The sequence below is a fragment of the Sphaeramia orbicularis genome, chromosome 5, assembly GCF_902148855.1.
Source record: "Sphaeramia orbicularis chromosome 5, fSphaOr1.1, whole genome shotgun sequence".
In the NCBI taxonomy this organism is placed as follows: Eukaryota; Metazoa; Chordata; class Actinopteri; order Kurtiformes; family Apogonidae; genus Sphaeramia; species Sphaeramia orbicularis.
This window is the reverse complement of record NC_043961.1, coordinates 16,995,460-17,108,348: the sequence shown is the minus strand read 5'-3', so window position 1 is coordinate 17,108,348 and position 112,889 is coordinate 16,995,460. Positions and strand designations below refer to the sequence as shown.

General features: G+C 36.8%; 2 protein-coding genes across 3 annotated transcripts; one reads left to right on the top strand and one right to left on the bottom strand.

Annotated features, from left to right (window-relative positions):
• The first annotated feature begins 7,134 nt into the window (after positions 1-7,134).
• ppp1r3db (protein phosphatase 1, regulatory subunit 3Db) lies at positions 7,135-9,011 on the top strand. The gene is made up of 2 exons (XM_030134190.1): positions 7,135-7,411; positions 7,533-9,011. The coding sequence occupies exon 2, from the start codon at positions 7,552-7,554 to the stop codon at positions 8,452-8,454; it is 903 nt and encodes a 300-aa protein (XP_029990050.1). The 5' UTR covers positions 7,135-7,411; positions 7,533-7,551; the 3' UTR covers positions 8,455-9,011.
• Positions 9,012-21,745: 12,734 nt separating this feature from the next.
• Positions 21,746-111,875, bottom strand: phactr3b (phosphatase and actin regulator 3b). Of its 2 annotated transcripts, none has more exons than XM_030134181.1 (13): positions 111,640-111,875; positions 77,869-78,027; positions 77,039-77,113; positions 76,797-76,937; positions 75,066-75,299; positions 74,774-74,981; positions 71,006-71,205; positions 67,083-67,236; positions 29,165-29,220; positions 24,519-24,580; positions 24,187-24,327; positions 23,461-23,537; positions 21,746-22,289 (listed from the first exon to the last, which is right to left on the bottom strand). In XM_030134181.1, the coding sequence occupies exons 1-13, from the start codon at positions 111,749-111,751 to the stop codon at positions 22,274-22,276; spliced, it is 1,635 nt and encodes a 544-aa protein (XP_029990041.1). In that variant the 5' UTR covers positions 111,752-111,875; the 3' UTR covers positions 21,746-22,273. The 2 variants fall into 2 exon arrangements, with proteins under 2 accessions (XP_029990041.1, XP_029990042.1); XM_030134182.1 differs by lacking the exon at positions 111,640-111,875 and adding an exon at positions 88,865-89,028.
• Positions 111,876-112,889: the final 1,014 nt, after the last annotated feature.

The window sequence follows — 112,889 nt, the reverse complement described above, 5'->3', positions numbered from 1 at the left end:
AGAGGACTCAGAACGCTTATTTTGCTTTTCACCTGTCACTCAGGACGGCAACACAAAGTACTTTGGCAAATGGTGAACTAGTAGACGGAGGAATGGAACCAGCTGCTCTATCCACTTGAATGGAGAACACACACATTAGACACATAGGTCCACTTGACAGCAGGTCTGCCAGGCCTCTGCTGACACTCTGCTGCTGACAGACCACCAAACACACTCACACACACTCATTTCAGACACACACACACACACACACACACACACACACACACTCATCATGCTTCACTCTTGAGGAGCCGGATGGCTGAGGTGGAACGCTGGAAGCCTGGGCGCTCGCGGGGCCTGAAGAAGGTCCAGGTCCTGTGGGACAAGGACATCCAGAAGGCCAGCAGCTTCTTCTCAGCCCTCCTGTGCTGCCGCTCTTTCTCCTCCTTCTCCTCCTTCTCCTTCTCCCTCCACACCTCCTCGTCTTTGTCTTCACTGCTGCTGCCCGGACCACTCTGGATCCTCTTCTTCATTTTGGTAAAGGGGGGGATGTCCCTAGAGGAGGATGGAGGAAGGCTGATCAACAGTTTACCATCGAAGGCTGGTCCGTCTGTCGCTGTCGGGGCTTCCCTCCGGCTCCAGACGGATAAGACGAGTAGTGACAGTGCTCTATGGCGGAGGGAGGGACTACCAGAGGGACACGGAGTCTGAGTGTGTGTGTGTGTGAGAGACGACTGATGATGCTGCAGACAAGGTGACTAAACTGCATCAGGAATCTTCTGTCTTCTCCAGCATTAGAGGGTACTGCAGTCACATCAGTGCTCCCCCTCTTCAGTAGCTCCTCCTTCCTCTGCTTTCCAGTGTCCTCACTATAAGTGGGTGACGCACACCGAGCAGCAGCAGGTGATGTACCTGTCACAGCCTGATGCTGATGGAAACAACATGTTTATCCTCCTTAATCACGGGGAACACACACACCAGACCACACATACACCCAAGCTGTCAGTCCATAGGTCCTGTCAATCCCTTACTTTTGGTTTTTTTTTCCACTTAAAGATATATATATATATATATATATATATATATATATATATATATACATATATATATATATATATATATATATATATATATATATACATATATATATATATATATATATATATATGTATATATGTGTGTGTGTGTGTGTGTGTGTGTGTGTGTGTGTGTGTGTGTGTGTATATATATATATATATACTTTCTCACTTTCTCTTTTCTGTTATATTGATAATTTCTTTCCTGCTACTTTTTATTCTACTTGAATGGAGTGACTAACACCCAATAATTTCCCCCTGGGTTTAATAAAGTATTCTAATTCTAATTAATCAGAAGACAAGTTTTGACACCTCAAAGGTTTTGTTTCCTTTTTCCTCCACTTGTACAGCTACAGCCATGTCCTCACACACAAGTCCTGACCATACAAACACCCACACACAGTGACTGTGACTCAGCTGAAAAGTGTCCTTGAGACATGGCTTTGAGTGGGTGCTTTTCTTTCTGCAGCTCCCCCTTCTGACTCAGGATGTAACTCACACCTGCAGGTACCAGTCTTCAGGTCCGCTCAGCTAAGTTCTACCTTTAGTGTGTTTATAATATGGCACAAATATGTGACTTAAACTTTTTGACCTGGGTTTGACTGTCCTAGACCATCTATCTCTTTTTCCATTATGTCTCTCTTAATAAAGCAGAAAACCAAAAAATTCTTAATGTTCTTATGGGTATTGCTTTAAGGTCATGGGTCATCAACTTGCTCTGTAATTTTTCCTTAGCAAGTGCTATGGGGCTCACATTAAAGACATCATGTTTTAGGGCCATTTACTCTATTATTAACATCTCATCTCTTTTATTAGCCTATATTACTATGAACAGAGTAATAAAACATGGGAAATCCATAAAGATGGCTCTAAGACCTCCACACAGACAGCAGTTCACTGAGGAGCAATGGTTGAAATAACATTCTTGGAATGTAATAGATGGATGAGGTCCAGATCAGCAGGAAATATTAACTACATTCAATAGGTTCCAGCAATATTTTAAAGCCTGATAGAAAGATAAATGGATTTATTACATCTTCAGAACCTGCAGGGCCAGGCATAGTAGGATGGGTAAATTGTCCCAAATACATTTTTTTGTACAGCTGAAATGGTGGGGTTTTTTTTGTTTTGTTTTTAATATATAGAAATAAGTATCATGTAACCTATATATCCTGACCATAAAGCTTTTTAAATAGATTTATCAATATTCTGTGGGCCAGATAAGAAAACCACAGTCTTCTGTCCTATTGTGTGCCTCATGTTTGTTCTCATTTTGCAAGCTTCATTTATCAGACCAACTAGGTCACTATGACACTGAAACCCAAACCACATCTCAAACACCACTTTTAACTCGTACAGACATGAGCATCAATATACATCATTTATTATGGACCATCCTGTTAAAACATGCTGTTTCTCACTCAAGCCTTTAGAGACTGAAATAAAATATACATCAGATACCAGATTCATCCATGTCACCTTCGCCCGGTGTGGACTGTATTTATCTGAAAGGTCACTGACCTGAGCCTGGTCCAGCATCATGCCGGCCGTCACCATCCCCAAACCGGCCAACAGGTACGACGGCAGCACCTGCAGGGAGATCACCATGGATGATTCTCTGGTGGAGATGTGGAGCTTCTCCTCTTCTTCCATCTTGTTAGAACTACTAGTACTGCTGCTCATGTCTGTTGTGAAAAGCTGCCAACTCTTTACAAACAACTGCTAACAGCACTTTGACTTCCAATCTGTCAGCCTGACCTGCTGTCAAACCTCCTCGGTCACTAGTGTTTGACATGTCAAAAACAAATTTTATCTGTTGTATAGTTTATGACTGATCTTAGCTCAGGGTTGATGAATATTAAAATTTTTATTACATGTGACAACATGAAGTCATCTGTCACTATTCAGACCACATCACTTCAGCCACTTTAGTTTCTGTAAAATAGATTTTTGTAGATTGTAATACAGTATGTGTTCACTGCCTTTGTGAAACCATATATAATTGTATAATTTCTGTGAATACTCTGAATGCTTTTGCTTTCAATGTGGTATCCAAGAACAGCAATAAATGTTAACATAAAAAAAAAAAAAAAAAAAAAAAAAAAACTTTAGCCACTGTAGCTAATGCTAGCATGATATTTACGCTTACTTGATTAAAATACTTGGCGTGTTAACCTAGCTTTGTTAGCTAATGCTAACAGGAAGTTTACAGTTAATAAATGTACCTCAGCTGTTGGACATTTTTAACGATAGCTAATGTTAATACGTTTACAGTTAGTCACATAGTTATGTTACTCTACACTTGCATCAGCTAATGATATCAGGAGGTTCTCGTTTAATAAAAGTACCTCACCTGTTTGTATGGTGCTGGCTAATGCACTTAATTATGTAAGCTAATGAGGTTAATGGCGTAAGCTAATGAAGCTAACACCATAAAATGTTAGTATTAGCTCTACTGTTTTTTAGTTATAATACCAGGCCTGTTAGCACAACTTCACTGCATCAGTTAATGTTAGCAGCAGGTTTACGTTTATGTAATAAAGTGCCTCACCTGTCTGTATAGCTTAGCTACGTTAGCTAACATCAGTATTTAGTTTGTTAGTTATAATATCCAGCCTGGTTAACACTAGCTAAAACTATATAAAGAGGTCATTGTGTACACATAAATCTCCCGCTAGTTTCATTGATGAAGAATGTGCAAAAACACAGAGACTTATCAGGACTCATCTGTCAAAGTTTCAAAATGGCAGTGACTTTGTTGTTTGTCATTAAACAGCTTTTTACTTAAAGGTCCCATATTATGCAAATCTCACTTTGTGAAAGTTTTCTTATAGTAGTGTGTGTTGCAGTAGCCTCATTATGAGGTTCGAATTTGAAAACTGTCTGTTTCCTCCCTGCCTTGCTACACCACATTTTGTGAAAATGCCTGCTCAAACGGCCGAGTTTGAGTTGTGTCCGCTTATGACGACATAAACGGATTTAACTCCTCCCCCTGACTGTGCCCCCACCCTGCATGAAAAGGTGTGCCCCAAAGTACCTCTTGGACAACAAACATGGCGAAGGCGGGACACGCAAGTTGTGGTGTTGTTGGCTGCACACACCAACACGATAGTTTATTTTTGCTCCCCACTTCCGAGCCTCTCCGTAAAAAGTGGCTGGATTCTATCCTTGATGGTCATGTACCAAACAACATTCCCAAACGCTTGTATGTGTGTGCCCGGCATTTCACGGACGAGTGTTTTTTTAACATGGGCCCATACAGCTCCGGCTTAGCACAAAGACTCCGAATCAAGAAGGACGCAGTACCAACGCTTCGTGACCCAAGTACAAGTGTGGGAGATGTAAGTTCTTATCATTTTTTTGTATCTTTACTGCATAACCCTACATTACGGATAAGCTGGTGGTTGTTGATGTGTACGTCTAATGTTAGCATGGCAGCTAACATAGCTCGGTTACTGCTGCTAACGTTTGCGTCCCCGTTAACATGCAAGAGCTGATAATATCAAGAGACATTCAACAGAACTACTTTGAACACGGGCCTTTTGTGTTTGGCATCAGGATAGTTAGCATCAAGCTTGTTAGTAGCTGCCTGCATTAGTGGCGGCAGGCGTCTTTCTGTGTCAGGTCCACGAACCCGACACAACACCGCCGTTTTCCGTCGGGGCTCAATCACGCCTCAAGACAAAGAAAGCCAGTGTTTGGAAAGACGTTCTGTCTGAGACATGTGTATTGTAGACGAGAGAGGGGCATTTCAGACAGCGCGTAGTACCGCTAGAGTAAGCCGCGTCCTCTCCCAGAGAGGGGAGGGGGAGTGGGCGTGGACAGATGCGTTCATTTGCATACCCGGAAGCAGGCCCAGAAACAACCTGTTCTGAGGAGGGCTGGTGAGAGTGACTTTTTCGACCGCTGAAACTCCGAACAAAGGATGATTTTGGGGCGAACAAACTTAAATACTATGTTTTTGGGCTTCTGAGACCTATATGACGTGACTGAAAAATAGCATAATATGGGACCTTTAAGTCCTCCAACCTGCTAATTCATAACTGATTCTACACTTCACCATCTCAAAGTCACTGCATCAGCATTGAGCTGAAAGTTTGACAAAGCTCTGGCCTTTACTCACCTGAGGTGTTCCTGTGCTTTAACCTGCTGACTCTCCACATGGTGAATATGCTGAGTTTACAACAGGAGCCAGAGTGAAATGAAATGAAAGTCAAAGAAGTCAGTGAAATAAACCAACTTAATATGAATTTTGTTGCACTCGTTCTTTGACTTTTTCATGCTGTCGTATGTGAACACTTAGTGTGTATTAAATTTCTCATAGAAGAACAATAGAAATACAGATGACCTTTGAACCTGGAGTAGGGTGGGACCCTGACTGGCTGGACCTGGAGGGTCTGTTTTAATGCTGCATTCCAAAGTGCTTGGAGGTAGAATATATCTCACTACATCCCACCTCAAAGCATTCCAGACAATCCATGTTGAACATAAACAATAAATATGGAGGACCACAGTTCTAAACTCCTATTTGCTTTGTTACTGAAGAGGCATTTTGACTGTCAACAGTACAGTGTTCTCATATACACAAAGATGGATGAGGTGAAATGACGGATGAGCTAATTATACACTGTGAAGTTGTTTTCATTGCAAAATTCCACACTGTGTGCCGCCATTGTTGTGTTGAAGTCACATTGTAGTTCGCAGTGAGGTCAGGATACTTCGATCTGGCCCCACTTTGCATCTAGGACATTTGGGTTTGACAGGTGTTCCAATGCATTTTACCTAGTTGGATGGGGAAAAAATTCCCACCTCGAAGCACCATTTGGAACGTACCATAAGTCTGTCAAAAGGTCTGTGGGATCATGTTCTGTCCTTTAGTGTCAACATCCATAAAATCAGTGAAGAGGCAAGTGTCCAGTTTCTAAGAAATGACGATACACCTTTTAACATGGCCTTAAAGAACATGTTTGGGTTCTTACAGAAGAATGAGTTTCCCTCATCAGAGTGTCTGAGTTTGTAGTTGACTCTCCTATCTAAACCATCTGCAGCCAGTTTATGTCAACTGTCACACCTCAGAAAAACACAATATTCACAGATTCAAATGGACTGATTAAGCTCCATGTCAATAGAAGAAAGAACTTATTCTAAACTTTGCAGCCATTAAAGCTGGAGTTACTGTTTCTTTAGTAACACAAGACAATTTTGATCAAACATGAGACCACATTGAGGTCTGAAGCCTGAAATGCACAGATTCAGATTAAGGAACAGTTCAGGAAGCTTCATCAGTTTCTCCAAGAGGAAGAGGAGGCCAGGATTAGAACTCTGAGGGAGGAAGATGAAGACTGAGAGATGAGATAGAAGATGTGACCAAAATCAGACCAACAGAGAAACTGAAGATGTTTCATTCTTGCAGAAATACAACCAAACAGTTTTGTTGTCTTAACTTCACCAAGTGATTGAAGATTAGTGCGACAGTTTCTACAATTTTCTTCTTTGAGTAAAAAATATACTGTATAAATTTAGTTTGTAAAGAAGAATACTTTATACTTGGGTCTTAGCATGTCCTGCTTGGTACTGACTGTATGTGGTTAGTTTGAGGCTGTTTTTGTAAAAGACTTTACCAACAAATGGATGATGGACACATATCTACTGCATGTTTCAAATCATTATTCCATAAATCTTGACTCCCTCAAGTCAACCAGGGAATTAAAAACTTAAAGAGAAAAAAAAGACTAAGAAATACAGGTCAAGATCATGCGATTCCACTGTAATCATCCTGTTAATAATACAAATGTCAGTGCAGAGATGTGTCGAACATTCAGTCTATAATGAGACTAAAGGGTGCATAATGTAACGAGTGCATTTTGCAAATGAAAACAATGTGACCGAGTTGGCCCAAGTTAACCTTGTACACAGCTGGCTTTTCATGTCAGTGACGATAAACAAGCAGGAACAGCAGGCATCCTTCAGAACAGAGGGGCGCAGCGTCCACTACCTACTATAAATATTCACTCTACACCACCCATCCCCAGTTAAGGTCTCATGTTATATGTCAAGGGCTGAGTGCTAACCCTAATCAGTTGCGAGACGTAGATTACAGTTTTTTTTCCACTTCTAGTTGTCATTAGACTTCTGTCAGACCACACTATCTCCTGTTTGTGGTTTGCAGATGCTTATTTCACTCTTTTTGCTCATGATGTTGAGTTTGTTTGCTGTTTTGCTGAGTGTTGCTGGTATTTCCTGGCATAGAGAGGCTTCTGTCATCTTGTTGCAGTTAGGTTGAACTTTGCTGCTAGTAACGTCAATGCAAGAGGACAGCTGAAGAACAGAAGACAAGAAATCCTGCTGTAAAGGTTTGGATCTCTTTAAACATGCAACTAAAATCATAAAAAACTTGGTGCTTTGAATTGACCTTTGAGCCTATACAGGTCTAAGGTATGTTTGGGTCATGTATTGGTTTGTTTGTCTCTGAAGGTGTGTTACTGCAGCAAACATGGCTGAAGCTTGTCAGAAATGGCAGCATAGAGGTTCAAGTGAGAAAAGAACCGGATCCAATAGTGTGCACATGCCTCGAAACACCACCATCCGTCTTCGGGACATTTATGACCCCAAGCCTCAACCGCCCAAAGCCCCGGTCCGGATCCGTCCTCCAGCTCCAAGACCCTCCTCAGTCAACCAGCCCGAGTCAAAGCCCAGCCAGTCAGTCAGTCCCCCGACCAAGACCATCATGAGGAGACGGGCTCAGTCGCTTCCTTTGTCTGCAGAAAAGAAGAGGGAGTGCAGGAGTGTGCAGGTACGCTTTGTGGATGCATTGGGTCTTGAACTAGAGGAGGTGAAGCTCTTCCAAGTCCAAGAACACCCTCTAATACCCCAACATGTCATGTTCAGACTACTGATGAGCTCTGAAATGGCCTTTAGGAAATCACTGGAGCTGTCCCTTCCTTATTTCAAACCCTGCTTCCCTGAGAACATGAGAGCTCATCCAGACTTCCTGGGTCGTCTCTGCACTCAGAGTGTCAGTCTGGAGCAGGTTGTGTGTTCAGATCAGGGCATAACAGGCACCATACAAGTACTTAATTTGGCTTACGAGAAGGAGGTCACAGTGCACTACTCCTTCACCAACTGGAGGACGCACACGGATACAACAGCATCCTGGGTATCAAGTGGGGCCCGCTGGGACTGTGATGGTCCAGAAACAGATATGTTCCGATTCCGTCTCCCAGTCCCACCTTTCATTCTGCAGCCAGGAGCCATGCTGGAATTCGCCATCTGCTACCGTGTAAAAGGATCTGATTATTGGGACAACAACAATGGGCAAAATTACAAACTGTCATGCCACAGTTACAAAGTGACTGTCCCGAGGGAGTGTGAGGATAGCATGCTGCATTTTACCTGAGTGGCCACATGGGGGAGCTGTAACACAGATATTAATAACAAGCCAAAGGGCATTCAACTAAGTTTTCTGTACTTTATTAAAGCAGTAATAGAATGTACCTGATTATTGTTACTGCTAAATGTCTGACATATGAACAGTTTAATGTATGTGCATTAAGGCTTTACATTATATATAATGTATGAAGCAATATTCTGGTGATCATATTGCACTCTTACTTTATTAACTCTTACACAAAATTTCCACTAAGGGCAGTTTTTGATGATTGAGAAAAAGTTTAAAGGTGCAGTATGAAGATATTTAAACAATATCTTTATTTCCAATATCTCACCAGATCATAATAGACCTTAACAGATGAGCAACTTCCCTGATTGTCTCAATTGCAGTCTTCCACGGAACATCCTTATGCTCAGTTCTGACTTCTTCAGTTCCTATTTTCTGCTCTTCTACCATGAACAGTGTACAGTGCTAACTACCATTAGCACAAATTTGTGTTAATGTTCAACAAAAGGTTAACAGCAAAATATTATATCAAGTGACTGAATGAATAATGGATCCGATGTAAGCACTTAGTATTAAGAATAGAAAAGCACTACATAATAATAATAATAATAATAATAATAATAATAATAATAATAATAATAATAATAATAATAAATGTTTTGTTGTCTGTTGAATGCAAACAAACTGGAAAAAAGGAATTTCAGGGAAGTAAAAAGGCCTTATATAAACTACATGAATCTTTTTTATATACATAAAAAAGATAAGATAAGATAAAATTAGATAAAAAATAAAGTGCAGGAAAGACAGAAAACAGAAAATATACAGTTGTGGAACAAAATATAAAGACAAAAAAAAAACAAGTATTTATATAAATTTAAATTTAAATGTATAGATTTTCTACATATTTAAAATATATTTGCACATGCACGTGATAATACTTACTTAATGCTTAAAACAGGAGGGGATTTTTGGGTTAAATTCCGATTGGTTTTATACAGAGCTGCAAAATACTTTTACATTTGACCATGTCTGCAGAATTAAACACCTACTGCTGTACCTTAACACGGCATTAGCTACATAAACCCACAAATATTTGCTGATGTCAACCAAAGAGAGGGCTTAGCAATGGCAAACCCAGCGGCTTCTTTGTGCTTGTGGTTGACTTTTCACTCTGACCGACGGGGCTTGACCCCATTCTCCAGGAGCTTGTTTTGTCTCTGGGGGCAGATCGCTGGGAGCAGTGTTGGCTCTGCTGTTGCACTGGGATCCCGACAGGATTGACCTTTCACCACACTTTCCACTGATATGAGAGCCCAGATTCCAGTCAGGGTCCTGGAAGGCTGAGGAGTTTGGCTCAGGAGGAGGGCATATTTCCATCTGTGTTAGGCCTCTAAACACCCCCAAAATACAGAGTGTGTACAGAGTTTTTACTGACACCATGAATGAAAGAAAACTAAAGTGTCTGTTTGTCACAATCCCTCAATAAAATACAAAGAAAGTACCTTCACGTCCCTGTAAGTTTAGTACTTAGTATGTATTAACCCATAAAGACCCAGTGCTACTTTTGTGGTAGTTCTCAAATGATTTTTTTCTCTGTGTTTAGCATTTCTTAAATAATTTTTCACCATTTATTATAAAATAATCACACATATTTTGCATTTTTCCTGTGGAAATTGGGTATTTTCCCATATTTAATACACTGATCATGTAAATGCACATAAAAGCTCAGAGTAAAGTTGAGGGTTATTATTTTTTAAAAAATGAGAAAACTGAAGAAAAAGTGACTTTTTCAGTAAAATCTAACTCCATGGGGTTTACTGGTGAATCAATGTTGTAGAAGATAACAGTGTTTCCACGTTCACTATGGAACCTCTGAACGTCCGAATGGGTCATATCTGATGACCATGAAAAGATGACAAACTGTATTTTACACCAATTATTTATATGTATTGATTAGATTAGTGGATCAACAGTATTAAATAGTTACATCAGTAGATCGTTTTGATCACTGGATGATGTTTGGGTCTTTATGGGTAAATATCTGCTGCTACAGGACTCTCAGTCAAATCAATAACAGAAAACTTGTGGAGTACAGCTGCATCATGGGAGTTGTTGTTTTTAATCACTCGCCACTCAGGAAGAATCCATGTTTACAGTTAATGTAGTAATAACGGAATATGTAGTATATATAACGTATTGTTAGCCTCATAGCATAAACCACTATATGGACAAAGTATTAGGACGCGTTGAATTCAGGTGTTTCTTTTCTAACAAAATAATTATGACAGATGTCATAAAACAAATGTCAAATGTTAGTTTACAAATTGAGGCAGCTCAGATCAATAAATGGTTGATTCCACCACAAAACATACCCCAACACAAACGTCTCATCAACCCATGACCATAAGCAAATGTTGTGATGTTTTCATGTTGTAGCAGATGCATTAGCCTATTTAATGTTAAAGGCAAACTTACTGCTGACTTAATTTGGCATTTTATATAACATTACCATTAGCATCATATCTGTGTTTACCATGATTCAGTAATGAAATGATATTTTGACAAAATGAAAGGAGCTTTTTCAGTTGGAAACATTTGATATAATGATACAAAAAGTGCAGAAGTGAACAAAAAATAACCTTGTCATGTGAGAAATTTTAATGGAGAATTATTACATATTTTAGCTTTAAAATGAATAAATATGGGTGTGCTAGACTGGCCGATGTGTCTTGTAACTAGATCGAGTGGCTAACACTAGAGAGAAGAGATATATTTATTGGTCAGACTCTGCAGAATTTTATTGAAATCTTTTAATTTGTTAAAAAAAAAAAAAAAAAGACAGCAATGGAAAAAGTTTTGAACGCCCATGCATTTGTGATATATTGCATGAAGAATCACTGTTGAGTCATTAAACTTAAGTGAACCAAGTATTGTTCCATTCTGCATGTGCACTGTGCCACAAAGGTCAAAACTGAATGTTTGTTTCAGCAAAATAATGAAACACATCCAGGGCATGACATGCTGAAACTAGCAAGAAATTGTCATTTTTTCTTGTTAACAATAAAAAAAAAAAGAAAAAAATCATTGGCATTTGTTTGTATCTGTCTGATGCAACCAAGCTTTTTGAAACACAAAAGATTTTTCCTTAAATATTTAATAATATTTGTGATGTATGAAAACTTTTTTTCCCCGACTACTGTATTACAGCTTTGAAAACAAAACATATGGAAAATGGCTGTCTGTGACAAAGTTCTTACCACTAGAAAACATTTTTATAGGCCTGTGTTCAGAATTATGATCACTAGAGAGAAAGAACAAACCTATTTTAAGTCAGACTGTGCAGAATTTTACTGAAATCCTTTAATTTATTAAAAATGGACAAATGGCAGCAGTTACAATGGGTGCTGTCCCCGAAAGGCCACTAGATGGCGCCATTACTCAACTCTCTAAAGTCACGTCAGTGGACCTTTTGTGATCCTCAACATCCCACTGTTTTAGAGCAGTGCTAATTTAATGTCCTTTATTTTAATATTTTAAAGGTATTTTATATATTAGCAGCATCTGTTAGAAATCATGGACAGGTGATGAACTTAAGGAGCTGGTGTTAGAAAAATAAAGCTCTGATCATGGACCAGGAGTCCCAGCAGAAACATGCAGCGTCTCTCTTAGGGCGCCCACAGCCTGGCAACACTCTGCTGTTGTTTTATTTGCTGGGTCTCTGTAGGTTGGTGGTAATTACTGGATTCACAGACGATGACACAGTGGGCATTTACACAACTGCATCTACAACTACAACACTGCCAGGCCCCTGCATCTCTTCTGCACTGAGAAGGAGTCAGTGTTTCTTCTAAACCTTTAACCCTTTAACCCCTGAGCCATGATTCCAGGTAAAGGTGCTGCTGTGAATTGTCGTCTGTTTCAGTGTCATAAAAGCTGCTGTGAGTATGTGCTTGTGTTCCTTTTCTTCAGTGGTTTTGCTTTACTGTGTGTTTTAGGGTCAAAACAGGGTGGACTAACAGAAAAAGACAAAGAGAGTAACTGAAGTTTGACAGGTTTGGACTAAATAAGGCACTCAGAATGTACATCAATAAGAGATTTAGGATGTTGAACATGAACTGTGAACTGGAACACAATGAACAAGGATTTGAATTTGGGCCCACCAGTTTTTGTTTAGGGCTTTTTTTTTTTTTTTTTTTTTTTTTTTTTTAATAAATGAGTCCAGTTGCTTTTTGATACCAGGTTGAACTCTAAAAAGCAGCTACATGGTCAAAATTCCATAAAAACACAATAAAAAAATAAATAAATGAAAATCACCACAGCACTGGAAACAACAGTAAAAACAAAAAACACAAGGAAAACAGTGTAAACAAAAAAAAAAAAAACGCTTAAACTATCTACTTTTATAGTATAACACAGGTGTCAAACTCCGGTCCTCGAGGGCTGGTATCCTGCATGTTTTAGATGTTTCCCTCTTCCAGCACACCTGGTTCAATTAATGATCAGCTCATCATCATGCTCTGCAGAAGCCTGATAATGATGTAATGGCTTCCAGGTGTGATGGAAGAGGGAAACATCTAAAACATGCAGGATACCGGCCCTCGAGGATCTGAGTTTGACACCCCTGTAGTATAATCTCACTCACTACTCTGTGTTTTACCCCCCATTTCACAGGTGACAGGGGCTGCACTGAGCATGCTCAGACGTCTATGGAAAGAACAAGATCTATTCTTTCAGCACGTTTTGAAGTTTTTCCTATTGAGCAAACAGTTGCATTTTTATGAACATTTCAAATAAATCATACATTCAGAACGCTCACCACAGACACGTCAGGGGTTAAAGGGTTAAAAGTTGAACCAGAAACAACCCCCTCTACCCCTCTCTGGGTGCCCTGGGGACACCTGGCTTCCCTTTTTACTCTTATTTAATGCTCTTTTGTGTAGCTTTAGCCACTTACGCCAGTGTGGTGTTGTTGTTGTTGTTGTTGTACATGTCCGTGCAGTGCTGTGCCTTTATTTGGGGCTGTCATTTTGCTGCCGGTTGTTATATAAGAAAGCACCATATTAGGAGCCGACATGATATTCAATAATGACGTTCGCTCTGGGGAACGGCTGGGATTAAATTGGGAAAATGAATGCATCTTTATGAGCTTCCACAGCCATTTTGTATTACATCATTAAAATACTATTATAAGTCTGTGTGAATAAAGAACTAAGTCACTGTGATACATGGATATGGTTTGTTTACAGCTTATGTCTTGAAAAGAGTATTTGTTTACTGCCACATTAATATTAATATATTATTTTAGAAAAAAACTTATGCAGACAGATGTTAAGTAACTGACGTTGCGCTTATGCAACACAGGTAAATTAAAGACAAGAAATTTTTTTTCTCTTTTTTAGGAATATACAATCCAGAATGGAGTTATCTGGACAAACTTTTTTTTTTCATCTAATTTAATAATAATGATGAAAAAAAACATCCTACATCACAGTGGCAAGTCATATTATATCAGACACAGCTACTATGGCTTTTGTTTGATTTTTCAATGTTTTAGACTAAGGTATAATGTTGTCAGAAGAACTTAAAACTGCACAAATTCTCAGAGGTGGAAGAAATAGTTAAATCTTTTACTTTCTGTAGTAATGATCTATTCTGTGTTCAAACTTAAAGAATTAAAAGTATGTAAAATCATTTAGTTTTGTTCTTGTCAGTGTTTTACTGTGCAAAAGTCTTAGTCCAACCTTAGCTGTGTTGTTTTTCAGGGTTGAGATGATCGTACATATTTATGTCTGATTCTCTTTTCTTTAGATACAGCAAGAAAATACAGGGAATATGTGCACAGCCTTAAAATACACACACAAAAAAAACTGAATTAAATGGGTTAAAAAGTGACTATTTATTGTGACTTCTGACCCCATGACAAGAAGCAGTGCAAACTAAAGCTATTAGAAACATCTGACGTGTTGAATTAAACCTGGTATAAAACATCAGTAAATTGTCCATAAATCTAATATTGTCTGAACTAAAGGGTTAAAGACATGATAAATACAAAGGGAGGTCACATTAAATACGACCACTTTGGTTTATAGAAGCTGTTTTTACCCTGAAACTGTGGTTTTTCCTGTTGTTTATACTTCACATATATCAGATTGGATCTAAACACAGAGACAAATGCGTATGTGTGGACATTAGAACTATAATAAACCAAAGAACAGAATGATGGACCAGAACTTTTGCACGGGACTGTATGTGCAAATATAAATTAATGCTGAATACTACACTGTAAAAAATGACTGTAGAATTAACACCAAAAAGTTGTAAAATTGCAACATGAAAAAAATGTATGTGACAATACAATGCAAAATTGTTTATTTGAAAAGATTTTTGTGTTAATGATTAAATCAAATATAGATGTAGTTCTTACAGGAAGAGTATTTGAACAAAACCAGATTTGGATGTAGAAATGATGTATTTCTATTGTTTTTAGAAAATAAAACTGTAAATTGAAAAATAATGTGGTACAGTTTAAATTGCAAGACAATGTTGAAATAACAGCATATTTGCTGTTTTCTAATACATATATAAAAAAGTTATAAAAAAAAAAGTAAACATTTAACAATGTAACATTTTATATTTGTAAATTAATGGGTTGGTAGAGTTGGTAGAGCGGCTGGTCCAATAACCAAAGGGTTGGTGGTTCGAATCCTGGCTCTGACTGTCCGTATGTCAAAGTGTTCGTGGAAGACACTGAACCCTGAATTGTTCCCTGGTGGACCTGGTGGATTTGGAAAGTGTTTTGGACACCATGAAGGTGTAGAAAATGTGCTAAATAAGTGCAGTCCATTTACCAGTTAAATCTACATGTTTAAAATGTTAAATCTACATGTTACTCTGTAAATATGTTTACAGTTGGATGTGTTTTTTACAGTATTGTTCTGGAAACCACAGCTGCCAGTTTTTTTCCGTAAAAACAACAGGATTTTTTTTTTTTTTTTTACAGTGTAGCTAAGCAGCTAATGGCTAGCCAATCTATGTAACTCACAAACATAAATTGCAGAAATATGCATGGACATTAGAACTTCACTAAACCAACAAATATGATGCTGGACGAGGAATTTTTGTTGATTATTTTGGTAATTTTCAATTTGTTGATTTTGTTTGTTCTTTTAGGTGCTTTTTAAAAGTCATTTTTACTCATGTTGCTTGTTATTTTTTAAATTTTTGTTGAATTTCCTGATTTTTTGGCTCATTTTGTTCATTTGTTGATTAGTTTTGTCCATTTTTTGCTTCATTTTGATTGATGATTTAGTAAATTAATGCCATAAATGTCATATTATCTGGGTTAAAGACATGACAAATACAAAGGGAGGCCAACTAAATATGACCACTGTGGTTTATAGAAGCTGTTTTTACCTTAAAACTGTAGTTTTTCCTGCAGTTCATACTTCACATATCAGATTGGCTCTAAATACAGAGACAAATGCATAATGTGGACATTAGAACTAGGCTATAATAAACCAACAAACAGAATGATGGACAAGGAATTTGGTTGATCATTTTGGTTATTTTTGTTCAATTTGTTGATTATTTTGTTGATTATTTTTGTTTATTTTCATTCATTTTGTTGATTATTTTATTCACTTTTGTTCATTTTCTTGATTAGTTTTGTTCATTTTTGCTCCATTTTGATGGATGACTCGGGAAGTTAATGAGGTGGAAGAGGGTCTGTATATGTGATTTAATATCACTGCCACATATATAAATGCTTTATCATTCAACAAAGTAGTCTATGAATATATACATTAAACATGTGACTAAAAAATGTAGTCAATAAAGAAAAAGAAAATTGTAGTATCTACCTATGAAATATATTGGTGTTAAAGTAAAGTTGCATAAGATAGAAGTATGAGTACAAGTACGTCACCTTCCATGGGGTGGACTGTATAGAAAAAAAGATGTTATAAAATATGACAGGACTTATGCCCAGAAACCTATTCTGAACCACAAACTCGTCACGACAACGGGCCGTAAACTGAACATATGGTCGGTGAGTGTGTCCACCTTTGGCCCAAACCCAGAATATCCCACTCATGTATGTATTATCAGCATAATGTACAGTAAAAGTCAGTCCTGTGATGTTTTGGATTAATATTTCCGCAGTGTTCATGAATTCCTGGAGCTATTATCAACTTTTCCGTTTAATTACTGATTATTGCTGGAAAGTAAGGAATGCTAATTAGGCCAACTTAACTAATAAATATGGGTCAAGCTGCAACACAAATACTGAACCTAGTTACTGTACTTAAAGTAAATTTTTAGGTGTCTGTTACTTCATTTTTATTTATTATTTTATTTTTTTTTTTTTTTTATCAGTCTTTCATTTTAACCTCCTGAGACCCTGCAATGCATTTTTGTCCTCTGTAGGGGACAAGAATTTCACAGCTTTACTAAAAAAAAAAAAAAAGCCCACTGCAAAGGATATAAAATAATAATAATAATTTTAACATATCTGTGGCATCATGTTGTTTCCAAACAAGGCAATTGATTGGAGAAAAAAAATGAAATGAAAAAACCCCCAAAACTTTTACTTCTCTGGGTCTCAGGAGGTTAATCCCTACATTTCCACACAAATGTCTATGTTTTCTACTCAATATAATTAATTCGACTTTATTCTCATAATGTTATGGCTTTATTCTCGAAATATTACATCTTTATTCTTGTAGTGACAGGTGTTTTTATTTTTCCTATTTTCAAATATTACGACTATAAGTATATTTTCGTAAATTTCTTTTTTAAACCACAATTTTATTCGCATAATATAATGGCATTATTCTTGCAGTGATATTATTTTTCCTACGTGGCCCTAATATACCATCGTATCAATTGATTTTGTCATAAACGTTATAAATTGTAAAAACACTTAGCTAGTGGACACACTTTACTTTACCTGAGTGTTTGTATTCAAGTACAGTATTTAGTATTATTTACTTACTTTCTGTCACTGTGACTGTTGGACTGCATGGAAAAGGGGATGCAGTCCAACAAAATGACGCTACTTACGATCTGAACCCTGTTTAGACACAGATAGTCATCACGCTTACAGTTGGTTACAAAAGACTGAACATATGGTCATGGAGTGTGTCCACTTTTGGACATTGCCCATATGAGAAACACCCGGAAGTCAGGATATCCCATTCACACCAATGGGAGCATCCCGTCCTCCCACGCCCCCCCTGCAGGTCACGGCCAGGCAGTGCTGGTGTCATTACTCCAGACAGTGAGCGGTCCTGTCGTACAGTGGGATGGAAACTGGACTGGCCATCTGTCTGCCATGTGACTCACCTCACATGCATGAAGCTCAAACCTGCCAACCTTCACCTGCCTGACACAGATGTGTTTCCTCAATACTTTAAATTTAATACCACCTAAGAGGATTTCCAATGACCTCACGTGTAACTATGGTAACTAATTTTCTAATGTTCGTCTGGGGAATGAGTACATTTTTAAGCTCAGGGAGAAGTGTGAGGCCAAATCTCAGTAAACCAAACACAACGGCTTATTTATTAATCTGCCTGTGTTACATAGCAGCGCAAATCTTATTTATTCGACCAAATATTTGCCCTTAATCAGGGGTTTCAAACATGAGGCCCGTGGGACAAAACCAGCCCACCAAAGGGTCCAATCCGACCCATCAGTGCAAAAATTACACTGAGATATTAACAGACAAGGATGTAGAACTGGTTTTAATTCAGGTTCCACGAACAAACCAATATGATCTAAAGTAAAATAACATCATAACATAAATAATGACTCCAAATCTTCATGTTGGTTTAATAATAAATAAAATAATAATAAAAAATAATAATATTACATTATGCCTATAAATAATGACAACTCCATATTTTTTTGTTTTAGTGCAAAAAAAATGACATTAAATTGTGAAAATATTTACATTTACAAACGATCCTTTAACCCCAAAAAATGAATAAACTGAAGAAATATAAACAACCTGTCTGAAATGTCTAAAGAAAATTAAATGTAATTTTACCAATATTCTGCCTGTTATTAAATGATTTGTGCCTTGTACAAATATAAACGATAGGGATGTAGCGATACACTCAACTCATGATTTGATATGATTTTCGATACTGGGTTAACGATACGATCTTCTCATGATTTTTTTACAGAATGAGCTTGCAGACAAATTATGACTGAAAAAGATTCCTTTAATTATTTCTCAGATAAAAAGCACATTTCTGAGGTAGGGTGTAATTGCAAAACACAAACTATGCAATGAATGCATATAAAAAAAAACATATATAAAAACTACAAAATAGATTTGTCTTGTCTTTAACAAATTAAAGAGACCCTTTTTAATCCCTTTTTATTTCTCTAAGGTAGGGTAAACTGTGCAAAGACCGATTCAGTTTGTGACACCTGAAGTCACACTCGCAAAAAACTACTGCATTCTGGGTAGCTGTTGCCATTTTGAAGGGTAAAGTGATAAACAAAGCTGCAGGTCAGAGGCTGGATGAGAGAGTTAAGGATTGTTTTTTTGTGTGATATAAAATAACATTGACTTGTTATTTATGCATCATATCTTTCCATGTGAACATATACTTTAAGATGATTTAGTGTGAATGTAGGAAAAGAAACAAAACATCATCACAGTTTGCAGGGTGGTACACTGACTAGGTTTTCTTACCTTTGCAGTGATGACTGTGTTTGCACAATTCTCCGATTGAAATGAGTAAAGATCCTGCACCCAGCCACTGGAGAAGTGTCCATGAGCCTCAAGAGATCTGTAATTTTAAACTCTTGAAAAATGTAAGCCCTTATGCTGTAAATCAGATAGTAAAGTCCATGGAAGATGTTGGAGGCAGCAGTGCTGTGTAGGCTTTCCAGCTGTTTTTTTTTTTTTTTTTTTTTACAGGTTATATAGATTGTTGATAGAGGCCAACTTAGCAAAGTGCCTATCCCTGGCATCTTTGCTGAGTTTCTCTTGGTATCCATTTGTTCTTCTTTCTCCTCTCCATTATTACATTTCCTTACCTCCTCTCCATTGATAAATAGTGTTTGTTGTTCGCTTCCTCACTAAAATGGCGCTGGGGGTGTGTCTGTGACGTCAGTGTCAAAGAACTGACAGAGACGTCAGATGTCGAACACGTAGTGACGTCCGACGTCGAACAAGTGAAATAAAAATTACAGTACGCTCTCCGCTGTTTAAAAAAGGCATCGCGATTCATTTTTCATCTCAGCCAATTTGCATTGTGACACATTTGTAGCAATTTTTAACTGTGATGCATGTTACATCTCAAATAAATGATAAATTGAGGAATAATATTGTTAAAACTTTGCACTTAAAAATTGTTAAAAATTGCACTTAATTTCAAAAGGAATGTTTTTCAGGTTATTCACATTTTTTGTTTGGATAGTTGGTAAATGTTAATATTTTCATGCTTTAATGTTGTTTTTTTCAATAAATCAGAGAAAAAATTTTGGAGTTGTCATTTATAGATTACTATGCTATCATTTTTACTGGTCTGACCCATTTGAGCTCAAACTGGCCTGAATGTGGAACCTGAACTAAAATGAGTTTGACGTCCATGGTCCAAAGGGATGATGTGAGGGCTTTAGTTACATCACCTGTAGTATCTGGAACGACTGTGACAAAAAAGTAATTTGGGTATTTTAATGGTTGGAGTTAGTCATTTCCTGGGAAACTAAATAAAACTGGATGACTCATCCTGTAGTTGGGCTTGGACTAAATTTGTATCTTGAAGTTTTCTGGCCCTGTGAGTGGGCTTAGTATCCAGTGTGTGTTATGGGTTTGGGTTCCACATGTGGGTTCACTGACCACACTAAACTTTCTACGGCAGGACAGCCTCTGTAGAGCCCAGATTATACTGAAAACATGTAAATACGTAGAAGCAGAGATCATTCTAGTAGCTGTCTGATGGGTCCTCAAAGGAGAACCTACATGCATTTGATAATATTCAAAGGAGCAATTTGTAAACTTGTTAGCTAGCTAGTTTTCTATTTTCTTAATTGATTCAACTTTTGCTCATTTACATTATGTAACTGAAATGTGAGGTGGTCCACATGGAGGCGAGTTTAAGAGTGTCCACAAAAGTTTTTTTTTTATCATGAGGCTGTTTCGTCCACATGGAACCAGTGTTTGGGGAGCCTGAATATGGTCATTTTTGGAGTTGGGTCACGTATACAACTCTTGTGTTTGTCAAGTTTTATATATATATGTTCCATGAAATCAATCAATCAATCAATCTGTCTCTCTCCATCCATCCATCCATCCATCCATCCTATATTTCAACCTTTTTTTGGTGATATTCAGAAATCTTGTATGGTTTTGCGCTCAACTGAAATCTTTAGACTGTTGAGAAACATTTCTATGTATATAATTGATAATTCAGTTTTCTGCTTTTTGAATTATTATTATTATTTTTTATTTTGTACGAATTTCTCAATCCTTTTATGTCGATTTTATTATTTTGTACTGAATTTTAAAAATCATTTTACAGTTTTTTTTTTTATTTGTGTCAATCATTTTTTACACATCCTTTTTATTTTCTACTAAAATTTTTATATGCCATTGAAATATTCTGCCAAAATATACTGAGATGTTTTTTTGTCCACGTCAACCAGGCTCGTCCCTGTATGAAATCACACATTTCTGTCATGACTCAATATTAACCCTTAAAGACCCAGTGCTACTTTTGTGGCAGTTCCAAAAAATTTTTTGTTCTCTATATTTAATTTTTCTTAAGTGATTTATCACCATTTATTATGACAGTATCCTCTGTATTTTCCATTTTTTCAGTGAATATCAGGTATTTTCCTATAATTTACTGATCATGTAGATGTTCATTAACGCTCAGATTAAAGTTGAGGGTTATTATAGCAAAAACAGAGAAAACTGAAGAAAGTGACTTTTTCAGTAAAATCTCGCATTAATTGAACGTAAACTCAGTGTGTCCATCCACTGTCATCGATCCAACTCCATGGGTTTTACCGGTGAGCCAATGTTGTAGAAGATGATGATGTTTCTACATTCACTATGGAGCCTCTGAACGTCCAGATGGGTCATATCTGATGACCATGAAAAGATGGCAAACTGTATTTGACACCAATGATTTACATGTATTGATAGGATTAGTGGATCAACAGGTAATAAACATTTTATATCACTAGATGGGTTTGGTTGTTGGTGGATGTTTGGGTCTTCATGGGTTAAAATTACATTAAACATAAAATCAGTCAAAACATGACACAGTTTGTTACAAATTGAAAACCTGTATTGTGCAGACAATAAATAGTGCTTACAAAGGGAGTTTTGTCTTGTACACAGACAAGGTTTCTGTTTAAGAACATGTACACTGTCGATATGAAACGCATCATTAACTGAATCGGTGAGACCCAGACACAGCGCGGGGATGTGACTACTGATACTGGTGTGGGATTGGTCAACTTGGTCACATGCACATTTCCCCTTTGTGGCATCAAAAGAACATCTTTCAAAAGAGTCTGTTTACAAAAAAAAGTCTCTGCTCGTCTATGGCGATCACATGACCTTGGTTCCTGCTGCTCCTCTGAAAGGTGAAGTGAGAGTAAAGCAGATGTTCCTGGTGGAGCTCACTGCATGCGTCCCTGTCTATGGTAGCTCATTTCTAGAGACATAGCCTCCAAGGTGCGCTGGACCCAAATATCAGGACACCCACTGACTGTGGGCCAGGGCGCCGGAAGACTCAAGGTCTTCACTGACAAAACCAAATATCAGCAAGTCTTCACAGAAGAAACCTTGCTAAGGCCGGTGGAACCTGTGAAGGAATAAAAAAAGAGTGTGGGTTAAAACACACATACAAGGAATTCATCAATCAAACTCCTATTTTTAAAATAGAATAGAACAGATCTTGATTGTCACTGTCACAGGAATGATCAGAATCAGTTCAGCAGCAAAAACAATTAGTGCAAAAAAGACTGTATAAAAATATCATAAATACTGAAAAATATAGGCATGTGCTAAAAGCTGCAAAGATTAAAAAAATTAAATACACATATCATCACTGTTGGGCAGAAACCTCTTTTGTCCAAAAAGGTTATTTTTCAGGAACCTGAAAAAAATTATGTATATTCTAAATAAATGAATTGAGTTAAGAGATGTAGTCACAAGCTGTTTTCAACACTTTTCATTGGTTAAATATTTCTAAAACCGTCACACCAATATAAAGACTGACCAGTAGAATCATTTTATCACTGTAGAAAAGACCAAAAATGGACTTAAGAGGTTTTCACCTTGCAGCAACGATATGCTAGTAAAGTACTTCTAAAACTACTGAGATACACAAACGTGGGGGGTGGTGGTTGTTGGGTCAGTGTGTGTGTGTGTGTGTGTGTGGTGGTGGTGGGGGGCACATTTAACCGCTTGTGGGTAAAAACTGTGTTTGAGTCTGTTTGTTATTGTTTTTAATGTTTTGAATCTCCTTGAATGGGAGGGGGAAGCTGAGGGGGTGTCCAGGGCGTGAGGGGATGATTTTGCCAGTTTTCTGCTGTAGATGCCACCGGAAGGTCACTGTCCTGATAACCCACTCACTGCAGGTCCTTCCTGTCCTCTGCAGTACAGCCAATGGACATTATTCTTCAAAAGCAGCGAGTGTCTTTTCTTAGAAAACGGGGTCTCATATAAGCTCCGCCCAGTTAATTCAAGGTCTTTTTTTAGCCGCAGAAACAGCTACTGTCTTACCATAAGCATAAACGTAAGCTAAAAATACATGGACATCCATTACAATGGAAAGGTGGTGCAAAAGGGAGCAACTTTCCCATCTCCAGGGATCTGCTTGCAGCTAAAATTGGCCCTACTCTGCAGGGTGTGCACTCATCAATGTTGATAATGCACCTCTGCACAATGTCGCAGCAACCCTCGCAGGCGCCATCCTCCAGCAGAAAATGCGACAAAAAGCAGCAGAAGTAACGCATCACGTTGACACTGACCTTGTCAGATGTTTGCTTGAAGAATGAACTTCCATCTCATTACTTTTGAACTCATTCAGCTCCTTCCGAATCGCTGCCTGCAGGAGAAAAAGCAACAGCAACAGTGAGCCCAGGTGTGTCTGTTTACACTTGGAGTTCAGTTGCTCAGGTGTTGAATGAGGATGTTATGTCAGAGGAAGCATCAGCTGTTTAGGTGTCACTTATATAAGCTCAACCTGATTCGAAGGAAAATAGAAGAACTGCAAATTCATGAGTCTGGAGGTGATGGTAGATTCATGTAAACAAGGCTGACACTAACATACAAATCTATGAAACTGGTGTAAACTGTGTCCCATAATCATAAAACAGCTTTAAAAAGGATAATCCCATTAAAACCTAAAATAGTATTGTTAGCCTCATAGCATAACTGCCAAACTCATACACAAATGGACAAAAGTATGTGGACATGTTGAATTCAGGTGATTCTTTTCTAACAGGGGTCTGGGACACAAAACAATAATGACAAATGTCATAATGTAGTTTTATATTGGGATAAATATCATATTGATTATTAATGTTGATGTTTTTATCTCAACCCATCATGAACAGGACATCTTACAGCTGTAGACATGATGTGTCCCAATATTTTTGTCAATATAGTTTATAAATATCAATATTTCCTTAAGTAAAATTAAATAAAATCCATTAAAATGAAATAAAATAAAGTATAATAGTGGTTGTATGTACCTTATCAGCTGCTGACAGTCTGGTCCAGGGTTTATCTGCTCGTCGGTCATAGTCCTGAGCTTTGGCCACTTCCACATAGTCACTGAAACGAATGAGGATCTTTCTGTCCCGCAGTTCGTCTACCGTGGGACGCTGGTTCAGCTACGAGAAAAAAATAAATAAAATAAACAAATAAATAAATAGCAGTCAGCTGTAGCTCTGATCATCTTATCAATGCATCCAATCAGGCTGAAGGGAGCAACAAACAGCAGCAGGCTGGGTATTAAGGCTCTGTTTTCATTGTCCTGAAACAAACATTTTAGGAAATTGCTGGAATCAGAGCCGCCACCTACCTTTCTGTTCAGACGCTGTTTGATTTCCCGCCTCTCTTCCTGTTCCGTCTGATCATTTCTTTCTGTAGGTGAAAGAAAAAAAAAAAGTCAGAAATTATACCACATTTTGAGCTGCTCGGTCACAGCATTAACCCTTTACTGCCTACATTTATTCATAATTATAGAAAAAAATAATTATTTGTATTGTTGCTGTGATTCAGACGCTAAATTCAGTGAATATTATTAATTTGAATGTAACACATACAATAACTATGATGCAAATTAGTGACATTAGGCATATTAATAATGACAGTAATTTTCCAATCTCACGTATGTAGATTATTTCATTGATGCTAATATTGATCATTGACTCCAGTCAATAATCCAAACAAACAAAAATGATCTAAAAATCAGTAGAATGCCATAAATTTAATAACTGACTGAATCAGGTTCTGCTTTGAGATGTTATACTTTTAGTACCAAAATTATTGATGGTGTTTTAGATGTATGTTATTAGTTTAGTGTTTTATGTATGTTTTTAGTGTGGATGTATGAATTAAATCTCTATTTTTTGTAACCTCTGCTGCTGCTGCTGCCTTGGCCACAACACTCTGGAAAAGAGGTTTTTAATTTCAATGAGTTTTTTCCTGGTTATAGACACAGGGGGCTGAAATTGATCCATAAATGTCAGGGATCATAGATAACCAAGTAACATATCGCTAGCCTCCTAGCATTAAAGCCATACACTATATGGACAAAAGTATGTGGACACGTTGAATTCCGGTGTTTCTTTTCTAACAGGGGTCTGGGATACAAAACAATAATAACAAATGTCATAATATAGTTTTATATTGGGATAAATATCATAAATATTGATATTTCTATGTCAGATAATCATGAACAGGACATCTTACAGTTGTAGACACGATGTGTCCCAATGTTTATGTCCATATAGTTTAAAAACATCAATATTTCCTTAAGGATTAATGGAAAATTTTTCTTCCTCAGTGACATGTGAAGAAAGTTGATGGTTAGTTGTGGTAAAAGAAATTATCAATTGCAGTCAGAGCATGAAAAATATTTTAGAAATTTAGAGGTAGAACATTTAAAATCATAATCATGGATAAAAAAAAAAGAAATCAATTTTGAGAGAAATTAAGTCAAAACCATCCCTGAGGCATTTTGGAAGCAAAGATAATAATTTAAACCAAACTAACCAATGCAATAATATTTATTTATGATATTGTTTTGTGTCTCAGACCCCTGCTAGAAAAGAAAGACCTGAATTCAACATGTCCCAATACTTTTGTCCATGTAGTGTATCATTATTATTATTATGATATGCGGATAACGATACGAACATTCAAGCGTGTTGAACAACATCTCATTATTAAAAACGGGAATATTGAGGAGAATACTGGGGCTAAATATAACTCCTGTGCTTTGATTACAGGACGGTGTGATGGTCTGATCCTCCTTACAATTGATTCTCTTAAGTGAGTTCGGGACAGGATTGACTTAAAAACCCTTGATGGGAGTTCGATGGCAGATGCAGACAGATGAACAGGATCTAACAGGATCGGCCTTCATTAGACACAGCAGAAACATCAGTAGATGTCACTAATCTCAGACCCTTTTCATTCTGAAAAATGTTGGCGCTGTTGAACTAGTTTTGACAGATTAAAACGAGGCTGGCACCTGTTACCCAGAATGCATTTCACTCCATCTGTGGATGAATGTAGCAGAACAGGAACATGCAGTTATTCAATACTCCAGGTTGTTGTTTTTTTTTTTTTTGGGGGGGGGGGGTCTTGTTGTGGCGGCTCTCGTCGTATGCGGGTTGGTCAGAGTTCATGTCGTGGTGGTTAAGGGTTGAGTTTAGGTTGAACACTTGCTCCTGAGGCGGGACGGGGTGGGGGGTCAGAGATGAGGCCGACAGCTGCATGGACCTCACAGGTGGCCGCTCTTTGCCGAGACGACTCGGTCCGGGACAAATGTGGGACTTGAAGCCCGGCTGTTTCATAATGTGCTCTGGTTTTTGCAGCTCAGCAGGGAAGCAGAAGCTCAGTTTAGTGGGTTTGTAGTGTTACAATCAGTCCCAGCGGAAAGCCAGGTTTTGGAATGAAACGGTGTCGTCATCACACATGAGTTTTAATAGTGTAAATGTGTGGGAAAGATAAAACAACATTAACCGATTAAGACCCATTGTTACTTTTATGGTAGTTCCTAAATGATTTTTTCTCTCTATTTATCAGTCAAGTGACTATTTTTGGTCTTTTCCGCACACATTCTCATTACAAGACAGTGACGGCACCAGTTCCAATGAGGATGGTGAGACAACAATCTTAGGTCCAATGTGGTCTACAGGGTCTGTAAGGTCCACCTCTGCATGAACAGTGAGTGTACCTGCTTTGTTAGGTACCATGAAGTAACGGTACTAATGTAAGGAATGATGTTCAAAGGGATAATGTGGATGTGGACAGGGGTCTGGATCAGCACTGATGTTGGTCTAATGTTCTAAAGGGGAAGTTCCTTCCACCTTACATGTGTTTTTCTTCTATTTTTTTTATATATACTTCTTGGATTTTTTTTATTTTGCCACATATGGGAAAGAAACTAAATATGGTAACTTCATTGACCTTGATTTTCTACATAACAATACAATTTTTTTTTTAAATTTCACAAAAGTGATAAAATCTTATGTCCTCTGATGACACAATGAAGTTGAAATTTTGAATTTCAGAATATTTCTGAGTGAACTATAAAGGATTAAGTGATTTATCACCATTTATTGTAATATTATCCTCTGTATTTTGTATTTTTCAATGTGACTCATGTATTTTTCTCTATATTTAATTAGCTGGTCATGTAGATGTTCATGAAAACTCAGAGTGAATTCCAAGGTTATTATATCAAAACAGAGAAAACTGATATAAGCGACTTTTTCAGCAAATCTGTTAATAACTGATCATAAAACAACTGTCTCCATCCACTGCCATTTGTCAAAATCCATGGGTTTTTATTATTTCATTATTACTATTAAACATTACAGATCAGGGGATTGTTTTCATTTCTGGTATTTAGGTCTTTGAGGGTTAAATTAACAACAATGCTATTAAATTTACATTTGGAACTTTTGCTTTTGTACAAAACAAGATAATCCCCCCCCCCCCCCCCAAAAAAAAGAAGCTAAAAATCTGCTGTTTATATGGAAGGAATGTGGGATTTTTACATTGATGCAATCTGCAAAAGCCACCAAACTACTGATGTAAATGACATTTATTCAGAATATGACTTTCCTTCAAACTCAACCACATGTAAATCCCAAAAAAATAACTTTTTCAGCAAAATCTATCATTAACTGAACATAAACCCAGTGTCTCCATCCACTGTCACTGATCCAACTCCATGGGTTTTACTGGTGAGTCAATGTTGTAGAAGATGACTGTGTTTCCATGGTAACTACAGAGCCTCTGAACATTCAAATGGGTCATATCTGATGACCATGAAAAAATGACAAACTGTATTTTACACCAGTTATTTACATGTATTGACAGGATTAGTGGATCAACAGGTATTAAACAGTTTAGATCAGTAGATGCTTTTGGTTAAAGGTGGACGTTTGGGTCTTTATGGGTTAAAGTGACACGACTGTATTTAATCTATTATTAAGTTATGACATTTCAGAGATTTTTAACATTCTGATATTTAATTATAAAACTTAATCACAAGAATTTCATGGTGCTGGTTGTTTAACAATTGACAATAATGGACAATGGATACTGTGTCTTGAGTTTTCTTTTTCTAACATTTTTATTATATTTTGTATTTATATTTTACAAGACAATTAGACACCATCTACCAGTAAGAAATTCTTTGTATGTGTTCATGTATTTGGCAAATAAAGATGTTTCTGAAAGTTGGATCATAAAACCTAAAAACTTGATATTCATTTATAATAATACATAAATGACACAGTAACCAGTAATAAAACTAATACTGGTATGTGAATAGTATTGTTTTGGTATTTTTGTTACAGTATCGGTTCATGTACTGATGAATTTCAAAACGTAGATGTTACATCCAATATGTGCTAAAGATTTGGAATAGTTTGACATTTTTATCTTAAAAAATTCAAACAAACTTAATACACTTGTGCCTTTTAGCCATGATAAAAAGATCTCAAACCTCCTTTATCCTATTTGTAATTGTCTTAATATAATATTAATTCTTATTTTAGTTATTTGAATTTATTTCAACTACTTTTTTTTTTTTTTTTTTTACTTTTGTTACCTTTCATTATTACTTTTTTTTTTGTCATGCATCGTTGCTTTTTCATGGCAAATAATCTCTTGCAGATGGTGAAAATGCTTATTAATTTTGTAATCATTCATTTTCAGTCATTCAAGTTATAACCAGCTCTAAAAATAGTTTGAGAATATTATTAATAAGAAGAATATGGGCCACAAATCCGATTAATGAAATGAGTAAAGTGGTGTAATGTAGTCAATTGCATTAAAATCTAATAGAATTTTTGGAAAGATAATGTATGTATTTGTTGCTTTGTTAATTTGAAGGAGACAATATATGCGTAAAATGAGTCCAGACCCCATCACAGTTACAGACACTTCAGTAACCCAACCTTCTGTCCATGCATCCACACTTACGTTTGAGGATGTTCCGGCTCTCCAGCTCCTCCACCGCCGGCCTCTGGCTCAGTCTCCTGCGGAAAAACACCAAAATTACGTTCTGGACCATATCGTTCCTGCGCTGCCTGTTTGCGTTTCCCCCGGATTTCTTTTCTTTGTCGCTCCTCCTTACGCGTAAAGTCCTTTTATAAAAGTCTTTTACTAATACTAGCACATTGGGTGTTTGAGCCGGTGTGCAGAGCGCCAAGTTCCGCACATCCAAAGCGCAAACACCGCGTCCCACCTCGAGTCCAAACTGATTCGGTTGTTATGACATTTAAAGCTCCACATCGGGAAAGAAAGTCCGATTGCGCGCTTGGAATCACGCGTCAAAGCCTGGTTAATGGATTTTTTTTTTTTTTTTTTAAAGGGAAGGTTTCCTGTTAAAAATCAGCTTTTGGATTTAATTTTCCAGACGCTGCGTAAAAGTTGAGCTCCAGGCGCGTTGTGTGTTCGGTGTTGGAGGATGCTCTGCGCACTGAGCCGTGGTGTGGATGAGTGAGAGGCGCAGCGCAGCCTCCCTCCTTTTCACCACATGCGCTCAGTTCTACTGTGAAGGGGTGGGACCGAGGAGGAGATTCCCTCCGTTACGCACACACACACACACACACACACACACACACACACACACACACACACACACACTAGGCGCTGAGGAGGTGTAACCAGGCAGATAAAACCTCCTCAAGCACCTCCTGTTTGATTGGCCTCCCTGATAATCCCAATGTAATCTCAAAATATGGACTTTATTTGAAAGAAAAAAAAAAATCATTGAGAAACAGATGGATCATGAGATTATAATGAACAGAACATATGTCCTCGTGAGCGGAGGTTATGTTTAGGGGAAATTCTGCTTTATTTCCTGCAGCAATTTGGGCCATTTCTGCAGCATTTTATTGTGCACATGTTGAATTTATGCAAAGAAATCAACAATATTCTGTAGTAAGTAAAATATAAAATCCATCCATTGGAAAGTTACTTAAATTTGAATTTGTTTCAGCTCGAAACAATGTTTGTTTGTTTTTTGTTAGAATAGAATAGAATAGAATAGAATAGAATAGAAAAGAATAGAATACAGGGTGGGGAAGCAAAATTTACAATATTTTGAGGCAGGGATTGAAAGACAGTGTATGACCAATTAGTTTATTGAAAGTCATGAGAATTTATTTGCCACAAGAAAATTTACATAATAGAAAAATGTTTTTATTCTATGTGTCCTCCTTCTTTCTCAATAACTGCCTTCACACGCTTCCTGAAACTTGCGCAAGTGTTCCTCAAATATTCGGGTGACAACTTCTCCCATTCTTCTTTAATAGTATCTTCCAGACTTTCTTGTAATAGTTCTGCTCATAGTCATTCTCTTCTTTCCATTATAAACAGTCTTTATGGACACTCCAACTATTTTTGAAATCTCCTTTGGTGTGACGAGTGCATTCAGCAAATCACACACTCTTTGACGTTTGCTTTCCTGATTACTCATATGGGCAAAAGTTTGTGAAAAGGTATGGATAATAGTGTTAGGTATGATTATGACATCAATATATGTTTGGTTTCAAAACAATTGACGTAGTGCCTGCTGAGAAAAAACAACTAAATGTTCATTGTAAATTTTGCTTCCCCACCCTGTAGAATAGAAGCTTTTTTTGTCATTGCATAATAAATGCAACGAAATTGCAAATGCCCCCCACATAAAAAACCCCCCCACAATAACATTCATACTACATACTTCTCACTCATAAATACATCCAGTAAGCACAACACACACACACCGAAACACATCAAAATGAAAATACTACTATATTTTTAACCCTTTAACCCCTGACGTGTCTGTGGTGAGCATTCTGAATGTATGATTTATTTTAAATATTCTTAAAAATTCAATCATTTGCTCAATAGGAAAATTTTAAAACATGCCACTAGATGAGACCTTGTGCTTTCCATAGACATCTGAGCATGCTCAGTGCACCCCCTGTCGCCTGAGGAATGGGGGGTAAAATACAGAGCAGTGAATGAGGCAGACTCATTATAAAAAAAAAAGACTGTTTGGGCTTTTTTTTTTTTTTTTTTTCTTTACAGTTTTTCTTGTCATTTTTTGTTTTAACTGTTGTTTGCAGTGTTGTGGTGATTTTCCTTTATATGTTCTTTACTGTGTTTTTACTAAATTTTGACCGTGTAACTGGTTTTTGGAGTTCAACCAGGTGTCAAAAAACAGCTGGACTGATTTAGAAAAAAAGAGCCAAAAGAAAAACTACTGGGCCCAAATTCAAATCCTTGTTGTTCAGTGTGTTCCAGTTCACAGTTCATGTTCAACATCCTAAATCACTTATTGATGTACATTCTGAGTGCCTTATTTAGTCTAAACCTGTCAAACTTCATTTCTTCTCTTTGTCTTGTTCTGTTATTCCACCTGTTTTGACCCTAAAACACACAGTAAAGCAAAACCACTGAAGAAAAGGAACACAAGCACATACTCACAGCAGCTTTTATGAACCTGAAACAGACGACACTTCACAGCAGCACCTTTACCTGGAATCTTGGCTCAGGGGTTAAAGGGTTAACTGATGCAGTGAGGAGCTCATTCTATGGAAATGCTCTTTTTTACAGTTTTAACTTGCATTTACCCAGATTGTTTCTATGTTTATTACTCAGACATATGATGTGCAGTCTATGGCTATAATTTATTTAGGAAATCTAATTATGACAAATGTATCATAGAATAACGCAAACACACCCTCAGATTACAGTATAGTGCTTCATTGGCCAAACAAACTGGACTTAAAATGTTCAACTGGACAATTCCCAACTCAACTTTCTCTTCTCTCTTACCTTCTCTCCTGCACTTCTAAAAATATTTGTATATTTTCAATAAATCACTGAATGTCCTTTGTTTCATTTTCAGTTTAGACACATAGGGTCACAAGGCAGGGGGAGGAACTTAACAGTTTCCAGAAGATTTGACCTTTTCTCTCACTTTAGGAAAATTGGTCAATCATTTTCCAGGTTTTTCAGGTTTTCCAGGACATGTAGGAACCCTGTGTTAATACTACTCATAGACATACATACTGTTACATTCTATTAATACTGTAAATATTGTGTCTATTTATATTTTATGTGTATTTTTTTAATATATTTTATTTAACTTCACTATATTCTTATCTTCCTTTTGTACTATACATATATATATATATATCCAAAGAATAATATTATAATAAATGTTGATAAATCACTTGGGAAAGGTTAGATGCAGAGAAAAAACAAACAGTTTTGGGTTAATCAAAGTATAATCACATGAAATATGACAAATTCCTATTGACTGAATTAAGGTGCATCGTTGTCATTTATTAAAAACCTGTAATTAAGCCAAGAACAGATAAAACAAATGGATGTAACAACAGATTTTTGTGTTTTTAATGAAATACTGTTGCCCTTATTAATCTGTCCCTAATAATATTGACGACAGGTAAAACTGGAGACAATATTCTGTTATTTTTCTGTTTTTCTGACATTAACTTTATCAGATTGTACTTACTTCAGCCTTTAAATTCCTTGAAAAGCCTATCTATATGTCAAAGGTCACATGTATTGATTATTTTCCCAATCAGTTCCTTGTGTTTTTCCTGCTGATTAACTAATGAGGCTCTGTCTGTTATCTGTGTGGAAACAGAGCGCTATGTGCATTCAGTCTGAGTCAGCATTCCACATCACCTGAGCTTTTCAGATTCCTCACATGACTTTCCAGGATGAGTCTTCACCCCACACCCAACAAACTCACTGACACTATATTTGCCACACAGCTGTCAACACAGGCATGTTTCCGCAAAGTAAAACGCCTGCTAGCAAAGAGGAAATGATGCTAAGACATGGCTCTGAATGTTGTAGATTATGTTGAAAAAAACATTAGCCTGAAAACCAGATGATGTTTACATAAGTTTTCACCATTTTATTTTAATCTGTTATCGAGCTGATATTAACTAATAAACACTGGACACACAACACAGCAGACACTGATGGGAATGTCACCTGTTTTGAGGTTAAATAGTCACAAACCAAACAGCTGATATCGATAATTGTGATAATAAATATCAAATAATAATTTCTTTCCAATTTAAAGGCTGAGTTTTGGCTGCAACAACATGAAAACAGTGAAAAGATGTAACAGGACAAGTCACTGTAAAAGACGTGACAACATGTATCAAGATAAAAATACACAGTTTTTGTCTCTGATTTCATCTTTTAGTTCTAATTTTGTAAATTTCCATCAGTTTAACAGACACCAGCCATGTTACATTTGTTTCTCCTTTTGTCCATCTACTGATTATTTATTGTCCAAAAACACAAATACATGGTAGAATATAAATGTGTGATAAAGGGTTAAATGTCTAGAGTAAAATCAACTAGATTCAAACTCTGAAACATTTTGTGCTTTATTTAACAATGTCCACAAAATAAGCTCTAAAGCTCTGAAAATATTTTTATTAAGATAATGGTAATTTAATTTATTAACAGGATCAGCTCGCATCTTAACATTTAACGTTAGAATAGAATAGAATAGGATAGAATAGAATAGTACATTATTTTAAAAGTATCATGGAGAATGCAGTGAAGGAGGAATGTCACTGTTTTTCTTGATGCCATTATGGCTGATTAGTTGTTATTGTGGTTTATTCATTTATTCATTGTGTATCATGTATGTGTTTTCTGTTGTTTGGACTTTGCATGGCTGCTACCTTGGCCTGGTCTCCCTTGCAAAAGAGATTTCTAATCTCAATGGGACTTTGTGGTTAAATAAAGGAAAAAAAAAAAAATTAAAAAAATTGTCATAGTGTGAGTGCTACTCCAGTCAGCGCAACAATTTGAATAAAAAAAAAGTAGAAAATGAGAATAGAGCAAATATAAAATTACAAAAACTAAACAGTAAAATAAGAAAATGGAATATAAAATTTTACAAAAAGTAAAATAAGAATAGAACTAAAAGTCAAATAAAATAAAACTAGACATAAAATATGAATAATATGTGAACAACAGCATGTATGTGTATGAACAGGTTTATAAAAATAGTGCATCATCTCATCATAGTTACATCATCCAGTGAGGTGCTATATCCAGCATATGGAAATGTACATTCCAGGTTGATTACATTTTAACCAAACACTGTAATCTCATCTCTTTCTGCTCAACAGTCACTGTGGTACAGATAAGACAGTTACCTCTGTGTAAAGTCCTATCTCAGACTATTATCAACCCACAGGCACTGTTCTACTGTCTGAGATGCCTTGACTGGATGATCCTGTTTGGAACACCTGAAGTAACACACCTCAGTAAATGCAGCAAAATGCACAGATTCACTGCACTGAAGGGGTTTTGGTTTGAATTTAGAAGAATGTGACGATCCAGTGGTTGTTCTAGTTTTGGTCCAGATGAAGGCCCATTAATGCTCGTTTTACTGTTTCAAACGCCGTCAAACGTCACAGCCTTCATACTCAGTTGTGTCCATTACCTTGGAATGAATATTTGTCAATCGGCCCACGAGAGGGCGGCGCTCTGAATTTAACATACTGGACAAATACCAAGAAGACGAAGAAGAAGAGGAAAGTCAATAATAACAAACATGGTGCCGATAGAGGACATTTTACTAATGTAGATAATAATGTTGATATTGTTGAGGATCGTTGCCATAAATACATTGGTAGTTTTTCACGAACTCACACAGTCACTCTTCGAAAAATTCCATCATTTCTGGAAATTACTCTCCTCAAATCTCAACGCTACCCCCTGTGGTTACTGATGGTGCAGCAACATATTCTCTGCTTGGGTTCACATCTGCAAACTCCCAGAGGATGGACAGAAATACAGACGTAATGAATTCAGAGGACGATCAGAACGCTGCTTCTGTATACATATGAGTATTTAACATGAATGGGCCTTTAAAATTATAGTCTTGTCTAAAAAGAAAACAGTCTCAAATCTGCTAAATCCTGGTGCTTCTAGGTGTGCAGTCCAATCCAACAGCCCTGGTGGCAGATGGTTCAGATAGTTCAGATGGTTGTAGCAGTGAACGCGCCTCATTTAGAACATGATACAAACTGTTGCTAAATACAACCCCGTCTCCTGAATAAATATTCGCATAATTGTCACGACTCTACTGAAGCTACTGGAGTGTTTGTACAATCCTCTATTGTAATGAAGCTGATGAGTGACAGACACAGTCCAAGTGTTGGGAGACGATTCACAGCAGCAGTGCGAACGGTCCACAGTAGAAAATTACATCAGCTGTTGTACAGATCAGCTGAACCAGGAACCCAGAGACATGACAATGGTCAGTACATTATGTAATTTCTTTCCCTGGATGTGACACCCCCCTTCTTATCCATTAAATGAATGAGTGGGAGTCTGGGTTCACACCAGGGTGATCTGGAATCACCTCTAAAATATCCAAATTACCTCTAGAGAACCTCCTGTCCTCTTCTACAAAAGGGCTGTCAAACTCATTTTCTTTCGGGGGCCACATCCAATCCAATATGATCTCAACCGGGCCACACCGGTAAAATAATATATAATAATGATAACCTATTAATAGAATAGAATAGAATAGAATAGGTCTTTATTGTCACTAGAAGAACACTGAAAATCAATTTAGCAGCAAAAACACTTGAAGTGTAAAGAGACTGTATAAAAATATCACACAAAATTATACTGAACACTATATATACACACACACACATCCACACACACACACACACACACACACACACACACACACACACACACACACACACATTCACACACACATACATAATGAAAAGTATTGACAATATACAAAAAATAAGAAATACTAAAATGCTAAACACACTAAAAATCCACTGCTAGAATAGAATTTTAAACAGATGTTAGACTTTTAAAACAGTATTTTATAGTAATCATATGCGCAGAGCATTTTTTATATCATAAAGTGCTTTTATTGAGATTGAACATTTGACAACTGTATTTATTTTTTACAGTGTGTTTGAGTCATTCAATGGCATTTCATTCTACATGGTTTCTATTGCACATGTGATCTATCTATCTATCTATCTATCTATCTATCTATCTATCTATCTATCTATCTATCTATCTATCTATCTATCTATCTATCTATCTATCTATCTATCTATCTATCTATCTATCTATCTATCTATCTATCTATCTATCTATCTATCTATCTATCTTTAACTGTATACTACAAATGAAAGAAATATATACAAAATATAAAGGATATATACAGGATATAAATAAAGACAACTCCATTTCTCCAACTACCAAAATTTTCTCGCAAAAAAATTACTTATTTACAAACAATCCAAACAAAAAATGTGAATAATCTGAAAAATTTTTCTTAAGAAAAATAAGTGCAATTTTAACAATATTATGCCTCAATTTAGCATTTCTACATGTACATTATAGATCAGATCAACAAAGGCAAAAACATATTTAGTTATTCACATTTTGTCAAAGGATAGTTTGTTAATGTAAATATTTTCTAATTTAATGGGGTTTTTTTTGCACTAAAACACAGAGAAAAATTTGGAGTTGTTATTTAGCATTTATAGGCATAATGTAATGTTTTTTTCACATTAAACCAAGAAGAAAATTTGGAGTCATTATTTATAGGCTATTAGGTTATTATTTTATTTGAGATCATATTGGTCTGAATGTGGACCCTGAACTAAAATGACTTTGACAACTTTGATTGTTAAAATCTTCCGTGTAATTTTTACACTTTGCAAAATTATCTTAAATTGTCCTGAAATGGAACCTTTGGCGGACCGGTTTTGGCCCACGTGCCGCATGTTTGACACCCCTGTTCTACAACATCCAAAAGCAGAATCTTAGAAAACCTACATACTTTAACTATTGTCTTGTGTGATTAAAGTAACTAGAGGAAGAGAAGGTGGAAATCCTTTTTAAGCCATTAAGTATTGGCGTCTTTACAGTGTTTCCAAAATAAGCCCAGTGTCCTGCTGACTGGAACCACTCCGGGCAAAGAAAAAAGCAGTGATATACATGGAAATACTGGAAGCTCAGAGGAGTCAATGTGTTAAATGGAGCAGAGATGTAGTAGGATGTGTTTTCTGCAGCAGGAAACATTTATGTCAATAGCATTTGCTTCGCTGCACAGCCAGGATCAAAGCAGCTACAAACCCACTCTGATGTATTTTATATTAACCCATAAAGACCCAAATATACACCAGTGACCAAAAAAAAGCATCTACTGATGTAACTGTTTAATACCTGTTGATCCACTAATCCTATCAATACATGTAAATAATTGGTGTAAAATACAGTTTGTCACCTTTTCATGGTCATCAGATATGACCCATTTGGACGTTCAGAGGCTCTGTAGTTACCATGGAAACACTGTCATCTTCTACAACACTGATTCACCAGTAAAACCCATAGAGTTGGATCAATGACAGTGGATGGACACACTGGGTTTATGTTCAGTTAATGATAGATTTTGCAAAGAAAAAGTCAATTTTGGTGGGGATATATATGTAGTTGACTTGGAAGGAAGGTCATATTCTCTATAAATGTCATTTACATCAGTTGTTTGGTGACTTTTGCAGACTTTATCAATGTAAAAATCACACATTCCTTCCATATAAACAGCAGATTTTGCATTTTTTTTTGTTTATTTTAAGGGGAAAATGATCTTGTTTTGTACAAAAGCAAAAGTTCCAAATGTAAATTTAACAGCACTGTTGTCCATTTAACTCTCAAAGACCTAACACACATTTGGTTTATGTTCATTTAATGATATGTTTTACTAAAAAGGTCACTTTTTCTTCAGTTTTCTCTCTTTTTGTTATAATAACCCTCAAATGTAATCTCAGCATGATGATTAAAGTACATGATCAGTAAATCAAATACAGGAAAATATTTGATTTTCACTGAAAAAATGCAAAATACAGAGGATAATATTATGATAACTGGTGATAAATCGCATAAGAAATGTTAAATAAAGAGAAACAATAATTTGGGAACTGACACAAAAGTAGCTCTGGGTCTTTATGGGTTAAAAGATTAAGGTGCAGAATGAAGGCAAAAACAAAATCCCCCCTCCCTCCCAAAAAAGAGAGGAAAACCTGGCATAAAAGCGCAAGTGAGTCAGCTTGTTTCTATTTTTCCAAACAGTCCTAATGGGCCTTTAGTCACAGACTCCTGCAGTGCTTTGAGCTTCACCCACTCTAACTTGGTCAGAGGTAAAAGTTCCTCGTTTGTTGGAGAACTCACCAGCATGTCAAAGCAATGAGCCGCCTGTAAGAGCAAGGGCTGATGGGAATGTCAGCCCATGAAAACGTGGAGGAGAATGGGATGAGTCAGGCGCCACAGGCCGGGCGGCGGCCATGCTACTGCCCACTGAGGTGTGCCCTAATCCTTGAATCCTCGCTCATTCCCTTTGGTGGAAGAGCCTGGGGACAGGGGCACCACGTTCACTTGCATGTGGAGGGGGGGTGACGGTGGGGAGGGGAGGGGGTGCAGTTGGAGGCCGGTTGCCAGGACTAATTAAAGGAATGTTTTTTAATCGTAGCCTCCCAGAGGATCTGCATTTATGTAACTCAGTTTAAGTGCTGACCTGAATGTCTACCTCTGGTATTAGGTCAAGTATTTTCATCTTTTAACCCTTTAGCCCCTGACGTGTCTGGTGACCGTTCTGAATGTATGATTTATTTCAAATATTCATAACAATTCAACCATTTACTCAATAGGAAAAATTTCCAAACATGCTGATAGAATAGACCTTGTTCTTTCCATAGACATCTGAGCATGCTCAGTGCACCCCCTGCACACCTGTGGAATGGGGGTAAAACCCAGATCAGCAAGGGAGAGCGACTTGCTATAAAAATGGACAGTTTGAACCTTTTTTTTTTTTTACCCCATTTTCCTTGTTTTTTGTTTTTACTGTTGTTTGCAGAGTTGTGGTGATTTTAAATAAAGTTTGCAACCGCACATCGGCTGTAGTGGGTGAACGTAAATGTGGAATGCACTTTTTCTCATTGGCTTTTAATCAATGACTGACATGTTTTTCTTTTTTTTTTTTATGCTGTTTTTATCAGATTTTAATTTGCCTTTGTTTTTATGATGGTTGTATTTTGTTGTTCTTAGCCTACTTTGCATCCTATGTTATCACTGTTTTTACTTACTTATTTACTTATTTAATCCCTTGTTTTATGTTTCGTGTATGGCACTTTGGCCAGCTGTAAAGTTCTTAAAGTGCATTATAAATAAAGTTGGTATGGTATGGTATGGTATGGTGGAACGTGGAAGTGTGCTCCACCAATCAGCGTTCTTTAGCACACAGCCCTGCCCCCCAGAATTCCAAGGAATCTTAATAGTCCAACACCCTTTTAAGAACTTTTTTGGGATCGAGGCAGTTTTCTATTTGGTAATTTTGGTGGAAATGTACCAAAGTTCTTTGTAAATTAAAAGTTGTTATGGTGGAAAAGTGCCTATTCAGAGATAAAGCAAAAGAACAGTAATCACTTCTTTGTCTGGCCATTTGATTGTGGCCTTTATTTCAGGAAGAATCATGAATGAGGATCATGTCTGGTTCTCTATTGTCCTGGTGCATAGGCCCAGGTTTGTTTTAATCCACCGTTCACGTCTGTTATGTTGCAGAGTCTGCATCTGCGCTGAGTATCTTTTTCTGTCAAAGTTCCCCAACTGTCCTGACTTTACTGTACAGTCATTGATTACCTGAAACGATGGACATCCATTAGCTAACGTAGTAGATGAAACCTATTTAAAAATCAATTTCTGATTCTCTTTGCATAATGAACACTCTCGCAGTCAAATGGAAAAGCCAGGATCAATGCAGCAGATAGAAAAGGAGCAGACCAACAGAAGATATGTGCAACAAATAGTCCAGTTTCTGCTGTTATTCCAGGTCATATTCATACTACCATGGCTAATGTAACATAATAGTCCACTTTAAATACTGCTGTGCATCCTCTCATTAATCTAAGACTTTTCTCTTCCATTCCTTCAACCTCCTTCTTCATAAAGATGATGCTGTGATCTCTGCATGATATTCAGGTCTTTCATGATGTTTAAAAGCAGGTGTTTTTCTTCTTCCAACTGGAAATGTGGGCTTTTTTTCATTAGGTCATGCATCTCTTCCTCAACTTTTCACACATATATCCAAACGTATATATTCTTATATCGTGGACATCAGGTTTTCTGTGCTGAGTTACTAATACTAATGCTAATGCTAATGCTAGGTGCTGTGTCTATTGGAATGGGTAAAATGCAAAGACCCAGTTTTCTTCCAGAGTTGAACCTTTAATGATCTGTACACTTCGTTAGCTCTGTGCTGGTCCTGTAGATATGTTTGCCTCCATCCACTGTCACTCTCTTATCTGGGTTGTTCCATCAGCCTAACCTCTACTCAGAGACAAACACAGCACATACAACCTCTAACCCAACAAAACGGACAGTATATATAGTATATATATATATATATATATATATATATATATATATATATATGTATATATATATATTATAGAAAACATGGTTTTACAATAGTTTTTTCCCCCTGCTGCGGTGATATTTAGGGCATATTTTGGGTGTTCCTTTTGCTTTTATTTGGAAACTTCACATTAGCGACAAATAACTATCAAACACACAACAGACAGTTAATGTTAAGTGTTTTGTGCTTGACTGGACTGATCGGTTGAGTTCTGTTACGTCTCTTTGTTTTAGATCAGCTGTTTTTTTTAAGTTACTTTGTATTGGCCTGAGGTCAGTTCTGTTTATTTAAAAGGTTAAATGTTAACTCGCTTTATTATCCCCCTAGGGAAATTAATTCAGTCTCTGTATTTTACTCATGTGATTTGTCCTCCTTTATGGGTCTTGGAACTAAATTTTATTTATTTACTTATTTATTTATTTATTTATTTATTCATTCGTTCATTCATTCAGATTTTTTGGTTTAACCCATAAGGACCCAGTGTGACTTATGTGTGAGTTCCGAAATGAATGTTCCTCTCTATTTAACCTTTCCTAAATAATTTATCACCATTTATTATAATATTATCCGCTGAATTTTGCAATTTCCAGGTGTGTTAATCTGATTTCTTATAATCAGATTACTGCTGTTATCTGATAAAACAGATCACATTATACTGTTTGCATGACCTCTTGAATAATCTGATCATTTCAGATATCGGACAATGATCTAAGTATTGGTGTGCATGTAAACAGGCTCAGTGTCTGAATAGTACAACCAGAATATCTCTGTATGTCATGTCTTATTCTGAAAATGCAGCCTCATTAATAAAGGCTAATTTGGAAAATCCAAGCAGAATATGCTGTTGTCATATCTGGAATTACAGTGGAATATTAATGCACATGTAAACAGAATGATTCATTGTACGATACGTGCCCATTTATAGTGAAAAACACACGTAGCAGTGACGGCAAATAGAATGAGCCACATATGTGACAATTCTATTTACTAATCTGAACCTAATGTGGCATCGGTACAGTTCCTCTCCTGCAGCTGTTAGTGCTGCAGGAGTAAATCCACTGTTATGTCTAAGTTATAAAATACATGTGTAAATAAAAAGCGAAGGTTAATATTGTTAAAATTGCACTTATTTTTCTCCAGAAATTTCAGGTCCTTCACATGTTTTGTTTAAGGATAGTTTATAAATGTTAACATTTTCATACTGTAATTTCATTTTTTTGCACTAGAACAAAGAGAAATTTGGAGTTGTCACTATTTTTAAGTTATTATGTTATTATATTACTGGTCTGACCCATTTGAGATCATACTGGGCTGAATGTGGAACCGGAACTAAAATGAGTTTGACAGCCCTGTGTTAGTGGATTCAAGCTGAGGTTGGAGGTCGATTGTGGAGAACAAATGCGCTCACAATTTGCTTTCTTTGACGACTGAGGGTTAGAGAGAAGAGAAAAAAACAACCAACGTTCAGTGCGTGGGTGCAGAGGCTTTGAGACTTTTGACATTTCAATTAGGAGGTACTCGCAGCAAGATCCCGCCAAAAAAAGCCATTGTGTTCCATTAATTACTGTATGTGGGAATAGGATGGTCCGTGGTGGTGACAACATGTAATTTGTGGATTTTGCTTCATGCCATATATGTGCAGCCTGTGTCATTTGGTGCTTACGTCTCTCCAACTGTTTCACAGTAAGTGCCAGCTCTAGTCGTGTAGTTGGACTGATGCCCAGCTGTGATGCTGCTCGATATAAAAAGGTACAAATAAAGACCGAAGAGGCTTATCTCAACAAAAAGACCAACATGTGAAACCAAGACGCCTCCATTTATTAACCCTTAGCTACCTGGGAACATGGTCGCACTTCGAGCAATGGGTAGAGGTGGAATGAAAATGAGTATGACAACATGAAACATCTACTAAACCATGACACCTACAGGACAGGTAATGATATAGCAACGCTGTACGAAGACTGTCTGAAATATAATGGGTGATGTTGTGGTTTATCCTTTACACAAGTGATCATTTCAGGAAATCAACTACTTTTAACCAGTGGTGGAAGACGATAGGAGTTACATAAAATAATTTTACAAAAACACAAATATTTAAATAAAGGAGCTATACATGATACAGGCCCTGAGTACTGTGTATAATCTACATTCAAGGGGAGTTTAAACATGTTTTCGGCCGTTTAGTGAACAGTCAAGTGACGTGTTTCCTGTTTGGACCCGAGGCTCTAACTTTACCATAATAGACTCTATTTATAAATGGACCAGTAGACCCCCCCCCTCCAATACAAGCGATAGGAGAGACTTAAGGACCACCCACTGGAGCCTTAAGGACCGCCCACAGGAGGAAACCTCACATCCACAAAAGAATCAAGATCGTCCTCAGATATGCAATGTCACACAAGATTGAACACACTTTTAAAATGACCAAGACAATATTTCCTCCTCTCCATTTAAACAAAAAAAACCTTGCGCACACATGATCATTTTACAGAAAAATTATGGTTTACACGGCCCTGTACATCTACACCATCAAGAGCATGCCAAGCTTGTAGATGGCAGTGTGGTGAGATGATCAAGTACCATTAACTAATCAGAAACCTGAAAAGAATCACAACAAAATGTTACTTCCATGCAAACGGATTTCCATCAAAAACTGACATCTGCCCTAAATCTCCATTTCCCTCTGTTTACATGCAAACACGAAAACAGAGATTTGCCGAAATTTCCACTTTGACTGGAATTTTTAGAAACCATTGTTTTCGGTGGGTGTGGCCATCATTGTCGTGTAAACAATAAGCACAAACAAAGAAAAAATCTCAGTTTTCCCAGATACTTACCTCATGTAAACAGCCCAAATCAGATTGGATTTGAAAAAATATAATTATTTAGCTCCCACAATTAAAAATCAAGTGTAAAGTTTTCATTGATGCCGAGTGTATCATAACTAAAAACGGCGCCTACGTGTCAGAAAGTTACGATAGCTCCTAATAAGATGGTTTTGGAGGCTTTTGTGGAAATTTTACTGTAACCTTTTACAGCTGCAGCATTTCCATTTCAAGTGTAGATCTTCTCAAACTAAACTAAATAAATAAAAATGTTAAACTCATGCCATTTATTTTAATTTTCCAAACATCTCCAGGCTAAAACACAATTCAAGTCACAGACATAATCGAAGTCCGGACGCCCACTTTCCTTTTCCTCTGGAGGACACATGACGCACTCTTCTGTTACTCTTCTCTTTTATTTTTTTGTTGTATATATCATTCTTAACCAATTCAGTTTTCGTGCTCCATCTTTGTCAGAACAGCTGTGAAAACTCAGACGTTTCCAGGAGTTTCCTTGCCTGCAGGAGGGATAAAAATTGAAAGGAGGGAAGCCCGAGTGGAGGCTGCATTAATATTTCATGTCATTTGAAGAGGATTATGAAAGTGGAAAAATTCTGTACAGCTCCACAGCAAAGAGCAGCCGGCCGCCATCTGACAGCCTTGGTTGCCTGGAAACGGTCTTTGTGTTGAATGAATACAGCTCAAATAATATGCTGATGAAAGATCCTGCTGTGAGGACACTTTAGGAGACAGAGGAGATGATGTACCTGCTCGAACTTTTGTTTATTCATACCTTTGCACTTCATTTATCAGCTAAAAAAGAGAAATGTAGATGAGCAAATGAAACTAATGACAGTATTGATTTTACAGGTATATACGTAAGTAGCTTTTAGCAGAACCAGAGCACACTCGCACTTCCAAAACCACCCACAAATCAACCCTTGGTATCCACAGACTGTATCAGTCACTGAATAAAGGATAAATTTCATTGTGTCCACACATCTGTATTATGGAGTCATCAAGTTTTCTTCTTCCAACTAAAACTCAAAGACGCTTATTTTAACAGTCGTTCAAAATAACACTGTGTCTTATAATATCCAGGTGCTGCATCAGCTGATAGTTTACATTATAGCTCTGTTAGCTTAGCTCTGTTTTCAGACTGAAAACAGCCACAGTAAAACCACAAATCACCTGTTTTCTGTTCAGTTTATGTTGTCAGTAGCCAAACTAAAGATCTGTTTGGAATCCAACAAACAAGTTTAGAACTGTCACAATTTTGTCTGAAACATGGATTAACAAACGGCAACAACGTCTTTTAATTTTATCTTAAAGGGGTCTTATTTTGCTAAACCCACTTTTATTAGCCTTTGATTCATTTATTTGTGTATTAGGACCCTAATGGTTCAAAAAGTTTGAATTTAAACCCTCCAGGTGCTGCAAAGCTATCTTTATATTCATTTTGGCAAAAATCGAGTGGATTTCTACAACCTGTTTTAATTCCTTCCTAATTTGTTGTGTCTATAACTAGTTACGTCGTGACATTTGCCCATATAAGGTTCAGACTTCCGACGAAAATTTCTCTGAGTACGACATAATTGTTTATCGGTTGTAGTCCGTACTGAAAATGTGTCCAAACTTCGAGCCGATTACATAAATGTTCAGTTGTTGGTTGAACAGGACAGAGCAGCACAGCCAACAACCTGGAGGGGGTGGAGCATGAAGTGGCTCATGTGCATTTAAAGGGCCAGCGCTCAAAACCACCTTTCTGGTGTCATTACTCAGAAATAGGGTTGAAGATGGACCTGTGGAGTTGAATTAATGAAGAATTCAGACCCAAGCATAGTATCCGCAGTTTATGTAGACCACAGGGAAATGTTTGAAAATGCATAATTCCATTTAAAAAAAGCAAAATATCACCCCTTTAAGACATGTTTGCAGGAAAAACAGGACAAAAATATACCTGAAATGCTTTGTCATTGGGTGTCTTCAGTTTTTTTATTAGAATATTTTGCAAGAATAAGTCAAATCAAGCTGCTTAATTTGAAAAAAACAATGCGATTCATGAGGCTTAAAGGTCACATAAAGTTTTGTTGCATCGTTTTCATTAGTCAAAAATAATTAACTATTTTATTTATTTACTTTTTCTGACTTGGGGTTGCACATTCTCAGCTCAGAGACTCTAAAGTCATGGATGCGCTGTTCTTTAACTCACACCACTGGGATTCCTGGATGCTAATATTGCTGTCTTGCAGTCAGCTGCTGTGTTGCCAATGCAATACTGGGTTATTTATAGCGGTCCTGGACAGCAGCTGTGGTTCGTCTCTGTCCCGTTTCACACACTGAGCTGTGGTGTCAGCAGAAATGGCTCTATGTGCCACAAATATCCAATTATTGGTGCCTCAGAGGGGAACAGTGAGTGGGCTCCCGTCGCCGCCCCACTTCCACATGTATGTGTCCCTTCCACTGCTCATCTTTGCCCTGTCACGACCTGCCATATATGAACCCAAAAGCAACAAAAATGTAGACCGAGTTTGACTCATGCAGACATTTCAATGACGCACAAGCAGTGGCAGAAACAGTCGAAAACCCTAATGAGCAGAGGAGGTTCCCTCCTACAGACAGAACTGAAATCTCCAAGAATGTGGTTCAGAGCAGATCCATGAGTCCACAAACCTCCTATTGAAGATGTTATGTCAGCTATAATCTGTAAACAGCTTTACATTGCATCATGTGCTACACGTCTAGACTGTAAAATCAGACTAGGTAATCTGCTTAGAAACACCGATAGGTTGAATTTTATCAGAAATGCAAATTTTTTGCACTTTATGCATTGGATTCTCAATTAGAAAAAAAACAAACATAAAAGTCATGCAGTAGATGTGAAGTCATATCGCATGTGTATAAAATTCACATGAAGTGAATTCAGTGTTGCATGAAACAACAAGAGAATCAGGTGCTTGTGAAAAACATTAGACCTTGCATTTTATCATTGTCACTCATAAAATAATCACATTTCTGTCTTGTAAATGAGAAACATCTACACATTCATGCATCTTGATACAACTAAATTTAATATCAATTTCTTCACTTTATTTCTACTAGAATTTGGATTAGAATGAAAACCTCTTAAATATTTAACTCAATTTTCTGAATCTAATTCAGGTGTTTGTTTTTTGTAACAGGGGTCTGGGAAACAAAAATGACAAATGTTATAATATAGTTTTATATTGGGATAAATATCATATTGATTATTAATATTGATGTTTCTATGTCAAATCATCATGAACAGGACATCTTACAGCTGTAGACATGTGTCCCAATATTTATGTCCATATAGTTTATAAACATCAATTTTTCCTCAAAGTTTAATGGGAGATTTTTCTTCCTTAGTGAGATATGAAGAAAGTACATGGTTAGTTGTAGCAGAAAATTATTTACATATTAAAAAATATTTTTAACATTTAGAGGTAGAACATTTAAAATCATAGTCATGGATTTAAAAAAAAAAAAGTCAACGTTGAGATAAATTAAGTAAAAACCATCTCCAAGGCATTTTGGAAGCAAAGATAACAATTTAAACCAAACTAACCAATGCAATGATATTTATCCCAATATGAAACTATATTCTGATGTTTGTCATTATTGTTTTGTATCCCAGACCCCTGTTAGAAAAGAAATACCTGAATTCAATGTGTCCACATACTTTTGTCCATACAGTGTATGACTTAGGCAATTATTCTATGTGGATCACAATATGTGGGAATGGTAACGCAATTCAATCAGGATCAAAACATGTTTTTCTTTCCACTCATTGACTCGTGTTATATCCCATGGGTGACACTAGAATGCTTGGGTCTTTGGCTCTGTTTAAAGTGAGTTGACCTTTAACCTTTGGTCTTTTATAAAATAGCTCTGCAGGGGTTCTGCCACTGAGTCAGACCTAATGGACCATAGAATAGAACAGTACAGTCATTTCTGCTGCTGCATGTTGTATCGTATCCAACACTGCACCATAGTGTTAAACTGAGACTCCATGAGATCAGTTACACTGTGGTGGGTGTTTTTTGGAGATTATGATATAGACGAGGTGCTGGTCCATTTTATGTAACATGTAAACAAACATGGAAGATCTTGTTCAGACCTCAGCTTAACATTCCAACAGAATTTGTTCAGAATGTCTAATCCATCAGTAAGCACTAAATGAGCTGCAGCTTTACAGTATTTACTATTTGGTCTCATTGTTATGGTGACTTTAGTGGGTTTCACTGCAACAACCAGTGCTTTGGCTTAATACACTGAGTGGGCAGTTTTCCCTCTAGTGTAGCTCTGCTGCCAAAAAATATATGCGTATAATTATCCTTCCAATCTGTTCAGTCACACTCAAAAAACAGACTCAGATCTAAACTCTCAGTCCGTTTTCACAGCCATCACAGCTACAAACGATGAAATAAAGAAGTCTTTATTGATTCACCAGTAAAACTCATGTAGTTGGATAAATAAGAGGGGTTGTAGAAACTTGTTTTTATGTTCAGTTAATGATAGGTTTTGCAGAAAACATCACTTTTTCCTCTGTTTTTTCTGTTCTGATAGAATAACCTCTGAATTTACTCTGAGTTTTAATAAACATCTACATGATCAGTACATTAAATATAGGAGAATATCTGATTTTCATTGAAAAATGCAAAATGCAGGGGATAATGTTATAATAAATGACTTAGAAAAGGTTTAATGTGGAGAAAGATTCATTTGGAAGTTGCCATGAAAATAGTTGTAGGTCAGGAAACATGCAATATTGCTAGTAACATTAAGCATTAACTAATAAAGTAGTGACGGTACAAAAAGGTTAGAAGATGCATTTAAGTCAGATTAAATGGAAATGTTTAGCTTTTGCAGGACAGTAACTGTAAAAGAAGAGCTGCAATTTCTGCTGCATTTAAAAATAACAACCACACGTTTCTACTGGGAATCTAAGGTTTTGTCGCTTTCTTTCATCAGATACGTCAGGGATGTCAAACATGCGGTCTGCGGGCCAAAACCAGCTCACCAAAGGGTCCAATCTGGTCTGTGGGATGAATTTGTTAAAGCAAAAATGACACTGAAGATATTAACATTCATTTAAGTTCAGGTTCTACATTCAGACCAATATGATCTAAAGTGGGTCAGACCACTAAAATACTATCATTTTAACATACATATAATGACAACTACCAATTTTTGTCTCTGTTTGAGTCTAAAAAAGTAAAATTATATGAAAATGTTGACATGTACAAACTATCCTTTCACAAAAAATGTGAATAACATGAACAAATGTGAACAAGTGAATTTTTACCAATATTCTGCCTGTTATTAAATGTTTTGTGTATTTGTAGATCCACTGTGATCTGTAAGTTGTAATGTACATATAGAAATGATAAACTGAGGCAGAATATTCATTAAATTCCACTGATTTTTCATTAAAAAAAATTCAGGTTGTTTGTTATTCACATTTCCTTTAAAGGAGACCTTATAGACATAAACATTTTCAAAATGTAATTTAGCTTTTTTCACACTATAAGAGAGAAACATTTGGAATTGTCATTATTTCTAGGTTATTATGTTTGAGATCATATTGGGATGAATGTGGAACCTGAATCAGTGTCCTCTCACAGCTTTACAAAGGGTCATGGGGGTTATGGGTGTTATGGGTGGGTTCTGTTATGATCCCAGTGGTGTAATAAAGGAGCCTCTTTTATATAACGGCGTCCTGGTGGAAGGCAGTCAGCTGAGGCTGCATGTTTGAAATGGAGCTCATTGCAGTAAACTGTGAACAGCCCCGGGTGAGCGTGGATGGTTCAATCAGAGGGGAACATAGGAGAGAAAAGCCAATCTCCTCCTCAGCAGGGATGGGAGCCCAGCTCTGACGTAGAGAGGACATCGATTATGGCTGCTGCTGCAGTATTTGGCCGATGGGAGCTAAATTTAGAAAGCGAGGGTTCCCTTCTGCTGTCCCGGCCCGGCCCACTGCTCTGCATTCTGCTGCAGCGGACGCTTCACTAATGTACGCAAATCAATTCAGCATGCCAATAGAATGGCTGTGTTGCATCAGAGCAGGAATAGAAATAAGGCCAACCCACCAAATGCACCATTAGAGGCAGATTTAACCCATACACAACCAGTATGTGACAGTTCCCAGTTGAATTTTTCTCTGCATTTAACTTTTTTTTAAAAAAAAGTGATTTATCACCATTTATTGTAATATTATCCTCTGTATTTATCATTTTCAGTGAGAAGAGAAGAGAAGACAAGAGAAGACAAGAGAAGAGAAGACAAGAGAATGACACGACTGTCATTGTGTGTGCAATGAAAGTAGGAGTGCTGCTCCAGTCAGTGCAACAATACTAAAGAAAACAGAGTAAATAACAAATTACAAAAACTTACTATTCTAACTTACTAATCTTACTATTATAAATTTTTATATAATAAGTAAAATAAAATATAAAAAACAGACATAAAATATGAATAGACATAATATTTACAGTTTTATCAGTATGTATATCTATGAACTCAAGTCTATATATAAATAGTGCATTTTTATTTTTGATAAATATTGCTATTGCAGAACAGAAGATTATTGCATGACTTATTGCACATGGTTCACCTTTTGCAGGGCTATTGCACATTACCGTAAGTGAATGTATGAGGATATACTGAGGGAAATCATGTATTTTCCAATATTTAATTCACTGATCATGTAGATGTTCATAAAAGCTCAAGTACAGTTGAGGGTTATTATATTACAAACAGCGAAAACTGAAGAAAATTTTACTTTACAATCAAAATCTATCATTAACTGAACATAAACCCAGTGTGTCCATCCACTGTCATTGATCTAACTCTATGGGTTTTACTGGTGAATCAATGTTGTAGAAGATGACGGTGTTTCTACTGTAACTACTGAGCCAGATGGGTCATATCTGATGACCATGAAAAGATGACAAACTGTATTTTACACCAATTATTTACAGGTATTGATAGGATTAGAGGATCAACAGGTATTAAAAAGTTTACATCAGTAGACAGTGGAGGTTTGGGTCTTTATGGGTTAAGACTATTCTCATGCCTGTTGGCGTTTTGCAGAAGCTGCTCTCTTCATTGAGCCTCACAAATACTTTTGGTTTTCACAGCCATCTGTTAGGTTTCTCTCAGTTTATCCGAGAACATTTCAGATCAGGTGATGAGCCTTATCTGAATTTCCAAGCATTTACAACATGGATCATATTCAATATGTCGTTCTCATATCAAAGTCACCCTTTATTTCTGTAGAGTCATTTTTAATGTGATGTTAAGACTCTAAAAATCATGAGAAGTCACTTTTGCAGCAGATTGTTCTGTAGTGTCACAACAAAATACAAATAAAAAGTGTTTGTAGAAGAATGAGAAGCTGCATGTTCCTCATAGTTCAATCTCAAACTGAGTGTTAAATATTGTATTACTTTTTTACACCTAAATAAGATTTGGACTAAATTTACTGACCTGGATGTGTTTTTAGTTCTCATGTATTTATTCATTTTCTTTTTGAAGTGTCGCATGGACAATAAGCCCCCCCCCCCCCCCCCCCAAAAAAAAAAAGTTTTTTTGTTACACGAATGATATTAATATGTAAAAACACTAGAAAAGCATCTTGTAAACGCTTTGTAGAAATTGATGTGAATGTATTTGTATTGATTTTTCAAATAATAATAATACAAAAAAAGCCTAAATCATGATTATTCCTTTGTTGCTCAACAGTTTTTTTTTCTTGTTATATATTAACTGTGACTGTTTCTCTGGTCACATATCGCATGTGGTTTTAGTAGAGTATTTCGGAGTAATGTTTTGTCTTCAGTTCATGTAGCCACAAAACAATCCATTAAAATCATAAAACACTGAAGAAAATCAGGTTTTAATATCTTGGCCCAGCTGGATTATTTATATCCCTGTATCACAAATCACACTTTGGAGCCATATTTAGTGACATTTGGACAAGTGAGATTTGGCAAATCAGTTTCCACGTGGGAGGTTTTCCTTAGTCACTGCTGGAGTTTGTCTTCTGTTTTTAACTCGTGTGTCGGCTCATTTGTTTTTGTTTCTTTTTGGCTCAAAAATAAAAGGAGAAATAATACAGTGTGATGAAGTAGTTTATAGTTATGTTAAATCATTTCATAGTTGAACAAATATGGCGTTGTCTTATCATTACTTTTAAGATGTTATAACAAAGCATTTTGGACACATGGGACACCCTTAAATGGAAAGTGATTTTTCTTTTAACCCTTTAACCCCTGACGTGTCTGTGGTGAGCATTCTGAATGTATGATTTATTTCAAATATTCATAAAAATTCACCCGTTTGCTCAATAGGAAAATTTTCAAAATACGCGGATACAATAGACATTGTTCTTTCCATAGACATCTGAGCATGCTCAGTTCACACCAACTGTGTAATGAGGAGTAAAACACAGAACAGTGAGTGAGACCAACTCACTATAAAGATAGACGGTTTAGGCATTTCTTTTTACACCATTTTCCTTGTTCCTTGTTCCTTCCTTTGTTTTTACTGTTGTTTGCAGTGTTGTAGTGATTTTCCTTTTTTTTTTTTTTTTTAACTGAGTTTTGACCGTGTAACTGCTTTTTGGAGTTCAACCTGGTGTCAAAAAGCAGCTGGACTGATTTAGAAAAAAAAAAGTACCAAAACAAAAAGTATTGGGCCAAAACTCAAATCCTTGTTGTTCAGTGTGTTCCAGTTCACAGTTCATGTCCAACATCTTAAATCTCTTATTGATGTACATTCTGAGTGCCTTATTTAGTCCAAACCTGTCAAACTTTAATTTCTCTCTGTCTTTTTCTGTTATTCCACCCTGTTTTGACCCTAACACACACAGTAAAACAAAACCACTGCAGAAAAGGAACACAAGCACATACCCACAGCAGCTTTTATGACACTGAAACAGATGACAATCCACAGCAGCAACTTTTACCTGGCAGCTTGGCTCAGGGGTTAAAGGGTTAAAGGTGATTTTACAGTTCAGATTCTATTAATGGGTATTGTAGATGGCTACAGTATGTGTATAATGTACAGAAAAATCATTTAGCTCAAGTAAAGCTAAGCATGTGAGTTGGTTTAGATATAAGACATAAAAAAACATATTTGCATATATACTGGAAAGAAAAATTATTATTCCTATTTTTTCTTTTTGTACTTACGCTTCCGTTTTAAAAAAAATTGTGTTTACCATTATTTTTTACAACTTTCCAACTTTTTTGTTGCATTGATAATTTCTTTCTTGCTATCTTTTATTATATGTGAATAGAGCCAATGTAACACCCAATAATCTCCCCCTGGGATTAATAAAGTATTCTGATAGCTACCACATATCTGTTCCCTGAGTTAAAATGGCCATAGACTACACCGATGTTCAATGTGTATCTTGTTCTTCTACAAATAGAAACCATTTTATTGCAGTCATTTGAAATGTGCTATGAGTGACAAAGCATTCTATCCACAGTGCTATTAAAATCATAACTGTTCAGCCTAATGTGTCCATTCATTTGCAGATGAATGCATCTGTAATACTTTTTCTGATATAAATGCTGCTGCGCTGTGTAGAAGTCAAGGTGAGGTTGACTGATTATTCTGCCTCAGATGAAGGCTGTTCTGTACCTGATGTTCTCCAAACATCACTGTGCCCAAGGCCTTCCCATCCCTTGAACACAGCCACGAGTCCTCCTGTCAGGACGCCGTGTGCTGACCGCCTCCACAAACACCGCTCTGTTCAGTTCCACTCATTCACTGTGATTCATCCACAGTGGACGGGGTCACTGCAACATGTTTACGGAGCCCCGTTAGAGGAGGGTCCGGTCTTTGTTGAGCTGCAGGGAGGGTCTGATCACATCCATGTGCTCAGCAGGACAGAGACGGCGGCAGACGAGCCATCGGTGCCGTCGTCTCAGACAAAGTTGAGTCTCAGCTGTTTTCAGCTCTGACTCAGTCCACACTCATGACTCCTGTTTGTCCAGTCAGTCTAAGAACTGCAGCACCGGTGGGAACCAGCCCAACTACAAATAGACCATCCACAGTGGACAACCAGACAATAAAGACTATATCTGTGACAAACAGTTATTCACATTACACCTGGACCTACATCCACAAAATCAGTCAGAGCTCTGGTAATGCGCAAAAAATACAAAAAACAAGGTACTCTCTTATAATTTTAAAATGCCTTTATTAATTATGGCATGTCTCAATGGACCTCCATTGAGACATGCCATAATTAATAACGGCATTTTAAAATCCACCTTATAACCTCATAACTACAATGAGACTTATACTGTCGGGGGCCGACAGCAAGGGTATATCCCTGAAATCCCCCCAGTCCTCTGCTCCCCCAACCATTTGGAAAAAATGCACTACCTGGTGTCAAAATATGACATCATGTAAACTCGAGGTAGTGGCATGAAGAAAGAGAATTGATAGACAATCGATATAAACACAATTTGAGCTACATTGACCTGATAGCGGCAGAATAATGGTCAGAAAACCTATTTTTCCTCACAAAACTCCACCTAGAGAATGAAAATGACACCATATGAACTCTGGATGGCAGCCAGAAAATGGACATTTGTAAGATAATCAATTTGAACCAAATTTTATCTCAATCGGCCTATTATTGCTTGATTTATGTCCAAAAAATTGATTTTCAACTAAAGCGCCCCCATTTGGATGACTTTAAATACTCATAGAGAAACTGAAATCGATAGGGTTCTCCCACTAGGGGTCCACTATGTTGGTTATCAAGGAAAAAGAAATCCAACCAAATCTGTCCTAGTTATCGCCAAAACACCAAGGAGATCCGGTGGCGGAATTCAGGGTAAAACCATTGTATCCCAGAAACTCCATTTCAGGGATATAATTACAATTATATACAACAATATTTTTTCACACCTATTTATGTATACTCTTTAATTATATTGATAATATACATATATTCTATATTTTTTGCATATTTTATGGTAGTTTTATTGTATTCTATTTAGCTTTTATATATTTTATTCTATATTTTATCCTTTATCTTTTTTTCATACTACAAACACTGAGCCCTTACTATATTTCATTCTGTCAAGTACTATTAACTGAATCACAATAAAAATGAATCTGAGTCTGAGATACAACAAGAACATGTATAGACTAGTTGTTTCCGAACTTCTGCCACTGCATGTACAGTAATCCCTCTGAATGCAGAACCAGTGCAGGGAAAATCTTTGTTGTCTGCCTTTTTCTTAACATTGCAGGGCTTCCACCGATAAAACCCCTGTTTGACGTAACAATGCTGTGAATTGTGGGTAAGTGTGGGTCCCTCAGGCATCCTGCAGACTTATGTAAAATCTGCAAAAAACTCTCATACCCCTGACAATGTGACAGCAGGACTGCCCACGGGAACACTCCTCACTGTCTGAACACTGAGAAACGCTACAGAAAAGGCACAAAAAAATGTGTCATCAAGAGTCCCTACATTGGTGTTATTTTCTCCCTGGCACAGTAAACCTCAGTTGTCCCCATAACGAGTGTAAAGCAAGTTATTAAACATTACAGATCAGTCTTTAAGGGTTAAAACGGCATAAAGGTAGATGAATTTATCTCAACATAAAGCTCAATCCAAATGAAACAAATACCACCAGACTAATTCTTTAAATGTCTATGATTCTTTTATGATCAAACTCTAATCACAAACAGTTGCTGCAGTTGTTATTTCAATCTAAAGACATGTTATGCATTAATGATTGATGTCTCCTCAATGACGTGGACAAAGCTGAACCACCACATACTCATGTAACAAACAGCAGCTCCAGTGCTTCATAACAGAGCTGATGTTTTGCCCTTTTTCCTTATCTGCCACTGTGCACATCCACCCCAGCGTCCCACTGTCACAGTTCCCCATTATCACACATAATTGATTGCATCCTGTTTTTATTATGCAAGTACAGTCAGGAGTCCATTTACATAAGCAGTGTGATATGTTTTAGTTTCAATAACTGACTGAGTAAAGGTCAAAGAGCGTCCACCATCTTCTCACCGATGGTGGCTCGTCAGTAGAGGGCGCTAGGGCGACGCCCCACCTGTCTCATCTGTCTCACATGAAGACGATGATGATCGAAATCACATCAAATAATTTTACAAAACCATGAATATTTCAACATATAAGCTATACATGATCCAATACAAGGGATAGGAGACTTAAGGGCCACCCACAGGAGCCTTAAGCATCACCCACAGGAGGAAATGTCACATCCCCAAAAGAATCAAGACCGTCCTCAGAAATGCAATGTCACACAAAAGTGTCTAAACCAGGGGTGAACACTTTTTTAACCCATAAAGACCCAAACACCCACTAGTGACCAAAACCATCTACTGATCTAAAACCTTTAATATCTGTTGATCCACTAATCCTATCAATACATGTAAATAATTGGTGTCAAATACAGTTTATCATCATTTCATGGTCATCAGATATGACCCATTTGGACGGTCAGAGGCTCCATAGTTACCGTGGAAACACTATCATCTTCTACAACATTGATTCACCAGTAAAACCCATGGAGTTGGATCAGTTACAGTGAATGGACACACTGGATTTATGTTCAGTTATTTATATTTTTGCTGATTAAGTCACTTTTTCTTCAGTTTTCTCTGATTCTGATATAATAACCCTCAACTTTACAGTGAGCTTTTATGAACATCTACATGATCAGAAAATTAAATGCAGGAAAATTCCTGATTTTCACTGAAAAAAAGAAGATATTACAATAAATGGTGATAAATCACTTAAGAAATGGTTAATACAGAGAAAAATTCATTTGGGAACTGCCACAAAAGTAGCACTGGGTCTTTATGGGTTAAAATTACCAAGACAAAATGATGAGCGTCCACTATAAATTAATATATATCAGTAAAATAAATCAGTAGGTAAAACTACTGACTATGATGCAGGAGTTCAGGGTTTGTATCCTGGCAGGAACGGTGACAGTAATCTTATTTAACTTGTAGGTTAACTTCGATTTTTTGCTTTTTTTAATACCATGTGATCTACCTGTCCTACATCCACCCCTGGTCTAAATAGTCCATACTATCAGTGGAAAAGACACTCGTCAGGGACATGTCTGACTTTAACAATAGAGTCATGAAAAAATGTGCATGTTTGAAGGATAAATGGGTGAAATTTACACATAAAAACTAAATGACTGAAAACACATGCTGTGTATTTAATATTTTAAAATAGTGGTGCATGTGCTTTAGTGTACCCTAGTGGTGATATGTGGTTATAACACATCTGAAAACTGACTTGTGGACTGTGCCCCACAGCCCCCCCAGCCGTCGCTGCTTCTCACTGCTCCTTCTCTGACATTATTATTACTTTTGTCAGTAATATTATTATACAATTATATTATTTAGTTTGATATGTGTAGGATTTTTACATTACTTATGGGATCTGACATGGGAATTAGGCTAGGTAGAAGGAAGGGGTAAGGGGGCAGGAGATGATAAGTTAAACTTCATCCCGCTCCTTTTCGAACGCTTTCCTTTCTTCTTATATAAATCTTTTTGTGGTTTGGTTTGAATGTTATATTTGAAATAAATAAACAAACAAAAAAATATATATAATTTGACTGGAAGGTGTCCACGTGAACAGAGAGGACGTCACATGGAACGAGGCATGTTTGGCTCAGACTCTGTTTAGCACGACGTCACATACATACACAGCTCCAGATTGACACGCAGCTGCGAAATGCCTCAGGCGAGGGTGTTGATAAAAAAAAAAAAAAAAAGCACATGGAGGAGCATGATGCCAGGCTGAAGACGCTGAGGGACGGTGTTATTATTTACCAGGTCTGAATGTCACCAGGTCTTACTCATCCCTCACACGTCCGTTACAAAGCGCAGCGCCAAAAGGCTTAGCTGTGAATTCATCCAGCTTCATCAAACGCTTTCTGCTGCGACAGGATTTGAACCCAGCTCTATCTATTCTCAGAGGGTTTCATCTGACTAATAAGCGGCGTGACCTGTTTTGGCCCTGTCTATGTAATGAAACCACATCCGGGAGGCTGGTCTCTGTGGAGTTCACCCACTCTGACGGCGACCTTTACAATCTGAAATTATGCAATGACTGTTACACACAGGAATATTATTTCACTTCCTCTTACATTCCCTTTTTGTTTAATTTGTAAATCTGCATGTTTACTATCTCTTTCCAACGAGTACCATTTCATATTTTATCCATATTTTACTCCAAATGCAACTTATTCAAGCGTGAGAGTCTGGATGAAGTAAACCATCTGCGATGTTATGTCACATTCTGGAGCTGTTCCACAAACAACTAAACACAGATTGACTTCTTATGAGTTTGATTCCACCGTGACGACACTAAAAACTCCTCTTCATCGTCAAAACAGTCCAAATTTAGTTCGGTGCAATGGAAGTTTCTGCACAGACGTAAACACAAACGCAGAGAAAAGCACCGATAGCTGATGGTTTTAAGCAAAACAAAGTCCTTTTAAAGCAGTGCTTCCCAACCTTTTTTGGCTCGTAACCCCATTTTAACATCGGAAATTTCTAGCGACCACAGACATTCAAAACTGAGACATCTTTCTCTTTGAGATGTCTTAGCGGGGCCAGGCAGGCGAAGAAATCTTTCCATTCTCTGTTCGGCCTGTTTTTTTTTTTTGACTGCAACTGTGTCTGGGCAGGTTGAAGCATAGTAATGCATGCGGTCAATCAAGATATGCCCTCTCAGATATTATACTGAACAAAAATATAAACGCACCACTTTTGTTTTTGCTCCCATTTTTCATGAGCTGAACTCAAAGATCTAAAACTTTTTCTGTGTACACACAAGGTTTATTTCTCTCAAATATTGTTCACAAATCTGTCTAAATTTGTGTTAGTGAACACTTCTTCTTTGCTGAGATAATCCATCCACCTCACAGGTGTGGCATATCAAGATGCTGATTAGACAGCATGATTTTTGCACAGGTGTGCCTTAGGCTGGCCACAATAAAAGGCCACTCCAAAATGTGCAGTTTTATCACACAGCACAATACCACAGATGTCACAAGTTTTGAGGGAATATGCAATTGGCATGCTGACTTCAGGAATCTCCACCAGAGCTTTTGCCTGTGAATTGAATGTTCATTTCTCTACCATAAGCCATCTCCAAAGCTGTTTCAGAGAATTCATGAAGAAGACTGTGCGAGGAAAATGGTGGTCACACCAAATACTGACTGGTTTTCTGACCCCCTGGACCACCCAATACAGTAAAAGTGCACATTTTAGAGTGGCCTTTTATTGTGGCCAGCCTAAATCACACCTGTGCAATAATCCTGCTGTCTAATCAGCATCTGGATCTGCCACACCTGTGAGGTGGATGGATTATCTCAGCAAAGGACAAAGGAGAAGTGCTCACTAACACAGATTTAGACAAATTTATGAACAATATTTGAGAGAAATAGGCCTTTTGTGTACATAGAAAAAGTTTTAGATCTTTGAGTTCAGCTCATGAAAAATGGGAGCAAAAACAAAAGTGGTGCGTTTATATTTTTGTTCAGTGTATATCCTGCATTTTATTTGAACTTGATTTTTAGAAGGAAAAATGTGTGGTGTTTTAATTATAAGGAAAAATACATTGAATCATTTAAAAAAAAAAACATTTTTATTAGTGATTTTTTTTTTTTTTTTTTTTTTTTCAATTACTAGAAATTTCAGGCAACCCCATGTGGGGTCCCGACCCCAAGGTTGAAAAACACTGTTTTAAAGGGTCTGCAGTGGGTAATATCAGTTCAATGTTAGACAAGAGAAGTAAACTGGCCCTGCATCCAAATACAAGGAAGGAAAAAGGAGGAAAAAGTGACAGTATTACAATCCCTGGCAGTGACTTTGGTTTGTTTGGCAGGAACATCCTCATTTCAAGTGAAGATAAGACTCTGAAGTGGACATTTGACCCGGTACTGAACATTCCATGAGAAAACAACAGAATGTTCTCTGTGCCGTTTGCCCCAATTATTGTAGAAAAGTACAAAGTGAGAAGCAAACGGAAATGTTCTTTTTAAGTCTGATTTTACACCTTGGTCTAGTGAGACCTGGTGTTGATTCTTTTGCTTTGTTCTAACACCTGATTGGCTAGAATGTGCGCATTTTTACAGTTTTAATTACAGGTCACTGATCATGCAGGTCATGTCAGTAAATAAATCATGGTGTCAGATCTGTTAACTTGAGAAATTGGTGTTTTATTATGTAATCTCATCTTTAGAGGCAAGTTTATGAATTACAAAAAAAGTCATGTTAAAGGTGAAGGATCAGATTCAAGTTGTAGTTTCATATTTACTTCCAAAACAGGTTATTCTAGCAAACTATGGGTACATTTCCTTTAAATCTAATAAAAGAGCAGGCCTTTTGTCTAGTTTTTATGTACTTATCAGTCATATGTTTCACGTTAGTATCCTCATACTAAGGACACTCACTGGCCACTTTATTAGGTACATCTGCTCGACTGTTCTTTAATGCAAACGTGTGATTATTACATGTTTGTATATCATGCAGGTCATGTCAGTAAATAAATCACAGTGTCAGATCTGCTGTGTTAACTTGAGAAATCAGTGGTTTATTACGTAATCTTAGCTTTCCAGGCCTGCTTGAAGGCGACCAGCTGCTACTTAAGGTGAAGTGTTTTCCGTCTGTTACACACAGTGTGAGGTCTGCATTTCTTTTGCATGACATGTATTGATGTTTCTCTGGATTTTGTGAACTCTGGATGCTGGAATTCCTCACAGAGAAAAAGCAGCAAAGATGTAGTATCACTCAGCTAGCACCATGTACATAAAAATGTAGTACATAAATAAAACATGTAAATCAGTTATGTGCCCTGAGTTTATTGCTCTTAAATTTAAAGTACACATAAAATGCATACTTTTATGAACAACCATTGAATTCAGGTGTTTCTTTTCTAACAGGGGTCTGGGATACAAAACAATAATGATAAATGTCATAATATAGTTTTATATTGGGATAAATATCATTGCATTTGTAAGTTTGGTTTAAGTTGTTATCTTTGTTTCCAAAATGCCTCAGAGATGGTTTTGACTTAATTTCTCTCAACACTGATTTTTTTTTAGATTTTTTTTATCCATGGCTATGATTTTCAATGTTCTACCTCTAAATTTAAAAAATATTTTTCGTCTTCTGACTATAAATAATAATTTTCCACCATGTACTCTCTTCACATCTCACTAAGGAAGAAAAATGTCCCATTAATTGTTAAGGGAATACTGATGTTAATAAACTATATGGACATAAATATTGGGACTCATCATGTTAGCAGCTATAAGATGTCCTGTTCATGATAATTTGACATATAAACATCAATATTAATAATCAATATGACATTTATCCCAACATAAAACAATATTATGACATTTGTAATTATTGTTTTGTATCCCAGACTCCTGTTAGAAAAGAAACACCTGAATTCAACGTGTCCACATACTTTTGTCCATATGTGTATGAGTTAGATAATTATGCTGTGAGGCTAATGATATTACTTAGACTCTAAAGTACACTTTGATATACTTGAGCTTTACTTGTAGATAAGTTAGTTTAGTTTATAAAATCAACTTGACTTTTCATTCAGTGAAGGTAATGCGTCAGTTATAATGTGCTTTGAGTGCTCTGTATGATGGAATGCTCTAAACATAGTGATTTAAAAGGATGCATGTGTGATGATTTCTGGGTTCTGTCAAAGGGCTGTGCAGTTACATTGAGCTGAGAGGCGTTAAAGGTGACGACGCATTAGAACATTTTCATTAGAAGCTGTAGCTTTGTTTGTTCTTCCCTTTAAAATAAAACAGGCTCCAATGAAAATACTCATGATTCAGCACAGGGTGAAATGTCACCTTTATGCCAACAGGTTCTAATCATATCTGCACACTTTAACAAAGGTTTAGGAGGAAACAGGAAAAGAGCAAATGGCTCTAAAGTATCTTCAACTCTGTTAGTCTGATTTTATGACTTACATTTTGCATTTATGACATTCAAATTACCGTAACTCCTGAACTGTTTGCGCTTTTCACAAAATTCAAATGGCATCAAAAAGCTGAGATTCTGAGCTTATCTATCTGTCTGTCTATCTATCTATCTATCTATCTATCTATCTATCTATCTATCTATCTATCTATCTATCTATCTATCTATCTATCTATCTATCTATCTATCTATCTATCTATCTATCTGTCTATCTGTCTGTCTATTTGTCTATCTGTCTATCTATCTATCTATAAAAATCTATATGCAGATCTATCCAGGGCAAAGAGAGATACAGTGTCTGTAAAAAAAATCAGATGATGGATGTTTTTGTCAGTGAAATGAGGGGCTCTGTCTACAACTACACAGAAAGTAAACAGAGGCTATCACAGCATAAAAATGACTAGAAAGAAAGAAAAATAAGAAGAACATGGAAAGAATGACCTAGACAAACTAAAATGCTTGAGTACATGGACAATAGTTGCAAGTTTATTTCTATAATCTCTTAAAATTTTGTTAAGAATATTTTCAGTCATTTTCATAATAAATATGATTTTAAAAATGCAAGTCCAATTTTTCTTTTTTTGCTATAACACACTATTTTCAGCGTTTATTACATATTCATTCATTCTCCATCTGAACCCGCTTTATCCTCATTAGGGTCGCGGAGGTCACTGGAGCCTATTCCAGCTACTTATGGGTGAAGCCGGGGTGCACCCTAGACGAGCCGCCAGTTAATCACAGGACAGACACAGAGACAAACAACCAGTCACCCCCCACATTCACACCTATGGGCAATTTAGATGAACCAATTAACCTATCAGTGCATGTCTTTGGATGGTGGGAGGAAGCTGGAGGACCCGGTGAGAACCCACACAGACATGGGAAGAACATGCAAACTTTTATTACATATAATAATGATATTTAATGGCCAGATATTGACAGTTAAGTTCTTTCTAAAAAGAAACCAAAAACAAAACAAAAAAACCCCAAATAAATCTAGGCGGCCTGTTACAATGGTAGTCTTAAAAGGGTTAATACTAGAAGTGCTGTTTTCCTGTTCAGATCTATGAGACACTGCTGTCTTATTTCAGTCCAAGTGAGTTTTTTTCCATCAGTAGATTTAGTGTTGAGTGCCTTTTCAGACAGGAGTAAACCCCCTCCGCCTACTCCCAACATTGCATAAGCCGACCAGCCCTCCCTGCCACTGTATTATTCATTTAACAACCAACCTGATTCCACTGTTAATCCTATTAAAGTCACCATAATAACAGCCTATTGCCTTTTACATAACATGACAAATACGATTATGCCCTGTGTTGCATTCCTCCTCTGCCTTTCAGAATATCCTGTTCCACACTCCCAAAATCAGACCGCTTGACCCAGAAAAACTACATCAGAGGAACAAAAGTTGAAAAAATCTCTTTTTGTATGCACCATAAGAAACAGCCTCAAAGTGTATCCACTAAAACTACAGGCTTAGCCTTCAAAGTCTTACATGATATGAAAAATGAAGTGAACTAAGTTATTTATTTCACCAGATACACTAACACACTCACCAGTGAGTAAGCTGCTTATTGTGTATTTTCCTTCTTCTGCTTCAGTGTAATGAAAAGTATTTCACAAAACCACAAAATCCAGCCTATAACAGGAGCACAGAGCTGTTTAACACCAATCTGAGTCTCTGCAAAAATGATTCGAGTCAACAAAGCCACAGAAGACACTTGTAAGGTCTGCATGATTTTTATGCAAGAGTTAAAATAAATGAGTATAATACAAAACACTATGAATACTGTAATATAGTCTGGAGATAGGAGCTTTTAACCCTTGGGGGTCTGAGCAGTTTTTGAATACGTTTGATTGTGCCTTTAAATATCCCATTACAAATGTTTTCCATACCTATGTTTGGTATCCTTTTTCAGCACATCTTGTCCTATATGATCTGATAATTATTTCTTACTTTAGCCTACTTTATTAACATAAAAAAATAAATAATAAAAAATCTAATCTGAATTGACAATATATGCTATTTATTACATTAAAAAACACAAATATCAATGAACAGCATGATCATGGGGAAAATCTGGATATATACATGTATAAGAATTAAAGCTGCTCTTGTTAATATCTTTGCATTACGAATGGATCAAATGACTAACAGTGTTTCTCTCCAGATCCTCACTTTTCTTTTGTGGTTTATTGACAAAGATCTTTTATTATTATTATTATTATTATTATTATTATTATTATTATTATTATTATTATTATTATTATTATTATTATTCAGTGTCAGAACTCAATAGCTCATTATGCACCAAAAGTGGAACAGAAATAAATATTTGACTAATATTTCACAGTAATCCAAACTTCACATACAGGTTTGTTTCCTGTTTGAACAGGTAACGTGTTTACTATGTGGTTTTATGTAACATGTTGGATGTTGTGGAGTTATTTAAAACAACTGATAAATGCTTTGTCTTTTTCATTCTAAGGCTTACTTCCTTCTCATTTGGGCTTCTCGACATATTTGAATAAGTTGCCTTTCTGTAGAAAATATTTTCTTTCTGTTTTTCATGGTTGCATAATCACAGCTAAAGTTAGAGACAAAAAAGATGCCCTCTACCCTCTGCCATCCTAAATTGTAGCTTTCAAAGTTGCTGACACTGTGTAAGGAGCCTGGATGTGGGTTTTAAAGTGTAAATAATTAATGACAAAGGTTAAACCACTGAAATCCCCCTTGAGTTGTCAGTTTTAGGTTGTTGCATAATATTGCCTAGTAGCAACCAATAATGAAATAATAGCCACCAACATAATACCTGCCAATAACCTAATATTATGGCTATTTTACATGAAATAAAGCCAATAGTGCAATAAAATGTTTGAGACATAATTAAAGAAAGGAATGAATATGACGACTATGCAATCCACTATTCCTATTTTTTCATCAGCAAAATGCACAAAAACTGCATAAAATACATTTTATTTCCAAGAAATGCAGTCCTATTTATGTATTAGTACATATTGGCTGCAGTTACTACATTTTCAAAGGCTTATTTTTAACGCTAATAATGGAATAATGTAGCTCAAAGGTGGCTAAAGTAGCACATGTTAGCTTCTTTCAAGCTAATGTGATCAGTACCTGATTTGTACTGAAAACCCAGTTTGTTCTTCTCATGTGTGCTATTCCCTTTCATTTGCATTTCTAAATAGTTTATCATATTTTCCAGGATTTACAGACAATGGCTGAAAAACTAATTCTACATTTCATAGCATATGTATAGTCAAGTGTTTTTTCCAAACAGCTCTTATCATTAGCAAAAAAGCTAACAGTAGCTAGTGTTAGCCAGTAAGCTAACTGAGGGGAAATTATAAAATAAGTTGAAGTTTTGTTTGTTTGTTTTTTTTAATAATAATACTGCTAATAACCACTGGGTGATGCTCCAAAAAGCCCTGGGTTTCACAGACTTACAATAACTTTCTCTCTAAAAGAAGTCAATATTTTTCCAGTATTTGCTTATTTTATCTGGACACTCTTAGCGTTTCAGCTCAAATAGAGGGTATGCACGTGACGTCACTGCTAGCGGAAGTCACCGTGGTTACGTCTGCTGAGTGGCAGAAAGAGGAAGATGAGTAGCGGCTTTGGCTTGAATACTGCGAAAACTTTAGAACAATCTAAAAAATGGGGAAGAGCTGTTGTGCCACTGATTGCACAAATAGGTTTAAAAAGCCCTTGGAGCTATTGTTTTAGCGGCGACCTAAAGCCAAAGACAGAAGAAGCAGATGGATCGCTGCAATTCGTAGAAATCACTGGAATCCAGACAACAAAACCTGGATTCGTGTCAGGTAACATTAATTTATGCTGTGTTCGTGCGTAAAGTCATACCTTCAATTACATGTTGTTTTGGCTAACGTTACTTCTTAGTAAAGCTCTTAATGTTAGCATCTGTCATTAGTTCTATATTTCATAAATGAAACGTTTTTGTCTTCAATTGTGTGATTATGAACTTTGTGCTCTACATAATTTGTGAACTAGCTTAAACTGAGGCTAACCTAGTTTTCCAAATAAATGGGTACTCTAGCACAAAGCTGCTGTAGCTGTGTTGTATCAAGTATTTGATGTTAACTCTACTTAAATCTCCACAGTACCAGTAGATCATCCACTCACTTGGGTCAATACTAAGGGTTCAACTCCAGTAAATCAGTAGTAAACTGTGAACACTACTGCTGGGCCTTTACCTTGGCAATCACCGCCAAGAAAATACGTCTGCACTGACATACAACCTCAAAAACAATAGTATGTTGAATTGAAAGCACTCACCAGCTGTAATCCTCTAATTAACGATGACGAGGATGTCAACAACTCTTTGGCTTTTGTATGCTTTCAGCCTTTGCATTGGGGGTTTTCCCGGCGTTGAAATCACGTTCATATAAATGTCAGGATACGTGCCACATATCAATGTTCGTAGACCACTTGTTGTTTGGTAGCTTGTATGGATCCATGTCCAGTCCAATTGTCTTTAATTTCATGTTATGTTCCACATTTTTCCTGGTCTCGCTGTGTTAACTGCAATACTCCGCCATGTTGAGCCGTTTTGTTTTTGCCACTCAGTCTGACTTAGAGGGGTGTGGCCCAGGGTGGAAGTGACGTATGTGCATTCCCTCTATACATCTGCTTGATATCTGCCTACAAAAATAGTATGGCCATTCTCTTTATTAGATTAAAGGTAGTTTTTCCTCATCTGTGGTTGTGGTTAGTAAATCACTCTAGCAAGAATGTGGACTGACTTTGTTGTGCAAATTCTTGATGAGGTTTACCATTTTACCAAATCAGGAAGCTAGCGTTTAGCATTAGCTCCCCCAAAACCCCTTGCACTCCTGCAACTCCACCCCTTTTGTCCAAATATGGTGACCTCTGGCAGAATAAAGCATATGGAGATGTGTTTATGTGTTGATATCCCCAAAAATCAACAGCTTTTTTCTCTAAAGCTTTGGTTTAGTCCTTTATCAGGCTAACCCAACAGCATTTAAATAATTATCCATAACACTTAAACGGAGCAACTGTAACACACAATAATTTTCACCCGGGATTAATGAAGTATTCTGATACAAGCACTTTTAATGCTTAGACATACAACTAATGCTGTAGAAAACATATGTACTATGTGCTGTTTCTATTTTTTTTTTTACCCTGAGGTTACCAGGTTTTGATTCCATTAAAAAGTAACTTCTCAGATCACCGAAGCCATTTATCAACTCATTATTAAACACTGTGTGGACGGAGCTCATTAAAAGAACCAGTATTTTCAACATGTGACTTCATAGTTCAAGGTCTTGATTGTTAGCAGCTGTCATACATGTAGGTGTGGTGGACAACAGTGGTGTTAAGTGATGAAACAGACATACATGGGACGGAGGAGGGTGGGGGTCGGATGTGTTTGGGGGGAGCTGATGGCAGGATGATGCGGGTCCACACAGATCCACTCACTTGGCCAACTTCATCTCGATCTGCTGGCGGATTTCCTGCCGCTCCTGGTCGCTGCGGACGGGGAAGATGTTGCGGTCCTCCAGCTCCTGCTTACTGGGCCGGTTCCGAAGCTTCACAGCCAGCAGTTCCTTCCTCATCCTGCGTGGGAGGGTCCCTGTTGTTGTTGTTGAGCACAAATTGAGGTCAATAACTACACAGTGTTTTGGAGCTGCCACACATATTTTTGCAGATAAACCCAATGAACTGATGCTAATCACCACACAGTGTGCTTTTGTGCTTTCCAAGAGCTGAAACACAACACCTTATGAGTTACATATACACACATCTCAGGGTGTGAAACTATATATTTAAGCTTAGATATGGATTTTACAACACACAGCATATGATTGTTGTTTTAAAGCCATTCATGTGAAGGTTTCCTGCATATTTGGGGTTTATTTTTCATGAAAATACCATACTCATCTGTACTGTGGCATTTTACTTTTTGTAATTCTACTGCAATATTCCATTATGTTGTAAATATGTATATAGTATACATACATACATACATACATACATATATATATATAGTCTGTATAGTTCTTATTACTATTATTATTTTTACCCCACCCCCTGAAGGGGAGGCAAAGGGTATTGTTTTTGGTTCAATTTGTCTGTTTCTTTGTTTCTTAACACTCTAGCAGCAAAACAATTGGTTGAAATCATACCAAATTGGGTTTATAGATAACCAGTGACTGAGAATAGATCTCATTACATATTGGGCACAGTAGGTCAAAGTTCACATTTTTTTTAAATGAATTTTTTAAATCTTTTTTTCCCATGTACTTATAATGGGCAAAATTTCACATGTCTGTAGCAGCAAAACTATCAGTTGAATTCACACCAAATTGGGTTTATAGATTGCCAGTGACCCAGAATAGATGTAGCTACATTTTGGGAAAACTAGGTCAAAGTTCAAATTTTTTAATGAATTTTTAATTTTTTTTTTTCCTCCCATTTACTTATAATGGGCCGAAATTTCACATGTCTGTAAAAACATCAGTTTTGTTTTAATTGACTTTAAACTTGGCACATATGTAGAGGCAGTTGATATGCTAACATCAGCATACACATAAACATGATGACAACAGCTGGATCGAAGCCAAAATAAGCTACAATACATGTGAGGGGCGGGGTTTGTTGTGACTGGCACCACTTGTTTTATATTGTTTTATGCATGTACACTTTTTCTTTTTCTTGCAGTTTATTTTGTTGCTGCTTTGACTGTTGAATTTCTGTCCTGTGGGATCACTGAAGTCTAATCTAGTCTAATGTAATGTAATGTAATCTAATGTAATTTACAGTGGTGGAAAAAACAATTGGACACCCCATGCATTTGTGATAAATTGCATTAAGAATCACTATTAAAGTGTACCTATACTGGTCATGCTTATGACATTAATTGTGCTTTGTGTTTTACTTATAAGTAACAGAGGCACAAATTCAGAAAAAAATTGCTATAAATGCTCCACACTGGACCTTTTTATTGGGGTTAGGGTGAATTTTAGGCCGGGGCAGAACCTATGGGAGCTGCCAGCTTGAAGTGATGTACCATCTTCTTTTCTGGGTGATTAGTGCAAGTAAACAAGCAGCAGTCAGTGAGCAGGACTGAGTTAAAGCATGTGTTCGTGCTTGTTTGTTGAGCCATAAGCTTTACATTCCGCCATTGTCCTGGGGACGCTTTGGAAATAGCAATAAAAATTCACAACAGGTACCCTTTAAGTCACTGAACTGTGCCAAGTATTGTTCCATTCTCCAAACCCACATGCTCATTCTGCACGTGCTCGGTTCAATCCAAGTCAAAACTGGATATTTCAGCAAAATAATGGAAGGCATCCAGGATACAACATGTTGAAACTATCAAGGATTTAACTTTGTCATTTTTTCTTTTTAACAAAAAACAAAAACAATTATTTGCATTTGTTTGTTTGTCTGATGCAGCCACACTTTTAGAAACACAAAAAATTATTTTCCCCAAATATTTCACAATAATATTTGAGATTGTACAAAATTTAAAGAGTGTCGGAAACCTTTCGTCCACTACTGTATTTTGATGCTCACTTCTTATATCAGCCTACACCTTCATAACCTTTTCAACAGCTGCTGCATACGTTTTTTCATATCATGACGCCCTGATGGTCATATGCTCCCACTACAAAAACACTTCTCTCCAGGTCTCCTTCTTCCCTCCTGCAAATACTACTGAGACATGATTTGTGACTAACATTAGCCACTGATATAAACCTCAGATTAGGCCTGTCGATGGCCTCAGTTAATTACAAACACACTCTTGACAGTTTACATCTCAGCAGTGCCACTAAGGCATTTTCATTTCCTAGACAGCTTAACTTGTATGCGTTCCCGACTGGTACTGTTCAGCACATTAGGCTTAAATGTGCCTATGCTTTCATGATATTAACTCCATCAGGAAACTGAGCAGCCTGCTGTTGGAGTTTTAATATTTCCAATATGTTCATGAGGCGTTGAAGGTAGTTTTAAGACATGAGTTGTTACCTCACGACCCCGAAGGGGAGGCAAGGGTTATGTTTTTTGGTTCGGTTTGTTTCGTTGTTGTTAACACTTTAGCAGCAAAACTATTGGTGAATTCATACCAAATTGGGTTTATCTATTGACAGTGACCCAGAATAGATGTGATTACATTTTGGGAAAAGTAGGTCAAATTTCAAATTCTTTATGAATTTTTAATTTTTTTTTTTCCCCATTTGCTTTTATTGGCCAAAATTTGTCTATGCTGTCTATGTCTATGTTGGCATCAGCTCGATCGATGCCAAAATAAGCTACAGTACGTGTGAGGGGCGGAGTTTGTTGTGCCTGGCACCACTTGTTTTATTTTTACTTTGGGGAATTAACTACTTCTACATGAGTTTTGTTGTTTGAGTTTTAGAGGTATTATGAGGAAAGCGTAGGATGACAGAATAGATGACATTCGATCTCTTGATGACAGTCTTCTGACAAACTCCTGGAACTTCTCGTGAGCTCCTTACATGAACTTTCAAATTAAAGTGGTTTGTACTTTTGATTACTGTCAGTCTTCGTCACGACACATCTACTTTTGTCAAATAACAGTGTAGTTCCACAGAGGACTGTGCCACTGTCTACTTCAGACAGAAATGTTCATCCATCAAAACCTCTTGTTTTTCTGAGTTTATAGGAACCAATAACTGTAATGCAGCACTCCTGACATCCTCTGGAAATAGTCTGTTACTCAGTCTCCTTTGTTCTAAATGGTTTTTTATTAGCAAAAACAGTACAAATTGAGCAGGAAAACAAAGATTAGTGTTTCCCATTAATGATCATGACTATAACACTACATTATTGTCTATTTTGCTCCATCATCGTCAACCAAAAAAGTTCACCAAATGTATCATGGCGAGATAGTCATACTCAACCATGTTGCTAATGAAGTACAATCATTTTGGAACAATATTAACATCAGGTTTTGCTGCTTCTGTTAATCTCAGCTACTTTCACTTCTATCTCCTCCACCCAAACATTTACTTCACTGCACTGAGTATCGGTCACGTCCATAAAAACTCTATGTTGTGACCCTTTTGTATATCATTTTACCCCAAAGCTGCAGACGTGTTAACACACACATGTGCACTGACCCACATGGACGGCCAAGAAGAATTAGGCCAACGCAGCAGATGTTGAACGGGCCGATGGAACTTAACCCAGCGTGTCTGCTGTCTGTCATCACTGTAAATCTCCCTGTCATGCTCTCACTGTAAACAAATATCATCAGAGATTACGCTGCTTTCTATCCGCTGACCGGCTGCCCACATTCTGGTGGCTTTGTCCACGCAGAGACACCACATATTGAAGTTAAATATCCCAGCGTGTGTCCTGTCAGCAGACCTTACCAGAGATCACAGACTCGTTCCAGCTGTCCTGGTCACTCAAGTACTCGTCTAGACGCCAGTTCTCCTTGTTCTCGTCCGACTCCTTCTTGTTGTCCGCCTTCTGCTCGCCGCCGCCGGGCTCCTTCTCAGTGCTGGATGTGCGGGACAGACGGCCGTCCAGCCTGCGTTTGGGAGACGACCGAGCCTCTTTTCCCTGGAAACTGAGATCACACGTCACAACAAAACAAGTCATTTAAAACTTCAGCAACAGAAACACAGCATGATCCACACTGGTGTACTTGTGTTTTGCATGTGTTCATTTTATATTTTATCTTCTTCCTCAAATTGTATTGAACACAGATTATTATAGTCTGCATGTTCAATTGCATGCAGGCCAAAAAATTTGAGAAAAGCTTGGATCTTTTACAGTGAAACAACACCTCAGTCACAAAGACACCACACCATTAGCCTCATCGCATAACTGCCTAAGACATACACTATACGGACAAAAGTATGTGGACATGTTGAATTCAGGTGTTTCTTTTCTAACAACTGCAAATGATTTGTATTGTGTATTATTAAAAAAAAAAAAGACAAAACTAAATTCTTGACAGCTTCAACATATCATGTCCTGGATGTGTTTCATTATTTTGCTGAAACTTCCAGTTTTGACCTGGATGAAATGAGCATGTGCAGACGAACATGTGTGTTTAATGGAACAATACTGGACACAGTTCAAAGACTTTAACAGTGAGCCTTAATGTAATATATCACAAATGCATGTGGTGAACAAAAACTTTTTTCCACCTCTCCCTCCTTTTCTATGTGTAATGAAGACAGAATATTAAAGTCTGTGTGTTCACTCACATTTTCTGAGGCCAAAAAAGGAGAGAAAAGCTTGGATCTCATTTCTGTCTCGTTTTCAATAGCAATACAACACCTCAGTTGCAAAGACACCAAATCCTCCATTTGATACTTCAACTAACAAGTATTATTGAACTAGTTTCATCAATTCCTGGATTAAATGAACTATAAAATATAAGGAAAGACAAAGAAATACAAATAGGAGATAATATTTATATCTATGTTTAGTCCAAACCCTAAAATAATCCAATTTACAACAATACAACACCATATACAGGGTTCCTACAGGTCTCTACAAGTTAGATTTAAGACTTTTTAAGACCTTTTTAAGACTACTTAGAACAGAATTTGATGCCCATTTCACAGCCTACTTCATGGTCATTCTGGCAAAAATTTGTGACTCCTAAAATTTATTTAAAAGAGTCATTTCTCACCAGGAGCTGCAAAGTTAGCAATAATTGATTCCGAATTTCAGTATAAATTGTCGGGTTGGAACAGGTGGAACTAAGTAGACTAACATTACTTTCTTTGCAGTTTGGACATTTCCCAACACAATACAGCCAACAAGTTTATGGCAACATAACTTAAGAGCTACCATATCAAATTTAATAACTTTCAAAGACTTTTTTTAAGGTATTAAATGCAGATTTGTAAATTCAAGACTTTTATGACTTTTTAAGACCCCTCGGGAGGCCTGTATATAAAAGAGTAAATTCTTACAATGAACCAAGAATAATCAAATGTTTTATACTGTAGTGCTGAAACATGATTAAAATATTCAAATAAAAACATATTTTCTGTACACTGACCAATCAGTTAATCAGTAAAAAGTTACAGCTCTAATCAGAGCCATTCACCACCATCAGTGTCAGAACAACAACCGCAGCAGTTCCCTGAATAGGTTTATTTTTACTTTATGCTGCTACTTTTAACAAAAATGATTTTAAGAAAGTCACAGATATTTCCTCCTGGAGCCATTTTTCTTTTTTCAATAATGAATTAATGACCTATTTAACTTTATGGTATTTTACTTTACTTTACTTTACTGGAATTTCCCCATTGTTGCTTCTGGAATTTCCCCATTGTGGGACAAATAAAGGATTTCTTATTTATTTTGAGCTGTATGCCAGTTGAATTTTCCTGATGGGATTAATAAAACTAATTTCATGTCTTCATCACCTTTTCTTTTTTTTTTTTTAAGTAATATTACAAGATATAGAACTGCCCCGTTTCTTTTAAACCATTCCAGTCTGTGAGGGTTGAGTGATTGGGTTTAACTTCATTGAAAAGTGCCAAATGATGTGCAATTAAGAATGGAAATGTGAAATATCTGTTCTGATTTCCATTCAGTTGTTTTCATACAGTTAATTAGAAATGATCTGATTAATTACTCAAAGTGATCACAATTAGCTCAGATAATCAAGCAAATATGTAATAATTGTTCTAGGCTTTGTGATAGTGTTTACTACACTTTGGCTGTTCCAAATCTGCAGGTTAATTTTCTTTAATAAATTTAGAATATTATGAAGCCAGCTAGAGATAGGAATTACACACATACAACAACCAAATTTAGAGCTAAAATGGTCCAGAAAGCTCTTTTTCCTCAAAGGAATCATGTTAATCTCACACACAATATAACAGAATAATTGGTGAATGATACCCATTGAATCACTGCAAAAGTCTACAAAATAAAAACAAATAAAATACATACTGTATATTATTATGTTGTATTATACACATGGTATTCTGACCAAAGATGTACAATTTCACTGTCAACCATTTAGCAGCAGTGAAGCTAATTAGCTTTAGCTTTGGTCACATGTGTCAGTATCAGTTCCCCAGATGTCAGTCTGAGTTTCAACAGAATGGTCTTATTTGTGATGGGAGATCAGTGAGATGTTTTAGTTAGTTTGATTATTTTAACTTTGGTTTCAATGACAGGCAGGAGAACAAGGAGACAAATATATTTGGACAATAGAGCTATTGGAAATGAACCTTGCCTCAAACTGTCACTTGTCTCATAAAACCATCATGTGGTCCAGGGGCATCAAAGTCATTTTAGTTCAGGTTCCACATTCAGTCCAATATTATCTCAAACAGACTGGACCAGTAAAATAGTACAATTACATTATGAAACTGTTTACATCTGCAAAGTTTCCTTAAAAATATTAATAATATGAGCAACCTTAAATGTCCTAAGAAAATTAGCCCATTTTTAACAATACTCTGTCTCAGTTTATCATTTACACATGTACATTATAACTTACAGATCACAGTGGATCTACAAATACACAAAACATTTAATAACAGACAGAATATTGGTATAATTATCTTGACTTTTCTTAAGACATTTCATGTTCATTTTTTTCAGGTTATTCACATTTTTTGTAAAAGGATAGTTTGTAAATGCAAACATTTTGATGTAGTTTTACTTTTTACACTAAAACAAAGAGAGAAAATTGGAGTTGTTAACTAAAATTGTGAACTAAAATGACTGCTAATATCTTCATTGTAATTTTGGCACTTTGCAAATTCATCCCATGGGCTGGATTGGAACCTTTGTCATGCCAGATTGGGCCCACAGGCCACATGTTTGACACCCCTGTTCTATGGTGTAACAGCACCTGGAGATTTACAGTAATTACCACAAACCATCACTGACCTCTGACCTTTGACATACTCCAGTATTCTACATAAACATGTCTCTTCTTCTTCATATGGTCCATGTTTATTATTAAACTCTTGTGAGGTTTTACCAGAATAATCTAACTATCATGTGTCCATAAAAGTAAAGCTGTGTTGTGTGCAGATGTGGATGCCTGATGTTTAGCTCTGGACAAATATTCTATTATACACACACATGATTATAACTGATAGAACCTATGGAACAGAGGTGGTCTGGGTACAGCGTCAGTGACCTCTGACCTGTCCTGACGGTGTTTGGTGGCCAGTGCACGGTGCAGTTCCTCGATGATGCAGCTGGGAGGGAGCTGGGGGTGCAACGCCCCAAGGTGGGGGGACCCGGTGGGCGTGGAGATCCGGCCTCTCAGCAGCGATCCATGAGGGTCTTTGGGTAGAGTGAAATTTCTGGGTAATGTGGCTGGAGATTTCTTTACTGGGACCAGAGGAGCACCTGGGAGATGAAAGCAGCTGGATCAGACTCAAACCAGTCAAACCAGTGTGTGTTACCGTACAGATGCTGTCCCTGCGGACTGACCGTCCAAGCTGCCCAGTCTGGTCAGCAGTTTGACGGGCAGGTTGGGGGGAGGAGGGGTACTGGCTCGTCTCTGAGGCTTGGCCACCGTCGCCTCCTGATTCCCCTCCGCTGACTCTGCCTTCCCCGCCGACGGCTCGTCGATGAGGTCACTCATCGATGTGCGGTCATCTTCTCCATCTTCACTCTGAGTGGGATCTCCCCCGGCCTTGGAATCCACCTCGGTCACATCTTGGACTGAAGGGCAGAATCAGCAGAGACGGTTAGAAAGTATATGTCTCCCCCTGGTGGACAAACTGTGTATTACAAAGAACATCTGTGGGTGAACTATAAAAACGCCAGCTTCCACAGACTGACAATGGCATACAATGATGCTCTAAGTCTTTTATTGAAAAAGCCCAGATGGACCAGTGCCAGTGAATTGTTTATGTCTAATCATGTAAATTCATTGCATGCTGTGCTGAGAAATCTGATGTTTAAATTTATGTGTTGCCTGAATCACTCAGGAAATACTGTAATTTTATTGCTGACAGATCTTGCATATACTGCTGTATGTTACACATCTCAGTTATGGAAGCACTGGTATGACTGCCTCTTGAAAGTATAGAGGGTTTTTTTTAATGTTTTTATTGTGTTTGTATTTATCTGTTTGCTTTTTAATGTGGACCATGAGTCTGTAATAAAGCCTATCTATCTATCTATCTATCTATCTATCTATCTATCTATCTATCTATCTATCTATCTATCTATCTATCTATCTATCTATCTATCTATCTATCTATCTATCTATCTATCTATCTATCTATCTATCTATCTATCTATCTATCTATCTATCTATCTATCTATCTATCTATCTATCTATCTATCTATCTATCTATCTATCTATTACACCCAGGTTCTTCAATGCACTTTCCTGAAAACCTGGGGTTCCATTTATTTATGGATGGCTTTGGTGCTGTATTTGGTGCTGTAATTATTTGCCATTATTTAGACCAGAGGTGTCAAAGTCTTTTTAGTTCAGGGGCCACATTCATCCAAATTCATCCTAACACAGACCAGTAAAACCATACCATAATAACCTATAAATAATGACAACTCCAAATATGTTTTTTTGCATTAGTGCAAAAATGTAAACATTTTCATAATGGAATTTTACTTTTTTCACATCAAACCAAGGAGAAAATTTGAAGTTGTTTTTTATTTTTATGATGGTATTATTTAAGAGTGTCATCCCAGGGTGTATCAGCCCAATGTGATCTCAAGTGGGCCAGACCAGTAAAATAAAATAGAATGAAAATAGAATGATAACCTATAAATAATGTCAACTACAAACTTTTCCCTATGTTTTAGAGTGAAAGAAGTAAAATTGCATTATGAAAATATTTTCAATTACAAACAATTCTTTCAAAAAATGTGAATTACAGGATCCATGAAAAAAATGAAATTTATGAAGAAAAATAAGTGGATTTTTAACAATATTCTGTATCCGTTTGCCATTTCCACATGTACATCACAACTTACAGATCACGGTGAATCTACAAATACACAAAACATGTAGTCACAGGCAAAATATTGTTAAAATTGCACTTCTTTTAATCCATTTCAGGTTATTCATATTTCAAATCATATTGGGGAGGATGTGGCCCCTGAACTAAAATGACTTTGACGTCCCTGGTCTAAACTGATGCTGCTTTAACATAGGTTGTGTTGTGGTTTGGTTAACACTGTACCAACCTGTGGAAGCTTCCAGATCGCTGCCCAGATCTTCGTTGGTGCTAGCCAGGGGGGCCACGGGCTCCTCATCTCTGTCCTCAGCATCTGAATGAGTTGGGGTGTCCGGATCGTCAGCGGTCCCCCCACAAGCCAGGTCCGACTCTGCAAACAGCGTCAAACAGGACAGGAGTGAGTGTGTCTGCAGGAAACAGGGCCTCATGTGGCTGAAGCTGAAACAGGCCTGGAGTCATGAGGGGGGTCACCTGTCTCCGCTTCCCCAGGGGTCCTCCTCACAGGGTCGTCTTTCCTCTGGCGGACAGCTGCCTTCTTCTCCACCGCTACAGCAAACACACACAAACAGTTACAAAGCCGCTTCAGTGGTTCCCTGTATTACTTATTACTTATATATCATTGTTAAGACTAGTATTCCCGTTATCACTTCATTATAACTTTTATCCTGTGATATAGAGACACGCACACATATTATAATATAATAGTTATATATTATTATTATTATTATAATTATTACTACTACTACTTTATTATTGCCACTCTGGTATTTCTTATTTCTACTAGTGTTTTCCATTGTGCAATTGCCAGTTTTCTTCAATACTGTACTATTTTTATAGTTATTGTTATGTTCTTTCAATATTTTCAATATTTTCAATATATGTACATTTGTTGTGCTGCTACTGGAACCTCAATTCACCGAGGGTTCTGCCCAAAGTTTCTATAAAATTCTATCTAATCTAATCTAATATGAAAACATGTGAGTGACTGAGTCTATTCACCAGCTATTGGCGTGAATGTAAACAGGCTCAGTGACAATAAAGATCTATTCTATTCGATTCAATTCTGTTCAATTCTATTGTATTCTATTGTATTCTATTGTATTTTATTTTATTCTATTCTATTGTTCTATGAAATCAAATCAAATTTTATTTATATAGCGCCAAATCATAACAAAAGTTATCTCATGACGCTTTACATATCGAGTTGGTCGAAACCAGACCTCTATTCTATTCTATTCTATTCTATTCTATTCTATTCTATTCTATTCTATTCTGATGACACCTCAGATGATCTCACTCACTTGCAGAGGGCTTTAGCTTCTCGTTTTTCTTTTTCCTCCACTTCCAGGGTTTGAAGATGCGTCCCAGACTGGCCAGTTTACTGTTGCGGCGGACGGGAGGCGTACGAACACCTGAGACCAGACAACCTGAGTGCAGTGCCCTCTGCTGGTCCATCACATCTGCAACACAAAAAAGGCTTCCTTTAACTTAAGCTACTCTACGTTAACACAAAGCCAGTATCTGGCTAAATGGAGACTTTTCTCTGCGTTTGTGCTTATCGTTCACATGACAACGATGGACACACACACGGAAAATGATGGTTTCTAAAAACTCCGGCCAAAGTGGAGATTTCAGCAATTCTCCATTTTTGTGTGTGTGTGTGTATACAGGGGGAAACGAAGGAAATATTCTCCCACTTCACATGTGATGATACAGTATAGAGGAAGAGGATGGAGCTGATAAGTGAAGTTACACGTATTAAATAAACAAATGAGTAAATATGGAAGTTTGGTGCTAGTGAATATTAGCATCTTAGCTAATTAATGCCCACTGCATCTGCTAAACAGGATCTTTGTGCATTTACTTGATATAGAATAAGGCTTTTATGAGGTGTTTCCACATCTTCATACTTCATATTTTGTTTATCAGTCCTTTATCTGTTCTATCCAGTTCAGTGGAAGGTAAATGAAGTAATAATTTACATCTGTGCACAGCTGCCTTCATTAACTTAAAAACATGAGTGAAAAACAGACCACAGCTGTTATCGACTACAGAACTCACAGGGTTCGACTCAACAGAGTTCAAAGCCTTTTTCATCCGCTCCGGCACATCAGAAAAGCAGTTTGTGATGGTAAAACATAGTCACCGGCTAATCCATTTGCATTGCAATGTACTGGTTGCACGTCTCAGATTTGTTTGGACCCGGAACTAGGAAAACTACATCTCCATAGGTTCATAGCGAAAGTAACGTTTAGTTGTGATTCTTTTCAGGATTCTGATTGGTTAATGGTGCTCAATCATCTACAGGCCTGGCATATACGGGGCCATGTGTAAACGCAGATTTTTCTGACAACGGTCTCATCTGCACAAGGTATTTTTTGAAAACAGAGAGGGGGAAATATTCGCTTTCTAAAATACCCAGCAACAGAACCTCTAGTTCCTGCGCAAGAATTTGGAAAAAACACACCACAAACTGCTCAAACATGGTTAAAATTAAGCTGTAACTGGAGAAAAAGTTAAAGGAGCTCAGTGTTATGGTTGAACTTATGCATATACAAGCACGGACCACCAGACTCTGAAACAGCTTTTATCCAGAGACAGAGTGATGAACTCCTGCTGAACTTGAGCCCGAAATGCACTTTAAATTGGCACTTTACTGCTGTGCACTTCATAAATAAAACTTTTTAGTTATTTATAGGTAATTTTTAGGGGGGGTGTTATTGTTATTGTTATTTTATATCAGTATTTTATTATTTTATAATTTTATCAGTAATTTATATTATTTACTAAATGCTGCTGGCAGTCGGGGACTTGAGTACAATATTTCGTTTCTGTGTATTTTTTATATGCTGGAATGACAAATAAACTTGAATCTGAATCTAAACAGCATGTATTAGACCACAGGTGTTAAAGATATGGCCCGTGGGGCACAACCAGCCCGCCAAAGAATCCAATCCAGCCTGTGAGATGAATATGTGAAACGCAAAAATTACACTGAAGATATAAACAATAAGTGGTGTCAAAATTACTTTAGTTCAGGTTCCATATATAGAACAATCTGATCTAAAGTGGATCAGCCCCGTAAAATAATAACAGAATAACCTATAAATAATTTTCTTTAAGTTTTGTTTTAGTGTTAACAAAATAAAAGTAAATTTGCATGACGTATACATTTACAAACTATCCTTTAACAAAAAATGTGAATAACCTGAACAAATATGAACATGAAATGTCTTAAGAAAAGTAAATACAATTTTAACATACTTTTGTTAATGTTTCTCAAGTTTTTGTTCATTTATGTGCATGTTTTGTTCTAGTTATCACTTAATCTGATCATAGTTGTTGGCTTTTTGGTATTTCTGTTTATTTCTGTTCATTTTGTTCATGTTTGTTCTTGTTATTCTTTATTTTGTTATATTTGTTGTTTTTTTTGTAATGTTTTTCTGTTAATTGTGATCATGTTTTTTAAATTTCTCAGAATTACCAAATGTTTTGTGTATTTGTAGATCCACTGTGATCTGTAAGATGTAATGTACATGTGTAAATACTAAACTGAGGAATAATACTGTTAAAATTGCACTTCTTTTTCTGGTTGTTCATGTTATTCACATTTTCTTAAAGGATAGGTTGTAGATTTCATAATGTAATTTCACTTCTTTCACTCTAAAACACAGAGAAAAGTTTAGAGTTGACATTATAGGTTATTATTCTATTAGTTCAGGTTCCTCATTCAGAACAATGTGATGTCAAGTAAAAATAACAGCATAATAACCAATAAAAAAAATTAAGTGCAATTTTAACAATGTTCTGTCTGTTACTAAATGTTTTGTGTATTTGTAGATCTGATCTGTAATGTATATATAAATGATAAGTTGAGGGATAATACTGGTAAAACTGCACTTATTTTTCTTAAGCAATTTCAGTTTTTTCAGGTTATTCACATCTTTTTTGTTTGGATAATTTATATATGTACGTATTTTCAGACTTTAATGTTATTTTTTTGCACTAAAATGAGAAAAATTTGTAACTGTCATTAATCACAGGTTATTATGTTATTATTTTACTGATCTGACCTATTTGGGATCACTTTGGGCTTATTGTGGAACCTGAACTAAAATAAGTTTGACACTCATGGTTTAAAGGGTTTCTGGTAAATAGACAATATCCATCAGGATCAGATGAACATTAGTGACATCACAACAGTGTTGTAAGGAGTGAGGGACTCTCAGAAATTGATGAACACTGCTGACACCCCATCATGTGAGGGAGGAAAATGTGGGTCACAGGCTGTAAACGTTGCACTGATTCCAGTTGAATCTAGAGGAGAACCGAGCAGTGGAAGGAGGAAAAGACAGAGAATTGCATTGTTTGTGTGTGACTCACATGGTTTCGGGGCAGACGGACCTTCATGGACAATGGGACGCTTTTAAAAGACGACTTGAAAGACACTGAAATAAATAAAATCAGCTCCAGTACAGATGCCTTCCCTGAGGTCGGTGCAGACATCTGCATTCACCCTGGACTTTACACTATTTTAAGCTCATGTTGTTGAAGTGTCCGGGAATCTACTGCGTAATTTGACATCACACAGCAGCTAAGAGCCAAACAAAACGCCCGCTGTGACTCCATCCAAGTCTGATGGGGTTTTAAAACCCTGTTTGTCATTATTTTTAGGTACAGTTAAGAATACACTCCACTGTCCCATGACCCATTTTCTATGTTTTCTGAACAGGGTTTTCTTTAATACAACTAAAATATGTTGTGGATCATTTAGTCCAGGGGGGTCAAACTGTCACATACAGGCCAACATGATCCACTAAAATAACGGGTATATGAGCCCATTTACAGTGATGGAATGTAACGAACTAAAAGTACTTTGTTACTGTACTTAAGTACATTTTTTATGTATCTGTACTTTACTTAGGTAAATTTATGGAGGGGTACTTTTTACTTTTACTTCACTACAGTTTAGAGCCGGTATCTGTACTTTTTGCTCCACTATTTTATGAATTGTGTTTGTGTTACACGCTACTTTTGTTTCCTTCTTCTTTTTGTAAATTGATTGTTTTACCATGTGAACAAAGCTCTGTGCAACTATACGCATCACCATAATCCAGCTGTAGAGGTACAGCTGGATGGATCTTCTCTCAGAAGAGTGCAACTCAATTAAAAAAAAACTTTGAAAATCAACTCCTTTTGAAGATGAATCATAAATATTGGTAATACTCAGATGTAGAAATGTCTTGCCTGTTGGGTTGATTAGATTCTGTTTATTGTGGGTCCTCTTTACAGTTTGAGACCAGAGCTTATTATGCTTCTGTTTATAGTCTCAGCACTAAATAAGTAGAGCAGTCAGTTATAATGCTGGTGCTTTCTTTGTATATTTACCAAACATCCAATTCCATCACTTTTAATCAATATTTATTTTATTAAGTATAATGGTTTAATCTGGATCAAATACTTTAACTCTTTAAGTACTCTCAAATCAGTACTTTTGTACTTTTACTTAAGTAGGTTTTTCTGTGGATACTTTTACTTTAGCAAATTTTTTGCCCCTGTATCTGTACTTTTACTTAAGAAAAAAAAAAAAGGGAGTACTTCATCTACCACTGCCCATTCATAATAATCTATTTTTTTCTCTTTGTGTTAGCGGGAAAAAAGTACAATTACTTGATGAAAATTAATGAATGAAAACAACCGTGTACAATCTGAAAATTTCAACAGCAATATGTCTCAGGCATATTGTAACAATATTTATAACTATATTATAACTATATTATAACTCTGTTCCTGTTCCAAAGCTCACACACATCATAGTTACTATAGAATCTAAGTTTTCATCAGTTTTTATTCTTATTTAGTTTTCTAATTTGTTTTTTTGGTTTGGGATCAGTTCTAGTTTTGAGTCCATAAGTAGCTGTATTTCTATTCTGAAGAACCAATTAGTTTTAGTTTAATTCTAATTAGTTTACAAAATCTAACCACTCATTCTTGTTCACTGTTAAAAACCAACTGAGTTCATGCTCTATTTAGTCTAATTTCAGTTTATATTGATTTTTATTGTATATATTTTATTTTTATTTGTCAGCAGTTGTTTTACTTGTATATCAGTAGATTTTTTTCGCTATAATGACACAGACCTGTCTAACTTACAACAGGTCGTTTAGATCACTCTCACTCAGGGTGAATTAGAACATCCTGCTGCTTCATTTCCTAGCTGTTTTCCCAGATGAAACACCTCATAACCACTTATTTAAATCATACACTTGGATGTCCAGCTTATTTTAGTGACTCAACTCCATCTATACAGAAAAGAAATTGTTGCTGCTTTGAAATTCCACATGAATACACCTAAAGCTCAGATGTCCTATTTTTCCACCTGCACTTGAACGCAGCATGCATTTGTAGATCTGTGGAGCTGAGACCTGAACCAGAGTGGAGATGCAGTATAACATAATAACATAACAAAAATAACATCACAGATATTTACAGATATTTAGAGTGAAAATGATCAGATGTGTAAAGTTACATACGCAAAATATTAATATTTACAGACGTTGATATTTTTATATTTGTGCTCTTATTTTTTGGTATTCGTGGGAACACCCAGTATTATGCACATACAATTTTATATATTTGTAAACCTTATTTTTCATTTTTATTTATCATGTAACACACATTTGTGACCTTTCTGGGAAGAGCTGGGTGATATGGATAAAATATTACATCTGGATATTGTTATAGACAATTTTTTAAGCAATTTTTCTGACTAAATGCATTGAAAACAAAGCACGACTCAAGTATTTCATTAAAACGGTCATATACGACTAAAGAAACACATCCACAGTTAATATATTAAAAGAAGCAAAGAGGCTTTGATTTAGAATATATGTTGAGCAACAAAGATAATCTTCATTTTACCATGTAGTAATTTTTAAAAACAATTTTCCGAAAGCAAAAACCTTGATAAGTTGAATTAATATAGATAATTCATATAGATTGTGATAAATTATATTAATAAACATAATGCCCAGACCCGATCTCAATATTAATTGAAGTGCAAGCATAATGTCAGTCTGTGCAATTATATCATCATAGAAGATTACAGAATTAATGTTCAATGAGTGTCTGGTGCTTATTTTTTATATTAGTTCAAGTCTGTATGTTTGAGTTGAAAAATCAGAGACAAATCAGACTCTGTATTTTCTTTCATAACCGAAGAAACACATGCAATATGTGCATGTGTAAATATGCACATATATGCATATATGTGTAATATTTACATTTGAATCTAAATGTATATAAATAACAGATTATTTTTTTCTTTTTTTTCTTTATACTTTATGTTTCACAAGTGTATATTTCCTGTTTTCTGCACTTAATTTTTATATTTGCTGATGTCAACTGCAAAATTTCCCCATCGTGGGATCAATAAAGTCTTACCTTAAGTTTGTATCTTATCACATCTTAAGTTTGTAACTTATCTTACCTTATCTTAAGTTTGTATCTTATCTTAAGTGTGTATCTTATCTTAAGTTTGTATCTTATCTTATCTTATCTTATCTCAAGTTTGTGTCCTATCTTATCTTAAGTTTGTATCTTATCTTATTTTACCTTATCTTAAGATTGTATCTTATCTTATCTAAAGTTTGTGTCCTATCTTATCTTAAGTTTGTATCTTATCTTATTTTACCTTATCTTAAGTTTGAGTCTTATCTTAAGATTGTATCTTATCCTATCTTACCTTATCTATCTTATCTTATCTCAAGTTTGTATCCTATCTTATCTTAAGTTTGTATCTTATCTTATTTTACCTTATCTTATCTTAAGTTTGTATCCTATCTTATTTTAAGCTTGGATCTTATCTTACCTTATCTTATCTATCTTATCTCAAGTTTGTATCCTATCTTATCTTAAGTTTGTATCTTATCTTATTTTACCTTATCTTAAGTTTGTATCTTATCTTATCTATCTTATCTCAAGTTTGTATCCCATCTTATCTTGAGTTTGTATCTTATCTTATTTTACCTTATCTTATCTTAAGTTTGTATCTTATCTTAAGTTTGCATCTTATCTTATCTTATCTATCTTATCTTATCTCAAGTTTGTATCCCATCTTATTTTAAGTTTGTATCTTATCTTATTTTACTTTATCTTATCTCAGGTTTGTATCTATCTCATCTTAAGTTTGTATCGTATCTTATTTTACCTTATCTTATCTTATCTTATCTCAAGTTTGTATCTGATCTCATCTTATCTGACCAAATTGTGTACCACTATATCGTAGAAAGAGCAAAATCCTCTAATCTATAAAATACATACATGAACTTCTATAGATTTAGGATTCAAGCGTCAAAAACGTATATTTGTGATGCTGTATAATCCTGATTTGTTTCGCAGTTGAGCTTGAAAATGGACTTTAATTGATCTCGTCAACATGCAGGAGCTTTGATGTCTGTTCACAGAAGAGACTGATGATCAATAGCTGTTGGTTTGAGCCTGTTCTCGGACTTCTTAAAACACTCTCATGTCTGCAGGCGAGGCAGTAGAGGAGGATCACAGTGACCAAGAGCAGCAGAGAGGATGAGAGAGAAGGAGCGAGAGGTTCCTTAGAGAAACGACAGAAATAGCCCCGCCCACACGGTCTGACTCCGACATCTCCGGCTGATCCGGCCTGTGCACCCGACGCTTTCATTTTCTGTCAGCGACGCCGAAATCTACATCTGCTCGATTATCCCATAAGAAATGAATTACATACACTTGGCAAAGCCCCCACTCATGTGATGATGATGAGGCAAAAACAAGGGCATTGTGGGATATTCCACAGGTAAACACAGATGGGGTTTCTATCAGCGATTAAACAGCATCTACACGTGGAGATCGGCCAAGTTTCGCTACAAAAGTGCAACAAATTCACAAAGTGCTATCGTAACAAGGTCAACAATCATACATCTGCTCCAGTTTTGCAAAAGCATGCAGTTAGAAATAGGGTTAGATCATTTTCTTAAAAATACTCAAACACCTAAACAGAACCCAGCACCAAAACAATCTGCTGGTATTAATGGTTTAATAACTTCTAAACCACTAATCCTATCAATACATGCAAATTATTGGTGTAAAATGCAGTTTGTCATCTTTTCATGGTCATCACATATGACTCATTTGGATGTTCAGAGGCTCCGTAGTTACCGTGGAAACACTGTCATCTTCTACAACATTGATTCACCAGTAAAACCCATGGAGTTGGATCAGTGACAGTGGATGGACACACTGGGTTTATGTTCAGTTAATGCAGTGGTTCCCAACCTTTTTTGGCTCATGACCCCATTTTAACACCACAAATTTCTGGCGACCCCAGACATTCAAAACTGAGACTTTTTTTTTTTTTTTGCTGAAATTAATTTGTTTTTGATCATGTAATAGTTTGCTACACTATGTTGCAAATACATGTTAAATTTAGATGACATTTAGTCTATATAATGTAAATGTATATTATTATGGATGGAGGCAGAAAAGCCCGGCATAGATTACTGCACAAAGGGAGGATTTTATGTACAGTCAGTCCAGCTTGTATTTACAAGGCTGACACTTAATACTGAAAAAACAAGAACTTTAACTATGAATTATGAAAGAGCTGCAGCATCTGAAACCGACCACCATGAACATTTAACAGATAAACAGAACCACAGTGCTTCAGCTTCACCTTCACAGTTTGTCATGTCTTTTATGTTTTGGGATTGTCTCTCAACTCACTATATTTTTTTATTAATAATTTTCTTTTAATCAATTACTAGAAATTTCAGACGACCCCACGTGGGATTCTGACCCCAAGGTTGAAAAACACTGAGTTAACGATAGATTTTGTTGAAAAAGTCACTTTTTCTTCAGTTTTGATAATAACCTTTTAATTTATTCGGAGCTTTTCTGAACATCTACATGATCAGTGAATTAAATATAGGAAAAAAAATATGATTTACACAAAAAAAGGAAATACAGTGAGTAATATTATAATAAATTGTGATAAATCACTTAAGAAAGGTTAAATACAGAGAGAACTTTAGGAACTGCAGTTTTCTCTGGTTTTATGTAATATCCTCTGAATTTACTCTAAGCTTCAATGAACATCTACATGATAAGTAAATTAAATATAGGAAAATATCTGATTTACACTGAAAAATGCACAAAGCAGAGGATGATATTATAATACATGGTGATAAATCACTCAGAAAAAGTTAAAGGTTTGATCAGTGACAGTTCAGTTATGTTCAGTTAATGATAGTTTAACTGAAAAAGTCACGTTTTCTTCAGTTTTCTCTGTTTCTGATATAATAACCCTTAACTTTAATCTGAGCTTTTATGAACATCTACATGATCAGTGAATTCAATATGGGAAAACACCTGATTTCCACTGAACAAAATAGAAAATACAGAGGATGCTTTTATAATAAATGATGATAAATCACTTAAGGAAGGTTAAATAGAGAAATAAACTCATTTGGGAACTGACACAAAAGTAGCTCTGGGTCTTTATGGGTTAAAACAGGTTTCGATGACTCCAACAGTCAACTAATTTCATCTGAAGCCACAGTCATCAGCTCAACTTTTCCTCCGTTCTGTATTTGTCATCACCTCAGCAGTTACTCCACATCCGCATGTTTACTCAGTCTAATGGAGATGAGAGAGACGTTGCAGCTGTTCCACGCATCTACAGAGGCTGAACTGACCTGGAACGGATGCACGAGATGTGACAGAGCACAGACTCAGCTTCCAGTGCCAGACCCAACGCAATGCAACGTTTTCATCTCGGGATAAGTGACGTATCACGACCACGAGAAGCAGGTCATTTACCTAAGTCATGTCTGCCTGCCTGCCTGCATGCCTGCCTTGGATGTGGATGTGAGGAATTCAGGTCAAGCGTGCAGTAAATGTAGCAGCAACACCCAGGGTCAGGCTGCTGTTGCCATGGTTACTACGCTGGATGCTGCAGAAAAGGCCCTCGGAGGCAGAAAATCACCACGGCATAAGGAATAGGGAGTTGCTGGGTGGATGGGAAGGCTGTTGCCACACAGAGAGACGGAGCGCTGCAGCCAATTACGAAGCGGCGCGTAATGATGCATAATGTAAGTCAGTCAGCCGCTGTATTTTTAATCTGCAAGTTACGCTGAAATATTTATTAAAGTTGCACAGAGTGGGTTTGAGCGAGCAGTGATGAAGGATGGAGCTATCCTGCAAACTGCAAATGCAATTAAAAAAAAAGAAAAAGATATTCAATGCATGCAACAAGAAGATTAGTACTGGATCTGCTGAGGATGCAAAATAAAGCACCTGGAAACACCATGGAAACATCCTCCTTACTCACATGACCTACTAGAGGTGGGTGATGGAAGTACTCAATGCTTTATGAAAAAAGTATAATTAACCCATAAAGACCCAAACATCCAATAGCAACCAAAAGCATCCACTCATGTAAACTGTTACATGTACCTGTTAATCCACTAATCCCATCAATACATATGAATAATTGGTGTAAAATACAGTTTATCATCTTTTCATGGTCATCAGATATGACCCATTTGGATGTTCAGAGGCTCCGTAGTTACCGTGGAAACACCATCACCTTCTATAACACTGATTCACCAGTAAAACCCATGGAGTTGGATCAATGACGGTAGATGGACACACTTCAATTATTGAGATATTTGCTGAAAAAGTCACTTTTTCTTCAGTTTTCTCTGTTTTGAATTTACTCTGAGTTTTCATGAACATCTAAATTAAGTATAGGATTTAATTTTAATATAGGAAAATACATAATTTACAGTGAAAATTGCAAAATAAAGAGGATAATATAACAAATGATGATAAATCACTTGAGAAAGGTTAAATAGAGAGAAAAACGCACAGAACTGACACAAAATGAGTGCTGGGTCTTTATGGGTTAAATGGTTTCATTATATGAAAAGGTTTAAGTGAAATCACAGCTCAAGTACAGGTACAATTATACTGAATATAGAAAAGTTTTCATTGTTAAACGGAAAAGGTTAGTCCATGCTTTATGGATAAAGTATAATTAAATATTTGCATTAAATGAAAAGGTTTAGATCACAGTTCAGATACAGGTAATATTAAAATAATATTAGAGGGAATTTAGAAAAGTTAAAAAAGCAGTATTAAGTACCATCTGGTCATAAGTGACACAATACCCACATTCACAAAACATGAACACTTGTAAGAGAAGATGCACAGGATGTTTCAGCGTCAGTCTGTATCAACACCAACTCTTTTCCAGTTGACACTTACATATGGGATGATCCACAGCTGTCCGCCCCTCCACAACACAAACACACACTCTACAAACAGGCGGATTTACACCCGCTCTGCGCGGACTCCAGGTCGGTTACGGTCCGAAATAATGCCGGAGAAAACGGTCGAAGTGAACGGCAGGAAAAGTGAGAGCATCTGCCGCTCTGCGCTGGTGTTTGTGATCGACGCGTAGACCCGCCCCTTCGACCGGGAGGAGGAGGCGGATAAAGCAGTGCACACTACAGCCCCAGAACTGTAAAACACAGAGTACAGTAAGAGGAGGAGCCGACGGATGGACACGTGATACACGATGGACCAATGAATGTACACCAACAGTTTACACGGAAATTACACAAACAAACAAAAAAACTACCACTTGGAATGTAAGCCGCATCAATATGATATGGTTATATCAGTGGTTTCCAACCTTTTTTGGCTGGTGACCCCATTTTAACATCACAAATTCCTTGTGACCCCAGACATTCAAAATGGAGACTTTTTTTTTTTTTTTTGCTAAAATTAATATGTTTTTGTTCATGTAATAGTTTGCTACGCTATGTTGCAAATAAATGTTAATTTTAGATGACATTTAGTCTACAGGGTGGGGAAGCAAAATTTACAATATTTTGAGGCAGGGATTGAAAGACAGTGTATGACCAATTAGTTTATTGAAAGTCATGAGAATTTAAATCTTCAAATCATATTTTACTGCATTTCTAACGGTCTTGTTGTCTGCCTCAAGTTCAATTGCCATTTTTCTCATGGATTTGGTTGGATCCTTTAGGATTTCGGATTTGAGAGCTTTAATAAAAGCTTTGGTATGTTTTTTGTTGCTTCCTCCACTTCCAGACTTTCTCGTAATAGTTTTGCTCATAGTCATTCTCTTCTTTCCATTCTAAACAGTCTTTATGGACACTCCAACTATTTTTGAAATCTCCTTTGGTGTGACGAGTGCATTCAGCAAATCACACACTCTTTGACGTTTGCTTTCCTGATTACTCATATGGGCAAAAGTTTCTGAAAAGGTATGGATAATAGTGTCAGGTATGATTATGACATCAATATAGGTTTGGTTTCAAAACAATTGACATAGTGCCTGCTGAGAAAAAACAACTAAATGTTCATTGTAAATTTTGCTTCCCCACCCGGTATATAATGTATATTATTATGGACAGAGGCAGAAAAGCCAGGTGTAGATTACTGCACAAAGTGAGAATTTGATTTTCCTTGGTCAGGATATGTGCAGTCAGTCCAGCTTGGATTCACAAGGCTGACAATTAATACTGAAAAAACAATAACTTAAACTATGAATTATGAAAGAGCTGCAGCATCTGAAACCGACCACAATGAACATTTGAAAGATAAACAGAACCACAGTGCTTCAGTTTCAGCTTCAGAGTTGGTCATGTCCTTTATGTATTGCAATTGTCTCTCTCAACTCACTATATATTTTCAATAGTAAGTTTTTATCTGTATTTTTATCAATTACAAGAAATTTCAGGCGACTCCATTTGAATTCCAGACGACCCCATGTGGGGTCCCGACCCCAAGATTGAAAAACACTGGGTTATATTGTTAAACTGTGTTAAAGCCACATACTACTTTTATTTATTAGTTTTAGACAAAATAGGCAATGGGTCAATGGCTGCAGTTAGAATAGAATAGAATAGAATAGAATAGAATAGAATAGAATAGAATAGAATAGAATAGAAAACTAACAGTTATAAATGAACAAAACCAAGCAAAATAACAAAAGTAACAAAAAAGATCAACCAAATGAAAAGAATTATCAAAAAATAAATAAATGAAAATATAAAAAAAAAAAAAATCAACAAGAGCACAATGAATAGCAAATGAACAAAACAAGCAACAAAATTAACCAAAAAAGACTAAATATAATAATAATAATAATAATAATAATAATAATAATAATAATAATAATAATAATAATAATAATAATAACTGGAATTTAGTTGAATATAACACGTTAATATTATATGGATGTATTATCTACAATCCAATACATTGACATTTTTGGCAAACTATCACAACTCTAATGAGTCATTTTCTAATATTTGGAAAGTAAAAATACTACATATAACCTATTTAATAGAATGTTAACATCTCACATATGTGTTTCCTTCCAAAATAGGCTTGTGGGTGTGTCTCATGCTGTGTTCTTTTTTCTTTTTTAAATGGATAATCAGAAAAAAAAGTCACTCGAAAACTTATTTTAGGTCAGAAAAAGACACTACATAAATCCAAAAAAGAGAAATAATGGTATAATTATGACTTTTAACCACATATCCACACAACAGCAACAACACTGTCATAAATATTTTATTAGATATATGCTTTTCTTCAACAATAAGCTAAATACTTTGAGGCCTATTTTAAGTTGACTTTGTCTTCTGTGTGGACATACTACATCTGCACCGGAGAATAATTATTAATTATTCACACAACATCACTCGGTGTGTAAACAAAACCTTTGTGGTCTCAGATCGATTCCAAGAGCATCTCATACATTAACAGCAGGAAGAGCAGCATCACAGATGATAAAAGTCGATGGTTGGATTTCTCCTCAGGGACACACAAGCAGTAAGCAAAGTATATAAACACAGTGGAGGGCGACTCTGAGCATGAGTCTCATTCAATATTAACGGCACTTCATTTAATACAGCCAGGATGGAAAGAGTGCAAAAGGTTGTGTACACAAATTGTGATCAGTTAATAAAAACTGACACATGAGCTGCCAACTTAAATAAGAAAGGATGTGAAGCGACTGCAGCGCTGAGAGTTAGCATAAACAGACTGAAAATGTGGAGAAAGAGCCGGAGAGTCACTGTCTTTGAATAAACAGATTATTCTTCTCATAGCAGGAAAAAAAAAACAGTGTCCAATGTTATTTGGTGCCATCCATTCTGGTCAACCAAACATAATCTGACTGATTGACTTACAGCTAATATTCCACTCTTGTAAATATGTATACAGTCTGTATAGTTTTTATTGCTAAAGTTGAAGTAAAGTGAAAATTCTTAAACACGAGAGGAAAAAAAAAGTTTGGCGCAAGCGAACGTTAGCGCATTAGCTATCAAACATTAGTTCTCACTGCAAAACTATGTTTGTGGATTCCTCTGACATAGAAGAAGGGTTTTATGAGGTGTTTCACATATTTACACCTCATGTTTTGTTTGTCAGCTCTTTATCTGTTGTGTTTGCATCAGGGGAAGGTAAAGAAAGTGATAATTCTTATCAATACACAGCACATCTTATCTTATCTCAGTTGAGGAAAATGCTGCAGTTTGACCTGAATTTATTGTTTGAACATCACAGATGAACAAATACCAATCTAAGGCTACGTTCAGACTACAGGCAAATGTGGTCCAAATCAGATTTTTTTTTTTGCCCTGTATCCGATCTGTTAAAGACAGTTTGAACAGCTCAAATCCGACCCAGGCCACTTTCATATGTGGTCCTAAATCCAATATGTATCCGATATTTTGCAATGCGACTTCGGTCTGAGCGGCCAGGTTGCATTTATCCAACCTTTTTCGTCATTGAAATGCGACAAACATCACAATTCTGCATCCCAGGAGTGTTACTACTGTAAACACAATGCGTGCCTGTGTGGTCACGTATTACATCAGGACCTCTTTTACACATGTGGGTCACTTCAGGGTTGCATTCAGTTCATACTCAAAACTGACAGAAGTTGCATTTAATATGTAATATGGTCGAGCACACAAAAAAATCGGACTTCATAAAAAATTCTGAATTGTGCATTAAGACCTGCTGTCTGAGGGTAGCCTAATATGACCAAAACAGGAAAGACATTACATGGGCTGAACAAATGTACCTTTAGTCATGTTATTTTTACTTCAAAATATGAGGTTGGTGTTGGTTTAGTGCATGATCCAATGTTCTTGGTGAGTGGGCATGTAGTATGTGAGTGTGTGGGTTTGTGTGCATACTGGGGGGGGGGTTAAGTGGTGTGGAATCACAGGGGAGAACCACCATTGGTCCACATCAGCAGAATAACGGCGCAAAATCTGCAGTTACGGACTACCCATTTGTGGAACAATTTGCACCAAAGCACTTTACGATTGATTGCAGATCGCAACCGCAAAGTAGTCTCATTGTCAGTGATGAGGGGGAGGCTTCTGTGTTTGAGTGATTAGATGTAGAGTAACTCAATCAGGACGTAGTATTTATACCCTCACATTATGATCAGAGCTGACAACAAAAGACTGATGACCAAGATACAGCAGACCGACGTATGAAACGCACATTACAATGATCACAACAGAAGGGAAAAATACTCTCATACAATCACACATTTTAATTAAAACTAAATCAGGGGTGTCAAACATGCAGCCCGTGGCCCAAAACTGGTCCGCCAAAGGTTCCAATCCAGGATGAATTTGCAAAGTGCAAAAATTCCACTGATGATATTAACAATCAGTGGTGTTGAACTGGTTTTAGTTCAGGTTCCACACACAGGCCAATATGATCTAAAGTCAAATTATAACATAATAACCTCTAAATAATGGGTCAAAAATTTCTTCTTGGTTTAATGTAAAAAAGATAATATTGTGTTATGCCTATAAATAATGATAATTTTCTCTTTTTAGTGCAAAAATGTAAAATTAAATTATGAAAATACTTACTTTAACAAACTATCCTTTAACAATAAAATGTGAATTGTAAGAAAATTAAGTACAATTTTAACAAGATTCTGCCTCAGTTAATCATTTACACACGCACATTACAATTACAAATGCACAAAACATTTAGTAACGAGCAGAATGTTGTTAAAATGACACTTGCTTCTCTTAAGACATTTCATGTTGTTCATATTTGTTTGGGTTATTCACATTTTTTGTAAAAGGATAGTTTGTAAATATAAACATTTTCATGTAATTTTACTTTTTTTACACTAAAAAAAAGAAGAATTGCAGTTTTCATTATTTATAGGTTGTTATGATACTATTTTATTGGTCTGACTCACTTTAGATTGAATTGGTCTGAATGTGTACCCTGAATTAAAACTGTTTTGACTCCACTGATTTTCGACATCTACAGTGTAATTTTTGCATTTCACACATTCATCCCACAGGCCAGATTAGACCCTTCCATCTTTTGACAGCTGTGGTTTAAATTGTTATCTTTGCTTTCAAAATGCCTCAGATTTTTACTTAATTTCCCTCAAAACCTGGAAACATTCACCTCCAAGATGCTAGAATCAGAGAATTTTGACTAATCTATCATCAAAATAGTTGATAAATTTAAAAGCTGACAATTTGCATGTTCAATCTGATTGTTTTTTAACCTCATTTTCATCTATTACTGCTTGGGTTATAATTCCCCTTTGGAGAATTGAATTCATCCCTATCAGACAACTACTACTCACTTTCATATTTGCTTCACATTTTACAGGCAGTGCAACTAGTTCAGAGACATAAATCTGAGCCTCATAAAACCCGCTGCTGTTTCCCTTTAAATCTGCTGAATCATTCATTAGGTTGGTATGAGCCAATGCAGTGTCACGGTGACAGATAGGACGCTGTAGCACCGGGGAGACACACAGCGTCGACTGAGCAGAGTGTGTGTGAGCTGCAAACAGAGCAGACTGTGGGATTCCACTGAAGGGGTGGGGGGTGGGGGTTCAAGGCTGGAGGGGGGCCAGAGTTTTCAGGTGGGGCTCAGTGGTGCCTCGTTCAGCAATTTAACACTGAGAGAAAAAAATGTATATTTCAGAGTAGACGATTTCAGAAAATAGTAAGACGTGTCAGTCACAATGTCTGCTGCTTCAGTCAAAAGATATAGAAAAAAAAAACAAAAAAAACCCAGAAGCTCCTAAGAAATAAAATCAAATAGAATATATCTTTACTGTCATTGTTACAGGAACACTGAAAATGCATTTATCTGCTCTGTTTCTGTTTAGCAGCAAAAAAGACTGTATAAAAATATCACAAATACTGAAAAATATCGACAAAATATTAAATATACAAATAAAATACTGCTAAATACTAAATATACAAAAGCTAACTCTATGCTACAGATAAGGAATATGTACAATATATAAGGACATGTACAGGTAATAAAGGATATATACAAGGTTAAATTAATTATAAGGTGTATGGTTGTGATTATTGTCCATTAGAATTGTTGGCACCATGGTAGATTTTTAGATATTTGTTTTAGACACCTCCTGTTGTTAAAATCTGGTAAATCCCTGATATCCCAGACTCTCACCTTTGCCGTTTCTACTCTAAAGCTCTCAAATCCGCTTACGGTAACTTTAAGACCGCTGTGTCCCAAGGGCCCTCTTCAGGCACCATTACAGCTCATAAATCCATTTGACGAGAGCAGCTTCAACCACAGGTGAAGTTTCTCTGAGCCCCTTTTCTGTCCAGCCACGGCTGTTTTATCTGAGGAACATCACGTTTCACGGCTGCATCTCATTGGCTGGTTTTTGGCAGATTGTCAGCCTCAAGGACACTGTGTTTTTTTCATTGTGAGATAATGACTTTGTTTTTTTCTGCCGTGATTTCAGTGTTCACACAGTAGCTTCAGGTATGAAAATGCATAAAATGAATACTGCAAGATTACTAAAGGTGAATTATTTTAGCAGAATTTTATAGGAATGATTGTGTCCCGGGCATTTTAATTGATTGGTGTAACCATGATCACTATCAGTGCTTGGCCTGGCTTTGCAACTACTGGTAATAGATACGACCTATGAGTATCTGTTTGTATCTGAGGTTGTATTTGTGGCTGTTTTTCCACAGTTAACCCTGTAAAACCTGACCCATCAAACACTTGCCACATTTTTTTTTTTTTGGAATTGAGATGTTTATTAGACCTTTTAACAAAATCCAAACAAAACATTTCACTATATCATTTGGTTATGATATCTTTTTGTATCACATGTACATGTACATTGGGTGTTTTTATAAAGCACCTTATATACCTGCAGTATCAAATTTGATACACACGTTTTTAACACATTTTAACTGTACTATAAAGAATCAATTATCAAGTAACTATGCATTGTTTCAGTACATGAAGTACTTCATTCTAGGGGCGTGGTCAGGGATAAGCTCTGCCCCCCTGAGAAATGCCCTGTCCAGCCTGCCAGAGCAGAATGGACCCCGTTTGGCAGTCATGGATGCCTATCCCCCACCTAACCCTAACCCTAACCCTAACCCTAACCCTAACCCTAACCCTAACCCTAACCCAGAGGGCAGAAAACAGGTATCAGGTCATATACAACAGGTTTTTAACCCTTTAACCCCTGACGTGTCTGTGGAGAGCATTCTGAATGCATGATTTATTTTAAATATTCATGAAAATTAAACCATTTGCTCACTAATTAAAATTTCCAAACATGCTGATGGAATAGACCTTGTTCTTTCCATAGACATCTGAGCATGCTCAGTTCACCTCCCGCCACCTGTGGAATGGGGGGTAAAACAGAGCAGTGAGTGAGACTGACTCACTAGATGGTTTGGGCTTTTATTTTACACCAGTGATTTTCCTTTATTTATTTTTACTGTTTACTGATTTTACCAACTTTTGACCATGTAACGGCTTTATGAAGTTCAACCAGGTGTCAACAAGCAGCTGGACTGATTTAGAAAAAAACCAACAAAAGCTACTGGGCCCAAATTCAAACCCTTGTTGTTGTTCAGTGTGTTCCAGTTCACAGTTCATGTTCAACATCCTAAATCTCTTATTGATGTACAGTCTGAGTGCCTTATTTAGTCAAAACCTGTCAAACTTAAATTCCTCTTTGTCTCTTAGGGTCAAAGCAGAGTGGAAAAACAGAAAAACACACAGTAAAACAAACCCACCGAAGAAAAGGAACACAAGCACATACTCACAACAGCTTTTATGAACCTGAAACAGACGACACTTTGCAGGAGCACCTTTACCTGGAATCATGGCTCAGGGATTAAATATGAAATACAGTACTGATCTTGTTGATAAGATAGAGGTCTTAGAACCTGGTGTAGCAAATATGATACAAATAGTTTTAAAGGGTTCAGAGTCCAGTGCTGGTCATATTTGTTTTGTAAATCCATGCATTTCTTAAGGCACATCAAAGCAGTATTTCTCTGATTAGGAGCTTTGATTCTAAATCCAACACCCAGTTTCAGCAGACTTTAAACAGATTTTAGCAGCTGCTGCCCCCCCTCGCTCTTCCTCTTCCTCCTCTTCCTTCTTTTACACTGCTCAGGGATTCAAGTCTGTCAGAGCGATCAGTCTCTCCATTCCTACTCTGGGCTTAAATGTTCCCTTTAATTACATCTGCAGCAGCACAGTATCTCTTTTTGAGATAAAACCCTCACCAAGTGTTTTTCTATTCCCCTGCTGTGTGGGATGCAGTGTAGATTTAGTAAAAACAAATGACTGAAAATAACTGGAACTGCTGGGGTGGTCTACAGCCCATACGCTCGGCCTCATGGGTGATCATATCACAGCTCTTTTTCCATTTGTCCAATGCCCCTGATTCCCTTGTTGCAGGATGAGGATGTGAAAAGGATCAGCTGGATGCTCTGTTGTGTTCTCATGTGCAACGTATTGCTTCTGCTCAGCTCTGAAAGGAATTAGGTCAGCACATGAAACATTCATAAAAGATACATTATGTGTAAATGGCTGGCAGCTTAAGTCAAGTAGCTTCCCCCCACATGTCTAGCCCTGTCGCTGGGTAGATTTCAGCCTCTGCACACGTAGTAAACTATTTTTCTTTCATAAAATACAGCATCTTATAACACGTGCACATCCACCCGCAGGAGCATGCAGCGTTTACTACAAACATGTGACTGTGATTCTACTATATTAAATCCAGACAAACCAACGGGGTAAACATGCATCTGCTTCAGTGCATGAAAACAGCAATGTTCCGGTACAAATCATGTACACTGGAAGCACAGCGGAGCATAAAAGTAAAATTCAGCTCAGAGTGAAAACAGCACAGTGGCTGTGGAAAGCATGCAAAGCCACAAACCATTCATGTTTCTGTGCAAGGCTCGACCACACGCCTGTTGTTAATTTCTTCTGCTCTATTGAGAACCTGAACGCACCACATCAACAGTTTTTAAATCCTACTGTATGTATGACATCCCTGTTGTTAAGGGAGCCCAGATTGTTTGGCTGCTGGGGGAGGGGAGGCAGTGTATGTGTGTATTTGTGTTTGTGTGTTTAATGGGGGGAGGGGGATGTACAGTTTCACCAATTCTGTTTGTGCTGCTGTTCACTCAAGCACAAACATGAAGCCAAAGACAAGTGGTATTCAATTTCTGTCTGTCCTTCCACTCCACCTTAAACGAAAATGACTGCATTATGATATGTTATTTATTCTTCATTGCGTATGAGTAGGCGCCACTTAAAAGCTCCACAAATCTTTCACTTTAACTGGTAAAAAACACAGTCTTTAATAAACTCTGCTATGTTTAATAATAATTTTAAAACCATTCCATTATGCTGTAGATATGTTGATGCAGAAGAAACACACTGCAAACACAACACTGATAAACAGGACCTATAGACTGCCTCTAAAAATGGACAGATGGACAGTACAGTAGTGGAGCTGAAACACATAGATCACCCCCTGGTGGCAACACACACACACATATATATATGTGTGTGTGTGTGTGTGTCTGTGTGTGTGTGTGTGTCTGTGTGTGTGTGTGTGTGTGTGTGTGTGTGCGTGTGTGTGTGTGTGTAAATGCAACATTGTTGTTTTTGCTCCCATTTTTCATGAGTGGCACTCAAAAAGATATAAAACTTTTTCTATGTACACAAAATGCCTATTTCTCTCAAATATTGTTCATAAATTTGTCAAAATCTGTGTTAGTGAGGATTTCTCCTTTGCTAAGATAATCCATCCCCCTCATAGGTGTGGCATATCAAGAAGCTGATTAGACAGCATGACTACTGCACATTTTTGTTCAGTATATATATATATATATATATATATGTATATATATATATATATATATATATATATATATATATATATATATATATATATATATATGTATATATATGTGTGTGTGTGTGTGTGTGTGTGTATTGATACAGACATATATTGTCATGTGAATTAATGTACAATGTCCCTGTTAAATAAGCCAATGGAATGAAGATAAAATATAACATTCTAAAGAAATACACTACAGATTTAGGTAGGTCTGGAACTGTGTCCCATTAGTGTCTGAATCAGGTATCACTAAATCTAAATGACATCTGAACTGGTACATTTGTATTAAGGTCATTGTTAATGAGTATTTAGAAGTTGTTCTTCTGTCCTGTGGATAAATGTGTTTTGCCTCTTTAGCCTTTTGATTTCAGCTGCTGTGTGATGCTGCTGCCAGCTGTGAGCTCAGATCATCAACACTAATACTAACAGAAAGAAAGAAAGAAAGTAAGAAAGAAAGAAAGAAAGAATGTACCAAACATAACAGTTCCATCCAATATTTCTCAGTTGTATTATTTTCAAACCTGAGATACTTAGAAGCTTATATTTTAATGACCCTTCTATTTGATTCAGGCTTTAAGCATTTCTATTGATATCAGTGAAACCAACCTGGGTTTTACTGAACTTGGTAAATCACTGTCAAATACAATTTCCAGAAAACACAAAATGAAAATATTTTGTGACGTTTTGCTCAGTTAGGGCCTTTAAAATGTCTCAGGTCAGTGGAAAATGTGGACAGTTACTGTAATCCAGGCTACAGCCTTAAGACTTGTCTACATGGGTGTGCATGTGTGTGTGCGCATGTGTGTGTGTGTGTGTGTGTGTGTGTGTGTGTTGAGGGGGGGTTGTGTCCTTCCTCTACATTGGCGGAGGATGATGTCATGTTTTGTCGTGCCCACTGTGCTGCTGCTGCACAAGGCCCTGAAGTCAGTGGGACCCTGGGACGTCTCTGCTCAGCGAATAGGAGATGAGTTGGCATAATAAAACTGAGGTGCTTTTGAATGAGCCCCCGTACCACTGAGTTGGCCAGCTAATAAAAAGAAATCAATGTTGCACCAAAGACTCAAGGGTAAAACTCACCGATGGTGCAACGTATTACTGTCTCAGCAAAGTCACATTTTCATTTACAGTCCTACATTAGAGTCCCATCGCTTTAGCAATGCCCCCCATTAATCACTGCAACGCTGCCCATGCTAAAGCCTTCATCACAGCTTTCAGATGTTCCACTTTTAAAACAGACAAGAGATCCAAAAGGGAGTCGCATCAGCTCCAGAAATAACCACACAGGGGCAAAAAGCTGAGAAATGTTGAGTTTTCAATCTTATTTTCCCTTCATCCAAATCGAAATTCACAACATTTTGAAGCTTTTTCTAATTCTGCCTGCGCTGTGTACGTCCATGTCTCAGTCTGGGAGTAGATTCAGACAAAATCGAATATTCATTAAAGTCCAACTTATCCTGAACATTTTCAGTATAGAATGGTAATGAATACACTGTATTTCAACAAAATTAAAATGTAACACCCATTTATAATATTTACAACAGAGAGTTGCATCAGAATAGAATAGAATAGAATAGAATAGAATAGAATAGAATAGAATAGAAAAGAATAGAATAGAATAGGACTTATTGTCATTACACCAGTTGTGCAGCAAAATTGCAGGTGGTCTCTACCAGTGACAGTGCACTTGCATCTAAATAACACAATAAGATACAGACATATATAAAAAAAAATACATAAAATAGTGTGCAGTTGAAATATGTGCAAATTAGAGATATAATGTATGAAAGGGTAACATTTAAGATATTATAAAAATGGTAAAAATGTGCAAATGTACCAGTGTAAACAGTGTAAACACATGGGCCAGACATGAGGCACATGTTCCGACTGACAGCTGCTCAAATCTCTGTAGTTATGATTGAGAAATAATGACCAAGACAGAACTTATATTAGGTAATACTACTATTTTTTGTAGCAGATTATATGGTGTCACTGCTAATAGTAATTATGCAAAGCTGCGTCGTGTACTTTAACATTTATTACGTAGGTGACATCAGTTTGTGGTGTTTAATGGGATGTTTTAGATGGTGTTTTTTAGTGTCATTCCCAGTTCCGTCTTCCTTTCCAAATGTGGTCACATTTATTTCCAAAAAATTGAAAACAGCAAAAGGTCAAACTGGAGCTAAAGAACTAACACTGGCAAGACCTGTCACTCCATTTCAACAGAATTACCCAGTGACTGAGGCATTTTCCTCCCATCACGGACTGAAAGCAGTTCTCAAAAACCACCAGTGTCTTCTTTTTTTACTCTGATCTCCATACCTACACTTTTTACCACTGTCAAAAAAGTCCCAAAAGGCCCCAGAGCTTCACCTGTTTGCTTCTACATGATTTATTTTCACAATCTAATGTTTCACCAATCAAAGACTTCATCCATTTCCTAAATACCATCTATGACACAACTTGTCCTTCTAAGAATACTAAATATACCTAAATGTTTTTGTTGCTAGTGGCATTTCATCCTATTTTTAGTTTATTTTTTCAATAGGCATAGTTTAAATCTTTTAACTTTTAAATATTTCTGCTCAATATAGGTCTGTTTGGTTATAAATAAGAATATCTGGCTGTTGTGTTGTGCAGTTTTTGCTGAGTAGTGGAGGATATGTCTGTTCTATATGCGGTACGACCTTGGACCAGCCATTTGTTTCTATTCTTTGTGAGAGGTCACATGACTGCAGCGCCCTACCGTCCTGACAGTGACTACTTACCTGAGCGTTGCTGCATCATTTATATGCTACATCTTGGCATATTGTAAACGCAGCGCTCTCGTGGCAGATTCACCTTTCAGCGTCTCTTGACCCCACTTAACACCACATTTGTAGTTCCCTGCTGTATGTGTGACTGTGATGGACACACACAGGTGGCCACGATGCCTTTTAATGCTGCTCTACTTTAACGTGTGTTTGGCGCTAATGTTAAAACAAAAAGACCACAGAAGTAAAGAAGTGAAACTGGTGCTTTTTCACAACCGCTTTCAGTCTATAATGGTGGGGAAAAAAGGTGTGAAACAAAATATTTAATTTCACTGATGTTTTAAAATCTCTACATCTGAGGCCACTGAATGTACAATAGCCCAGAGGGTCAAAACACAACATTTTACTAAACAAACAACTTTCCTTATCTTTAATGAGAAAAGTTGTGTTTTGTGAAATCCTGTTTTCCAGTTTGCTGATCCATTTTGTACTTTAAAAAAATCAATTTTTTTCAAAAGTTGTTCTCATTTGTAAAATGTTTCATAAAATTGCCAGTTATTTCAAATGTTCTTTTGTAAAATATGGTTTCTGAAATGTTCTGTTTAATGAGTAGGAGGAGTAGGCCTGTCACACTTCATTATTAAAACAGGTACATATAGGTTCCCATGACCACAGTAAAAATGAACATCTGGAGCTGGTAACTCACTGCTCCTAATGTGTCCTACGTGTTAATGCTAACGCTAATAGAAAATGGGTAAAATTCACACCGTCTTCATTCACCTGTATAAAAATGACCTGTGCTCTTTTAATAATAACATCACTTTATTACATCCCATTCTTCCACTATGAGTTCAATGTAAAACCAACACTGCTATGGTTTAGTTGATGTTGTACCTTGGTCGATTCTTTCAGTAAATCCTTTTGCAAGACAAGCAACTCCCCTTATCTTGAATGAGAAACGATGCATTTTGTGAAATGCTGTTTTACAGTGTGCTGTTCCATTTTGTGCTTTAAAATGGTTTTTTTTTCAGAAGTTGGAAAAGGTTGTTTCATAAAATTGCATATTTCAAAAGTTAAAACATGGTTTCTCAAATGTTTTGTTTCATGCCGTATTTTGTGGGATGTTTTCTGAAACGCTGGTGTGTTTTCCAAACTGGCGAATTTTGTGAAATTCTGAGGTTTGAAAAAACTTTCATATGTTTTCTGAAATTTTTTTTTTCCCCTCAGTGATTTTGCAATTTGTGTTTTGTAAAATCTGTTGTGAAATGTTATGTTTTCTTTAATGCCATACTTCAGGAAAGGTTTTCTGAAATGTAGTTGAGTTTTCCAAATTGCTGCTTTTTGTGAAATTTTGAAGCTTGAAAACATGTGATATCATGACTCTTGCCATTTTTAATTGGCGTGGTATCTGTATGCATTATAATCATTCCATGTGTATATAATCCATTATTACCTCCGACAAGGAGGTTATGTTTTTGTGGGCGTTGGTTTTTCTGTCTGTCCGTGTGCAAGATAACTCAAAAAGTTAAGGACGGATTTGGATGAAAATTTCAGGAAGTGCTGGTACTGGCACAAGGAACAAATGATTAAATTTTGGTGGTGATCAGGGGAGGGGGGGGGTCTGCCTTGGCGGAGGTCTGCGCTCTCCGAGTGCTTTTCTACTTATTATTATTATTATTATTATTATTATTATTATTGTTATTATTATTATTATGTTCATGCCGCATCAAATGCTGCAGACTGAGGGTTAGGGTTATGTGAACAGCGTAAATTCACACACGATCAAATGGCATTGAATAGCACATGAAAGGTCCAAAATGTGTACATACAGCATGCCAAAAGCCATTTGTAAAATGTTTCTTGAAATCACAAATTTTGTGAAATGTTATGTAAAATATTTTGTGTTATGAAATGTCTTTTGTGAAATCTTTTTTTTTTTATTGTGTTTTGTAAAATGTTATATGTTCTAAAGTGTGCTTTGTAAAATATTTCCTTTTTCTTCAAATATCCTCATGTGAAATCCTGTGTTTAACGACTTTTGTGAAATGCAGTTTTTCAAGTCATTACATTTTCTGACATGTTTTTTACCTTCAAACCATCCACACTAATGGTGCTTTCACAGTCCTTCCTTCTGAGCTAAGTGTGATCATTGGTGATTCATATATCTCTGTTGCATGTCACGTATCTAAATTCCTACAGCTGACATTAAAAACACTCATATCTATAGATCTGTCCTTGTTTTTCTCATGGCGGCTCTGCACACCTCTCAGCCCATCTCTTCTCAAACGGCACTTGCTGTGAAATGACTCATGTGGCCCGTGAAGAGATTTTGCACATCGTCCATGCAGAGCAGAACATTCATGTAGGAGGGAGCGTCCAAGTGCCAGGTTTGCTTCTCTTTTCGTTCAACTCTGAATATAGAATGAGACAAACCTGGCTTATGTACAGGCTTCCTGATTAATAAAACATGAGGCACGTTGATTCAAATAAAAGGCATCCTAATCTTCACATCAGGCTTCCTTCAACCCATCTACTCACAGAGGACTTAACCGAGGACTATCGGTGGCTGAGAAATGAAGCGGGGGGTGGGGTGGGGGTGGGGGGGGGTGGATGGTGAAGGAGTCCTGGGAAAAAGCCTTTGATGTTAGAGCAGCATGTCAGATTAGAACAGCAGCAGCAGCTTCAACAGGGAGACGAGGCTCCTGCAGGATGGAACGCCTCGGACTGAAAGGGCATCGCCATCGTTTCTACAAAAACCAAAGAAGGTTCTGGTCTATTACAGCCAAAGACAGACCGGTAACATGTCGAAATTAGACATGGCCAACAGTCTTTAGTCTTACACACACAGGAATACTTTCACCTGTAGGCTTGTTGCACTTCATTATTTTACATAATCATTCTAATTTTGGCAGCGCGGTGGCGTAGTGGTTAACACTTCTACCTCACAGCTTGGCTTTCCTCTAGATCCCCCAGTTTCCCCTGTCATTAAAAACAGGTACATATAGGTTCACCTGACCAGTAAAAATGAACACCTGGAGTTAGTAGCTCACTGCTCCTAATGTGTTAAACCTAATGCTATAATGGAAAATGGGTAAAATTCACACTGATTATCTCCATTCAGCTGTATAAAAACAACCAGCGCTCTTTTAATAACATGACCTTATTACATCCCATTCTTCTTCTGCTATGGTTAGCCTAATTTTGATTGTGTACCTTGGTCCATTATTTCAGTAAATGAATTTGTATTTGGGTGTTTCTATGAAACTGGTCCCTAAAAACAGGATACAGGGCCTAAAAATTCAAACCAGATGTAGACTAATGTTATGAAGCAAGTTTGGAAGCATTTTGGGTCTATTTTAAAAATAAATATTTACTGAGATAAAAGAGAAACTACTTTTCAGATAAAACACATTTTTATATATTTTTTTATATTATTTTTTATACAAAAATCCATGTGTAACATGGGAAAAAGGACACAAAAATTATTCACTACTTTTTTTTCCAAATATCTCTTTATTCTCTTCCAGGTACATTTTTGAAATCGAACTAATTATGCAAGGCAGAGTGTTGCAAAAATCACTCATGATTTATTTGTGTAACATGAGTGGACACGATGGGTTACACACGAAACCTGGAATGAGACTGTCAGTTCATGAAAAACCCACATGTATGGATTAGAAAAAAACACTAGGATCGACAAATTTAACACAGTGTCATTATTTACAGTGCTATATAAGACCATTTACAGCCATGTTTTCCTGATCAAATGCACTGACACTAGGTAGCTTTTTCCTGTCCCAATTTTGGTCCTATTTTTGGCCCCAATATTTTATGAAAATTCCATTAATTTTGGGATGGCTCAGAGCAAGAGTACAATTTTTTTTTGCATTTATCTGAGGTCATCATAAGGTACATCCTGGGGGGAAATATGTCTGAATTTGTCTTTTATTATTGGGTCTAAAAAGCTGGAAAAGTACCAGGTACCAAAATGAACCCAGTTTCATAGAAGCACCCATATGTAAGTTACATCAAATGTAACTTACCAATTTACCTTTTAAAATGGCCTTTTTCAGCCAGACTACAAAAGTCCTTTAGTCAAGCCAAGTTTGCTGTGTTACAGCAGTAAAGACAACTGCAGCTGCAGAACCAAGAACAATATTAACAGTTAAAAAAGGCCAATCTTTATATTAAGCACATAGGACATTGATTTGACCTGAATGCGTGTTTCCCACTAACGGCTGCCGAACAGCCTGTTTCCATTTTCAGCCTGAGTGAATCTCCTCAGGTTGTTTCATTAGGAGCTTATGATAAGCAGTCACCTTGTTCAGCAAATACACTTTACACCACTAGTGCAGTAAAGCCAAATACAGCCCAAAGCTTAGGTGAGTGTTGCATTCACTTGCTTTGGCATTTGTAGTTCTATGCTGGTACAAGGTGACACTTAACATGCCTGTAGACTAAACCGGGAATTTTTTCTTCCCAACTTTAACACCACGGTAGAATTGAAGACAATAGTATGGTGAAATTGACACAAACAGCGACAATATTACACCCTACATGCTACTCTAATCAGTTTTATTCTGTAAAAAGCGTAAAGTCTATGTTTCTTCTACAGACTTTCTATATTCCTTCAGCTCGGTGGAGCATTTCTGGGTTTTCAGCTTGTTTTTCAGCCACGCAGTTTGATTGATTTAGTTCATTCTCATATAATCAGATATATTTCCAGCCACATGCAGATGTTTTCAGTGAGAAAACTTTAGTAATTTCTTTACAATATTTAGATAATATAAATCTACACTAGGGATGTAACGATTACCGGTATAGCGATAAACCACGGCAAAATTTCTGATGGTTAGTATTACCGTTTAAATTCTAATTATCATGATAACCATGCTTGATTACCGCACTTTTCCAGAGAAAACGCCTATGTAAAGATCTGCTTTTATGTCAAATATTTGAGTATAGTTTTAATTTATTACAATTTTAATGTCATATACCTAATATTTGGAACCAATATTCACTTTTAAAGTCTTTGCAAAGGTTTGTTAAGCATCTTTGTGTTATTTATGCAATAAATTATATACATTTTTCCAATCGGATTTTATATATTTTTTTGTGTTTTCTGGTCTTTTATGTTTTTATAGTAGGTTAAAGTGAAAAAAATAATAGACAGATGAGATAGATGAAGCTGTGCTGAAAAAAAGATACCACACATGGATATAATAAACATTTGTTTACATAGTTTATAAAGGCAAAATCGAAACTACTGAAAAATGGAATAAATAGGCTCAGACCACTAAGGGTTAATAGTTGAATGTTTCTGCCAAGAGAAAGTCCATTGTACCAATTATTTTATTTGGGTTTTTTTGTTGTTGTTGTTGTTGTTTTTTTTTTCAAAATACAACTTGGTTAAATTATTTCAGTGTGTGTATTAGTACTTTCTGAACATTTTGAGGACAATTTCAACAATACTGTGATAATAATGATAACCGTGATAATTTTGGTCACAATAACCATGATATGAAATTTTCATATCGTTACATCCCTAATCTACACATATATTCATTCCTTCATTCACTATCTGAATCTGCTTTATCCTCACTAGGGTCACTGGAGCCTATCCCGCCTACTTATGGGTGGAGGTGGGGTACATCCTGGATGAGTCACCAGTTCATCACACTCTGCATATATAAATAAATTCATCGTACTCTACATATATAAACAAATAGTTCATTGCACTCTACGTATATAAATAAATGTAAATATACCAAAATGTATGCGATATATGCCCTTACTGTTAGTCAAGTGATGATATACAGTAAGGATATATGTATATGTCATAAAAGGTCATATAGTCAAAAGGAATGATTCATGTTATTCTTCCACAATGTAGGTAAATTGCTTTGGGTTTCTACCTGTACAACATCCACACAAACAACTTAAGACACTCAACTTACATAAAGGACAAGTTATACAACCATGCAAATGAATGTTAACTTGCCCCAAGATAACACACAAATTAAATGGTAAAAAAAACAACAACACATTATTGTGATTTTTTACCGTATACGTTAGTCATGGGATGATATATTCATACATCATCTGCATATATGAAGATATATTTATATACATAAACAGATACATTTGTTTATTATTATGTATATATTTTGACATGACATCTCTTGTATAGAGATGCACAGACACATTGGTTGGAGATCAGTTTTGACACTACTGTCTCTGTGTATTTATGTTTTTATGAGATTTTCACCAATGCAACAAACTTTACAGTGCTAAGCTAACACTAAGCAGATCCAACTCTACAAGTACTACTTTTCTACCAGTAAAATTCACTGAACAAGACAAAAAAAAGAGCAAAAATAAAGGTCTCATGATGAAGTGATGATGACGAATTTTGTCTGAGCTTTGCCGTTTTCTGATCAAAATTTGGTTTTATATGAATGAAACTTCTGCTGTCGGTTAATCCAAACTGAAATGATTCCAACTAGAAACAAATGACCCAGGTCTTAACAGGTTAATAAGGCATCAAAATGAGCAGCATGAGAATCTGATTTAAAGGCATTACAGAGAGCCAGCTCCTTGTCGAGACAGGAATGACTTTATTTCCATCGTGCAACAATTATCAAAGCATCATGACGGAGTAAGAAGTGGTTTCTATATTAAGTCCAGTCTATTGTGCAGCTGATTCACTGTGACATTGCCCAGCTGGGTGCCACGATAATGCCATCATCAGAGATCTGTCACTCCCCTCTGTTCGCCCTCTTTAATGGAGATGCTTCCTCAAGTGGTGTGATCAAAGCCGCAGTTGGGGGTGCCAGGGCTACGAAAGGGTTAGCACCAAAGCAATGAAACGGGGGGAGTTTCACTGCTGCAATGACCGAGCTGTGTCTGCCTGACGCAAAGAAAACGCCGCCCTACACTTGGAATCAACGTACATTCGCCTAAAATGTTAAAGGCAGTAACGAACATATATCACAGGACATTCCCTTAAGTGTTGCCTCAGAGTTTCACATACACCAACGCTCTTACGTAACCATAACAACCACAACAACGTGACAAGAACTGGAGTCTGAACTGAGGGCATGAGCACAATAATATCCCCGTTGGCAGAGAGAACCTGAAGATGGTTCATGCAGTAGTACTGGAGCCTGCATGTCTAAAGATAGCTGAAACAGTCCGCTCATCAAAGACGCTGCAACATCACACAGAAGAGACAGAAAAACAGTTTCAAAGCCAAGAAATCTGCAACCGCACCGACAGCTGAGGCCATTATTTTGAGTTAACCCCTAAAAGACCCAGGGCTACTTTTGTGGTATAGTTCCCAAATGAATGTTTCTGTATTTTTAACCTTTGTCAAGTGATTTGTCACCAATTATTGTAATATTACTCTGTATTTTGCAGTCTTAAGTGAAAATCGCCTCTTTTCCCATATTTAATGTACTGATCATAAAAGCTTAGATTATCATGACTGATGGAAACGTGCAATCTATTTGATTTTTGAAGATGATGATTATTATTATTGTAATTCTTCTTATTATTATTATTATTATTTCTTTAACCCATAAAGACCCAGTGCTACTTTTGTGGCAGTTCCCAAATGAATTTTTCTCTATTTAACCTTTCTTAAGTGATTTATCACAATTTATGACAATATTATCCTCTGTATTTTGCATTTTTCCAGTGAAAATACAGTATTTTCCTATATCTAATTCATTGATCATGTAGATGTTCATTAAAGCTTAGATTACAGTTGAGGGTTATTACCTCCGCCAAGGAGGTTATGTTTTTGTCGGTGTTAGTTTGTTTGTCTGTCTGTCTGTTTGTGTGCAAGATAACTCAAAAAGTTGTGGATGGATTTGGATGAAAATTTCAGGAAATGTTGATACTGGCACAAAGAACAAATGATTAAATTTTGGTGGTGATCGGGGGTGGGGGGGCCACGGGGGCCCACTGATCTGCCTTGGCGGAGGTCTGCGCTCTACAAATGCTTTTCTAGAAAAGACAGCGCAGACCTCCGCCAAGGCAGATCAGTGGGCCCCCGTGGCCCCCCCACCCCCGATCACCACCAAAATTTAATCATTTGTTCTTTGTGCCAGTATCAACATTTCCTGAAATTTTCATCCAAATCCAGGGCACTGATCTGCCTTGGAGGAGGTCTGCGCTCTCCGAGTGCTTCTAGTTATATTAGAAACAGAGAAAACTGAAGAAACAGTGACTTTTTCAGCAAATATATCATTACCTGAACATAAACTAAGTGTATCCATCCATTGTCATTGATCACACTCCATGGGTTTTACTGGTCATTTTGTTTGTTTTTTTTATTTTGTCCATGTTATTTTGTAAGTTTTCTCATTCGCTTTTATTCATTTCGTTCCTTTTTTCCTTCAAATTTCGTCTGTGGCTTATTTTGTTGATGTTATTGTTGATTTACCATTCATTTATGTTCATTTTATTCATTACTTTGGATGTTTTTATTACCTCCACCAGGAGGTATTGTGATCGCTTTGCTTTGTGTGTTTGTTTGTTTGTTAGCAAGATAACTCAAAAAGTTATGGACAGATTTTCATTAAATTTTCAGGAAATGTTGATACTGGCATAAGGAAGAAATTATTAAATTTTAGTAGTGATCAGGGTGGGGGGGGGGGACGACAGATCTGTCTTGGTGGAGGTCTGTGCTCTCCAAGTGCTTTTCTTGTTTATTTTGTTGCTTATTTTATTCTTTTCTTACTTTATTTTATTAAACTTTTTCAGGCACCTTTCAGTCACCTGCAAAAGTAACTTTTTCAGTATAGTTATCATTAACTGAACGTAAACCCAGTGTTTCCATCCACTGTCACTGATCCAACTCCATGGGTTTTACTGGTGAATCAATGTTGTAGAAGATGATGGTGTTTCCACGTTCACTATGGAGCCTCTGAACGTCCAAATAGGTCATATGTGATGACCGTGAAAAGACGACAAACTGCATTTTACACCAATTATTTACATGGATTAATAGGATTAGTGGATCAACAGGTATTTAACAGTTTAGATCAGTAGATGATTTTGGTCACCAGTGGATGTTTGGGTCTTTATGGGTTAAATGGGCAATTTATCTTGCTTCTACATCACAACAGTAAAACTCAGTGGAAACATGGATCCCAATCTAACAAATAAACACAATTCTTAAGTCTTAAGTGACATTTTACAGTAAATGGCTGCCGGCCGAGTGCACAGAGCAAACTGTCCCGTGTATGTATGTATGTGTGTGTGTGTATGTGTGTAATGTGTGTGTTTGTGTGTCTGTTGTGGAGCACACAAACACCACCATGTCGACTCGCAGCTGGAAAGCAAAGCGCTGCCTTCTGCCATTTGGATCACCATGGAAACAGCCAAATACACAACCCCAGCACTCTCCTCAGCTCTGACTGGACACACTGCAGTCCATGTGTGAGGGCTGGAAAATATGGACACAAACGGATTTTCTGGAAGGAAACGACAACATCAGCTGAAGGAGGAGCTGGAGGAACAAGATCAGACATAATAACCTGACATGTGACTACAAAAAAAAAAAAAAAAAAAAGAGCAACTCAACAGCAGGCTTCATGTGATTTTACCGAGATGACATTAATATTCTGCTGCACAGGTTCAACTGATATGACACCAGTTGGACACGCCTCATATGTGACACAATTTCCCTGATTCATTCCATGTCGAATGGTAGAAGAACCAGAGCAGATGCACATATCAGACCCAAGGCAGGACAGGGGATAGTAAATGACGCACGTTTACAACACAACCTACGTCTGGTGCATACAAATGAACAGGGATCGCATTTTAGACTTCAGCTGCAGGCGAACCCCCCACCACCACCATCACCCCTCCCCACCTCCTGCACCCCCCCCCCACCCACCCATCTCCATCATGGTGTATCTCCTTTCCAAGCCGAAAGGAGATACAAGCAATTCTGTGCAGATTGACAGGCACAGTATGCGTTCATCCCCCATCATCATCATCACCATCATCATCATCTTTACCTGCTCGGTGTGCGTCACCCCCCAGGCGGACCTCGGTGATGCTGCTCGGGTCACTCTGAGATCTTCCCCTTTGCAACACGCAGTCCTCATCCAGTCCGTCCGATGATGCCATTGGAGACACACGGGGCTTCAATGTACGGACGAAAGGCGTGAGAACCGACAGCCAAGGTCACCGGCGTGGAGTGGGAGAGCAGATCTGAGTGAACACGGCTGCAGATCCTGGTCCCCGAGAAGCGGCGGTGCTGGGGAAATCCATTACGCGCGCAGCATCATGACGCCTTCAAGGACCGCTCGTAAACCCCTGTTTCAAAATCCAAATTACTCTTGGTTGCCTAACAAAAACGACTGAGGAGACTTAACGATAATTAGTAGTGATGGGACTTTTGGCTCTTTGAAGGGAGTCGTTCACTGAAAAGAGCTGTTCAAAAGACTGGCTCTTATATGTTTTTTTTGCATTATTTTGAAACACCAATGTTTTAATGACTAAACAGGTTTTATGCACTGTAAGACCGGATAGTTGAGTTTACTTTAAAAATCTCAGGTAACTCGTTGCCTTAAAAAATGTAAATAATGAGTAATGACAACTTGAGTGTCAACTTAAATGCTTGATTTGAATGGAATTGCTATTTTAAGTTCAACACACTACATGCCAAGTTAATTGAACTTTAAATTTGTTGTGATGTCTATTACTTTGTATAATCATTAGATTTAATATCATCAGTTTACTGTTCTCAATTCTAAATTGATCTAAGTTAAAATCTTTCACAATATAACATGCTCTGTTTTTAAATTTCAGTTAATTTATTATTGCAAGGACAGAGGTATGTTTAATTTGCCAGAACTGGAAATGCTTTTAACATGGATAATGTAGTACACTTTGCATCAAACTAAATAATGTTAGATGAACAGGAAAGCTATTGTTGGGTCTATGGCTCTGACTCATGGTGCAGCTCTACAAAAATGCAAAAACAAACACAAAAAGGCCAATAAACATTGCCATACACACATTAAGTAAAATGAACACTAACACCACAACCCCGCTGAACCCCTGCACATAAAAATAACACATTTTCAACAACATGCCCAATACCCATAATGCAATGCAGAGATAAAAAGGTGTGGTCGTGACTAAAACTTAGTGATTTAAATTCATTCAACTTAAACTTTTTCGTACTTTCAACTATGTCTACAAATTAGTAGAATATACTAAACATTTTCTAGTAATGTCATAAAACTTGAATCATTTAAGT

Excerpts from the sequence above, each read along its gene's own strand:
- ppp1r3db (XM_030134190.1), top strand. The coding sequence starts at position 7,552 with ATGGCTGAAGCTTGTCAGAAATGGCAGCATAGAGGTTCAAGTGAGAAA.
- phactr3b (XM_030134181.1), bottom strand. The coding sequence starts at position 111,751 with ATGGCATCATCGGACGGACTGGATGAGGACTGCGTGTTGCAAAGGGGA. Across the intron at positions 77,114-77,868 it reads GAAGCTAAAGCCCTCTGCAA|CGGTGGAGAAGAAGGCAGCT; the intron begins GTGAGTGAGATC and ends TGTTTGCTGTAG. Across the intron at positions 75,300-76,796 it reads CGATCTGGAAGCTTCCACAG|TCCAAGATGTGACCGAGGTG; the intron begins GTTGGTACAGTG and ends TCTGCCCTTCAG.